This window comes from Vanellus vanellus (genome assembly GCF_965231255.1).
Source record: "Vanellus vanellus genome assembly, chromosome: 5".
Lineage (NCBI taxonomy): Eukaryota > Metazoa > Chordata > Aves > Charadriiformes > Charadriidae > Vanellus > Vanellus vanellus.
This window is the reverse complement of record NC_138910.1, coordinates 65,658,596-65,798,969: the sequence shown is the minus strand read 5'-3', so window position 1 is coordinate 65,798,969 and position 140,374 is coordinate 65,658,596. Positions and strand designations below refer to the sequence as shown.

At 44.7% G+C, this 140,374-nt stretch overlaps 4 protein-coding genes across 4 annotated transcripts; all 4 read right to left on the bottom strand.

Annotated features, from left to right (window-relative positions):
- Window positions 1–4,456: 4,456 nt before the first annotated feature.
- On the bottom strand, window positions 4,457–35,854 carry SYDE2 (synapse defective Rho GTPase homolog 2; the record flags this gene model as incomplete). The annotated part of the gene is made up of 7 exons (XM_082483521.1): window positions 4,457–5,511; window positions 10,215–10,446; window positions 11,328–11,509; window positions 17,888–18,014; window positions 20,468–21,567; window positions 30,605–31,348; window positions 35,746–35,854. The coding sequence occupies 7 exons, from the start codon at window positions 35,852–35,854 to the stop codon at window positions 5,009–5,011; spliced, it is 2,997 nt and encodes a 998-aa protein (XP_082339647.1). The 3' UTR covers window positions 4,457–5,008.
- A 21,839-nt stretch (window positions 35,855–57,693) lies between these two features.
- Window positions 57,694–60,216, bottom strand: LOC309671959 (UPF0690 protein C1orf52 homolog B). Its single transcript, XM_082483324.1, has 3 exons — window positions 59,953–60,216; window positions 59,666–59,873; window positions 57,694–58,256 (listed from the first exon to the last, which is right to left on the bottom strand). Exons 1-3 carry the CDS (start codon window positions 60,211–60,213, stop codon window positions 58,174–58,176), a joined length of 552 nt encoding a protein of 183 aa, XP_082339450.1. The 5' UTR covers window positions 60,214–60,216; the 3' UTR covers window positions 57,694–58,173.
- A 1,250-nt stretch (window positions 60,217–61,466) lies between these two features.
- BCL10 (BCL10 immune signaling adaptor) lies at window positions 61,467–65,421 on the bottom strand. Its single transcript, XM_082484670.1, has 2 exons — window positions 65,029–65,421; window positions 61,467–63,917 (listed from the first exon to the last, which is right to left on the bottom strand). The coding sequence occupies exons 1-2, from the start codon at window positions 65,303–65,305 to the stop codon at window positions 63,550–63,552; spliced, it is 645 nt and encodes a 214-aa protein (XP_082340796.1). The 5' UTR covers window positions 65,306–65,421; the 3' UTR covers window positions 61,467–63,549.
- Window positions 65,422–79,032: 13,611 nt separating this feature from the next.
- DDAH1 (dimethylarginine dimethylaminohydrolase 1) lies at window positions 79,033–138,543 on the bottom strand (the record flags this gene model as incomplete). The annotated part of the gene is made up of 6 exons (XM_082483520.1): window positions 79,033–79,149; window positions 79,587–79,730; window positions 93,018–93,137; window positions 93,735–93,808; window positions 94,975–95,074; window positions 138,238–138,543. The coding sequence occupies 6 exons, from the start codon at window positions 138,541–138,543 to the stop codon at window positions 79,033–79,035; spliced, it is 861 nt and encodes a 286-aa protein (XP_082339646.1).
- Between the last annotated feature and the right edge of the window lie 1,831 nt (window positions 138,544–140,374).

Here is a 140,374-nt window from a genome sequence, read left to right as displayed (position 1 = left end):
CTGACCTTTGGTCAGATTTAAGGTAGGTTTGGTGCCACTGGAAAGAACTTGGTTTGAAAAATGGTCTTTTGTTTGTTAGTTTGAAGTTTAAATATCATAGTAATATTCCTCGATCCTCCTATTAAACTACCTTTAAATTAAAACCAAGGAAAACTCAACAAGCACGTCCCCACCACCTGCAGCATGGTGTTTGCAGTCAGAGCTCAAACAGGAAGAGAACACAGCTCTGCTGCTAAATCAATATTTAACTAACAACCCGCTCCATACAGATATGTAAATATCCCACAACCGACTAATTAAAAAGTTCAGCGCTGTGTTATCAGGCCTGGACTTTGTTAGAACAACACCTCAGATCATCTTCCACAGATTTTTGATTAACAGGGCTGCAAAGTACATATACATTAAAGTCAATCATACAGTCACGACTTACCTGGAAAGCCCAACGGTCTCCCCTTCGCCGTAGCCGTGGAACTACAACCCAGAGGAGGCAGCAGCCTCAGTGCGAGCCTTGTGCCCCACCACAGAGGCACTCTTGAGAGTTTTTGATCAAGAAAGTATTCCAGAAGACAGCCGGATCTCAGCTGGGGTTTTCTACCAGTGAGGACAAGGGGGCAGCGGCTCAGGGCTCTGCCGATCAGCCCCGCTCCGTCCCCAGAGCGAAGCAGTCTGGGGAGCTGCAGGAATCCCTCAATGGAGGAGGAGTAGCCTTCCCGAGAGCCATTTTCCTCCCCATCTCTGTTCCCAGATAAACCCAGAAACATGAGATTATACAATCCATCATGGTCCTTTATCCTCTCTAATGCAACCCTGGATGTTCAAATAGCTGTAGGGTCAGATTTGCATTATCTCATGGCAGACTGTTCCACAAGTTAATTTTGCCTATCAAATTATAGAGTTTCCCGCGTGGCTCTGAGAAAGTCAAACAGAATGAAACCAGTTAACTCATTGTATAGGATGACAAACATTTTAAAATGAATGCATCATAGTGACATCAAAGTGTAACACCAGTGTCATCCCCCCCAAATAACCATCTTTCAGCTGTTGCTAGTTCCATAATTCAAGATAAAGACTAATTTCAAAAGACATTTTTACTGTTAAGAAAACCCTGTGCCTTGAGATGGGGAGGAAGGTGAAGGGGTTAAGATCTGGCAGCAGAAATATGAGATGTGTATCTGGCTTATCAGATTTATAGACTTATTCTGTAAAAACCCGGGTTACCTACTTCTGTTGGGGATGTTTCCCCCTATTTTCAGAACACATCTGAATAGCTGCAGCTACATTTCGTGCCTGGTGCATTAATAAGCATCCACATATGTTATGCATTTGGGAGAGACGGATCTAAAGATCCGAAGTTTCTGAGGATGCAGGTCCCCAGCGGCTTGAGCCAGCCCCAGGTCATGCTGCCACCCCCTCTACTCCACATCCCACACAATCCCTATCCGCCTCTTGCACGCTCCCGTAATAAGCCAGTTTGGGAAGCTGAAAGGGGGGGAGAAGCGATTCAGCGTCAGCTGGATCAGCCACACAGCCCAAGCAACATCTGGACAACCCTATTTGAACAAACAGCAATGGATTAAAACCCTACCGATGGGCCTCGTCCGTTCCCAAACATACCTTAAGTGCATTATATCTTTAACAATTGGCTGCAGAGAGTTGCACAGACCTACGGATGCATTTCTACTTCTCCCTGGGGACTACAAACTACGATTCTTGGATGCTACCCAGCTCGGCACGTGGCCATCACTGGCCTCAGAACACCAAAAAAGCCCATAGTTGGGTATAACAATTTGTTTGTACGCGGTTTTGGTGCAAGGCTTGGGACTGTTTCTGCAAGAGCAGCTGCATCCATTTTCTTTACCTGGGAAGCAGAGGTCACACCTGAAGGAAGTCCACACGCTTCAAGGACATCAGCTCTCTGAACTCAACTGCAGGCTCTGCCCGCTGCCTTGAACCTCTTCCAGCAGCGGGAAGAGCCCCTGCAGGACAGGACCTGCACCTGATGTCAAACCGAGGTACACCAAGCAGACACCACCAAAGGTTAGTACAGTACGAGAAGTCCCCGGCTGTGCCCACAGGGTTCAATAGCAGCTCTGCCCCGCAAAGCCTGCACAAGCCCAAGGCTGCTCTTCCGTATACAAAATGTTCATTACTATTTTGGTAGAAGAAGGTTGTTTTAAATCTCCCAATTTAGTGTTTCTAGAGTAGGGTAATTCCCACACTAGTCCTCTTCTTTAAGGATCAGTAACAATCCTAAGATGGATGCAACTTGAATAGATTATAGAAATAATTATACAAAATGTAATAATATCTATAAGAAATATATATATATAAGGGACAACATATAACAAAAACACCACTTCGGAAATGTCTCACTAAAAGACGATTTTTAAGACACAAAACTTTCTACAAGTTTAACTAGATTAACAGCAAAATGTTTCATTTTAATAATAGCAATACTTTACTACATTTTAATTAACTGATTAACATTAATAAAGGTTATCAAGTTGTCAGTTTTCCCTGTTGTAAGGTTAAAATATTAGAGCTGACAGAGCAGTGCACTGCTGCACTGAGTTACAGAACCTTCCTGTAGAAAAAGCCTACACATATTCAAAAGGTGCTCATTTACATCATCTACGTTATTATAAACAATGAAAACTTAATATACCACTTATCAAATAACTTTAATTGCAAACACCTTTCAACTAGTGCTAATACATCGTACGCAGCCAGTGCAGAAGCCAAGCTATGTTCAAAAGCATCAGCATCCTGCAATAAAAGAAGAAATGCTGCCACAGCACTTGTTTGACGACTTCCTTAGAATATTATTCCTTTGGGATTTAAATTGAGTAGTGTTTGTTTTGGGGGGATTTTAATTATGTAACTGAAATGCTGGGTCAATCTAGAAAAGACAACAGAACAAAACGTCTTCTGAAAAAGCTCAATGTCTTTATGGAATTAATTCAGATGTGCAGCCAGTACAGCTGCACGGCATCAGCTTAGACAGGTTTAAATAATCACTAACTAGGCTTAGTAAAATTTTGTTCTTAATTCAAATTTTATTTAGAATTTAAATTTATAGTTTAAAAAGTATGCACATTCTGTAGGTATAAAAGTTTAAAAAAATACATCGATTTATTGATAAATGCTTCAGGTTAAATTTACATTTTCATACATTATCATTATATTGTAATAATTGTTTTGCATCTTTTAACACTTATAAAAAATAAATTAATGAGATTGGATAAACTATTTGAAACCATGCTAAAAGAATTCCTTGGAAAACAGGGGTGAAGTTTGCCATAGCAATTCTTAATTCCTTGCTATTGTAAATAAATAACTCTTCAATTAAGCGATATAAGGAAGTACGGATTAGCAGAAAAGCACTTCCGCACAGGGCGAAGGGAAAGCCATGGTGGGATGCCCACATTGTACCAAAAAGATGAAGAGAATTAAGTTCTACCCTGCTAGCGACTTGGGGTTCGACCTCTCAAAACACATAACCCTCTCGCCCCCACCTGCCCAAATCTCTGTCTCCTTTTGGTTAGGGGGACTATACAAACATCTGTATGGGATTTTTAACTATTTTTAACCTATAACCTATTTTTAACTAACCAAGAGTGTGTTTCCTTAACATGAAACACTGAATTGCTCACCATAAATGACTAAAGATAAAAGATGATCTGAGAAGATGGCAATAGCTGAATCTAACAAGGTCACAGTGAGCTGCAATCCCACCCAAACTCCCCTGGAGTAACATCACTCACCCCGTTCAACCTCATGTAATAACTCAGGTTTCCATTTTGGGGAGATTAATTTTAAAAATTAAAAAAAAAAAAAAAAAAAAGACTCAGAGAAAAAAGTAACTGCCTTTGTGCAGAATCTGAGTCTTACATCTCCAGAGCCACAAGCCCTTCAGAGAGGGCTCAAACGCATCTACCTACCAGCAGCCAGACAACGGTACCTCAACAAAAATACATGAAACTCTGGAGAGGAAAAAAAAAAAAAGTATTGAAATGTCAAGAATGAACTAACAGGTTACAAGGACAAACCAGAAGTATTTTTTGAAAAGTCAATACATTCCAGACCTTCTTTATATATTAAAAATACATGGAGGAAAAACAAACAAAAAAATAGAAGGAAAAAAAAACAGAGAAAGTGTGGTGGGTGTGTGAGAGACAGTTAATAGTCAACACCTGCGAACCGATGCCGCTGCGACACACAAGGTCATTTATATTAATCATTCACCCTGCCTTCTCTCTGGCCGTGTTTCTGTGCATAAATCAAACGCTGCGTTACCCAAGAGGTAACTTCATCCTGGCATCACGGAACGCATCTTCTTAGAAACAGGGACATTTCGTAATTGCTCCTTTCCAAAGGTGACTACAGACACATGCACATTTATACATAGATATATACAAACAAGGTTAGAAAAATATTTAATTTTTGCTTGTTTAAATAATTATTGAAAAGTGTTAATACAGGAATACATTATTATTTGTACAATTAAAACTTTATATATAAATATTATATATATATAAAGCATTTTTCATAGCAGCCATTGCATATATAGTAAAATGAGTCTATCTGAAGTCCATGCTGCAAAACTCAGGCCAAGCAGCGTTCATCCTCTTCCAAGAGGAACATCTGTACCGGAGCTAGGGTTTCAGGAATGAGGACTTCTGCTGCCACCGACAGCAGAGATGTCGCTTTATCTTCTGCCAGGTATTGCCCAAACCGCCTAAGTGCATAGTATTTTTAGGGAGAAATGCCACTATGTGGAAATCACCTCACAGTCTCTCTAAGGTTGTCTCCAACACCAGAATCAGGCCAACACCTTCTTCTCTAACAAAAAGGCAGAAATGTCACGGAATGGCTTAAAATTTGTTAACGCAAGGTGGGCTGTGGCCTTACCACACGGCGTTGAAGGCCACCATCTCTCCTCCCACAGTGTGGTAAGCCCGGTGAGGGGCACGGAGGCACTAGGAGGAGGCGTCATGCAGGACAGGATTTAATAACTCATATTTAGCTTGTTCTTGTTGAGTTCCCTTTCCAGGTTTCCTATCAGAGTATCAATACTTTCCTGCAGGTCTTTGAGGTTTGCCCTGTGATCCGCCGCAGAGTCTATTGCTTGCATCGTCAAATAGCTCTGAAAGGTGTGCTCCACGGGGACGGGCTGCGGCCCTCTCAGCGAGGCGTCCGACTCCTCAGCCTTGCTGCTGTCATCCCCGCTCTCTGTGTCTTCCGAAGGGACGTCATCGTAGTCTGCTTCACTCAGGCAGTCTTTCGGGTTTAGGAAGTAGTTCTCCCCACAACTACTCCAGTCTCCAGCGTAGCGGTTGCTCGAGGGGCTGTCTAGACCTGCCGGCCTTGGTCTGAGCACCCCAGACATCTCGGTACCGCTCAGATTCAGCATCTGAGGTCTCTGCCTCTTGGGTCTCAGGTAATTCAAGGAGGATGGGTGCTCGGGACACGCGTTCAGATGTGCTGGTTCTTTGGCAGGCGAGTGATGCACTAGAAGAGAGAAGTTAAACCAGAGTGAGGGCTGAATCCGTACTGCAACACGAAAAGTCCACGACAGATGCCCACTCTCCTCCCTCGACGTCACACGCTAACAGCATGCATGAATACATGCAAGCTTACAGCCAACGCATTCCGCTACGATGTTTTCTGCTGCTGTCCGATATAAAATAATTAGAAAAACTACTGTAAAAGCTCCGTTTTGACAATTCATGCCAGATTCAAACTGCAATGGAGAGAAGCCTATCTAAAAGTAGAAACTCCCACAGCACAGATTAAATTCACTGGGTGAGTTAACCACCATCCAGCTGCGGGTCAAAGAAAAGCAAACAGCTCAGCTCACACGCTTTGTCCAGGCTACAAGAGTAACAGAAAGCAGGCACAGCAAGAGAGGTTAAAACACAACAAAAATACCACCATGGAGAAACACCTAGAGAAGCTCAAGATGCACCAAGAGTTGAACTCCTGTGTTTCTCTTTTGCCCTAGCGTTCTGCACCGTTAAAAGCAGCTCGTTTGCATTATGCATTATTTTTCTAAGCAGCCACAACCCCACGTCAGACGTACACTCAAACGGGTTGGACGGTCACGTTACCTGAGCTCACGATTATACAGCACAAGTTACTAACAGCCTCCTCCGCTGTTACCGGCTTCCTACGGCAAACAGCACAAATATTTTTACTGACCTGTGCCTACTGAATGTCCCGGCTGCAAAACTTCTTTTTGTTTTAAACAGACCACCGCCTCTCATAATTGGAAGCGGAGGCTTTCTATTCCCATTTGCCGTAGAAAGCCTGGCGCACGCAAACCCGTGCGGTTCAGCGTCTCACCCACTCCTCGTTAGACTCCTCACACCCAAGTGCAAAGGCTCAGTCCTGAGATGTGCCCTATGCTTCTCTTTCTGGGTCTGCTCTACAGGTCTCTCCAGGGGATTTTAGTCTTGCTTTACATCTTGCACAGTAACATGCAATAACCACCACTGCTTCCCCCTCCCCCCCCCCCTTACTACAACAAAAGCCCTTCTGTTTGGACTATGCTCCATTAAGACGAAGGGCCATGGGTTAACAATAACTTGCCAGTATTACACGGTCTAACCGAACAAGGACTATTTGTTTTTGGTTGGAAAAATACGGAAATTGAAGTATTGCACAACATGTTGATTATCGAGCTGTCTCAATCTACAGGAGATTAAATGTAAGTGACCGGACTGCGATCCTTCCATTGGGTCCAGCTGCTCTGTTTACACTGTATGCTGTACGCCTGCTCACCTCTCTGCCTTCGTATTTTACCTCCCTTTTAGCACAATGCCCTGCACAGTTCTTGCAAGCCAAGGGACAGTGTTCAAACTCTACCACTTACCCTCCTCCTGCCCCCTTTACAGCGATGCACACTCCTATGGGCAGAGATACATCTACCAGCTTGTTTCCCCCAGCAGCCACGCCATCAGCTATCCCCAGGGATTTGTGATTAGCTCCTGCGCTGTATTCGCTGCCCAAACAGCTCTTGGTCTCCCTCTTCCTCCACCCATGTCTCCCGTCTCTCCTGTGCTGGCTCACCGACCTGACTGAAACCTTCTCGACATTTTTGGTGGTCAGCAGCTTTGGGGCTGTCCAGCTGCAGCTGACAAGGGAGCAGAAGTGTCCTCAATGGACTCAAGCCCATCATGAAGCTGCACCATATGTCAAACTAACCCTCCTCTTGCTCTTATTTTCAGGCAGAGGAGGTTTCCCTGAGGCTGCAGTGAGTAGAGCCAGCAGCATCCCGGCGGTGCTGACCCAGAGCATGGTCAGCGTGTACTTGTTACAGCCACAGGGTCACCTGTCACAGGAGGTGACTCCAGGGCACAGCCACTATCATGTCAGCAGAGTATGGGGAAAAAAACAAAACAAAAAAAAACCCAAAAAAAACACCACCAAAAACGTAAAAAGCACTGCCATTTTCATCATCCACAAGCAGCAATTCAAGCTTCCCAGCTGGTGACATCCTTTGGAAAGCGACTTGCCCACTCAGCTGAAAATCTGAGCAGCGTGGCTAGCAATGTCTAGTGCAAGGAAACTATTATAAATCAGACTTAGGTGGTGGGGGAAAATTAGACAACACAACTGAGACTATACTTGTTGGGTTTTTTTGTTCCCTCCAGTACATGCGCTGTCTGCACTGACTTTTTTCCCAAACTCTTTTCCCAGTGCTAAGCGATAAAGCAGGCGCAGGTGCTCGCAGCAGCACATGCAGCAGCAACACACTCCGATTCACAGCCGCTCTGGCCAACAGGGGCTGTGGCAGTAGGAAGGAACCCAGCGACACTCCTCAGGTGGAAACTGGTGTAAGGGGAACAAAGAAGTAGCCCACGATGGCTGAAATCACTGTCTCACTCAGAATATTCTTTATACTAATCAGTATCTGATATACCACAAGAAATGTTCAAGCATCTGAAAGACCTCAGTGGTCTATTCACAAACCTGGCAATTAGGCTGTGCTGGTCAAGTGAACTTACAGTCATCTCTCCTTTTGCATTGCTTCACTTGTCTTGACACTTCATAGTTTTACCCGGGAGAGGATTAAACCTTCCCTGAAAATTCTTTCTCTCACAATTAAAATAAAACCCAAAACAAAACAGACCCCCCAAAAAACCCACCTTACAAATTTAAAATAAATCTCTAGATAAAAACTTAACAAGTATTACTAAGTAGAGCAGAGACTGTTTAAGATGACTTGTGTAAGAACAATCCAGTGTAGATTCCTATACTATTTTGCAATCATAAACCCCCCTTTAATTAACAAGATCATAAATCTTACACCGTTCGATTATGAACTACTAAGACAAAGACTACACATTCATGTGCCTATCCTGCACTTTGTCTGCTAGCACACCTCATGTCTAGGAATAGACAAAAAATCCAAACACTTTTTTTTCTTTTATGATTCTTTTTTAATTATTGTATAGAATCTGCCAGTTATAGGTCTTTGCCAACCCATGTTTACATGTCAGGAGAACTTGCTGGTCCCTCCAGAATAAAATGCTTCGAGAACCAGGTAGCTGGCAGTGGCAATTTCTCTTTAGAATGTTTGCAATGGGGAAAGATGACAGGGGAGAAAAAAAAAAAAAAAAAAAAAAAAAAAGAGAGCTTTCCTCAAACGCTGTTCAAATGAGTTGAGAAATATTTTGTATCCTGAACACAGAGCAGCAGATTCCACCTGGCTAGTTCAAATGCAGCCACAGCATCTGTAATTCAGTACTGTCAAGTCGATGTTCGTGACCCTCCACATTTGCCAGGTGACCCCAAGTCTCCCATAAAAAGCAGCCCTCCTCCTCTTCAAGTAAAAATAAAATAAATGTAGAAACAAACCCATTTAGGCATATTATTCATTTAGATTAACTGTAATTCCATTTCATGTTTCAATTGGTGCAGAAATTCAGCAGTTTCCCAACAGCAATTACTGTGTTCTAAAAGGGAAGAATTAAGCAGCTGTTTAGATGAGCTGAATCTTCTCTTAGCCTTGAGAATTACAGGGTTTACACTGCTCAGGTCTGAGAAGCGGATATTAAATTATTCAGGTTACGAAACAGATCAGTTCTCCACACCGTTAGCCAGACCACTGTGAAAAAGGAAGATACTACAGCACCGCACAACAGACCCATCTCCTGCACGGTTGGGCAGCTTTCAACAGCTGCTTGCCCAAAGACTATCTGAAAACAAAACTAAACCCATCAGATCCAACGTTAAGTTGTTCCGCAGTATTACCCTCAAACTCTCCCTGTTTTACTGAAAAATCTGCAACACCTTCGTCGGCTCCGGACCTCGGGCGGTGCCTGCACACGAGAAGGCTGCGGTTCAGCAGCAGCAGCACCACACAGGAATCCACCACGGGCTGAAGCCCAGGGCTCCAGACGCCATCCTGACTATTTCCACTGGCTTATGCCTCTCTGAATACGAGGGGAAACACAAACACTCTGCAATCACTTCCCATTTGAAATGCGAAATAAACTACTTTGGTAGTTTATTAGGAAAATTAGAATCACCTCCCTTCTTATTGACAATTGACCCCAAATTGTGTGAAAGCATATGGCCTCTTAAGTTTGGACATGGAAGCTAAATGGTACTTCAGGCATTCTGGTTTGGGTTTTTGTTGTGTTTTGTTTTAAAAACATTTCTCCCTAGGCAAAGCCCTGCAAAAACAGCTAGAAGTTGCACAGCTCTTGCTATAAGGATGCTCCCAACTCCACCCAATTACAAGGGCCAAATTAAAATACTGTTTTGGGTATCTCAGAGACCAAACAACTAATGAATTCCATACACAGACAATCCTGAATGGTGAGAGCAGAAGGAAAAAAAAAAAAAGTATCAAAACACTCCCCAAACCCCCTAATTCAGATGTGGAAACCTTACTGTCACTGGGTTTGTTTTTTCCTAGTGTCTTTACTCAAAGCACTCTTCACCACTTCTTACATTCTACTCAAACTCTCCCATCTGGTAAAAAAGCAATTAAAACAACAAAATTCCCATTAAACAAAGTGACCTAATACAAAGAATAGATTTATAAAATTGTCATGATTTCTTTAGATTAATGACACCGTAGTACCTCATGTTTTAAGAATTCTGATGCTGCTCAGTCGTCCTGTGAATTAATCTACACTGTGACAACAGTACAAACAGTAATGGTCTGACATTTTCCCTTGATCAGATTCATGAAACAGTACCTGGCCACAGCTGGAGTAAATAGTGAAGAACCTCTATGTGTTTTTTGAAGTCCAGGGCACTGGCAAGCTCTTCTGAGTCTGTGAAGACTCTGTTGTTATGGTTGGTGGTCTCCTGCCTCTGGCTCAGTAACACAGGCCCAAAACACACAGCTAAATTCTGGCATGTCATTTTATTTACTTCGTGGTAAGAAGCCACCAGTTTCAGGTGATCCAACAGCATCTTCAGAGTAGCCTAAAAGAACAAAATACTGCTCAGGAAACAAAACATTAGACGAAGGTGGTGTTGACATCCTAATGTCGCTGCTCTAGAGGGATAAGATCAAGGCTGATAGCTATGTTTTTTTCTACCAACACCCATCAATGGAACATCTAAGTGCCAAATTAGAAAAGCTGTATTAGACTACCACAGAGCAGACTAGTTCAGACAGACTTTCTGGTAAAATTCAGCTTGTTTCTTACCTGATTTCAGATTTACATGGATGAGTTTTCTCACAGTGGAAAGGGGACATCAGGGAGGGGAGAGAAGCTGCAGAAGCCGTACAGACGATCCAAGTAGATTAGAAAATAAAGAAACCCACAATATGACCTCAGCATCAGAACAAGCTTCCAGGTAACTTCCAGGTACAGTGCTGGCCACTCGCTCACTCTCTCCCATGGGCTAATTGTGCTGTTCTACAGAGGTGAACGTGGCCGGTAACAGCGCGCTGCACTACTACACTGCACAATATGGGAAGCGAAGGCTTTATCGCACATGTTTAGGACAGAGGAATGCATTTGCCCATGTAATTACGACATACAGATCAGAAAGCTCCACAGAAATGGAGCAGGACACCACACGGTGTCTTTGATCTAACAACGTAAAAGTAGTGACCACAGCTTTTCATCAGTTTTATGGAGACAATATAAAATGAAACCAGAATAAATCCAGCAACGCAGACCCTCCAATTAATCACAGAGTGGAAGTATTTTCAAAGACGTGGAGCATCAAAAATCCAAGTGGACCGTTAAGTCAGGAAACAGTTGTACGCAGATTGACACATTTTATGTCCAGTGTGAAAATGTTCCTTTATTTTCTGAAGCACGCAATTTACCTGAACCTGCTAACCCGCTCACCTTCTCAACATCTGGCAGGCAATCCAGAAGGGCTGCTGTGTGCTCAGAGTCACTCGGGTCATTCTCGCAACCGCTTGCTGTCATTTTCAAGGGATTTTTCACCATGGCATCCAACACTGCTTCATACAGCTGCTTGGTTATCAGGGGAGAGGGTAGCTCTCGCAGGTAGTCCTTTAGGACGCCTTCACAAGAGACAAGAACAGTGGCCTTTAACAAGCTGCAGGTTCACTTTCCAGTGATTTTGGGGAGCGCTAAGGCACATCAGCTTCACCCATCCCATGAGAAAATCCTCTGTGCCAGTGGCAAACCTCACACCGGGGTGCGAGGGATGGGAGGACGACAGCAAAAGGGCACAGTGGACCACAGGTACGTGAGAGATCCCCACAGGCTTGGCTACGAGGCAGGAGGTATCTCTGCAACGTCCCCATGAGGCCGGGGAGCACCAGCACCCTTGTCCCCGCGGTGCTGGCAGCTTCTCCGAGCCCACGCGAGGCAGCTCATCACGAGCTAAGGAGTGAAACCAGGGGAGGAGGGTGCGCTGCATCCAGAGAAGGGGGGTTGCTGCAGGGGCTGCTGCGCGCGCAGGAGCAGGGACGCCGGGCGCAGCGGGAGCATCTCTCCAGATCCCCCTCCTGATCGGGTCGAGGGATTGGCAAAGAAAGGGCTCTTAGCAGTCTCCTCCTGTCCAAGGAAAGGAGCTCCTACCAACACCAAAGTCTTCAGCCTGATGACACCTCCTCGTTTGTATGCAACTGGCAATTAATTTTTCTGTTCCATTTATTTTCAACTATAAAATTATGAGCAAACACCCCAGTGCCAGCGGCACATTTGGTGAAGCACGCAGCGTTTTCTCACCTACCAAAGCACCAACCAAACAGATGTCCTCAAGAGGGAAACACCAACTCCTCCGTACCCCTGGGGACTCTGCGTCCCCTAGCACACTGCTCGCTTCTGCTGTGACAAACGTAATTCACAGCCACAGGAGACACTGGCCGAAACAGCCACGCACTGATCTCTCCCAGTTGCAGAGCCATACTGCACCATTTCAGAAGCTGGGGACGTACTAGAGGAGAGGCTGTTTCTAGGGGATGCAGCCACCAGGTTCATTAAATGTTCCATCTATTCCTGCCACAGAGGCAAACAAACAAGAAGGAACTGAGCGTTTGCAATCTTGTAAGCCAGCTTTAAAGGCTGACCAATACTTTAGTTTGAATAGGGTTTCGGTGATTGTAAGAATAATAATTAAAAACCCCCAAACATGAAGACTTCTAAGAGCATCCCCCTTGGAAGGACGCAAGCAGGATGCTACCCAGCAGCAACCCATCCAGTACAACTGACACAGAAAACTGAACAAGACAAGCCTGCCTCCCAGCAGCTTTTACTTTCCTTAAAAAATGCATTCTGTGCCACAAATATCTACCCTTTTTAGCTACATCACAACTGAATTTAAATATTTTGTTAAGGAGACATGGTGGATTAAAAAAAAAAAACTTTTTGAAATCGGGTACTGTAATAAAAGCAGACTGTCCCCCAAAAAGGCAAAGTTGGAGAGATAGATTATGTTTTTAGTATGCACTCCTCCTAGCTTTGTAAAATCCCAAATCATAGCAAATACTATCACACTGTGCTATTTAACAAAGCAATAGCTTTTATAAACATAATCTTTATAACCTAACTGTAAACTGAACCGTATAGCAGTGGGCTTTGCTATGAGGTTGCTTCTAAAAAAATACAGGGAATGAAAGGTAACATTTTCCCCATCATAGCCACGTTTGCGTGCAGAAGGCAAGTAAAAGTTGGCTTCGACCTGTATAAACATTTCTATTTAAAAAAAAAAAAAAAAAATTACTGCACCTAGCAGTAAAGCATCTATTCAAGCCATGTTGTACGAGCAGCAGTAAATGAAGCAGCATCAGCCACTGGAGCTGCCAGACCATCTCTCTGTGCAGCATCAGGCATGGGGCAGCCAGACAAACTTTCTCCCTCTGCAGAGTACCACACAGCACCTGACGGCCTGCCCTGCGCTTAAAATGGGAACTTCCCATCAGGAATATAAAAAATGAGAATGACCACCCACGTATTATCCTGAAAACATATTCCCTCTGGTGGTTTGGGGTTTTTTGGTTGGTTGTTTTAAAAAGAATATGCCACTTCTGTTACAGCTCCACTTAAGTGGCTAGTTTTTTGTTTAATAACTTACTCATATTCCCTCCTCCCCACCAAATTTTATTTCTTCCCCTCATTTTAGAGGACGGAATCCATGTGTGGATTAGCTAGTTAAAATATTTATGGGACAAACGTGGCAGAGGCTGCTGTTGTACAACGCGGTTTGGGATATTTTCCTTTTTCCATACGCAAAACACAAGCAAGATATGTTGACTTTTATCAGGTTTTTTTGTTGTTGTTTTGGTTTTTTGTTTTGTTTTGTTTTAGGGTGGGAGGCTGAAGCCAGAATCAGCTTACAGTAGGAAATGGTATCTCATGATCAAATCAGCTTATACTGTTGAAACACTCACAACCACCTATTAATAATCATTTAGGAGGAATTCCTGTAATAGCATCCACAGTCATAGGACCACCACCTGCCAAAGGACTTTCTCCTACTTAGCCCTGAATAACAGGACAGTTTGGGAGCCATGAATGACCCTTGACCTTTCTAAATCCTTTTGCTATTCTCTCAGCGAAATTAGCCCTGTAAGAGGCTGCTGTTATTTTTTTCCACGAATCTACGCTTCCCGCTGCTGCCAGCCCACTGGCACATTCCCCTTGACACAACCACACACAACAAATTTAGACAGCAAGCAGAAATTGCCATCCACCTCATTAATTCCTCATTTTTCTGACCCACTGAACTGTTAACAGTATTGCAAGCTTTATGCAGAGATATGAATTCACGTGGATGCGAACAGACATGAGGCAACAACATGACTACTGGTCAGTTCCGAAAACTGGCTGCATGCTTCAGTTTGAGCCACAAGCACACTTAATTGTGTGTACGCCTGTGCCAATCCCCAGAGCATTTCTCAGTCAAGATTTAATCATTAAACCTTCATTCTTTAGTCTTTGGAGAGCCGTCAAAAAAAAAAAAAAAAATCTTTTTAATCTTTTGGAAAAGCAGTGCTACTCAAATTTCAAAAAGGACAGAAGGCGGCACTTCTCTTCAAATCAGCCAAGATTTATGCTGAGGATTCATATTTTATGGAACACATGTTTTGGCTTATGAAAGTATGAATCATGTGCATCAGCCTCAGCATTGCAAACACAGCAGTAACACATCAGGGGAAACATTCCCTCTCAACCCCGCTCCCTAAACGTATATGAGAGGGTTTGTGGGCTGGTTTGTTCCTTGCACTAAGCACAGCGGCTACTTCAAGCCTGTTCAGCAAAATCTGCAGGTTCCCTTTTCAGTCCAGACAACAGTGTTTAAAATTAATTAGAGAGTGGGCTGCATTTTGGTCAGCAGCAGTTATGGGTGCAAACACCCCTTCCCGCCCCGCTCCCCCCAACTCGCGCAGGACCCCTGCACTCAGTCCTTTCAACACAACGCTAACACAGGCACTAATGGCAATCACACAGCACAGCTGCAGGGGAACCAGGGGAAAGAATTCAAACTTTTTTAATGCAATTTCTTAAAACTGTTTTTTTTCCTTGTAAGGAAAGCAGCATGCAAGTAAACTCTTGCAATATAACATATACAAAAACATACCCAGCAGTCTTCCCGTAAGACAGACATCAAGGCTGTAGTCTTTTCACGCTTATAATACAAATTTTGGATGCCAAAAATTACCCTTCAGTAGTACAAACCAAAAAAGGACCAAGAGTCCAGAAGGACCTGCACAGTCACCAGAAGTTCACCATCACCGATGAGGCTTGCAGCAATGTATATTAAAAAAAAAAAAAAAAAAAGTACACTTTTCTATTTAACCACTGCTTCATAAACTTGTGATGGAAAGATCAGTCAGACTGTGCCACTGCCCCTCCAGGGCTTTGCATCAGTACCAAGCTCTCCTGCAGTTCACTTCTGTTTCAGCCAGTCCTGGTTGGTTCTGAGTGGACAAAGTACTCAGGAAAATCAAAATGCTTATGAAATGTTACAGGTTCTTTTGTATATAAATGAAAACTAAGTTCCTACACCCTTTCCCATGATATTCCTGAACCGTTCCTGCAAATGCTGTTTTATTGTAATGATTACTTGTAGTGTGGGATTGCAATGCCATTTTTATCATTCCAAAATTAAAAAAAAAAAAACAAACACCAAGTATTCCATTAGCCAAAAGTTTACATTAACCAAATAGCAGTCTGCCATTTGCCTGCTTACGAGTCAGTATCAGGCGGTCTCTGCTATTTGGCAGAAAGCAGCAGAGGGTTTTTTTTTCCCCCCCTTCTAAGTTATCATAGAATGGTCTAGGTTGGAAGGGACCTTGAAGATCATCAAGTCCAACCATCAACCTAACACTTCCAACACCACTAAACCATGTCCCTAAGCACCACGTCTACCCGTCTTTTAAATACCTCCAGGGATGGCGACTCCATCACTTCCCTGGGCAGCCTGTTCCAATGCTTGACAACTCTTTCTGTGAAGAATTTTTTTCCTAATGTCCATCCTAAAGCTCCCCAGGCGCAACTTGAAGCCATTTCCTCTTGTCCTATCACTTGTTACTAGCGAGAAGAGACCAACCCCCACCTCACTATAACATCCTTTCAGGTAGTTGTAGAGAGCAATAAGGTCTCCCCTCAGCCTCCTTTTCTCCAGGCTGAACAACCCCAATTCCCTCAGCCGCTCCTCATAAGATTTGCTCTCCAGACCCCTCACCAGCTTCGTTGCTCTTCCTTGGACACAGTCCAGCACCTCTATGTCTTTCTTGTAGTGAGGGGCCCAAAACTGAACACAGTATTTGAGGTGGGGACTCACCAGTGCCAAGTACAGGGGGACAATCACTTCCCTAGTCCCGCTGGCCACACTATTCTTGATACAAGCCAGGATGCCATTGGCCTTCTTGGCCACCTGGGCACACTGCTGCCTCATGTTCATCCAGCTGTCCACCAACACTCCCAGGTCCTTCTCCACTGGACAGCTTTCCAGCCACTCTTCCCCAAGCCTGCGGCGTGGCATGGGGTTGTTGTGACCCAAGTGCGGGACCCGTCACTTAGCCTTGTTGAATCTCATTTGGTTGATGTTGAGTTGGTTTACAAAAATCAGGAAGAAAACAGGACTTCAGTAATTTCATGGTACAAGCTGATCTTAGAAATTATCACTACTTTTTGTCATTAATTTATTTGTAAAAAGAAGAAAATTATCCGGTTTAACAGATCTTTGACACTGTTTACTTTACTGTACATGTCCTCCTTATAAAGGGTGCACCCCATCAGAGTGAACACAAGTTTCTGCTGCTGGGAACCCTGGTACTGGTGAGCAACACTGAACTCAACAGCAAAACCAGCCAAGGCAAGTTAAGGCGAACTGACTAGCTGGACCAAAAGGTTTATTTAACCCAGTAAATGTCACCAAGTAATATCTTCTGACACCAATTTGTATAATTATAAAGTATAACGAACAAAATTAATTCCCAATACACTGAAATGAAATAAGCCACCAAACAGGTGCTGTCCTGTCCAGCTGCATGTTGGACGTTACAGAGAGGGCTTTGGCACAGAAAATTTATACCCTGACTATTGCTGTTACATTTTCCGTCCCTGGATATGTAGGAAACGAATGCTCCTGCCTAATTTCCTGGAGCAATTGGTTTACTCAGTGATGCCTGAAATTAGATCAACTTTGGTTTACATAACAAGTATTAATAGTTATAAAACTGTTCCACTTTTAAGCAAACAAAAAAAAAACCTCAACAGCTCACTTTAGTTGTGCAGTGCAAGTCCTGTGAAAACACTCACATAAAGAGCTGATGCTATCTGGCTTCTTAAGACCTCCTGGTCCTGTACTCCCACCAGTCCTTCCCACCTTTGCCAGGAGCTTGCTGTGTGACAGCAAGTACAGGGCCACTCCAGTGAGCAGGAGAGAGCTGCTATTTAATTATGCTTTAAAAGAAGCAGATGACCAAACGGAGGCACGTTCCTGCAGCTCTAACTAGCCTGCACAAGACAATGGGAAACGTTTCCAAAAATCCTGCAATCTCCAACATAACGGGAGGACAATGGGTTGATCCGAGATGGCCGTTGGATCACTTGTTGCAGAGCAACCAGCACAGCGGATGTGTCCGATCACAACCCAGTTTTTCCAAGATCCGCTCCGATACAAACCACCAGCAAAGGTTCAACCTGCTCCGGGGACCTCGGCTCCTTTCAGACTTCCACCTCCCTCTATCACTGGTAAAGCGGCTCCTTCTGTACCCTCCTCCCTCCAAATCACCTCTGCTTCACATTTACACATGCCCAAGGTTACTGCACTCATTCTCAACTAACTTTCAGCAATACAAAGCAGCAGTTAACAGCTTGTTAAATGACAACAGAAAACTAATTCAGAGCACAATTTCACCTTTTAAAACGTACATTACGAACACGGCACAATTCTACATTAAAAGAGAAGCAAGAAATTATATTACCTGTTATGACATTAATATCCGGGTACTGGCTTTCACAGAGAGTCACAGCTTTGCTGTCCCTCTCAAACGCCTCTCGGAGCTCTTTCTTCACCGCTGCGGAGCCACATAACCGATACAGGCCTACCACCTAGGAGCAAAAGAAACGGACACACATCAGTTATTTTCCTGCACAGGGGACTCAGAGTTGACATTGTGATTTGTCTCATCCGGGAAGCGCAATAAAAAGAACTGTTTGGAAACGTATGTTAAGGAAACTCAAACAGTGCAAGCGGTTAACATCAAATGATAATCTATCTTATCAAACATTACACGAAAGACACAGTTCAGACCGTTAAGTGGTAAGTGAACAATGCTCACGTTTTTCTGTAACGGTGAACATGCTGAGCAGTATTTTATTGACAGAACAGAAGTTTCAAATTGGAATCATTTAGTGCTTCATTCTTATGCAAACGTAGGAAACAAAATACAGCATAAGCCAGACAGTAAACAAAATTTAAATTATATTTGATACCAGTAACCAGGGTTTCAAGAGAATTATGAATACTCCATTATTACATCTATAAGATGCTGTTTTAAAGATGACAAAACGCTGACTTGCAGGTGTTTCAAATGGTATGAAAAGTTTTATGCAAAGCAGGGGTTAGTCGTCATGCTCAAAGTCACAGGAATGAAACACACAACACTCCTGGACTAGATTACTAATTCAATCATGTGCTTTCATGTGCTCAAATTTTGCATTTTATCATTATTTACTTTTCATTTTTATCCATACCATTTATACAAAGCACTCCTATGACATTAAGGAACTACATCCTAAATATATTAATTTTACTTTATTTTAACAAACTTTATAGGCAGGTGTACTGAGCACTAAATAGCTAGTCGAAAACTACCACGGACTCAAAAGACAAAAAAAAACCCTAAAAAGCACCCTGACTTAGACTGTACTGACTTAGACCATGCAAATCTAGGTTTGCAAACAAAGAGTATTTGTCTGGACATATATTAATTCCTGTTTAAATAAATGGAAAGTTACCCAATTGAATCTGTACTCCTTCTTTCCCAAGACTGAGTATGGTCTAGTATGGCCTAAGACAATTTCTTTTCACTCTAAAGTTGTCTAATGCCACGTCTGAAATTCAGGTGGAGATGCCATACCATGCCAGCAGTCTGCAGTCTATAGGAAATTCAAGTGTCAGACAAGCAGATGGTTAAAACAAAATGTTAACTGTATATTTTGCATTTTTGGTTCTCCCTGTGCAAATACACAAATTAGATTTCATGCTCAAAAGCACCAGGTACATTCAGACAATTGAGATCCCAATCGCTTCATTACCAGTGTTGCCTTGATTACCCAATATCATTTGCATGACTAGGTGCTAATAAGCCCAAAACAAAATGCTGCAACCATGGGACACACACATTGGAAAGAATAAAACTTCTCTTTTCCACTGATTTACATAATGTTAGGAGAGCATTCACAATAAGAATCACGCGGTTGTTATCAGTAGTGACTTCCAGCAAAGTAATTACACAGAAATACCCTTTCTGTCTATATTTTATGACGAGATTAACTCTGCTATTTATAACCTAGGTAACACCAGGAACTACATGTCAGCAATTTAAAATAGTAACAGTGGTAGGTGTGATTACTACCCAATTTCACCTGAGTAAGAACAGGTGTGAAAGAAAACGAGGGCTCAGGCGTGCTGTGGAACAGCGTGCAAGAGTCCTCCCACCCGCTTCAAATTAATTGCCAAGGGGAACATCCCACCTTAGCACTCTGCATTTTTCTTCCTAACAGACTTCTTGTCTAGCATCCGTAACTGGGGGGTTGTTTCCGTACCTCATTTCTCATGCATATTTTTGTCCATTAGGTTACATCAACCGATAAACTGTATTAGGATGAAGACACTGGGCACTGCTGCTTTACAGCACTCACCTCCTGTCCTAATTTTGGAAACAACCTGGAGAAAAGCAAGGAGCAGTGGCATTGGGAAACAATTCAGCCCCTCAGTTTCTCCTCCTCTTCATGCTGTGCACAATCAAAGTCATGGCAGAGACAAGTTTTTGGCATGTTGGCTTGAGACTGCACACAGCGAGTAAAGTTTTGTCACAAGATCTGTCCTCATCGCTTTGTGTCACTGCACACGATGCCTCGGTTTTGGGTAGGAGGGTACACTACACACCTAGTTTTGCAGGTAGATACACCACGTCCTGACAGAGTGATCTGTGTCTCAGGAATCTGGAGTTTTCATGTTCTCATCTCAGCTCTGCTTTTTAGGGGTGACTACAGGCTGGGGGCTGCCGGTTCATTTCACTGTCCCTAGTCCTAAAGCACAGCTGCGAGCAAGTGCCTATCTCCTTCACAAAGGCCGAGTTGGAAGCATCGATTTCACACAGTCCTGTTATTCTTCCCACATTGTCCAATGACATTGTTCACCAAACAGCAGCAAAGCAAAAAAAGTGACATGTGAAGGCGGTTTTAATTCCCCCTTTCCCCCACAGTGCTCATGCTCTGCAACAACACCCATCCCAACACAGAAATATTAACGAAACAGATTAAAATAAGCACAGTACCTGACATCCTCTCTTTTCAATCTCCAAAATGCATTTCTGCATCAGAAGCGGCACCATCAAGCCCGCGTTCTCCTTCTCTACGACTTTTCGAGCATCCACCCCAAACATCACGGGCTCCCGATCTGCATCAAGCCCATCGAGAGAGTTCTCCCACTGCTCCATGAGCGACAACTTGACGTAAATAAGCCCCCTCGGTTCCAGTTTGACAGCCAGCTGATGCGTCTTTGTCACTCGGAAAAGAGTGGGAAGAGCCACGGTGCCATGACAACACACCCGATTTTTCCGCGGGGTGGGTTCCCAGCTGAACACCACCAGCTTTAAGTGCTGAGCGTTTTCAATTTCTATGTTGAACGTGTGGTCCATATCTAGAAATGTTGTCCTACATGTAAGCAGGGCCGTTCTTGCTTTGTTTACTGAGTCAACCTGTATCGCGCAGAAGACATCTTTTGAGTCTATTCTTGGTGGTTTTAAGTCCTCAGCACCATAAAAGTGAATGCTCATGAGTCCAGAGATGTACTGAGAGCACTTGGGTTGATCAGAAAAGTTGTAGTGTCTGAAAGCATCGATATCTATTTCAGTTTTACCACTGTTGTTTGGAAGGCTCTCCTTTCCTTTCCCACACTTGGTTTCATGCCCATGTTTACCTGATTTTGTTATAAGTTCAGGAGAGTCGCCATCACTGAGGTAACCACCTTTGTTGTAGGACTTGGAGCTCCTTGAGCTTTTCTTTTTGTAGGTGTGCTGTGACGACACGCTGCTGTCGAGATGGTAACGACTTATCACGTTCCTGCTGGCAGTGGTGGTTGAGTTTCCAGAAGATGGCAAAGACACTGTATGGCTGGTATCCCGGCAGCTGCCTTTCAGCAGGGAAGGAGGGTTATCTGAACTAGTATGGCTTGAAGTTCCCTTGACACTCAGTTTCCTGCTCAGCTCTGGCAGCTTTTTCATTTTCATGGAAAGCTTCCTCACAGTCCTGGGAGATTTAATTCTATCGGGGAAAGGCCAGTTGATTGATCCGCTTTTTTTCAGAGGACTGGGACTTGGAGGAGAAACCTCTGTTGAGGGTATATCAGCCTTGTGTGCAAGTACAACTCCAGACCCTTTGGAAGAAGAGAAAGAATACTCATTTTCAAACCGCTCAGTAACCGCAGTTCGCAGCAATGAAAAAATAGATCTTGAACTAGGGGAAAACATGTTGATTTGTCATAACTTGATAAACGCAATTCATTCAGACAACCATCATTCATTCATCAGTCAGATGTTCACGAGCACTCAGAAAGCTGTGCTCTGCTGACTTGGTCAGCCAAATTTGGCAGTTCATAGTCAGAAGCCGGATTTGTTCTGCTTTATGGAGATGAAAGGGCCAGAAACTACATATAAACAAACGAGCTATCTCACCCGCTGCATTCAGCTCAATCCATTTGTGCTGCAGTCCCTGTACAAGCAGACATGGCTGCATTCCCAGGGCACAGGTGCAACACAACCAGTCTGAAATGGGAAAACACTGGAATATGGCAAATGCACCCTTGTCTATGAAGCAGTCAGCTACTTAGCCAACACATCAGCATTGCCCACTCTTCTTAAGTCTAGAGAACAGACACCTGTCTCTAGTGAAGAACACAGCTACGCTCCTGTGCATGTCCCTCTGTTACCCAAAAGAGCCCCAAATCCCTCCTGTGTAGACGCAGGCAGTGTCTCGCACCTCTTCTTCCATTTCTCTCAGCTCCTCCTTTCCACCGCAGGATGAGGAACACAACAAGGATTTATTCCTTCCAAAAGCTGCATCCTGCACTGCCTCATTCCTGCCGGCAACTTTCCATCTTTCCTGGCACAACCACCCCACAGCAGGGCTTAAAGTTATACAGTTCCCAAGTGATACTGTCATGGGAAATCACCCACCCTTCAAGGTGCCAAAAAAAAAAAAAAAAAATTATAACAGCATGCTGAAGAGGGAAAAAGAAAAAAAGACTCCTTCAATTCAGCAGTAAAAGACAACTAACTAAGGAACACCCTCAGACATAAGCCAGTACTGCACAGCCAGGAACCTGCGGTTCGCCTCATGCTCCAATACTCGAGGAAATCCAAATATCAAGTTATAGCTCAAGCTTTTCTCACTTTCACCAGCACGAGGCAGTAATGACTACAGGAAAGGCAGTGAATTTACATGAGTTAATGAAGCATGCAAGAGGGGAACTGAGGCCAAAATGATAGATACTAACAAAATTACACAAGTACTTTCACTTAGAGTCCCTTCTCCATCCCTTGAAAAACCAGTATCAGTTCTTACCAGCAATAACCACCCCGTCCACCCACTACTTTGCAAATTTTAGCAGCTCCCACCCAACAGGACTCACGGGCCTGCAGAGGCAAGGCTACGGGTACCACGGAGCCCCCAAGCACGCTAACCCTGTGCGGTGCCGTTCGCCCGAGCAGCTCACAGAGACTCCAACACCTATATCCACCTGTCACCCTTCCCTTGCTAGCCAGGGAAAGGGAGAGTCTATTTACAGCATATAAAAAGAAAGCAAGCACCATTGCTTTCTCGAGATACTCAGCAAATCATACTTTACACAGGTTACTCTTACAGGTCTCTCAAAGGCTTACTGCTTTAATTTGAAACTGATCACTTCAAGTCCACATCACCATACAGCTAGTGATTTTTACAAGTCCCCTTTTCATCCAAATTAATTTTTACCATTTAACTATAACTAACTTTTTATACTTCACTTAAACAGTTAAATCAGGCAATCTGGTCTCTGACCAAAGTGATTTGTTGTGGTTTTGGTTGTCTGCGTTCCCCCCCCCCCCCCCCCCCCCCCAAACCCCTAAAAACTAGTTCTATTACCAACAGACATTCAGCTTCAAAAACTTTTGCAGATAGTTGCTTAAAAGAGTATCTTTATAAGAGAAAGTTTCAGTTATGACAAATAATGCATAGAATCTGTTTTCCAGAGTGACAGAGGAAAACTCATTCAGCCCTGCATCCCATGGAAGTAGTTCCCTCGCAGGGGAAGGGCTATTTCTAGCACGCCTGCTGTGCTTTTCTGGCAAGCAGCTAGTCAGAAATGTGGTGTTTGATAAAAGCGGACAAAGCCTTCCCTTGTACTGCAAATCACAGCGCGGTCCCACTGGTGGGCTGGCCTGGAGCGCTCTGCAGCAATCAGTGCCATGCTTCAGCCCGCTAACATTAATCTTCCCTTTCTGTCAAAAGTCTCTGGCACAGCCTTGGAAAAGCAGGCCCACAAATTAAATCACACACACACACACACACCCCAGCTCATTAAAACTGAGGAGTCAATCTAACACTCTGACTTTTATGTGTCCAACTTCTGCTGCGTTCAGCACCAAACAGTTAAAATAAAATATGCGGCTGGAAGGAACTTAACAGTCGAGTATTATGCAGGATGGTATTCCCATCAGCATTGAGCCACATGTTGTTCCACTAAAGCCAGCAACGTGCTGAGGTATGCACGCAATTTTAAAGAGTGTACATGACACAGCTCTGAACAAGCTGCAAAAGGAGCTGTAGCACAGTCCAGTAACAAACCACCCACCTGATACAGGTTTCTCTCAAAGCTGCTGGAAGGAACGAGCTGCGCCTCGTTCCTTTTCCCAAGTTACAAGGCTGTGCCGCAAACAGGCTCCTCGCTGTCCCTGTCCCCACTCGCTCTGCCACCGCACACCCCATCCCAGCAGTTAAACTTTAAAAATACCCTTACGGAAGGAAAGCAGGAGGAGAGGCACCTGTTGCGTAAATGACTACCAAGGCCGCAAAGATATGGTCAGCTTTATGTGATGCAGCTGACTATATATATGTGTATCTATTTATTTAATTTTTACTGTGAAAGCAATCAATCACTGGAACAACGTCCCCAGGGACATGGTAGAGTCTCCATCACTGGAGGTTCTCAAGATGTGGCTGGACAAGGTGCTAGGTAAATCTCATCTAGGCACCTTTTTGCACCCAAGGGTGGACCAGACAATCTTCCAAGGACCGTTCCAACCTGGGCTGTTCTATGACATACTTATGCAGTATGAGTAAGACAGAAAGCAAAATAGCTTTTGAAGGACAAAGCAACCCAAGTCCAAGTGACTTGACATCTTCAGTGGCTGCATCCATCAGCTATTTGTTCAGCTTGACTAGTAAAGCCACCTTTTACTTTGCTCAGCTCATGGCTGACAGAAAGGATAAAGCCTTTTCATGACCAAAGACACACAACTGGGGAGACACAAACAGCCTGGAGGAATACAGTCCTGCATGAACCCAGACACCCCCCCTCCCAGCTGCCCACGGGGCGATCACTACTGTCCCCTCGGTGGCCCAGGGCAGTGCCCACAGACCGTACCCCTACACAACGCTGCCCCAAGGCAAGAGAGGACTCAAACTATCGTCAGCACTTACGACACAGCCCCTGCCAGACGTAGGCAATGATTCAGTGCGGCAAAAACGCTTGTCTGACCCCCCCTTCACACTGTTTACGCGTGCTTGGGCACATACATCACTGCCATGCCGACTGCCAGCCACGCACGCTGTTTTACAGGCTTATTTCATTACATATTTATTGTACACATAACTTTCCTCACGGCTTAAGGTAGGGTTTCTGAGTTATTTTAAAGTTCCTCGGAAAACCTGTAACATTTTTGGGACCATGAGTTGAGGTCAACGAGTATGTCAGAAAGCTATCAGTTCCTTACCGCAGCAAGCTACCGAATTATCACATGGCCACTCTCACAGCTAATGGAAATGCTGAGATCGACCAAACTGGTTGACAAATTGCTGGTATGCAATTTAATTTTTCCTACTATTCTCCAGACATACTTAATAAGTACACTACATCTGAAAGCATCTCTCTCAAATAATGGCATCAGTGTTGAAGCCGTTTCATTTTAGAACGAGAAAAAAAAAATACAGCTTACACTGAAGGTTTATAACTTTCAAAACCAAGGTCTCCCTCCTGCCTAGATTTTTTTATTCTTTTCCTTTTATTATTTTTAAATGAACCCAATGGTTTATTGAGAAAATGTGTTAAAAATGAAAAAGCGGCAAATCAAAACAGAAAAGCCTCAAAATTGCTCTTGCAAAATCTCAAAATTGCTCTTGCAGCAAACAACGGGTGAGTGAAAAGGGGCTACTGTTGTTCTGCACTAGATGCCACAAGAAATACTTATCTGGATCTTCAACCAACAGAAACAGCACAGCTCTCCTGACACCAGAGGCTGTGAACTTACTGAGGCGCAGGTCCATTACACCTTCTCATCCCCAGGTAGTTCCAGACCTGTTCTGATAGAAAACTTTAGAATAGAACTGTAAATGCCATCAAGAGAAGAATTCATGCTATATCATATTCAGGCAACTTCAATTAAGATATAAGGAAAGCATCACCTCTATCCACATCAGCAACTGGGGGAAAAAATCCTTACACAAAACTAAAGAGAATGTTTAAAATAGGGATAGAAAGGAATTATTTCTATGTAACATCTTAATTATCTAAATAAATGGAAGAATCTCCTCTTTTCACCTGTAAAAAAAAAAAAAGTGTTTTCTACCCTATAAAAATTACTATTTTGACCAATGCAGCATCTGAGTTCCATCCCACATAATGCTTCAGAATCAAGGAATGGAGAAATTATTAAAAGGGTAAAAAAAAAAATCTCTAAGAATTCTGTAATGGTAGTTTGTTTTCTTCAAACACTATGCACACTGACATTAATTAAGCTGTGACAAACCCATCGACCCAGGGATCACTTTTACAGGAGCAAAAGATATAAAATAAATTGCTTTAAATAGCCCATTAATTAAAACGGGAAGCGATTACAGAGGAGCCTCCCGAGGCTCACACACGCTCACACAAGAGGTGAAGGGGCGGACCGCTGCCTGCTCTTCATCCCAGCGGTGATCCTCAGAGCATCCTCAACAGTGGTACCTCGCTAGAGAGGGGAACACACATGTGTAACAGCACTTCGGATCTCTGACCAGACTTAGAGAGTTCAGTATCTACAAACAAGCAGGAGTTTGTCGCAGGTATTTTAAACGTTAATGATTCTGCGATGCACATAAGCCACAGTTGGCTCTAATCAGACGCTGGCGTCGCACCAAGACGCAAGAGGCAGCGCCACAGCTGATGCCAAGCTCTGCGCGTTCGGGCTGCTCTCACGAAGGTTTCCTCCCCTCACTGTGCCTTTCGTGGCACGAAAAGCAGCTTTGCCCCTATTTCCCCAGTCAGTGGATATAAACAGTTACTTGGTATAAATCAGCAACTGAAAAAGGCAACAACTATTTTAAATTAACTGCTCCTACTCCACCACATCCTCTTGCCTCCTTCACCCGCAAGTCTTTACAGTATCGTCACCCCATGGATTAAAGACACACGCTTGAATAAGTCTTTGACCTTCAAAAGCGTGTGCACAAGCTCCCCAAAAGCTCACCGACAAACGGGCTTCAGCTCCACAGGAGAAGGAAAGAGCAGAGGGACCTTTCTACCACATACCAAACTTTTTTGGTATCTCAAACATTACGCAAATATTTTGCGTGACTGCTTTTCTGCCTCATGAAACCAAGGCTCCTTGCACTTGAAAAAACAGTTAAATCACAAAGCATCTTCCATCTGGAAAAAAAAAAATATTAAGCAAACGGTATTTGAAACTGTGGAAGGAAATTGGTAAATAGGATCTGCTGCCCAGTACACTCTATGCAAACTGCTGGAAACTCGCTTGCAACATCTAAGCGTGCAAAATATTTGCCAGCATTGGCCCCAAAAGATGTATTTGAAAACTGGGATAGTGGTCACGGTCTAAGTGGAGAAAGAGCACTGTAGCTTCAACTATGGCTTCAATGAAGCTCCAGTTGACATCTATTGGGGTGAAGTGGGAATATGGTATCAACCTTCACTTCCTACAACACTGAAAAGAAATCTGTTTAGGGCGATTCCTACCACGTTTTTCCATGCAGACAGCTAACATGTACGTTTTCAGAAGCAAGAGCACAGTCCAGATCCTGGCAATCTGCAATGCACAAGTCCTACCAGGATGTCCCTGAGATACAGACACATGCAAGATGATTCATTCCACTGATTAGGTGGAGACTATTAGTAATCCTCAAACAGTAATCCTCCCCAAAAGCAAAAATATTACAAATTCTTCAGAAGGCACTATGCAGAGCTCCATGATGTAAATCTATCGCAGGAGCTGACATTATAAAGGGGTGGTTTTCTGCAACGTTTTGCAGGTGATACACATGTCTATAAAAACATACAGTTAGAGTTCAATCCTAAACAGTTGTAACATCTTATGTATGCAAAAGTATACGTGCAATATGAAAAATTCAATACATAACAAAAACATTCCTGTTTTCCAATCATAACCATTTTGCCTGTGCAAGGGGACATCAAATTAAAAACAGCCTCCGGGGTCCTTTCCATTTAAATTCTTCTCCCACAGACTTAAGAGCATGAGCTGGCACTATGTTTCTACATTACTAACTCAGAACCAAATTATCTTCTTACTCTTACCTTTTGTGTACTTTTCATAAACAAAATACATGAATTATTTTCCCAAGCTCCACTATAGGGGCACCTTATTTTTAATCAGTTCCTTTTTAGAAGCCAGCATGGTTAGAATTATTCACCAAGGAATTACCTGACAAATCCTATTAACATAAATGGCATTTACTGTAGAAAGTAACCAGATTAACATCAGGAACTAGCAGCGTAAATTAAGACTATGGGGCAAATTAGCACCTCTACAACTATGATCCATTTCATTGATAACATTTACAGGAAATATCTATTTGCTGCTGTGTTTGGAAAGACTCCCAATAACTGCATTCTATCATTTATATTTTTTCTTAGTCCTGGGTCTAATAAAGACTCTTTCAAAAAAAAATATCAAAAAGAAAAAAAAAAATCCATGACCATTTTCTTTCTACAAAGTTGGAAATCCAAATAAGGCAGCAATGTTTTAAGTTTTAAAAGTTAAATTGATTCCATTATCCAAAGAAGAAAACAGCATATGACAAAATGAACAACTATATATTTTGTTGGCTTTTATAGTGCCCCACTGTTTTCTGTCTATGCTTCTCAAAATCATGTATTTTAGACTCTAATGCAAACCAATATTGACATATATAAAATCATATCAATAAGAAAGATAAGCAGCTTTTTTCCCCAAAGCAGTAACTGCATATTTATCAGGAGTTACTGCTTGATGTACACGGCCCTTCAAAAATACAGACATCGATTTCATTGCAGTTGCGTAATTCAAACAAGGTCTTAACATAAATAAAGTTAAATTGGCCATGTTGCCCTTCACACAGTAATCTTGTATGGATGAGCTGTCATTTTAAATTTGACTGAAAATAACTGTAGACACCTTAACTGGATTAGAAAGAAGAACTAAGCCACTTCTCCATAATAAAGCCAATTACTGAGCAGCAGGGATCCACTTCATCATCAATTAATCTATTCAATGTGATCACCATTCAATACATGCAAAAGGAGAGCTGCATTTAAAGTAGCTTAATGAACTTCATGCATAACAAACCAATCAGGGGAAATCCATAACACTTTTCTCCTGGTTTCATGAGAGACTTGAAATGGCAATTTCGCTTTCAGAAATAAACGTTTCTTCAGTGCGAAAACAATTATGACTTTCTTCTTCTTCCACAAAGGGATTCATTTTTTTAAAAAACTTATATATTGAGAGACTAACCACCTAAATGGGGGTGAAACAGCTTGCAGGACACACACGTAGCTTTCCAAAACAACCATGCTTACTGACCTCTCCAAAGCCCCTAGGGCTCCAGCGATGGGTGAAAAAAAACCCTACCTAAGAACGTGATATTTCATCTATCTTGCAAGCAAATATAATGGGACTAACTACTTCATGCAGCTATAAAGCGAGCTATTTCTAAATAAACACCCGATAATTTGAACATACTTTGCAACTAAAAATACACCCGTATCTACGGCATTTCCACCAAAAGAACTAAATGTGAGCTCCCAGAAGAGAATTCCGACTGTTTTTCCTTCCGCTGTTTACAGCAGTTGCTTTGGTGCCTTCGCAAACAAGCCCCGTTCCCAGCAGCAATCTCCGCACTGGGAATCCGGGCACAGCAGCTCCTGGCACACCGGGACACGGGGCCAGAAGCCTGCCAGGACGGCGAGGCTGGACGGGAGCAACCCGGAGGGGGCTCCTCCGGAGGGCAGTGCCCAGGTAGGTCCTTGCTGCTGAGCCGGGCAGAAATACGGGCTCTTAAATGGCAGCACAAAGAAAGCGTGAACTTTCTCCAAAGAGGGGAACCTGGAACGTCTCCTGAACTTTACACTAAGTTTCTAGCTCTCAACAGGACAGTAGAGTTAAGGTCAAGATAATCTAAGACACATCAGAAATTAAAAATAATACTTTTTTGGAAAGAGTTGTTGGGTTTTTTTCCTTGCTTATTTTTGTTTGGTGTGGTTTTATTTTTGTTTGGCTTTTTTTAATAGACCAGGAAAAATCTTTAATAAGATGCTGAATTCACACACTTAATGGCATTATGGAAATGAGACTATCAGACACTCAGCCAAAGATAACAAGGAACAAAGAGGCTGGCTTCTGAAAGTGAAAACCACTCCTCTCCAGTCTATTAGATTAGCCCGAGACAGTCAACAAGACAGCAATTACAGAAAGCGACGTGATGAATAGCGTTTACACGGCCTTCCAAAGAGTCTTTAATAAAAAGTCCCAGACAGCAAGTTAAAGAAACTTCCGCAGACATTAAGTAGGTTGGAGGCTGGAATCCAAGGCCGGGGTTAGACACCACCTAACAAAGGAAACCCGGTGTGTCCTCACGCTACCAGCAAGCTCGCTTTGCAAAACCCTGGTCTTCAGCGAGGTGGGGGCCAAAGAGCAGAGGGGACATCCACACCTGGACACGCCATGAACAAACTGACTGGGAGCCTACCGCGCAGCTCTACACTTAGTAGGTATCAGTCTCACAATTCCAATATTTTTTTTTAATGAACATGACATGCGTTTCCACTGAAAATTTGCCTGCTAAAGATAGGAGCGGAAAGAGAAAAGAGAGACACCAGAACGGTTTATTATTCCTCTAATAGAAAACAGAGGACACGACACTTTTATGTTCCTGAACCCTCTTACCTGTTGAAGGGCACTTCAGGGCAGGATTGTCCTCTGCTGCTGGCACGCCGGCTGCCTTGCAGGCAAACCTCTGCCGGTACTGCTGCACATGCTCCCCAGAATGCACGGCATCGGCCGGGCTCCCTTCGCTGGGCTGAGCTGTCCGACTGTCCCCCATGCTCTCCGTGGAGCGTGGGGGACCCTCGTGGGGACCTGTGGCTGTCCCCAAGTCACCCCCAAGCGAGGTTTTGTACCAAACCGCCGGGGAGCCCACAGCCACAGGGCTATTCACAGCAGAACGGTGGACCCTCGGCAAGTCGGGCTCATCATCTTCAGGGATCGGGTTGTACCATATTTCTCCTTCATCGTCTGCATCGTTATCCTCACCGAAGTCCAAAGCAACACTCCTTGGCACAGCAGGGCTGGGGGTGCTCGGCAGGGCACTGACAGGAGCGCAGCTTCGGGCAGGGTGCTCCCGTCCCACCGGTGACGTGGAAGGAGCCCACGGCACTGCAGGTTCAGGCAGCGGGATGGGAGATTTGGGTACCGGGATAACAGCCCCATGCATTTCCTTACAGGGGTTTTCTTCTTCTGAAGGAGGAGGAGGAGGCGGCGGCGGCCGGTGCGTGCTCTGCTGCAGCCAGCTGCGTTTCTTAGAAACGGTAATGCTGTTCATCTGCGGCCGCTGCTCGGGGACCTCGCTGGCCTGGGGGAACTTGGGCTCCTTCCTGCTTCTCGAAGCTATGTAAACATTTTCTATTAAATCTGTTCCCAGAAAGAAAGGCAAAAAGAGAGGGAAAGACAAATGTTTAGAACACTGTTTTGCTTTTGATAGATGAAGATGTATGCTGTTGCATGACATTCACATTAGACCGCATCTGAAAGGACAAAAGATAAGTCGATGTGATCATAAAATTAGATTTCAGCCTGCCAAAGTAGAATATGCACATAATTAATAAAGAGTCAGGCTTGTTTGGCTGTATTTTTAACACCGTGTAATTTAGATAAATGGCAGTGAGATAGCTCTGCTGAAAGGTCACGCATACTTACATAGAAAGGGCTGCTTTTTTTCTGCCAAGTTCAGGTACAATTGGTTTGAAAAGTTGCTACACAGTATTTTTCCAGTTTACTTATGCCAATGAAGAAATAGCCCCAGCTTTTGGTGTAACGTACCACTTAAATGGCAACAAAACCCCCACATAGATTCACTTCTACATTTATATATAAATAAAGGTGAGGATATCTCTTGCACAAAAACCTCCAGAAAGGACTGTCCTGACCAGCTTTATCCTATAATTAAGACAGAAGCATCCCCTGATTTGTGGGGAACAAAACAAAACACACCATCACAAAAGGAAGGAAGGAGGGAGAAGAAACACAGAAACACTTTCAAATATCTCATTACACAACAAAAACTTCATGTGACACCTAATCAAATTCCACTGACGGCTCCCAAAACTTGACACAACTTCTTCAAAGCAGTGGTCAAACATTTAATTCTGCATCAAAAACGCCACTCGCACTTGAGCCCCCTGTCATCGCAACTCCAAGCAGCTCACTCCGCAGCAGTGCCATGTCCCCTGCCATCCCATCCAGGGAGGTGGGACCACGCGAGGAGTGAGCACCTCAGCCCCGAGCAAGCACCGGCCCCTTCACTAGAGCTGGAAGGAAAGCTGCAAATACATCCCAAATAAAAAAGAGGGAAGGGAGGTCAGATAACCCTCACACTCCTCTGCGGAGGAGGAGAACCCAGACGGGGTTTGCTCCGCCAGTAATACTGAATGGGGATAACTGGGTTCTCGTGAAACAACTGGTTTTCATGCAAAACCCCCTGCAATTGGAAAATCCAGATGGGAGCAGCTATTTGACACCGTTTGAACATTATTCTCAGCAAAAAGTTATTTACACACCAATGACAGATGTTAAAATACAGACACCTCTCAGGAGGATTCAAGGAGCAGCTCTGTAAATCTAGGTAAGTTCACTGGAGACAGGAAAAAGACTGTCACTCGAACACCTTCCCTTCGACCGTCTTTTCAGGTTTGTACATTAATGACAGGAGAGATCCTTGACAAGATCTGAAACACCACCATTTCATTTGATGAAAGATTCATCATTTGGTGATTTTTTTTTTTTTTTTTAAGTGAGGTTTACTCGTTTAGCTAAATTGCAATACAAACACTGTTTGTGATTTCAGAATTAACTTGGTTCAAAGAATGAACAGAATTAACAGTGCCCACTTTGAAGCCTGTGCACACCTCCATTGAAGCGCTTTGCTGCACTGGGGCCGAAGTCGGTTAATTAGCAGAATCCGAGGCAAACGTGAAAGCGGGGCTGAGGAGGCAGATACCTGGCAAAGTTTCAGTGATTTGGCAGCAATCGTATTCCTTCCCCCACCCATAGCCTGGAAATGTAAGCGTGCCATTGTAAAGGTTCCCCTTTACACAATTTCACGACTATTTCAAGTAAGAACTAACCAAGAGGACGGGGAACTAAGCTGCAGTGGGCACAGGGCTATGCCTACACTTCCAAGAAGTCAGTTTGGATCAGGGACTTCTTGGGCAGGCATCCTCCTGCTGGTGACGACCACCTCAATGCCTTCCACTTCTGCATGGACAGCCCAAGGAGCAGTCCCTGCTCCGGTAACATAAATAGATGGAGCATCCGATAGCCGTATTTCCACAAACAAAAATATCTGTTCCTTCCTGCTTCACCGAAGAAATGCAGACCCTTCCATGCTGGTTCAGAGAGCCTACAATTCCCAAAACAGCAGGCTCCTAAGAAAGGAGTGGCTGTCAGCAGGCTCTCTCGACAGGCTGAGAGAGTTGGGGTTGTTCAGCCTGGAGAAGAGAAGGGTCCGGAGAAACCTTATAGCGGCCTTCCAGTCTCTGAAGGGTGCCTATAAGAAAGTTGGAGAGGGACTTCTTGCAAGGGCATGTAATGATAGGATGAGGAGTAATGGCTTCAAACTAGAAGAGGGTACATTTAGATTAGATATCAGGGAAAAAAAATTTTGCTATGAGGGTGGTGAGGCACTGGAACAGGTTGCTCAGAGTTGTGGACGCCCCATCCCTGGAAGTGTTCAAGGCCAGGCTGGATGAGGCTTTGAGCAACCTGGTCTAGTGGGAGGTGTCCCTACCCACGGCAGGGGGGTTGGAACTCGACGATCTTCAAGGTCCCCTCCAACCTAAACCATTCTGTGATTCTATGAAATACGGTGAGCCTAAATATGCACCCAGCCACACACCTGGCGTCAGCCTCCGGCTGCCTTTGGGTCCCAGCGGCAGCAAACGCGCAGAGCAAACTCAGCTTTGTTTTCAACATCCATCCGGGTATCTCAATAACAAACCATCTGCAAAGGCTTACTGCAGAAACATTAATAATCAAGTAGCTCCGGCGTACTCCAATAACCCTACTGCTTGCAGAGACACGCCGCCTACCACACGTATTCCAAACTACCCCATCTCCAAATTAGCCAACGTGCTGCCCGGAGTCATTGATTGTAAATGTTCACTGAATCTCATCCAGACGATACACTTCCATGTAAGTCTTCCAACTGCAGTTTTTGCAATGGAGAGCAGTATTTGCAAGCGCTGCCGCCCCTTTATGTGAACTTGGCCCTGATCCTAAAAGCCCTTATGCCTGTGTTTATTTTAGTAACAAACTGTTTCACATGCAAGTATCTGCACAACCAGTGGTTCAATATCACAGAGCAAGTTTTCAACGTTGTTAGCTGTTATAGTAACGAGTCAATTTTAAATACAAAGCTTTAAGAGATATACAGGTCAGGCACATACTTTTGGTTCCAGAGCAAAGGTTCATTCAGAAGAATGTCATCTACTCTCAATTAGTACCCTAATATATTTCATATATTCTAAAAATATATATTAAGCCTCCACACATTAGGCCTCCACACAAATAGAGCACAACGGTTCCTTCACGAAAGGCTTCATTATGGTGTTGAATAAAGAAAAAAAAAGTCAAGTATTCCCTTCACCTTCCACTCTAGCTAAAAAAATTTAAGTAAAATACTATGTAAATTAAAAGTGTTATGGTAAGAACACATGTATGCTCAAAAACCAGAGCCTCAATGTTTCAGCTCAACTGAGGTAAAAACTGATATTCAGCCTACTACATAGGCATATAAAATATTTCAATATGATACTGTGCACTGCTTTTCAGATAGTAATGAGGGGAACGGCGTTTTCCAGTCTCTCCATATATGGATCAAAACAATTCATGGTTCTTCTGGATGTAATAGCAGCTACTTGGAAACATTTTGAGCTTTCAACTGCACCATTAAAAAAAAAAAAAAAAAGCAAGCAGCAAACAAAAGCCAAAGGATAACAAACAGTCATATGATAAGAAAATGTGTGGGGATTCACACAAAGTAGTGGTCTAAATTCAAGAACCTCTTATTTTAATGCGGAATTTTTATCGCCGAGAAGAAGAGTAATTACGGATGTGAGGATGTTACCGCTGCGGATTGATCCAAGACCTAAATTTAGATTTGCTGAAGTGCCCGACCTCTGTTCACAACAAATTTGAAGGCTACGCAAGATGCGGAAGAAGAGACAAAAACTTTTCCAGCCTCGAGTAAACAGCTTAACTCCACCGCATGCCGGCGGCTCCCATCGCAAACCCTGCGGGTTTGGGAGCTCCGTTGCTGTTTATTTGCAGTTTATATCAGGCGGCACCGACCGACGACAACAGAACCGGGTTCCAGACCCGGCCCGGGCCGTGAGGTGCCCGGTACGGAGCGCGCCCGCGCCCTTCCCGCACCGCACCGCACCGCACCAGCGGCTCCTTCGCTGAGGGGGGCAAAAATCTAATTAATTTCTGTTAAAGCGCCCTCCCGCCGACCCGCGCAGCCCGCCCTCCCGCCCGCAGAGAGGCGTTCAAAAGTTACCCCCCGCTTGTGCAAAGGCCGTTTTCGCAGGGGAAAGCCGCTTTCCAGAGAGAGATGGAAGGAGCGCGGCCCCGGCGAAGCCCCGCGGGGAGCAGCACCGGCTCCCCGGGGAGCGGGCACGCCGCACTCCCGCCGCCCACCGGACTCCTCGCCCGGCGGGGAACCGACCGATCTGCCGCCGTCCCGCCGCCGGCAGGTGGAAGGGCGGACACGGGCGGCCGGAGCCCCCCACCCCCCCGGGGCGGGCACTTACCCTGCGGGGCGCAGACCCCTCCGTGGCGGTGCCCGGCGCCCGCCGCCGCCCCTCGCTGGGACCTCCTGCCCCGCAGCTTGGAGAGCGTCCTGCGGAGCGGCTCAGCCATGCCTGGGTGCTGCCTCCCGGCCGCCTTCAGCGGGCGCTGCCCCCCGGCCGGCGGCACCCGCCGGCCCCCCTGCGCGGCGGTGGCGGTGGCGGCGGCGGCAGCAGCCCCGGGCCGCGCTGCCCCATGGCGGCGTGGCTCGGCGCGGCCGGCCCCGGCTCCGCCGCGCACATACTTGGCATAGCTGAGCGGGGTGAGAGGGCGCCCCGCAGTGCGCATGCCCGCCGCCGCACGGGGTCGGGGGGGTGGGGGCCGCCGCCGCTCCCCACCGGGCGACCGGGGCGCAGCCGAGCGCCGCCCGGCCCGTGAAGCGGGGGAGGGGGTGTCGCCCCCGGCCCGCCTGAGGGAAGGCGGTCCCGAGGGTGCAGGGCGAGAGGGACCGCCTGTGCCCGCCGGGGGTGGCCCGGGCTGCTGGGGGCTGCCGCCGCCTCGACGGCCCCGGCGTCCGTCCTGCCCGGGCACGGACCCCCGCCGACACCCGGGGTTGTACTCGGAGTGTTTCTCGCTGTGCCTGGGACGTATCATCTTCTCCATCAGCCGTGTGCGTGACGTTTCTTGCCAAAGACCAAACGATTCACAGAATATTTTACATGCTGCTTTGCCCTTGATGTTGTTTTTTATATATATATTTCCCCCCCAAAGAAACAAATCTATAGGCTGCACACTTATTTTCCCCCTTCTGGGCTTAGGCCGTGCACGTGGCAGTTTTCGCTCCCTGGCAGCTTTTCCGACATTTTCACTGCAGCCCGGCAGCTCTCCGAAAAGCCTTTGGCGCTCCTCAGTAGAGTAACAGCAGCGAAGCAGGGATGAAGTTGGACTTGGTGTATTCCTTCAGTATTCCCGCCAAAATACCACCTAGGTAAAAGACAAATAGCATCAGGAGAGAGCAAGAAGCGTACTGAGGCTGCTGGAGCGGGCAAAAATTTGGTTTCGGTGTATGCGTTGCTCATCTACATCGCACATTAATTCCATTAGCAAGAACACAGCCCTTTGAAACTCACCTTGGGAAATGGTATGTCATTGATTTCTTCCCAAGATAAAATATTGAGGCATCTTTCATTGGTTAATGTCTTCATGGGTCTACGTTTCATTGGCAACAGCTTCAGGAGCACATTTTGCACCTTTCTATATGACACACCTTACAAAGGATCTGCGATGCGCCTGTCGCATGGTGGGCGAGAGCGAAGGAGCCGTGGTGTTTGGTGGTGGGTTGGATGTCGCCTCAGGCGTTCCACGCATTCTGCGTGCCACGCACAGCATCACCCCAGCACAAAACAACGCTCCAAATATTGGGCCGAAGGAAGTGCTCCCTCGGTTCTGGAGAAAAAAACTGCACACGTGTTCACAGATTTCCTCTCCTACCAAATTTTGAGGGGCATTCAATTATTTGAGCATTTGAAACTTACTTTAATTTTGTTCTTCAAATATGTTTAATTTTTGAATCTTTATATGTGAAACACCAACAGGAGTAGCTCAGTAATACCTGTAAATATACAACATAAGAAAACCCCATTACATAGTTATGGTTTCTCTTAATCTAAAATAAAGCTCATGATAGTTATCATATGTCATGCTGCAACAATTTGAAATGCCATTTTGCCATCCTGTCTTTTGAAACACTTTGCATTCCTTTAAATACACACATTGGGAAATATCTGTGTACGAGTTTCAGAGCAAGATGTAAAACCATTCCAGAATGCTTTTGGTTGGGAAAAATGACAGCGGAGCCATCAGTGGCCAGGACGAGCCGATGCTCACCACTGTGCAGGTGAGGAACTGTGAGTCCTCTGTCCCTGCAGGGGTCCGATCCTGCCCCCCCGACAGCCGCGTCGCAGCGCCGGCGGGATGGATTAGGAACAGCATCTCAGGCAAAGTGGCATGCAAGAAATGCATAAAAGCAAAACTGTCAGTACTTCTCTGGCAGTGCACTCACTGTGTGCAATTAATGCATCTGCCTCCAGCAGATCAATTCCCAATTACATCATCTGCATTACCTATGTGCCCAAGTAAAGGAAAAGCCCGGTGCCACCTCCTCTAAACCGATCTTACCTGTTTGAGTGGTTAAGCTTTCATCCCCAGCAAAAACTTTGATTTTCAGGCTGGAATCCGAGCGTAAAGCTAAGCCTTTTACTACATCTTCCGGAACTGTTGATCCTGGTCTGTAAGGACACCACCAAAGAAGAAAGGTATAAACATATTTGATGGCATTTTTTTGTTCACCTCATAGCCAAATGTTGAAACAGGTTGCCCAGAAAAGCTGTGGAAACTCCATCTGGAGCCACTGAAAACTTGGCTGGCCCTGGCCCTGGGCAAGCTCACCTATGTGGCTCCGGCTCTGCGATGGGGCTGAGCAGAGGACCTTCCGTCCAACCTCAGTTACTCTCCTAACTCTAAACCTTTCCTTGTATCAGCGCTGCTGTCCTCCCTAGCTGCAACATGGCTTGGATGGAAGGAACGCGCTCCAGCCGAGCAGAAAACCAGTGATAAAATTTACCGGTAGTTTACCAGAAGTGAAATTCTGCGTGGGCACCACAGCTCAACTGCACTGACCTCACTGATGCTGTCAGGAGGTCAGCTGTGCCACCAGCAAATGTGTGCCTAACGCAAAGGGCGTGCATTTGAAACCTTGAAGAAGGGCTCTGCCCTGTTAAAAAGCACTGAAAAGACTCAAAACAGCTAGGAGATGAACTCTAGGCTCTTTCCGCAAGACAAAGTTGTTGCAACCATTTCAAACTGAGCGTACAAAAGAAGTCTATAACTCCCTTGACTGTAATCAGCATACCTGCAGATTTCTCACCTGTTCTAAAGGGAAATCAGATTCCTCCTGTCGAACCCTGCCTTAAATTGTCTGCATTAGTTCCCTGATGAATAACAACTTACTGCACTTAAAGTAACTGTATGTCATTTTTACCAAGTTCCTCTTATTTAGGTGGCATTTTTGGAAATTTTTGTTACTTGGATATTTCTTTTTAGCAATTAAAAAAATATTAGCAGAAAGTACATACTAGCCAGGGTAAGAACCAAATCCTGCGAAGAACTGGGGTACTGATGTTCAGAGTGCAGTACTGCCTTCTCCCGTGAGTATTAGCTGTGGAAACAAAAGAAGATTCAACACCATTGTGTTTTCTGTGCTGCTTCACACAGTATTTTCTTCATGTTCTGTATGGTTTTAAATGTTAGTTTAAGCATTTAGATTATTCCCCTATGCAATAGGCACACAGGAAATAGCTCGGTGAAAAGCTGCCAATACTGGAGTCTATAAACACAGTTTGATCTGTATCTTAGAAAATTGTTTCCATTCCAAACTGTGGTTACAAAGCACTTTTTCTTGTTGGCAGCTGGATTTTTTTTAATCCCTATGCATCCTGTATTTGCCCAACAGAGTTGGCATTGATCACAAAAAAAAAAAAAACAAAACCCACCCCTGCAGATAAAATAACATTAAGGATCTGGCTGGAACTAACTTGAGCCAGTGGAGTAAGAGTCAAAGCTGAGCTTTTGTTTTCAGCTCAGCTTGTTTTGTTCAGGAGCTGCAAAGCGCACAGCGCTGAATATGAGTCCTTTTACTCGGCCTTCTACAAAAAGTAAAAGCTACTTCAAGAGGAGGGGACCGGAGCTTGCATTGACTTGAAGACGCTTCTTATTAGGAGACTGGCAAGTACTTAGGACCAGTTAAACAGTGGGACTTTAAGCAAATAGCAGTATTCTGAAAGTACAAAGAGAAATGTTTTTAAAAGTTATTGTTTCATTAACAGACTGAGATTTTGCCAATTGCTTAATCTTTGCTGGGTCAATGACATGAGAACTGCAAAAGGCTACACAAGCAAAAAAGTAAAATTTAAGTTGGAAAAAAACATGTATCGTTGAGAAGGATATCCCTGGTGAAGAAGTTGATGACTAGGTGGCAACTTTGGGGCACTGATGAAGCTGAATGATGAAATTTCGCAGACAAATAGTTGCTAAGAAAAGACTGACAAATAATCCTTACATCCTCGCTGACGGTGTCCGAGATCAGCTCTGCCTCAGCAGATACCACGAAGAAGCTGCGCTCTCCTAAGCACGCAGGCTTTCATGTCTCAGGGAACTGGTTTCGAACTGCTCCGGTCTGGCTTTGGAAAATCCCGTCCCTCATAGCATATAAGGCCTTCTCAGATGCATCTGAAATAAAAGTTACTTACTAATTTAGGATGTGACCGTGTAAAGATATGCTTTATTTTACCTCAGTGGGATTCATTCATGTGAGTAAAACTGAAAGCGCCTGGAAACATGAGTGAGTCTCCTTTTCATTAAAGCTTAGCAAATCAGTATCTTTCTCCTCTCAAGACCTGTCGCAGACAGGGAGATAAAGTGACAACTATATGACTCAAGTGGAGCTGATGACAGCTGGGAACTGGAAGCATTTGAATGCCCCAATAAAATCTATGAGCGCTCTTTTTATTGAAAGTGTCTGCCTTCCTGACATCGAAATGGACTGAAATAAGAGTCCCCTGAAACTCTATCGGACAGCTAATAGCCGCGTGCATTATCTCCAGCCTGCCAAGTGACTGATCTTTCTCAGATGCAGACACCACCGCAGTCATCCATACCTTTGTTACCCCCAGACCCTATTTTGAGCGGGCCAGCCAAGGCACCCCAGAGGGGCCAGAATACAGCTGGTTATCTTCTTAGGAAGACAAACCAATGGGAGAATGAAACAGGTATATTCTCAACCTGAGGAGGTTGCTAGACAACAGGCTGGACAAAGCTGAAGGTGTTCATTACCAAAACGGCTCCACCATCTGCTCCCTGGTTTCTGGCCCCATTTGGAGTTTGGGTTGCACTGTTTAAAAGCAAATTTTAGAGTCTCTGAGAGCAGTCAAGTGTTTGGCTCAGACCACTGACTCCCTTCTAGAGCGCATCCTTGCCAGAAACCTCCTTAATACAAAGCTGCTTTAAGAGGCTCTGTTATCGAGATCTTATAGCCGGTGCACCACAACCTGCCTTGCTGTTGCTTGGCCATGTCCAACCAAATTTGGTGCCTTCTCACAAGGAGGTAAAGGACCTCTGAGGAGCCACTGCCACCATCGGTTCCTCTCTGACTCCTGTGGCATGGGCCTCCTGGGCTCTGGCGATGTGACTGGTAGCATCAGGACGGTGGCTACCCTGGCTGTACGTGAAGTGCTGAGCCCATTACTCCCAGTGGCATGGTCTACTTGTCCTGTTAAGCTGTAATTAAAATTGAACAGGAGAGGATGTTAAGAACCATGTAAGGTTAACCTAGATTCAAACGAGCAGTGTGATGGACGTGCTTCTGTTCCCAGCAATCAGCTAAGTTAAGCAGCAGGAGCATTCACGGCTCTGCCTTCTGTGCTTTGTTTAAGCAGAAGTGAGACAGTAATTCATGCTCTTTTTAGTAGCTCGCACTTTTTTTTTTTTTAAGTTGGTGTTTGTCTTTTTAGAGAATGCAAGCTAACATCGCTAAGAGCTTTTCAAAACATGTCATTGAACTTCAGGGTTGTCATTACCACCTCCGACTGCAGTCTTACAGCATGCCGGTGCTATGGTGGGATGCCAGTCGCAGTGAAGATATGCTAAAAATACCAAAGTATTTTGGATACAAAGAAGCCAAAACATTACCCATGCAGTAAAAATAGTCGGTATCATGATCATCGTCACCATTACCTTCTCCTAACATGGAGACAAAACCGGCAGATCGGTGACACTCCACCTTGATTGAAGTGAAAGTAAACACCAACGAAGCGTGTAGTAAGTTCAAGCAAAAGAAAAACAGTTTCAAGTTTATGCTCAAAACATCAGGAGATCCTCTATGAAGGAACTGAAATCACTAAATAAGCATTTCTCTCTCTATTTTGTCCTATTTCATCAGGCCAGGACCACATGTGTGGCCCTGCTGTTTCTGCCCCAGGAGGGCAGGGAAAAAGCAGAGCTCTCACCGACATCCATCTTTCTCCTCAGCCTCATGCCTTCACAAAGTCTCCACCGTCATTCAATCTCTCACAGTATTTGGCTGTTAATCCAAATTTAGATTAAATGTAATGTTTGTGAATCTCATCCCCTAGCTAGCTGAGCCCTGAGGTTTTCGAGCTGTGTCCTGGTAGGGGAGTGCTGTACCCCCAGACAGAGCCTTGGCAGAGCCGAGGGTCTGCCAGTTCACCCAGCATAGTCCAGCAGATGTTGCAAGGTCCATCCACCATAAATCCCCTTATCAGCAGGGTCCTAAAACCTGTTGCATGTGCAAAATGTATTTGTTAAAAATCCTGCAAAACTTAAAAACTGTAAGAACAATATCTTGAAATGGCTAGCCAACAAAACGCCAATGCCAGAATGGGGAACACATTTAACGAACGTGTTCTTAGGGGAACCCACTTTCTTAAAGTTCCTTTCTTCCACTTCTATCATTAGAAAAAGCAATATTTTTTTTTAATTATCAGCCTCAAAACTCCGAGTCAGAGCAAAGTATAGAGGACTTCTAAATTCTGTAAAAGGAAAAGCAATACGTAAAATAGAAGTAGAAAGGTCCTTAAATTGGAAGACTGATCCTTTTCAAGAGCTGTATATAGTGTGCTGTGCTCAAAGTACTTGACAAGATAATCACAAAGATGCCTTAAAGAGGTGTTCTTATAATCTTAAATTCTAAGCAACAAATGTTTCTGTAGGCAAAGTCTGCCAATGACTTTCACATGTTGAAAGAATCTAGTCTACTCTTCTCTTTTATGCAAGCAAAATGATTTTATTACTCAAAAAACTTTAAATGTATGCATATATGATCAGTTCATTATAGTCACTCTGTATGATACAAAGCCAAAAAAAAGGGGGAAAAGAGCCAGAAACCCATCATATCACCTCAGGCTGCTGAGAGATCTGTGGAATTTCATATATGAAATATTCTCTTCTTTCTCTCCATTGTGTGTGCGTCAAAGGCAGCAATCAGAGAAGTTAATAGTAAGAAACTATGACAATGAAGTCTGTACATGCATTCGCGTGCTCCTACTTAGTTTGTTTGCAGAGTCTGAACAACACCGCTTCAGCACAGTGACTGAAAACTAGAAAAGCAGTCTTCTACAGCTACAAAGATGAACCTTGGAGTTTCTTTTTGCATCTCCTGGAGTGCACCTATTGAGTAGAACAGAATAAAACTGTTTTTCACAGGAGAAAAAAGTTTTCCTGTTTAAGCCAGGCGCTGTGGAGCACATGTTTTGACCCGATGAGCTTTCTTGACTTGCAAGGAGCAATGCAGCAAGGAGAAGACTAGTGCTTGATCCTGCTGGCTCCGGCAGGGAAAGTCCCTCATTTGCAAACTTGCCAGGGTTGCTGCCTACCGTCCGCTGACAGCTTGCTCCCAACACTCACTCACTCCTGTGATAACAAGGAATGACAAAAGCACAGCAGCTGATGGGAAGGTGGCATGGTCAAGCTTCTTTTAATTGTTGATGTCCATCGTAACATTCAGTCACCCCTGTGAGATACAACAGAATCCAAGAAAACGGAGGTGAAAAAATAGATTTATAATCTCATTTGTGCTGCCTTAATCACACGTCTCCTCTTTTGCCTATATTCAGACCAATCTCACTTTAAACAGCTCAAGTTATATGGTCCTACCATTATCCCAACAGTCTAACCAGTCATGTCGTTCGGAAGCATTTCCAAATATTTAACCCGAGTGTTAGTCAGCTATTCTAGCTAGTCGTGTCTCACGTGATGTATTAGTGCGATGTCCTGCTAGTCTTCTGTGGCTGCTCAGACGATGGCACATGGTCCTAGGTGGCATTGCTTCCTACCCAGCCTGAGAGACCGCACAGCTGGTGGCAGCTCAACAGGCAGAGGTGACACCAGACGCTGGCACAGGGGCTGTCAGCCAGTCCCGCATGGGTTCCCCCTGAGTTTCCAGGAATATTATCTGGACAATAAAATAGGTATTTATATGCAATTTAATCTTTCAAATAATTGAAAAGCAATTTACTTTTCTCTTTGAAATATTTTCTGAGTGGGAGTGGAAAGTCCACGTCTCTCAGTTGATTTCGAGTAGACGGGAAAGTCTGCAAAGGCTACTGTGCTTTCTCCAGTGGGCCCTCACGGTAAGGGCACTCTTCAGGTGAGATCTGTTATTGAGAAGTGTGAGCTATTGAAAATATTCAAAATATTTACATTCCTCAGTGGATAGAAGCACTACTTTATCCTAATCTCTTCTCTAATTACTTGAGTTTCCAGCCGTGCCACAGCATAATCTGCATAACGCCCACAACAAAGACCCACAGCACTTTAATACGACAAATTTCAGATGGATATCACAATGGCGGGGATTCTGAAAGCCCATGTATATTTACTAATTACTTACATTTTTCAAAGTAGATTTTTACCTGTTTAACCCCCCCCAACCTTCCTTCTCATTGCTAAAATTTGCTTCCTAAATGCCATATTCTTCTGCAGAATAAAAAGACTCAACAGTGTGTAAAACCCAAGTATTTAAACTTCTGGGGTTTTTACATTGAGCTGTAAGATCTAAAATGACTGATTTTTTTAAAATCTGTTTTTGGATGGGTTTAACTTTGTGTGTTTCCAAACACCAGTTTCTGCTCCAAAACATCATGTGTGAGGTCATTTTCAGTATTCTTCCACTTTTGTCTGGCAAATTCCCCTGTTGTCTATATAGAAGAGGAACACAGCTAAACAGGATATGCTGAGTGTAAAAACAGAATTTGCATGGGAGGGACAAGGGCAGAGGGAAGTCTGAAACTAAAATTACTCCAACTGGCTTTTTCAAACTGTGTTTCCAAGGTGACAGAAACCCCTTTATTGCAAGGTTGCTCATTTGTCTTGAACACTTGCCAGGATTCTGATCTAATTTTTAGTTCTGAAGAACTAAAATTATCCCCCTCCGTCTCAAAATAAAACTCAACCAACCAAACACAACAAAACAGATTTTAACTGCCTAGTGGCTTCTATCTTTACAACCAGCAACAAAGGAAAATCAGGTCGAATTGTAAAGCTGCCAATTTGAGCATCCCTTTGGAAGACGTATCCTCAAATAGCACATTCTAATTGTGCATATAGTTCATCAGGTGTTGCGGGCTAAATTATGCGCTAAGACCTCGTTACGAGTTTGCAGCCTTTCTGAGCCGATGCGTTGGGCGCTGGCGGGACAGACGGGACCCTGCCCGGGCAGCTGTCAGCAGGTCAAAGCCTTCAGGCTGCAAAAGGAAAACGCTGGACACACACACACACACGCACAGAATATATGTCTTGAGACCGTCATACATGTTTGCTACCAAGTATTTCGGAAAAAAAAAAACAACACCCTAAGCAAACAAGGAAGACTGCCTCCTGCATTGCTCTGTAAACAACCCCAAAACTGACAGTCCATTTCAGCAGCACTACCAACGCAGTAAAGCTGACGCTTTGTTAACTACAGTATCAAGTCTCAGAGCTTTAACACCTAGAAATGGCTAGCACCTTGTCTTAGGATTCAATGTCTTCTTTTGCACAACGTTTTCTTTCTTTAAGGACAAAACCTGTAATGTTCATTTTCTTCCCCAGTCCTGCCCCTTCCTCCTACCAACACCCTGCTCTCATAGAAAACTCTCAAAAAATTTGACTCAGAGCCACCTTCCCCCTCTATTCTGTCTGCTTCTGCAACACAAGAAATTAATTAATGCTCTAAACCAGCATTTTTTTCCTTTCTAAACAGTAAATGGTCTGAATCACAGCATGGTCGGGGTTGGAAGGGACTTCTGGAGATCATCTAGTCCAACCCTCCCGCCAGAGCAGGGTCACCTACAGCAGGTTACACAGGATGGCATCCAGGCGGGTTTTGACTGTCTCCAGAATGGGAGACTCCACCACCTCTCTGGGCAGCCTGTTCCAGTGCTCTGCCACCCTCAAAGTAAAGAAGTTCCTCCTCATGTTTAGATGGAACTTCTTATATTCAAGTTTGTGCCCGTTCCCTCTTGTCCTGTCACTGGGCACTACTGAAAACAGACTGGTCCCATCTTAATGAAGACCCTTAGATATTTACCTGCTTTACTTGAACAACCCCAGAGAATGATGCCCCCAGTTTTACCTCCTCTCCTCCCCCCACTGCTTCCTTACCCTCACTGACTCTGTCACAGCTGAGCTTACTGCAGGGGTTTGGGACATGTGGCATGACACAGCTCCATAGAAGATTAATTATCTGAAGTGGGACTTTCCCATCTCTAGACCTCGCATCTACTGCAGCTCTCATGTGCCTCTTCTTTGGCCGCAGAAGGGGTTGGCCTGTAACGCGCCCAGGGCCCCGAGCTTTCCCCCCCACAGGAGCAGAGTCCTCTCTGGATAGCTAAAATGTGTTTATCGGTCTTTTTGGCAGTTAGTTATTTTGTTAAAACAGCTTTAACAGTCAGCAGCCTCCAGACGGAGGCAGGTTTACTGATCATCCCAAGAGAAACCCATGTCTCCAGGACCCAACGTGCGCAAGCAGGCAACAGGCAGGGTTGGGCCCACTGACTGCCCCCACCTCCTCTGCCCACCCCGTGAAAACCAGCTTGGGACTCACAAAAGCAGCCTGGTCGCCAGCGGCTTTTCTGGTTCCACACATCACTTGGGAAGGACAACAGTAGTTATGGACGGACGTTAAGGACTGCGTCCCAAGGCATTTCCTTTGCTGCTGACAGGCGTGAGCCCCGTTACTTCCCATGCTCAGTGCCACGGCTGCCGTTACCTTAGAGATCAGCACCGACTGAAGGAGAACCTGCTCTTTCCAGGTATCAGGGCCTCCTAGGGAACAGGTTGAGTCGGCTTTCACCATTCAGAAGTCCTCGTGTTGTAGTCATTAGAGACTCCTGCCAGGCAAGACAGCCAGGATCAAAGTACTCATCGATGTCTTGTGCGGAGGCAAAAGTGGCCGCGACTGCAGCTGCCGATACCGCAGCGCTGCTGGTGCTCTGCAGGGAAGGGAGACGGAGCGCGTGGCGAGCGGGATGCCAATGCGCAGTCGCTCTCTCCAGCCGGCTCTGTTCTCAGATGACATGTAAGACATCAGCTCTCACTGCTTCTCTAGTTCAGGGTACTCCCCAGAAACCCAAAGTCAAACTACTTGTTGCTCACTGTGCCAAGTGTTGCCAGCGCTTAGTGTGCGATGCTTAGGCATCCCATCAGGAAACGTACCCAAAGCATCAGCTAAAAGGTGAATGTTGTGGTTTTAATCTGTCCAATTCCACTTCAAAGCAAGCATTGCTGAGTCAATTGTCTGCTGCAAAGCATGCTGAACGTGGCTCCTGTGTTTCTGCCTGAAAAATACATCCAAGTCCTCTGCTTGTCCATAGGAGGTAGAGGGAAGCCCCAAAGGCTTTTAGCCCAGTCAGCAGGGGCGAGACCCATCTTATTCATGCAGCTATGACAATGCAAATCTATGCATCTCAGGCACTTTTAAGATGCCTGTCATACTGGCTTGCTCTCTCCCTGTCAGGTTTGCCTACAAAATATATATATTTAAAATACATTCACAAATGTTAACCTGAAGCACAATTTTTCTTTGCCTGTCAGCAAAGAGCATCTGGGAATGATCAATCTCTCTCTCCACCTTGCCCAAAAGTCCTCAGGGAGAAATTCATCTTTTAAGACATTGAAATGAAAAAAATGTTTTTGTAAGTTTGCAAAATTCAGATGCTAGTAAGTTTTCCTGAGGAGGAAGCATGGCGGGGGCGGGGAGGGAAAGGGATCCATTCTTTCTAGGTGTAAAAAACCACAAATCACTTTCCCTATTTTACTGCTAAACGCACAACAAGGCTTCAGCCCCTATGAAGAATCAGAAGCTCAACACTATGGCCCCTGGCAGTGTAAATTCACGTGTGTGATTACCTTTGTATACAACAGACTTTTCATTGCCTGTAGTGGGATTCATACTTAGCTGAGATTCATACACGTGTATAGATTCTTGCAGGAATGAATGCATCTCTAAGGAGAAATATTACCAGTCTGGGAACAACAGATAAGCAATGATAAGTGCTGCAATTTACTCTTGCTGTCATTCCCCGCTACTCTCTGTACTTAATATAAGAAACAGTGACTCAATTAATTAAAGAAAAAAAAGAAGAAAAAGAAGGCAAGGAAAAAGCTAACTTTAGAAGGCAATATTGGCGTGCTACCAAGAGCACAAACCTTGCTTTGCGTACAGTTGTGTTTTTCCCAGCAAGGCGTATTTTTGGCGCGAAGGCATGTCCCGGAGACACTGGGGCTCCGCGTGTGCAGTGCTCCTCGCGCAGGCAGGGTGTGACTGCAGAAGTATTTGGGTTTGGATCAGGAGGCTGCTTTTTGAAGTGTCTCTCCCTATCAGCCCAGCAGACTCTGCTTTGGTTTTCAGAGTGCACCAACTGGATTCCTTTCAGATGAAACTCAAACCAGAAGATGCGCTCCCGGAGTGCATTTAATGCGCTTGGACTGCCTCTGGGTGTTGAGTCTACAGGAGCCCGGCAGAGCTAGCCCAAGCACAGTTCACATTACGGGCGCTCTCCTATTGTGCCAAATGACTTACTAACGTAAATGTGGCTACAGATTAAAGAGCATCCTGTAGTATGGTATCAGAAATAGAATTAAAGCGGTTGTATCACATACAGCTTCCCAACAACCTTATAGCATTAAGTAGGAAGGTCAGTAAACCTGCTTATTTTGCAGTAAAACCAGAAGACCTACTTATTTAGCAAATAAAAACCATATGCAATATAACTGAAAACAAAACAAAACAAAACAGATTTTCAAGATGAAACGAACCTTCTGAAATGAGTTCTTTCCCAAGTACCAGGACAGCCAATTTCCCAACCGGTTTTATTTCTGGTTCTTAATGCTCAAGTGTGTATGTGCAATCTGGGCTATAAACACAGGACTGATGGAAAACCGTATAGGGTTTCCTGGGAATTAGGGCTGTTACTAAATGTGATAGCCCTTTCAGATTAATTTCTGCAGAATGCAATTAAAATCGCTGGGGATTTTGCAGAATGAGAAGGAAAACAAAAAATCAGGGTCTGCAAAATATTCCCAACATAAAACGACTGCTTCATTTAAACCCCTTCATGTTACTTACTAAACTCCGAATTTCAGAGCAATCACTGAAGACGACTGTGCAGCTCCCAGCATTGCTGTTCAGCAGCAGACAAAGCAGGCATGTGTTGAGCCGTAGCTCAAGCGGAATTTCCACCTACCATGGGACATATTCAGCCCCTGGCAACCTTTGCCTTTTAAGCAAATCACATTAGGTATTTCCACAGCGAACAAGACCATTAACTTTCAGCTTCATATGTTGCCAAAATCCTGTGAAAAATTAAATGAGGTCTTTTAATTAAAAGCCTAAACACATACAGTGGGTCGGTTCCATCTCCAGGACCCCCATTTCTTCTCTCATGTATAATGGTAGCTTCTCTTCATTCCTTCTGAAGAGTCTTGATGAAAAGGGGCTAATTTAACTTCTAAATGAACTGCAGGGCCTGACCGGTAAGTCCTGTCCAGAGTTACCCCAGTACAGCAGCAGCACAACCCTCAGCAGAAGTCTGCTCCAAGGAAACTTGGACGCGGTGCACTGGAGCAGGCTGTTTTGACCAGGCAAATTGCCCTCACAATGATGTCTTTTGGTATAATTCCGTCATTTAGATTAGAATTAGGTGTTGGGGTTTTTTTTTAATTACATAAATTTTTTTTTCCCCTTGCTATGCCACAACCAGAGAACCCAGGCAAAACGTGAGATAAATCACATTTTATAAATCCAGATATGTCACCCTCAGCCATTTACACCTGTGCTTACACAGAAGTCCTTGCTCTACACAAACACAAAACTACAAACCATACAGTTGCTCGAGAGGGTTATATGTTTCCCCAAAATGGAGAAGAAAGTAATAAACTCTCTTGTTCAACCATATATTTTTGTGGATTTCTACCAATTAATTAATGCACTAAGTTGCCAGCAGTGGGAGAAGGGCTGGCGGTGCTCACTGCAAAGCTCTCTCTTCCCTTCCAGCATTGTTTTAAAGCTGAGAGGTCTGCCAGGAACGGTGTGGGTCCGGCTGGCCGGCCTGGGGCAGCTGATGGACCGGCTGACCTTGGGGAAGGTGCATTCCACACTTATTTTTGTAACTTTCTATGAAAGAAGCTTATGAGTGCAAATCAATGCAACTTTTCAAAGCCAATTCTTCCTCGCTTTCTTATTTTGCAGAAATTGGGGGTTTTGAGTGCTCTTAAATTTAAACCAACCATTACTCTTTCAATCACAAGATGATAAACCCCTTATTCTTGGGCTTTTCTCTACTAAGTTAAAAACTCTGAAACTCCACAGTTTGTCCTAAATAGAAATTTAGCATGACTTTTAACCATTCATTATTTTGATACTGGTTTTCCCTGCTTTGTTGCAGACAAATACACCCAATTAAAAATGTGTTTGCCAAATAATTTTTTCATTTTGATCCATCAACGTAAGAATTATTTTTGAAAGAGAAAAGGTTACAGTAACTCTCCCTAGACAGCATTCAAAAAGTAGGTGAAATTTACAGTTCAAGAGCAGTTTAAAAAGCCCTTGTGGTACTAAAAAAATCTAGAGCAAGATACCAAGAAAACAACCAAAATAGGGGTGTGATTAGAAAGAAAATGAGAAGAAAATCAGGGTCTGTAGTTTAAAGTAGTGCTGCAAATTCAAAGAAGCACTAGGCCAGCAGTTAACAAAAGCACCCTCTGCTGGAGCAGCACAGCTGAGAAGCCAGCAAATGTAGAATATAAGAGCTAAATTATTGCAGGGCTTCATTTGCCCAGTGGTCTCTTGGATGATTTTGCTGATGGAGCAGTGCTCGTTTCTGCCACCTACACGATGCTTTACTGATTCATCAGCTGTCCCCAAAAGGCTGAGAAAAGCCAGGGAAATATGGGATCCTCAGCAGGAGGATGGGGACGATACACACCTGGAATCCTAACAAGGTCAGACCAAAATTTACTTGCTGCTGGCTCTCGATCATCCAAGAAGCCCTAAATTTAGATGTATACAGTCAGCATAAGGTAAGGCTCCCTGTTTCATCGGCACTGGAATCCCTTAATGACATGGATTCTACTTATTTTCATATTGCCAGCCTGAGGTGTCAATTATGCTTCTGTGAGGAAATAATGCAAAGAATCTACTAACGTTATAATAGTATAATAATTCTATAGCGTGTAACTCTGTTGCCTTATATAAGTCTATGCGTTGCTTTATATAGATACTTCGAAAAATGTAAGTTTGTGAGATGTAAGCAGTATTTCATTACTACGTCAAAGATCATGGTGAGATGGCTTATTTAAACTGTCAGAGACATAGCTTATTTACAACCATCCAAAAGGCACGCACAAAGGTTCCTGTGAGAACAAGTCACTTGACAAGTCACTAATGGTAAGCAAAACCTTAGATCTTGTATAAAAAACAATATTCCTAACTAGTAAACCAGTATGTTTTTAAACAAGTCTTTGCCATTGCCAACCTTATAATTACCTTAAATAATACAACTCTTTGAAACATTTCAGACAGTATATGTAAGGTCTTAGCCTCACAAAATACCATTTTGTCAGTCCCGAGGGAGGGATTTGTGCATTTCTTTTAGGCATCTTTCCGTTACAACGGAAAGCGATACTTTTTCTGGACCAGAAGCCTAACAGAGAGAAACATTTTTTTTTTTTTGTAAACACCTTCTTTAGGTCTTTATTATGTAGTTGTGTTCCTTCCTACAAAAGAAAGGTAATTAGTCTCTCACATCACCTGGTCTGGTTCCTCAAGGCATCCCTTACCACCACGTGCCAGAAAAGTTACTTGTTTAACAAAACTGGACCGTGTTCTGCTTCCCAACAGACAGGCTTCCCAGTTACATTTGCTGGCAGCCTGCTGCTGGGGCGGGTGTGGGTTGGTTGGGTTGGTTGGAGGCACGTATGTTAATCCTCTCCTGGTAAATTCTGTGGTTTAGGTTTAACTCCCCATTACACTTTCCTGGGGTTACCCTGCATTAATCCTATATATTATTTTTGTATCAATCCATCTACAGGAAGAAACAGATGGTGGGAGAAGTTAAGCAAAGGGATGGGACATCAGTGTTTGCTCCAAAGAATAGGTTCACCTTGTTAGAAGGTAGCAAGACACAGAGCACTTGCATTGTTGCTCACAGCTCCAGCAAAGCAAAGATGTGATTTATCTTTTGAAACTACCAAGACAAAAGCATTCTAAAGCTGAAGAGCACTTCATCTTCTAAATGAAGAGCACTGATAAAATTATTTGATAAGAACCAAAAATGCTTATCTCCATTCATTGAATTCATTGCATTCCTCTGCCAATCCAGCTCCACGGGTCCTGGCTTCCCTGAAAATTCCTGCTTTTTTCAGAAGTGCCCTGAAGAAAATAGTTCAAAGGGACCAGCAGCATAAACCCATTCCAATCTCTGGTGTGACTCTGCCTTCCAGGTCCAACTGATCTTTGCACTTTTCTACCAGCAACATGAATTCTGTGGACTCCTCTGAAGATGATGTTGCTCCCTTCAGTCTGTGATACTCCATGCATGAAGAGCTTACTAGAATCTCTGTCTCTGTTATTCCCACTGTTTCTTGGTTCCTAATTATATGACTTACAAGCTTCTAGAAAGCAGTCCACTGCTGCCAACCCGTTCGTTTCAGGAACAGAACCATTCCCTAAGATTGCCACGTCCCATGGGAAGCCTCCTGTGCAATGAAAACACTGTGTTTCTTTTAGCAATTTTCTGTATTTTGCCAGCATTTGATTCTACAGAAATCCTGCTTTTGTTTCAGTCTTGACATTTTGAGACAGCTGCAGACCGCCTAGCTGATCGCTGCCTCTTCTTGCGTCATTCCTTAAACTTCACTGTAGCCAACGCATCCAGAAAGCGCCTTCGGCAGTAACGGAGTAGGATTTCTTAGCAAGGTGCCTCCATTTGCTCAAGGGTTTTCTAAACACATCCCATGCTAGTCATCTTTTTGAGAAGTTTTTTCCTCTGTAACGCTTGCCCTCCTGTGAATTACAGAGTTGCTGCTAGAGCAACTAGCTTCTCAAGAAGCTCACCTCCACAGCCCACCTGTATGACCATGCTTCTGCCCAGGCTGGATGGTGCTGGGATTGTTCCAGCTATTTGGAAACCAACCTTTCAATATTTTCCAGTCTACCGTGTAATTGAGGATGTCCTTACATGTATTCTCTCAAAATGGAAATTCTGCACAGCTGTAGCCATTGCCAGAGGTCCCTTTCAACTGGCACAGGCATTTATCCTTGAAGAACGCACGCTTCAGCAGTAATCAGCTCCCACGCTTTTAAGATGTTCCCACGTTGTTCTCACATCAAACCCACACCCAAAGCAAAAGTACAAACATCTGTGATGAGCAGTCAAAGGGCTTTGGGAAAAATCAGCAAGCTAAGACAGAAACAGGCACAAGAGCCTTTCAAGCCTGAAAAGAGAACCCAAATTGTATCCTGCTGGTGACTGAAAGCATGACATCTTTTCACCCAAATTCTGCTATGACTTTGAGATTAGCAAGCTGACAAACGAACTTCCTGTCACCAGGGAAAGTGAGAGCCAACCAGTGCCGCACGGCTTCTGTTTCTCTCCGATGATAAAAAATATCCTCCTCCCGCGCTGATTACAGGTTTGTGATAAATTACCCTTTGTGGAACACACTGCATTTCCCTGGATTCACTTTCAGATTGGCAAACTTAAGCTTATCACAAACCATTTGTAAATGAATCAGTTCTTCAATAGCGCTGGTATGCATCAAGCTGTCGCACAGGAACAGTGGAGGAAGGGAGGGATGACTTGCAACAGCCTCTCCATTAGCATTTCTGGGAAGAAGCGCTGCCTGCCATGAAAGCCATTATCCTCCACAGCTGTACTTTTATACTTATGCGAATTCTGCTTTTCCAGATCATCCTGCGTTTCTTGGAAATCCAAGTAATGGAGCTGCTATTGTGCCAGCATCTGGAGGCAACACAATGTGTCCATTGCAAATTGATTGCCTTCCAGCCACTGTTTTTCTAATCTTGACAAATTTTTAAGAGAGTTTTCTCCAATCAAACTTGTACTCATTTTTTATTGCCTTTTTTTCCCCATTACACGTAATGATCATCATCACATTTGATTGATCATAAAAAGAGTGCAATGATGAGTTAATAGAGGGCTCATTTTCAGAGCCAATCTTCCCCATTTGTCAGCGGGGGTGTGTGTTCGCTGTCACCATCTCCTCTCGAAAGACAATCCAGGATAAACTGTTCCCTAGTTAAACATTTTTTGAAAATCTGAGCTATCAGTTTAATTTTATTAAGTGTTCACTTACGCATTTCACTGATCATGATGCACAGATTTGCCAATTTTTCATTATTAGCTGCCCAAACCTGAAGAAAACCTACAATTGTTTCTTGTTCCATCAAGCTTTGCCCTTCAGCTTCTTCAGTCTTTCCCTCTTCTACTTTCAAAACAAATGAGAAAATCTTTTTATTGCTCATTTCTTCACACTTACTTGGATCTGCTTTTGTTAAGTACTGCATCACTATCAATTTTTCTTGTTTTATAAATCTGTATCACTTCTCCTAATCATGCAAAAAGGGGATGGAGAAGACATGAATCCCCTTTTGGGGACTGTTGGATGCACTCCTGTAATTGCAAGGCTTACAGTGAGTGCAACTTTCCTGGTAGTGCTCTCTCTAGTGACTTATTGAGGAACTTAAACGATGGCTGGTAATTTTACAGCTTCATAGCTACGAATGCCACGGATGCGTTATCAGTAATATTGACCTAGAAGCCCAACTCCAGATGAGCATTTATAATTTAACCTATTTGCCCATTTTTCTTAGAAGCTTTTAATGGTATCTGGATAAGACCTTATAGATCCTTGGCAAAATCGGGTTTTCTCTCCTTTTCTTCCTCTCCTGGCTAGTAGCTGCATTCTATCTCGCTCAATCCAGCTGTTTCCAAACAGCCTCTTTGTACCCACTACAGATACCTTCCTAAGCAAGTACTGCTTAGGAAGTACCATACTATCAAAGCCAGTTGCTTAAAACATTTTGTGCCTTTCCAGCTATTTTCTCACCACAGGTAGGACTCTAGCACTTTTTTTTTCTGCTACGGGGAGTTCTGTAGTTGTTTGCATTACAAGTCACTGATGATACAAGCATAACATTTCTTTTATGCAATCTCATTTACTTACAATAAAATGTACACTCTGTCTCTTATGTGTGATCAGTCCCCTCCTTGCTCTGGGCTTTGTTCTATGTCCTGTATGTCAAGAAATCTTGACTTGCTTCAGAAGCTGCAGCACTAGCACTTCTCTCACCATCTTCTCCTGAAGATGATGCTCTGAAGCATCTCTACCAAAAAACTTCCAGCAGCAGAACCAGCCCACCCAGATAACTCAGCTTCAGACAGCCTTGTTTCAGATGTCTTACTTAAGAAAGAAGAGCACCGTTGCTTTTGCCATTTCTCCTGAATAGGGAAGCTGCCATGGTCACTGCTTACAATGAAGATTTCCTCAACCTGTAAGTAATACAATTAATCATTCTTCTCCCAGATTAGCCACACTAGTTTTCTCCTTGGAAATTGAGTATTGGATGGTGTTAACTTCAAGACAACTGGACACCCTGTAGTATCATATAATCTGAAAACAAAAGGAGTGATTAACATGGTAACTTCCTGAGCTGCCCCATAGAACAGCAGAGCAAACAATACAAGGACAAAAGTCTTCCTGGTCATGGCAGTGGTAGGGATGCATCCTATTTCCGCAGCTGGTGACATTAACCTTCAGCTGTAATGCTCTTCAAGGAGCACTTCAGTAGCAAACAGAACTATTATAAGACTCGAGAATTAGGCAGTCCATTGAACCGTGCACTTCCCTCACATTTGAAGAAATGGTACCATTGATCCCACATAACCTTGGAATACATTCTGTACGTATAGGACAGCAGAGGCAGATTTCTCAGAAAGTGCCTCGCTGGACATACTAAATCTGCAGCTCGCTGTCTGGACACAAACTGAACCTTTGGGAAACTGATGGAACACCTGATTTTCCTGTCCGAACAGGAGCTCGCTGCTATTCCCTACCCTCAGCTCTCTATGCCAGCTATAGTATAAACACATTCCCGTTAAAAAAAAAGAGCACAAGCAGTCGTCTTTTCTACCACGTTCTCTGAAGATTAGCACCTTCAACCTAGCTACGTTAGGACAGCAAATACAGGGAAAAACAACAACAGATCAGAGCGAGCCTTTTCATTCAGCACTGCAAGAAAAACATCCTTCCTTTCCCTGTAAGTGAAGCTCACAGAAGCCATTTGATCCCAGATGACCAGGACCGAGAGACCAACTACCCAAGTAGCTTGTGACAATCCACATCCTGAAGCGGACGATGTAAGGCTGCATGACCTGCACGGAGACAGCCATTCCTGCAAGAGAACTGGTCTGCTTGTGATGATAATAAATTTTAGCGGAAGTTTCATGCACAGGGAGAATTTACACTAGCATTCTAGACAAAGCGAAGTACAGGCATTTGTAGTCTCTCAACTCAACAAAATGCAGATAAACACAGCTCCTAAACTGCCACGCTCCACTGGCTGTCCAACGAGGAAAAGCTCCATTTCAGCAAGGGATAAACGTGACTGCTGTGAAGGGGTCTTCATCCCAGCTGGAACTCAGTGGGATCGTCATTAAGGGTGTGGGAGGTTTCCCCTCGCAGCCTGGAAGCCAGCTCTGCTCTGCCCCCCCGCTAGCCCGATCCCTGCTCTGGCCCAGCCACCTCTACCTGAGCTGAAGTAGTTTGAGAAACCATACGCAGATCTGGCACTACGTCAGCTTTGCCTACGACACCGTCCCTCATCCCGGAACTTGCTGGGACAGTCTCAGACATTTGGGCTTGTGCTAGGAGAGCTGGTGCGCGGGGAACCCTCAGCTGTGTACAAGTACCATTTTTTGAATCGTTTCCAGACTGGCAGCACAGAAGAGGTGGAATATATCACCGATTTGGCCCAAGAGCCTGTGAAATCAGCAAGGAGCGGTTGCGGAGTCTGCAGGTAGAGAAGGATCCAGAGAATGCATTATCACACTGCCAAGGCTAAAATCGCATAACTTGTTGCTAACTTCATATACTCACTAAAAATGAATACATTTTTCTATATATTGAGTTTCAAAATACTTTTTAAAAGATAACTTTTAAAAATATTAACATCATATTAGCACATATGCATACAGAATCTGTTCTGCCAAACTACAGCTAATCCAAGACAGAAGGAAAATCAAAGTTATAAATGTTTACATTAATATTTTAATGACATAAACTTCTATTAGTAGGCCTAATCTCACTGCAGATTTCCTATGGCACAGAAACTTTATTTGAAAATAAACCTAGAGCAACCCTCCCTCCAACCCAGCTTTGCTGGTACTTTTTCATATCCAGACCCAAAAATCTGTGCAGCAGCATATCACAAATGCAACAAATACTGACTAACACTTTTGAGATTACCAACTGTTTGGGCTGAAATAAATACCATTTGGCAGTAAAGGCTCTACCACAGCTTTGTCATAATTTTGTTCTACATAAATATCCAGATTCTATTTTCAATTTTAGAAAGAATATGTTAAATGCCTCAATTCTTCCGGTATCAGTTAGTCTCATATTTCACTGATGCAGATCACATAACATCAAAACTAATTATCAAATATTAAACTCCACTATTAGCTCCATGGTTTTTTTCAGTTTGCAGTTATGTATTTATTACAAACAAAACCCTGAGGAATCTGTTGTGTCATAAGAAATACATCATTGAAATGCATACAGTACAGAACTCATCACTCCTATTCACCGAGCATTCAATGCAATATTTATACTGCAGATGTTTTCAAATATGGTTTTATTCCAGTGACCTATTTGCAGTCTTCACATACACATCAAAACAACATTATGCAAACATATCACAGGACAGTACTTAAAGAATCTTCAGTATATACTCCTTTATAAAAGGTTTTGACACAATGGAAAAATCAGTCCAGAAAAGTTCACGTTACCAGGTTCCTTGATAAACAAAACACCATGAAGCCCTGTAACTGGCATCAGCACAAGCATCCATCACAATGGATCCCTCTTCTAAATCCCTCTTTTAAATAAACAGGTTTATATTTTGTTCAACAGACGAGTTCCTATCACGACACTGTCCATTTAATTTTGTGCTTTCCAAAAGGCAAGCATACTACAGAAATAAAATTCCCTACTCGACAGGAGAGAGAAATTCAGTAAACATGTATTTGTTTCCCATTCCAGCAGAGGAATCCAAGTTCATTGAAATTCTCATTATGGCTAAATCCAGCACACCCGGCTTATAACTTCTTCTTCTTTGTCTGCTCCTCAGAGTCTAGTTTACGTTTCTTAGCGGAAGCTGGTTCATCGTCTTTTTCACCATCTTTAAATAAAAGATAGTTAATCAAAATCAGCAAAGCCAGTATTTTTCCCATAAACACCACCCTCATCCCAGACCAAGTGACTTAACGATATCCAAAATGCCCGTAAAAAAAACCCACAGTAGTATTATTAACTGACAACATCCTCATTTTTGGAATGTGGACAATATGTGGACAAAATAGGAATGATTACTTGTTATAACTACCACAGACCATTGAGGATAACTAAGAAGAGGCCTTGTTATGCTACTACACAGTACCTGTTCTAAAAAAAAAACCCAAACCCACCATTATTTGAATAGATAAGACAAAAAGCGAGAAAATGACATTTTAGCAGCAGGAAGTAATGTCAAGGTCAATTAACAGTTTATCTTAGTCTCTGGATGAAGGCTGACTAAGAGAAAAGTGTACGGAGGGGGGAAGCATACAGAACAAATGGAGCAAGACAGAGACAGAACAGCTGCCACTGGGTAAGGAACACCCAGAACAAAAAAAAAGGGAGCAAGACAGCAAAAAACCCAGTCATTTGGAAAAGGTGTGATGACAACTGGCAAACCAAAACATTATCATGTGTTCTGAAAGCCCAGAATTTCTTCTTCCGGTTTTGTTCTCTTGGTTGTTACCGCCTGATCTCTTTCTCCAGCACTTTAAAGAAAAAATAAGTCCACCCTCCTGCCAATTATTTATTTCCTAGACTACCATTACAGCTTATACCATGATTGGATATTAGGATTTTTTTTTTCACCGAAAAGGTTATTAAACATTGGAATAGGCTGCCCAGGGAGGTGGTGGATTTGCCATCCCTGAAGGTGTTTAAAAAAAGGGTAGATGTGGTACTTGGAGACATGGTTTAGAAGTGGTTTTGTCAGGGTAGGTTAATGGTTGGACTTGAGGACCTTAAAGGTCCCTTCCAACCTTAATACTTCTATGATTCTATGATTAAAAGTGAAGAGGATAGTAAATATTTTCTTCAGTAACCTGTCACATGCACATCCCTGCTCAGCCCCCAACTTTATAAACATTATAAAAATAATCTGACCTACGTGTACACTGAGAGCGAAGACAGCAGCGCTTAAGGATGCTCTCATACCACTTTCTTATTTTAGCTGTACCGCGCCTGAACCTGTCGGTGCCACAGAACTGCAGTTCTACGGACTCTTGAATCATTCCCCGCTTCCACGAAGGACACGGGAGGGGAGCAGAGAGACGGCTGGAGTCTACGCTGATCCCAGGAAACCCATCACCCACCGAACCCCCACCACCCCTGCAGCTCTGCCCTCCAGCAGAAGTGGACCCAGCAGAATTTCCTCCGAGTTCTGGGCAGGGAGGGCTCCACTCGCAGAATCCACCCACGGCCGTTTGAAACGCCCACGCCCGCGGAAAGCCGGGCCGCCTCACGGCGGGGCCTCACCCGACGCCAGGGCCTCCTGCTCCTCCTCCGGCAGGAACTTGGCCTTGCCGGCCTGCCGGGGCGCGTCGTCCCCGTTGTCCTCGTAGATGTTGGACCACTTTATGGCCATGTCGAGGGCAGGGGCCGGCGGGGGCTTCTTCTCGGGGGGACTGTAGCTCTCCGGCGGCGGCACGGCGTTGCTCTTCCACACCCTGAACTCCCTGGGGGGCTGCAGGAGAGAGCAGGGGCACCCGTCACCCGCGGCCCGGTCCCCCCGCATCCCACCCCGCCCCGGCCGCCCCCCGCACCTCCTCGGGCGCCCTGAGGACGCGGCTCTCCCAGTCGATCTGTTTGTTGAGGGGGTTGTAGAGGAAGGCGGGCGGCTGCGAAACCCTACGGAAGAGCTCGTCGGGCGGCGGCAACCGCGGCCGCCGTCCCGGGCTGGCCCCCGCCGCCGCGCCGCCCCCCGTCTGGCGCTGGTCGGGTTGGGGTTCGTCGGGCTCCGAGTCGGAGCTGGAGCTGCCGTAGGCCGCGAAATAACCCAGCGGATCCTCTCCCTCCGCCGCCATGGCGGGGGCCTGCCGCCGCGACACCGCCCGCACGGAAACCGGCCCCGCGCCGAGGGTTCCGGCCTGCGGGAGCCGCGGCCCCTTAGCGGCGGGGCCGGGCCGGGCCTCCCTCGGGGGGAGAAGCCCACGGGATTCTGTCCGGTGGGGTCCCACGTCGTAGGCGGGGAACGGGACGCGGCCGCAGCAGGAGGGGGGAAAAGCGGACTTTTCGGCGGCCGCCCCGCGTGGGGTGCGCGGGGTTCAGCCCCACCGACTCGGGGATTTTTTTTCTCTCTAAGTGACCAGAGACAGACACAGAAAAATCAGACATGAAACTGAGACGACCTCCGTTTCTCCTTTTTTTTTTTTTTTTTTTTTTTTTTTTTTTACACCTGCAGGCCGAAGCAGAGAGAAACCCCCTTGTCCTTAATGACTGAGCATCAGCTAAGCCCCGGGCAGAATGTCACCCACCCGGGCACGGAGGCTATCATTAGCAAAACACATTTCTGAAAACCATTGGAAAAAGTTGGTACTAGGCTTCATTTATCAACAAGCCACATATGCCTGTTTTTGCCTCAGCTAAAATACTAGCGCTGTTCAGATTACTTTTACTACCACGGAAGCAGGATGAGGTCTAAGGAAGGGGCCTTGGTTATAATATGACCAATTCCTTTACTGTAAAGAAACTAAACCACATCCCAGCTGATCTCTCCAAGTCAATACTATAATCACTCTTTTGAAAGAAACCCTACACCCAGTGTACAATGAAAACAACCCCTGAAGTGAGCCTCCACAGTCCCTGCAATATTTGCAAATCCTTTTTTGAGTCATCCTCCTCAGCACTCAAAGGTTTTGTTTCTCCCCGGCTATTAATAAAAATAAAAAACTTAAATTAAGAATTAAGTCAATGTATGCATGGCTGAAAGCAACACTTCTCACATCTTCAAGAAGTTGAGCAATTGAGTCATTTGGAAGAAAAAGCAAGAATCGGGTTAGCGGTACTAGTCATGAACCACAGAAAGTGTAGTTAAGCAGCCAAGGTCTTTGTTTCACATGCACATTCTCCCTATACACTGCTCTTGAATGCAATCCTACAGGCACAGGCGTTTCACAATAAGTCAATCTTTCCACCAAAGACAACCCTCTCTAACGAGAGAGCAAGAACAAATGCCCCCTGCACACACAAAACCAAAACCACACATCCAGATACTGGCACGAACTGCTCTTACAACCTATATGTTTTAATAGCAACAGAGGCAGACAGTAAAACAGGCAATTATACAAAAGAGTTTATTCAAAAAGTTCTGACAGAAATATTTGAAATTTTTAAAAAATGCACGTTATAAACATTTGGTAAGATAATACATTCATTTAAAGTCTCAGGTTAACAGGCTCCGCTGCCAGAGCGGTCCCTGTGCAGGCAGGCTCCCTGCAGGCTGCAGGGCAGGCAGCACACCTCGTGTGTTCGGGATTAGATCTGCAAGGCTGTCTTCACCCTCAGCTGATGCTCTTTTTCAGTTAATGCCAAGCTTGCTCACTCTCTTCCATTTACAAGAATCCAAGAAGGGACACATACCTGAGCACAGCTCTTTAGGTTGTTACAGTGGGCATTTAGACAAATCAATTTTTAGACATCCCGAGTATGTGCAACTACAGTTGCAGTTAATGGAAGAAAGGGATTTAAGCCTACTTTAATTTCATGTTAGAGAGCAAAATTTTGCTTGCATATTTAGGCACTTAACTTCCAGAGTGCCTTCTGGACCAAGCAGTTTTGTTGAAAAGCATTTTCACCATCTTGACAGTCTATGAGCTTAGATGTAGAGAAGAAAAACAAGGATTTTTATAACCACTGAATAGAAGCCCACATCTTTATCAAATGTAAGCTATCCATATACTAAGTATGGAGTGTAGTTGAACATTGCAGTTTATTTTAACCTACTTCCAAAACCAGAGTAAAGATAAAATAAAATAAAATAATAAAAAAAAGAGACTATGTTGAGGTCCTGCAGATGGTTTGTCTCCACAAAAAGAGAACACAGTTTAGGAATATTACCTGGGTTTGAATTTGAATGGAATGGCACGGCTATAGCACTGTATGAGAGTCAAAATAATTTAAAGCCTTAAATACAAACCTACCATTTGATATACTGAAAACATCCCATCAACTTTAAAGTGTAGTACTGCAGAACACGACTGTACGCATTTCCAAGTAAGAGTTCGTCTTTGCCTAGGAATTTTAAAGTGATTATGGGCCAACTTCATAAAAAGTAGATTACAACTCAAGAGTAGAGTATGAGAGGAATACAGCATGTTAAGTTGTGTCAAGAAATGAGAACCTTCCCATGTTGAAATAGTTTAAAATGCATTTGACTCTAAACAATTTGAAATGTAAACCTGTCTATCTGCTTTGAAGAGTAGGTATCTGAAGTGCAACATTTCCAAGAGTCCTTCAGGTACGGATACTTTCTTGCTACAGGACTCCTACTTACCTACTGGGACAAAACATACAAGCTTTGCTCCTTAACAGCATTATACAGTAACATTTTCTTACCACTCACGTGACTCTGTTACAGCAGTTTACATTCCTTTTCCAGTACTAATGAGAATTTATATTTAAAGTGCATCTCAAATCAGAAATCTCTAACTAATATACAAGAATAGTATGCTAAGACTTGTGGAAATACATTTGCCAACTCAAATCACTGTGACACTGAGTGCCTTTTGATTTACTGGTATGACAGAGAACAAAATTTAGACATTTAGAGACTTCTTGCAAACAAGTATAGCTACAGATTTGGTCAGATCCTGGTGGTTTTTTGCAAATGGAGCTGCACACACATACATAGAGGGCAGAATTTATCCTACAGGGAAACATTTAATTTGGTAAATGAGTTTAAGTTTTTTTGTAAGTGATCTTAAGCTTTTAGTTCCGAAAGTTATTTTTCAATACTCAGTACTTTTCCTAACCATCTTTCCCAATTCACCTGTCCCAGAAACTCTAAGAAAAACAGATTTCTTAGTTTCTGTAGGAAGAAAAGAACAAGATTTGTTCTATAACTGCAACTTAAATATCTGCAGCTAAATGTGAAATCTTAAATACATTGATTTAAAAAGACCCAAAATTTTTGCTGGTGTAATACCATGATCTTTTGAAAAGAGGTCCCTAAAGAACATAAAATCAAACAGCTCCAGGGTCACCCAATTACAAACAAAAAGTATTACTCCTTAAAAACAGTAAATAGCATAGACCGTTTCCTCTGATTTTGCTCATTAGCAGTTCAAAACAATTTTTAACCCTTATAAGACATCACACAAAGTTTCAGTACCCTTTGGATGAACAGACAAAAGTCACTACGTTCACTGTGGTTGAAGACAACGTGATCTTAAAGGCAAAAAACAGTTGTCACTTGAACTAGTACATGGTTCTTGCTGCTCTGTCTGGAGCTCTGGGGGGAGAGGGGGTGCACCGGGGTCTCCAGGCCCTGGAAGAGTGGCTGAGAAAACAACACTTTCTGCATTTCCCATCTCTGCAATTGGCAAATTCATTGAATGGAGAGAGACAGCAGACACAAACGCGGCAGTGCTATAATCTTCTTCTGGATGATGTACCTGGATAGATTCTTTGTCTTTTGTTTTATCAAAAAAATTAGATTCATCAGAATATGATCTAGAAAGATTATTCGTTCCTCCATACAATGAGGTCATACAGGTGCTGCAGCTTAGACCTAAGACCAAAAAAAAGAGACGGTATTCAATTACAATATGGTACACTCTTAAAACTGTGCTCTGATTTAATATCAGTAAGATTGTCAAAGATCAATTGTCTGTATTTTTAACAGACTAACCTCTTCATCTCACCTGTGACATCCCAACATTCATAACAAATTAAAAAAATACATGCAGGTTACCTAGGCTGATGTGAATGATTTCTCTATATCTCTGTATCAGCTACTATTAGACAAAGATGCACCGTAAATTAAGCTTCATTTTAGGAAGTCACTTTAGCCCTTTGACCCATCTTTTGTTAGATTTTCTCACTGTGTTCTTCAAACTTAAAAGCTTCGGCTACATGGTTCTACTCCAGAGCAGACTGCATTTGAAGGCTGTTTTACCCGAAGCCAGAGAAAACTTCAGGCCTTTCATCTCTAGGGTTAAAAATTACTTTCTTCCTTTTTTATTTCACTTGTGATGGGTGTGGAAGGGGAAGCAAGGTTTTTGGTTTAGAAAGCTTATGCTTTCTTTATCTGCCTTAAAATGTGAGTACATATAATCTCTTTAAGCTTTGGGGGTCAAAAAACCCTCTCTACCTATATGATACAGTACGGGCATACATTTGCAGTGACAAGTTTTGAGTTTTGGCATTGAATGCATGCAGGAGAATTCCCCTCAAGTTGCATTTGCTGGCTTATCTTCTGCTGAGGTGCAAAGTTTAGCAAAACCAGAGCATCCTGCCACTGCAGTAAATAGCTTCAAGAGAAAATCAAGATGGAAGATAACCACCTATTTTGAATTCTGAATTAGAACCTCATAGAAAGCAAAACTCAGATGTGAAGACAGACTTATCCACCATAACAACCATAACAACACAATTCTTTTTTTTTTTTTTTTTTTTCAATTTGTTATTTATGATGTGTTCAGATAGTAAAAAGGCAAAGCCAGGATACATGCACAAGTATTTTAAACCCAAACTGGAAATATTTCCAAGAATTCTGTCCCGAACACTAGAGGAAGAAAGAAAATTATCTGTACTAAGAAACATTATTTAATTGGAGTTTAGTTTTGCAGACCCTCAAAAGAAAACTTACATCTTACAAAATATTATTATAAACTTCTTACCTTTGAGAGCTTCAAGTTTTTCATTTTTGACTTTCAACACTACATCAGTTATCTTTTGTAACAGGAAGTTTTGTGTTCTTTCTCGTCTGATAGATTCAACCAAAGCATCTAGTCCCTTTGGATTTTCTGCTAAGTAGTCCAATAACTTGCCAGTTTTTTTCCTACTGGAAGATCGAGAAGAAATTTCTTCTGTGTCCTCTCTAGTGAGTATTTTCTTTGAACGTAGGTAATCAAAGTGTCTCTCAGCTATGATTTTATCACACAGGTAAGGACGCATCCTTTCTAAAGCCTGAAAAAACAAAACAAACCAGTATTAGCCAATCTTTCCATTATTTAGAAGTCTCTACTTGAAACCTGTACGACTTTGATACAGGTTAATGAAACATTTTTTACAGCTACCACTGTGTTACCTAGCAGAGATTTTTCTCAGTGTAAAAAAAAATATATATTTTTTTTAAACACGTCATCTAACTTACTTATCCCTTTCATTAGTTTTCTTTGAGTGAACTCAGGAGTTTTAATGCATGTTAGGTAATAAGGTGAATACTTACTGAAAATGTACATCAAGTCCATGGTTATCACATTTCAGAACAATCACCAAGTAAAAATGAAAAGAAATTATACCAACAAAAAACGCAGCACCTACTCACTTTGTCTACAGGCACACTCATCCTGACTGACTACCTGACTGCCACATTTCTGTACTATTTGTATCCAGGCAGCACAAATCCAAAATACTGCACTTACTGATGTTTTCTGTATATTGAGTAAAAGCAGTCTCAGAGCAACAGCATGAATATACTCACTGTTTAAAAAGTCTGTTAAATAAACACCACTACTTGCAAGTTCAACAGATGACGGGCATCCAAACTACATGGCACTTTCATCCACAAACGTACCTACTCCCAACAACTTTACTGGCTGCTTTTTGTCTTCATCTGACTGCCGCCTTTTGGTTCAGGATTTTATATCAAACACCTGAAGCAACTCGCACACCTCTAACATGCTGCACAGACGACTGAGAGTTAGTGCAACTCTGATGACTCCAGCAAAAGCAAAATGACTCTCTACCCTCTCCAGCACAGCTTCAGCTTATAAGCGTCAATTGGTTGCTGAAGTTGTCTCTAACCAGAAAAAAGAAAGAGGTAGAACAATCTGCCCATGGGAGGGGACTCCCCCTAACATATAGTCAATTAACATCAGGTATTATGAAGCAGAGACGTCTGTCTTGAGCACTTCAGCAGCAGTGCCACTTTGCATCTTCAAGGAACTCTAACACCTAGTATGAGATCACATTTCCTCAGAGACTTTATTCCTGGGGAAACATGCTATCTTTTCTAACCATATTAAATTCTAACCTGACTATCTATTTATTTCTGAGGCAATTTTATAGGTGCAATGTCAGAACTAAAGACTGCCGTGTCACCACTTTGATCTTCCCCTTAGAAGATCAAGTGCCCTCTTCTATACTGACCAATTTATATTCAGAGTTATCAAACCAAAAAACTATCTTCCTCCACCTTATTCAGAGGCTACATACAAGCACAAACATCACCAAAATATAAACAATATTCATTTTATTTCAATCTGTACATTACCAAGACTACTTGGTGTCAACATTGAAACAGACTTCATGCATGTGTTCACAACTCTGGTTTCAGTATCTACTACTTTATAGAGTCACAAATAACATCTCTATGCTTGAAAAACAAGCTCTAATTTTATATAATACTACAAAATCAGCAGTTTTTCCTGCCAACATTTTTCACTGTGCAGAATTACACAAGAAGTCAGACACCCACTAGCTGAATATTACTGATGTGAAAAAACACCCCCACAGTCTTATTTGATTCAAAAAGAGAAAAAAGAGATTTGAGAGCCAGAAGGAAAAACACCTTTACATACAAGACATGTGAAGAGATGGAAGGAAATAAAACTTCTTTCCTAAGAAAGTTTTCAAATATCCTCCTGCTTTTTGAGATTTGATTCCATAACAGCAGCACTTAAAGATTAAAATTTGAAAATTACTGCCTTACACCCATTTACTAGCTCAGCAAATAGAAGAAGAGGAAAAGCTAGATTTAAAGGCACAATTGAAGACAGATAATTGCATAGAATCATAGAATGGTTTAGGTTGGAAGGGACCTTGAAGATCATCGAGTTCCAACCCCCCTGCCATAGGCAGGGACACCTCTCACCAGACCAGGTTGCCCAAGGCCACGTCCAGTCTGGCCTTGAACACCTCCAGGGATGGGGCCTCAACAACTTCTCCAGGCAACCTGTTCCAGTGCCTTACTGCCCTCAGAGTGAAAAATTTCTTCTTAATGTTTAATCTCAACCTGCCCTCTTCCAGTTTAAAGCCATTCCCCCTCATCCTATCACTACACGCCCGAGTAAAAAGTCCCTCCCCAGCTCTCCTGTAGGCCTCCTTTAGGTACTGGAAGGCCGCAATAAGATCTCCTCAGAGCCTTCTCTTCTCCAGGCTGAACAGCCCCAACTCTCTCAGCCTCTAATCGAGGACGTATCAGATATTAAACTGATAAGAACAGATACGACACTTGATCTTAGCCAAAAGGCCAAGAAGCGATTTGAAACAGCAAGCTTCTGTCTGGGATACTGGTGCTAGGAAAAGCACTCAAAGAAAAATCTTCCTGGACTGCTCCGCTAAGTATAGCGGAGGATGTATGTGTTCTTCTAGTTGCTCTTCAGGATCCAACAAATACTAATCTATCAACAAACAGCCTGTGGTTACACAGTTGTTAATGAAAACATAAGATGAGCATGCATGGAAGGTAAAAGGCGGCTTATGGAAGTAGACTATCACCACTAAATTTAATACAACACAAAATGAAAAATGTAAGGGTGCAGCTTCATGGTGGCCAATTTAAGTGCAATGAACACGCCCCTCTGCGTGGCAGCTGCGTGTTCCTACCCTTTCCCTTCTACTGCTGGATGAGGGGATCCAGTCAAGAAACTGAATTGGTGCTTTCCCGCCCACAACCCCCCAGCCAGATTAATTATCCGATCCAGTTTAATGTGGAGTCATGTGGGCACTATGGGTGGCATAACAACTATGATAAGAGCAGAAAAAAAGTACAACAGTACACCTTATATCAATTTAGGCGGCTCTAGAGTACTTCTCAAATGCCCAATTGCAACAAGCCCATGCCTGAATAGTTATGAATGTAGTGGGCAATACAGATTTCTTCAGTTCTCATGGAAATCTCATCCTACCACCAGGAGGATCAATCAACAAACTCTGAAATACAAGTCAATCAACATTTCAACATTAGAAGAATAGAGCGAGTTGTTATTGAACAGTAAGACTATTGTGTTTTGACTAACATCTTCCCGTAATGAGTCTTTCAGTATATGAAGTGTATTAGTTCTGAATTCCCTCCGCATTGTCCTCATAAGTTAACATAAGGGACAGAAAGAATAAACACATTAGAACAGAAGCTTTACATATACTTTGCTCTATACTGATGATTTTGTATGGCTCACCGCCTCCTTCCAAGCTCTCAAATGTAAGACTCCAACCTTTATAATTCCTCCTCAAGACAAATTTACCCAGACCAAGTCATCCCTGCAGGTTAGCTTTCTGAGGCATGCTGTTACATAACACACACACAACTTCTGGTAATGCAGTACTTCTGTTTGAACTGAACCTATCAGAGTTACTTAAACAACTTTGAAACGGCTAAGTGAGCTTACACTAAACCAGCACCTTGTATCATGAAGCCACAATATTTAAAGTCTGAGAGAAGAAACTCTAAAGCCAGATTTTTTGGATTGTATTTTGATGATAAAACTAACGTTATTTCTTTCTACGTTATAGGTTTCCACCAAGTCCTCCCATTACTATGGGAGAGCCTATAAGATTAAAGGCTGAAGCGACATAAATGCACTTCTGTGAGATGCAGCTGTGAATTCAGTCACTGACACAGACTAAAGCATATATCACATTACATATATAATCTGATTTAAATAATTCTTACCTTTTAGCATCTTACTGGATGCTAACTATTTCAGTATTACCCTGTGGTTCCACAGAAGCAAGTAAGAACTTGAAAAATATGCCTCACAAAACTATGACAAAGCATTTAAAGAAAAGTATGTATGCGTAAAGCTAGTAAGAAATCAAAACTGAACTCCAAACATTCTTTAATGGACTATAAAGGAGCACAAAAAACCCCAAGTAAGTCAAACACAAACCACTGTGAATTACAAACAGAAGCTGTAGATGCTCAACAGATAATCCATAAACTGCGTTTTTTTTTTTTAAATTATTCTTTTTAAATTAACCAATCACTTGTTGAGGTTGGTTAGCACATTGCTTGCTTCCCAGTCTATCAAAGAGATCAGTAAACCCAGACTGAATAAGGATGAAGTCTTCCCTCAGATTCCAGACATCAGTGAATAAATATAGTGAAAAAAAAACCCAAACCAAACAGGACAAAAAGCTTAATATATATATTTAATTTAAATATTCATGCTTTGCAAGAGAGAATCTTATTAACACCAAGAGAAGCATATACACTTGGAACTAAACTTTGGATACCGTATTAACTACTCATCGCTTCTAGTCCGCCTGCCGCACTTACGGTGGTACAGATGGAGACCGCGATCACCACACCCTTCCTACTCTGGCCTTAAAACGCGACAAAGGAGCGGAACACTTACAAAAAAAAACAAAAGAAAATGACACTTTCAGGCGAACACCCGGCCCCAGGGTTCAGTTTCTGCGAGTCATTATCAGCCTTACAGCGGGAAGCCCCCCCGGAGGCCAGACCGGCGGGATGCCGCTGCCGGCGCGCTGCGGGCAGGACGCCCCGGGGCCGGGCCCGGGGCCGGGCCCGCCACCCCCGCCTTGCCGCACCGCACGTGACCCACCGCCTTCCCGTGAAGGTGGCGGGGAACTCCGGCCGGCGCGGCAGGGGCACGGCCCAGCCCGACGGTTTCTGGCGGCCCTCCCATCTCCGCGGCGGCCTCCCCCGGCTCTGACAGGGCTTCCGCCTCCCCCGCCCGGGCCCCACCCCACCGCTCCGCGCTCACGGCCCCGCGCACTACCGCCTCTCGGCACAGACCACCACTTACATCCTTCTTCACCTCGGCCATCTCGTCTTCCGTTAGCAGCCGCCCCACGGCGCCTGAGCCCGAACCTGAGCCCGGGCCCGGGCCTTCCATAACGAAAACCCCTCCGCCGGTGCCGCCGCCGCTGGGGAAAACCGCTCAGGGCAGCGCTTCCGGCCCGGGTCCCGCCCCCGCACGCCCGGCCCCGGCCCCGCCCCCGCGCCTGCCCCCCCACCAATGGGCCCTCAGGGAAGGCACTCCGCCCCCCCGCCGCGGCCCCGCCCAGCGGCGCGTGAGCGGAGGGGTGTCATCCACCTCTTCCTCTCGCCGCGAAGAGGAGTTTGGTGGCGCCGCTCCCGCGTGGCGGCGGTCTCGCTCCGCCTGAGGGGAGTGGGCCCGTCAGCGGCATCCCCGCCCCCGCCCTCGCCGGGCCGGGGCCCCAGAGCCGCCCTAAGTAACGGCTTCCTGCCGGCCGGCCGGGCCCGCGGCGGCGCAGGCGGGCACGAACCAGCGGGCCTGGCGGCGGGGCTCCCGCCTCCCCTGCAGAGGCGCAGAGAGCGGCTCCGTTCGCGGGGTAAAGCCTGCCCTGCTCCGGAACTGTCACCAGACTGTGGCAGCTGCCTGTACCTGCAGTTCGCAACTGCCTCCCGAGGACCTTTTAACGCCCCCTGCGTTAAAACAGGTGTTTTTGGAAACGATGAGTGGGCGCGGGTGCCTCGGGCCTGCAGCTCCTGGCGTTAGAACTGGTCAGCCACGCTGTACGGAAAGGCTGCGGTTTATCTGGGCGATGACATACTCTTCACAGCGCTTTTAAGGTAAATGACTGGCAATAGGAAGACACGGGGATTTACAACCGGTTTTTAAGGACTGACAGTGGTCAAACCCCACCGCTGTAAAGGGCTGTGTTCCAGGGCTGCTGCAGGCCTGAGAACAAGCCAAGCTGCACGCCATGGAGCAGTCAATAGCTCCCAATTCACCCCTCCGAAGGGCGGAGAGCCCCGCGCTTTCAGGCTCGGCAGCAGAGGCTGCTGCTGCCCAGCTGGGAGATGCTGCTGCCACCGGTTCCAGCCCTGCCCTGCACAAAAGCAAACTCTTAAAGAAAGGACAGAAGACAAAACTTAATTAATGGGTATTTTTTCAGCTGTCAAAGGTAAAACTCGGGCTATTGCCGTCGTATCAAAAATTTTGTTTCCAGCCGTTAAACATGAAAGCGTAGAAGGAGAAGCAATCAATACTGGGTTTTGCTGTCAGTAAGGCAAAACTACCAGTTTTATGATATTTTGCAAACTCCTTTGTTTTTGATATGCCCTGTTAATGCAATTGTACTTCAATACTAACTGCAATGATAACTATTTTACAGTGCTAGCGTTCCCAGCTTTTCAATAAACCCATTGGATGGCAAAGGTCCTGCCCAGAATAGTCAAAAAATACAGGACTAGTCACTGTTCTTACCTGGTGACAGGGCTGGTTTCTGTAGAGCTGGGTGTTAAAATCACAGCCAGTCCCCAAACTGGTTGCCAGAAAACACCCAACCAGCTCTGCTCCCGCCACTGCTGTGACAGTCACTTCTGCCCAGTGAACACTCCTTCAGACTTGCCCTCACCATCCAGCCCTGCAGACCTGATTGCTCGTAATTTGGCAGCACACATCTGCTCACAACCCAAATCCTTCTGTGGTGTTATTCACACCCCAAGAAGCCTTTGTTTGCTGTAGTGCATTTGAATTTCTCAAAGCTGTTTGTGTATCTTTGGATTAAACACCTGACATACAAGGTAAACAAATATTTATCTCCTGTTTCCCTGCTCAAAAGGCTGCAAGGCAGGCCATTTTTTTCCCAAGTCCAAGTTGATCCCAAGTCCAAGCCTATGTTGATCCCCCCCTAATCTGTACTAGGCACCCAAATACATGGAAAAGTTTCAGATTCTTTGATGCTTCCAGTGAGCTGACTGTGGCACTTCTGAGACAAAGCCAGATGTCTTTTAAGCCCCTGATTCCCATCCTTGTTCATTAAACCAAATGCCTTCCAGCTCCTCCTCTTCAAGGTGAATTATATTGTAGACTTTGCTGGCTCTGTAGAATACTGCTGATAAAAATAGCTGTCGTGCATTCTGGATTTAGAGTATTTGTTAATAACCTTGCTCAGTGAGAGGTGCAGTTCAAAGCCACGCGATGTCTGGAGGGGTAGGCTTCTAGATTCCTGAGCTGTGTATGAGACAAACTGAAATGAATTAACTTTAGCAATCGGGAAAAGAGCGTGTGGTTAGAGAATACAAGGATATAATATATTTTAGCAGACTTAATGCCGATAAACCCTAACAGGATTTAATGGTTCAGGCAGCTGGAAGAAGACTACTCTCAGCATGAAACGTGTTTTAGGAGGTTAACATCAATTCAATATTAAGAAGTGAGCCTCAATGAAGAGTGAGTTAGAGATTATATCTTTCAAGGGAGCTTGGAAGATTTTGGACACTGCATTGGTTTTATGAGTATGTACATATGTAATGTCCATCTAGAATAAATTTCCAAGTAAGTTTTGGAAACTGCTTACAACCCAGAGCTGTTCAAGTCTTTTACAATATTGGTCTTAGATGATGTTGTAACGCTGTCACAGTTTGTCAGAAGGGGTCAGCTGGGCTTTTCAGAGCTGTGACTGGCTCCAGGTTTTCTTCCCCCTCAGCCCTCATTGATCAACCCCTCTCCATGCAGCCTGTCCTTACTGCAGAGCGGTGGCCTCTACCTGAGAGCTTCATGTGCTCCTATCCCATTCTGCCTCCTGGTCCTTATTCAAGAGTCTTGGTCCTGCCTCAGGACAACTCCTTTATGGAGCTGGCAGGACCCCACTGGCCCCTGTGAGAGTGGTGGGGCTCTAGACCCACAATTCCCTAGGAAGGACAGGGAAAGCTGTCAGACAGAGAGAAGGCAAAGAGTTTGGTTCAGTTACAGATCGAGATTGAGGGCCTTGCCCAAACTGAATGGATATCTGCAGCTACTGAATGGGTATCTGCAAGTTTTCAACTACAAACCCACAGCAATCAACTTACAGCTCATGAATTTTTGGGGGTGAGGTTGAGAGCATCAGGATGTCTGGAGTTCATGATGCAGGAGACTGTGACTGATGCTTTTTCCACATCAGGGTGTACTTACAGTGGAGAGTGAATTTATACACCCAAGTGCAGAAGTCTCTACTTACTGAACTAATATTCTACAGCTAAATTTTGCAAAGGGCACTCCTTTTTAAATGACTATTATGCTTTTGCAGGTTTTGATATTCTATGAGGAACTTTTTAATCTGGCAAGTGGGAGTGACTTGTATAGCTATTGCCATTTAGAAACAAATTCAAGTAAATTGGTACTCTCTCCTGAATGGGTACACAAAGATGCATGTAAATTCAGTACTTTACTATATTAATTGCACCAAGCTAAACATATCCACATTAGGTGTGGCACTGATTCAAATATATTAGTATAAAGATCATACTTTTAACCAGCGTAGTGAAATTAGTACAAAGTCTGTATTTAGATCAGTCCTAATGAAATATTTCCTTGTCCTCCCTGCTTCACCAGCAAGAAGAGTATTAGATTTTGGTTCATTTAAAGTCCTATTACTAGCAAAGCTGTACAGTTTGGAAGTGATGTAATTCTTTTGCTACGGTACTGTTAATTTATGTTGGGTTTCTTAAAAAGTCAAAGCAACAATATTGAGGCCTTGAACAACTGAATCTTGGATTGCCACAAGGTGGCACTGAAGGCCCATAAGCACTTACAGGCTTGTCCACGAAGCCTGGAGTAACTGCATTGTCTCCCGAGATCGTTAATCCCAATATCAATCCTAATGATATTAGAGCAGGAGGGTACAAGCAGAGATTACCCCACATGCACTATTTGTAGCACACAACAAGTAGTATTTAGATATAAAACATGCAGCCATCTGTCATGTTACCACAAAGCAATGTCTGAAATGTAGTCACCTTTCTTGACATCCTGGGGGAGAAAAGACACAAGAGCTATGTGAATAATTTAACCATAACTGTCATGCCACTAAACCTTTGTAATTTCACTTTTTTTAACTTACTGTAAATACAGGAACTACAGAAAAAAGAGTGTACTACAGTAACATCTGTTTAGTTACCTTGGACAATAATAAAATTTAGTCACAACCACTCCATCTGGAACACATAGGCAATATTCCCTCTCTATACATTATTCTTAAATGTAGAAGCTAAAATCATTATTTGTTTTTAAAGAGTCAAGACTTCTTCTGTTAGCCTGTTAGGCTTAAAGGTTTTAGCACTAGTGTCTATAATTGGCTTTATTTCTAGGCATGTAACAAGCTTTCAAATTAAAAGATGGCATGAAACAGTATGAAATTAAATGCATGTGCTTTCAGTTTCAAAACAAAAGGCAAAAACTACACAGTGCACAGTACAACTGACACTTTATTCCTTCATGATTGAGATATATAATATTGAAACTGCAAGAGTCACCAAAAAAAAAAAAATCAAAGTGCAAACCTCTATTAGAACAGATTATGGAATGTATTTATGTTTTTGGCACAAAAAGTGGGGAACTATACTGCAACAAGTTTTTAAGTTTAATGAAATTTAACACTTCTGTGTTCAGTAGTCATACTTGTGCACTGCAGAACAATACAATGTAAAACAGTGACTAACACAATTCACATGCAACTCTATACAAGTTACATCATACGTCCAGTTAAAACTTTTCTGAAAATACATGTGAAGTCCAATGATACTTTGTTCACAATCACTTAACAAATACCATTCTTTAAGGAGTCTTATCTTTTCAGCTTCCTCATTGATAAAAACAAAAATAGAGAATCTTAAATAGTAAATTATTTTCCCAAAATGGTTCCATGTGAATGTTGACGTTGAAGTAACTTGGCTCTGACTTCATCGATATAATGTATAAGAAGCTGAATGAAACCAAAACTCTTTTTTTTCCCCCATATTTCATCCCCAAATTGCTGTGAACAAACAGCATTCTGTGCACTGACTTTTTATTTTTAAAACTGGACATAGTGTTGCCTATGAGCTCTGTACCTATCACATGGAAATCACAAAAAAAAAAAAAAAGAGCATAGCTTCATACAGTGGCCTCTATTTAAGATCCAAAAGGAGTATATTAGCATGGAAAAGACAAAAATGCAGAAATGGAAGAATTCAAGTTTATCTTATAAGGTACAGTATGCATTCACATTTTCATTGCAGAGAGAGACACTGTATTCACATTCTGGTGAAGAAAGAAACCCACATACCACAGCTCTCCCTGAACTCCTAGCAAAGATAACATCCGTGAAAGATCTATAATGCACATCGTAGCTCTTTCATTTGAACTGAGTTAAACCGATTGTTCAAAGGAAAAAAAAAACCCTTTGATGAGTAATTCAAGCCCCGTTGCTGAGCTATTAACCTCAAGAACTTCTGCACTGGCCTGATATGTCATATAGCCTGGCAGTTGCTATCAAGTGTTTTATGTGGGCAGCTATTAGCATTCAGTGTCTCATCTCCTTTTTTGGTTTGGGATTTTATTATTTATATTAATCAAGGATGATGATTTGTATCAGGCATCTGAGAAATGTTCTGGTGACAAGATGTACAGGATTCCCATTAGATGCATATGTATCACAGCAGAAATGTCCTCACAACTGAATTCTTCATTTGGGCAACAGGAAAAAAATAGCAAACAGCAAAAACAAGAAGCATTTGGCATGATTTTAGTTCTTAGTACCATACTGCAAATGCACAAACTGAAGTGCTCTTAATGTTTTTGCTTTATAATGCCAGAACAAAGAATAACACTAAAAGTGGGGAGGTAAGGGCAATCCCACTAACCACCTTAGGTAACTTCTGGTATCAGGCTAAGATGTAATTTAGAGCGTCTATGTTAGGAGGCTATGATACCTACCGAGACCAACAGAGAGAAGGTGTGATTTAAAGCACCTAAATTCTGTACCTGAAGTTAGACAGTTTGAATACAACTTGAAATCATCACCTGAAGGGAATTCAGGTCCCTCAGACACTGCCTTGTGCCTTCTGTATACCACAATGCAGCCTTGAAGGCAAGGAAATCGAAATGGCAGTAGGTGAAAGGCCAACCTCTGTCAATGCAGATGTTTCTCAGGTCTGAGACCCTGACTCCATCTCTCCCTCCCTTGGGGAGCCAGGGGAATTCACTGTCACTTATTCTGTTGCTTTCAGGGACACAAGATATCAACAATCTCCACCACAAATGTTTCTTTTTTCTGGAGTAATCCTAAAGAAGAGTCACCCTTGTCAGTCTCTGGATCTATAGCTCCTGTTGACAGTCATCCTTCCAGCTCTAAAGAAGTCACTCAGAGACAAAGTGGACCCCTCAGTTTCTCTTCCCTCCTGACACCTCCTCAAGGAGTTTAGGATAGTCCACCTGGGTTGGGATGCTTTGGAGTGAACAGTGAAGAGGGAGGAGTACAGAACAAGAAGACTCAAGTAGGAGAACTGAGGCAACAGAAGGCAGAATCACTTGGGGTTAAGAGAGAAGAGTGCTCATCATGCCATAAACTAGAAACAAGAGTCTGAGGAAGGGAGAGAAAGGTGAGAGGGTGGAAGAAAAAAAAAAAAACAAACAAACCAACAACACCCCCCACAAAAAGTTTGAGAGATCAATTGAATAGAAGTCTCACAGCCTAATGCTGTCCCAGTGTAGCTGGATGCTGTGGCTTCCTAGCGAGAGGAGGGAAGAGGGACTGAAGGACATGGATGGGGTCCAGGCCCCAGGTGATGCACAGATAGGTCAGGGGGTTTCTATTCCAGCTTTGTACAACAGCTCCCACGACTGCATAGGTTTTTAACAGAGTACAGCTTGCCTCTAGAAGGTCAGAATTAAATACTACCGGGCCAGAATTAAATACTACTGGGCCACTTCTTGGCACAAAATCTTTGCTTAATGTCAAGTCATTTTAAAATGCAAGATACTTTATTGGGTATTTAAAAAGCACCAAGGGAAGGTAGAAAAACATTCCCCCCTGCGATGTTTTCATCCTTAGAGCCTGATCACCTGGGTCAGGCTTAAATGATGGTGCATGGGAATGGAGGAGACAATGAGAAAACATTAGAACACTTTGGGACAGCACATAGCCATAAAAACAGCACTTGCTGTTTGGCTGGCTCAAGACTTCCTTTGGGACATTCTGTCTTTTCACATACTTTGTATTTGCTCCTCATTGCCCTCTCCCTCGTGATACCTCATGTCATCACAACATACAGTGTGCCCACAAAGCATCAGATGTACAGTGGTAGCTACCAGGAGGTTTCCTCCTCATTAGCCACTGAGATGAAGCGAGAGATACGCTAAGGAGTACCTACGGATATGAGTACTTGTTGTTTCCTCCCTCATGACTGCACAAAAAAGCACGCGGGTTTCCAAAGGACATCCAAGTGTGTGCTCAGTTAACACTGTTTGCTTTTCTGCAGATCACATCGCTTGAGGCCCCCCCGGCTCGCTTCCTACTGTACCTTAGCAACACGCTGCAAGTGGTTCAGGAAAGGTGGAGGCGATGTCTAGGAAGTTGATAACATGTCCAGACTATTTGTCAGTCTCTGGAGAGTTCCTACTACTGCCTCTGTTTGGGAATTTCTCCATCCTTAGTTTACAAATGATTTAAAAAGAAGCATGTGAATACAATGGGGTATGCTTCGCTTTACTGTGGTGAAAAAAAGTATGACTCAGTGGGTAAACATGTTGTGGAATTTGCTACAAAAATTATATTTGTTTTAACTGAATACCACAGTAAATATTCATGCAATTAAAAAAAATAAGATTGTTATTGTTCCAAGGAAAACTGCTGCCCCAAGGGCAGATAAAGTACAAATGCCGATCTTTCAGGAAAAAATAGCTTCCCTTATTCCTGAGCATAATCCAGGAATAGCTGTCCTTCAACTCCTTCTATCACCCTTTTCTTTTGAATTTTGCTAGTAAATGGCCTCCAAAAGAGGAATAAACAGAAAGGAGAGAGAGAAATAAATAAAAAAAGTAAACAAAGAGAATTACACCCCCACCCCCATATTTCAGACTACTTTTGTAGGTTTAACTTTTCCAAAAACATCTCAGTCTTTCATTTTTGTGATCAGGGAGCTCCCTGGGATCTGGCCTTTTTGAAAACTCCTCTTCCATTCTCACTAAATTGAATGTCATGGCATTAGTGGCAAACTGGGACCTGAACTTGCAGGACGTTATCTTGTGTGGCTGCACCACTCTCTTCTTCTGTGTCATTCAAGATTCCCAGGCAGACATTGCCCTTGACCACTCCCATCTGAGGAAGCTTTTTCTGAAGTTGCTACCTGATGTCTAAAACTGATCCCAGCCACAACAACAGGATATGGCCAAGACAGTGAGCACAGACCATTGCCCACCATTCCGGCTAGTGTACAGAGAAGCTTCCCTACCACACAAGATACCGAATTCATGAGGCCGCTGAGTTTTCTTCAGTCCCCCTGATACCTTGCATCAGTGAAAGTAAAGAGGACCAAGGAAGGAAAAAAAGATGCAGAGCAAGGAAGCAAGAGAAAAAAAGACAGGAGAACAGTGTAAAGACAACAGAGGTGCTTGAAATGTTGAGAATTAGTTGGTTTTCATAAAATTTTCACACAGATATGTTAAAACACTAAAGCTAGGGGTTAGCCATTATAAATGTCTTCTGCTAGCCCATGGGACTAACATACTTCAGAGTTATGTGCCCCCCAACAAACCGTACATCCATCTTAAATACCATCTGCAAGGACATAATAAAAATACACAAAGCAAAAAATTTGTAAACAAGGGTTAGTAGCACAGTGGTACAGTAGATTGTCAATAAAAACAATAAAAGTGTGGATACAGATTCATCTACCTTGTGTGTAACATTATTGCCAGGTACAAGGGAGGGACTCTGTAAACTCATAATTCTGAAGTTTTGTTAATAAGCACAGAGCAACAGGTGAGTGCCCCGTCTACTTTCTCCAGTTCTGTGTTGGCTATTGGGATCAGCATGTGGTCCTTCAGTTTTTCAAATACCTGGTCAGGAAAGAAAATGGAACAGAAACCATTACATTTCACATGTCTCTATTTTCCCTTTTCTCTAAGTATTTACAGAATGAACGTGCATGGATATATCGGCAGGTGCTAAGCCGGCTCGTCATTTGTAATCAACACTAACATTTACAGTGTATGTGGCCTTTTGGCTATGGGATTCACACACATCAGTACTGCAGTGAGGGGAACTGTTGCTTTGTCCAGTTATGCAGAAGCAGCACCAGGGGCACAAGAGAGAAAGTAATTAAATCAGTAGTGCAGACAAGAACAGAGCCCAGGCCTCCCACTTTTCGCTATCTGGTATTTCCATGATGGGATACAACAGCCCATTCTCAAAAGCACTCGGTTTCAATTCCCACTGCTTCCCAGCGAGGCTGGGATGTTGGGGCTCTCCCAGGCACCCCCAGCGCGGCTCTCACCTTTGCGCTCTCCGGGTACTCCTCAGGGGCTCGGTGCAGTAGGACGTGGCCTTTGCTGGGAATGTTTAAGTAGATGCAGTTTGCTGCAGCATCGTCGGGCACCGTCAGCTTGTCGTAGCGGTGGTCGCTCATCTGTTGCATGGTCTGTCAGGAGACACAAAGCGCAGCTATTTAGACCAAACACATTAGCAGCCCCAAACAAATGGGAGAACAGAGCCTTCCAAAAATAGCTAATTGTGATTGCCAAGTTAGCCAAGGGCCATTTTGCTATGCAGCAAGTAAGGAGAACTCTTTTCATCTCCGCTCTTCGAGGAAGAATCTAACTCTAACTGAAACGATCAGTAGAAAACCTTTGTGAAATAGTTCCTGCAAGCAGCAGGATTAAGCAGGGAACTCAGTAAGCATCCTCTGTGGGGTCTTTTCCTCAAGGAATTCACATTGACTATGCAAAACTCCTGCTCACATTGATGGAAACTATAGGTGCTCAGCACCTTCAAAAAAAGCAGCCATCACTCAATATTTATAAAATGAGCGTGAATTAACACAAACAGAACAGGAACAGTTCCCAGCTTGGACATCAGCCCAATCTTAATTCTTTTCAAGGACCTCCTTTCTGCTTTCCGAGCAGTTACTCTTTCACTAAGGCACCTGTGCCGGGGAGCGAGAAGGCATGTCTGCGCTAATCCTCGTTCCCAAGGGGACAGCACAATAACCTCCTCAGAACAGTAGAGCTGGTGGGTTTCAGAGGTTTGGTTTATAAATATAGGGCTCATACACAAATTTGGATCCTCTCCGGAATTTCAGAGACAGAGACTTTCAACATACGAGAAGCCTGAGATCCCATGTTTTGGATCAGGCTCAACTTTTTAATAAAGATGGGAAAAGCCTGGAGACAAGACGCCTGACTCCCCATTGTGCCGTTCCAGCTTTACACCAGCTTCACCCTGACAGAGACCTGGGATAATACAGAAGCAAATAATGCTCGTGATCAAAAACTTTGGTCCTAGTGAAAGCTTAAGCAAATTCAAGTGTTTCAGTTTCTCTCCTAGCCCCGCTACGTTCCCACATACATTGCAAGATACAAACAGAAAGAAAAGTTGGGGTTTTTTCAGCTTAAAAATACATTAATATTATCTTAAAAATAAACTGCTAACAAAAATTTTTAACTAAATTCCCTTCTCAGGGAAACCCCACAGATTTACATCACAGAGCAGAGAGCAGACTTTGATTTTACACACAGTTAAATTAATCTTTAAATTATTTGCAAGTTCACATGTACTACTCATTCATTAAAAAAATATTATATGGAACTGAATTATAAAGAGGATCTGCAACATATTGGGAAGCAACAAAGCAACTCACGCTTGCACACACCTACAGTAAGTAATTTCTTTATGGGTCTGGATACATTTTTCATGTTGTAGCCTGAGTCATCCACATCCCGCAGAGAACATGAAACTCACAATGAAGAATGCCATGCATTCTTGAGGAAGTGTTATCAGATTGTCATTTCTTGTTTCTTCTGAAGTTACGAAACTTTCCCAAGTTCCCAAGGTCACATCTACCTCCATAAAAGGTTAATGTGTTTTTCTGGGGAAAAAAATCTTTGCACCTTTACTTCACCGGATATATTTTTGTTACTGTGCTTACCATAACTGACTTTCCTAATTATAAGCTTGTTTCTGTTATGTTGCCAAGATGTATTTTACTATGCTTTCCTTGATGCTGCAGACATCTAAGCAGCAGGTGACATGCTTGCACCCAGTGCAACTCTTCTCCCTGGTAACCAGCGCCAGCAGACTCGTCCTCTACCTGCAGCTTCTCTTTTCTTCCCTACATAATCTTTTTAAGCCTGGATTAAGGAAACATATTTTTTAAATCTGCACTGAGATACACGTATCAGTAGAGGAAAAGCCACCGTGCCTGGATTTCGCTCAGCTCCCAAACAGTTGTGCTTTCTCCAGTCCTTGTTGGAAACAGAATCCCCATATTGTAGGTTTTCTGTAGGAACAGCTCATTCATCAGAAATACATTGTGAATCACTGTGAAACATTTCCATATGAAATTATGAATGAATTCTTAAGCAGAAGGGTACGGACACATCTCCCATTCATTTGCTTCTGCAAAATGCTGAAGTGAGAAGATCAGCAGCAAGCAGAAACGAAGAACAAGCGGCAGGGCTCTAGCTGCGCCTCAGGACCCAGCTTCGGGGAGCCTGGGAGAGGATGGCGAGGGCACATGAGGAGGATTGTTTTCAAGATTAAAAAGCACAGAAGTGGTGGCTGCATTAATTCAGAAACAAATGAGAAAAAATGAGTGGGAAAGTGAGATGAAGCAGCACGGGAGTCTGAGTGCACGGCTGTGACAGTGGGAATGGGATGTCAGCTAGTTCAAACTGCAAGAAAGCATTTGTCAGTAACTGGTGGTTTGACGATACAAGATTACTCTCTTCCTTGTCTCTTAAGATAAGAAGGAAATCATATTTGCAAGCTTTCATCACTGTTACAACTATGCCTGCATGTTGGAAGTAAAATTTCAGAACCCACCTTCTTAAGAGAGCGCCCAGGCAATAACATCCCAAACCTGCCCCACAGGGAGGCTCTGGGTGCAGCAGAAACGCACTGATGTGACCCGTGGGGTTATCCATATTTGTATTACATGAAGTCATTGAGCACATGTGCCTGGCCAGATAGGACTCCAAGGGAGAGAAAGAGATAAAAGCAAGGTCCTTTGATTGTATTTTCTATCAGAGACACCCCAAAAATATATGTTCTTTGGGAAATGACAAGCTTACCAAGACTATAGCGCTCGCACAATGCTTTTGTGGAGGGCTGGCATTCTGCCCACATATGAACGACAGCTACGTTAAGAGCCAGGCATTTCCCGCATGCCTAGTTTTTCTGGGAATTTTCTTCAGCCTGAAAAGGGTAATTTTCATTGCGCATTCTCTCAGGCCTTAGTCATGCTTTCCTTATGTTGAAGTCATTCACATAGCCTAAAATGCCTTTTCTATAGTTTTTTTTTACAGTGTGTCCTCAGACAACTGAGGTAATGGATAAGCTAAATAATCCTAAATATGAAGCAGCATTATGCATGAAGGAAAAATGCGTATGCGTTTAGGGCCTATTATCACTGACAGAGTTAAGATGACCACGTGCACTTTTAAGACAGGCCAAGCCTAGTTACAAATTTTCCCCCTCCGTGAGGAAGGTCCCCGCCTGTGCTCTGCTGCCATCCAGGACCTACTCACAACCCACATTGCCGCGGGACAGACAGCAACCAAACCCACCACACCTGCAACGCGCCAATGTACCTCCAACACCCCACAAGCAAAACTAAACATACAGTGAATGTTACTTTTGCTAACATAGCAATGAACACTGCACTTAAAAATGCCCATGCCGTGTTGACAGAGAAGCAGAAGCGCAGATTTTCAGGGTCTGATTTTCACTTTTATTAGCCCCTGGCTCCCCTGGCCCCCAACATTTAAAAGACAAAATCAAACCTAATCCCAAATCAAATGCACATAATCCTACACCCACAGGATCATTCCCTCACCAGATTTCAGCTGCCCTTTCCTAAATCCTTCAAGTCACAGTATTCTTGAAAGAAAACTATTCACTTAAAACTATCCCATCTCTTTCCTTCTTTCCAAGCACATTAAGGTTTGGCCCGTTTTAAGCTGATGCTTAAGTAACATTTGCCTTGGGTTACAGTGCAAACTGGAACATTTTAATCCAAGAGATTGCAAATTGTGAGAAAAGATTAAACTACATCAAGATTTTGCCTACAAAGATGAAAATGAAGTGGTTTTGTAGTGTGGGGCACTGAACACTGATGAGAAGAATAACTCAGGAATATGCAGCCACTTTCCCGCATGTTGGCTGGCAATTTGGAAGGACAGTGTGCTTCTCTTCTGCTTGGAGGAAGGACCACTTGTCTGGGAGCAACATCAGGCTTATGCCCTTACATGCTCAAGGCAAAAGACGAGGACAGGCAACCTGGCCAGTACATTGCCATCTGGAGGGAGCGCACAGAGAGAAAGGTGAATTATTGCTTGCTTCTAGGGAAATACTGCTTGATTATCAAACCTACCATTTTTTACTGCTTGCAGAACCTGGAAGAACTTCTTTTTTAGTGCTGCATGATGGGGGTCCCCAGCCCTGCATCAGAAGTGACAACATCCCACTTCTGGATCCTAAGACAAGGACTAAAGGAGACCGAGATTTGGTGTGTGGGTCCCAGGAACCTCAACTCATCAGCTGTCATACAGAGCAATACCACCTACAGCACTGCCCCAGGAGTCTGTCCAGTTGGCTTTTAAACCTGTAGCAAGGTAGCTTCAGAGTTCAGAAACATACTGTGTGAGGAAGCACTTCTTTTCCTTTTTTGAACTTGCCCCTTGCCTTTAGAGCTCCCCTGGTTCTTGCAATGGAAAAGACAGCAAACAATTGATCCCCAACCACCTTTTCCACACCATCATTGATTTTACAGGCACCCATCAACCCATATTAGTTGTCTCTTTTTCAGGTTATAGTCTTAGCTTGCTTAGTCTGTCTCCATAGGCAAGCTGTTCCAGGTATCTGTTCATCCTTATTGCACTTTTCTGAATCTTTCCAGTTCTACTCTATCTTTTTTGGAATGAAGGGATCGTGCATGCAAAGTGCACACAACAGCCAACGTGCAAACACACCACAGCTTTAATCAGTGGCATAATCATGTTTTCCATTTGGTTTTCAGCTGAGCTGGCAATTTCAACAAGCCCAGGATCTTATTTCCGCGGTAATGATCAGTCAGAGCCCATTATTTCTTATGTGATGTTCACATCGTTATTCTCCCTGTCCCTGCTGCACATCACTTTACACTTATATACACTGAATTTCATTCATTGTTTTATTGTGCTGTCTCTCTCTATTAGGTTCTTCCTCGCTTCTTCACATTTGGAGAAAAAATTGGCATCGGAGAGAGAAAGCAATAGCCTTAGGGTTCAACACAAGGAAGTGCAGGACAGAGTGGGGTTGGAGAGCTATGCCACGGTGCTACGCGCCTGGGTGCGGGAACTCAGCCTGCCATACAAACAACACTACTCAACAGCTTCTCAGAGTTTCCTTGAAACGCAGCAGTGCCAACCACAACCATAAACAGTTGGCCAGGCTGACCAGAGGGGACAGAAAAGCAGAGCTGGAAAAGCCAGCAATCTTGCTTGAATGTCAAGATCTATCAGGAGCATCATCCCAGAAATGCAGACAGGCGGGAGAGATAACAGCGGGGTAGACTCAGTAGGAAGGGGACAAGACAGCCGCTTTGCACAGCATAAATCACAGTAGAACGATCTGAGACTTCTTGTCAGGTATCAAAAGGTCTGCTAGAGACATAGGATAGGACGGACCTTGTGGATGCAAAAGCAGGATCCCACAAATACAACAGAACAACTCCACACTAGATCTATTCGAAGGGAGCAACGCCCCGGTCTGCCATGGTCAATAGCCCATACACAGCCAGAGCGTTACTTTAATTTTCACCTACCACCCACGTTCTCAGCAGCTGGACTTTGGGCTCTTCCTCCCTGCTGCACCCTCTCAGTCATGTTTTCCAGAAGGCAGAGCTCTTTAAGCAACCTCTCCCACCCTGCTCCTCGGCTTTTCCTGGCTCAGGACACCTTTTGCATCACCGCAGATGTGATGGGTACCACGTGCCATTCACGTGCATACCTGGTGCTTCTCTGCCCCTTTGAACCACCTCGCGTCATGGCCACGCTGTCACCTGCGGCCAGCTCTGCCCAAGGACCACTGCAAAGGGAAACCACAACCTGAGCAGGGGAAAAGGAAGCAGTTTACGTTTCTTGTTGTCAAGAAGGCGAGAGGACGAACATCCTGCCTTCTGGAACAGGAACCCAGCAAGAGAACAATCAAAGAAAAAAAGCAGCAAAGGAACAGAAACATGAGTCCCCATTTACGCAAGTCAAATGACATCTTCTCAGTCAGCCTCTGACCCAGCTCCTGTGGCTGACAGCCTTACTGGTGACGACAAACATGTATTGAAAGGGACACTTTCTCGGCCTTTTAAAAAAAAAATAAATCAACTAATATAACAGTGTCTATAAGAATAGACTTATAGACTTAGTCTATATAGACTTTTGAGTCTGTATCTTCCAAAAGACTAGATTCTCCTGCACATATGCAAACTGAACAGCACTGATATTCAGTTAAGCACAGTACATTTATTACTACAACTAACTTTTAAAGAAAAACACAACTAGCTGCCTTTTTAAAGGAGCAGGTCATCTAGCACTCAGTTAAGACCTCTGTCCTCCGAGATGCTGTACAACCATAATTCATAAAGTAATGGAAAATCATGAGCTGAAAGTATGCAATATCTCATACGATCTGACCCGGAGCAAGCAAATATGAGCTAAAGGAAACTGCATGGAATTTTATAAATTGACTCATCTCCTATCTATAAAGTTGAGAGCAGCAAAATCTCATTTTCGTACTTTCAGGGGCAAGTTGTCAATTGTTCTCTGGATTTCACTAACCTTTCTTTGTTGCTGCATTAAAGAAAAGTCAGCATTCATCTGCACTTTCTGCTAATTCCCTACCTGATGTCATCCTTCTTTGGGTTATTAGTATTAGTAATAATTTCCACAGCAACCCATTGTGATATCGTAAATAGAGGATTATGACTTCATGCGGGGAATAAGCAGAGGCACAAATGATGAAATCTTAAGGAAGAAGAGATAATGTTTTCAGGAAAACTCGTGCATTACTAGAAACGACAGACACTATACAGGCAATAGGAAGAGCAGATTTAGTTGAGCTGTTTCATGCTGCCTGGGGGAGTACAGCCTGCTTTCTAAGAACACTGGAGAGATGAAGTTTTCCCTTAGGTGCCCATTCTGGAGGTGCTTCTGTGGCAGAGCTGGGAACCTCTCAGCTTTTATGCAGGCAAGAGGTTCTCTCATGCAGGGAAACAGTACTTGGCTTTCTAAAGCTGGCATGCTGCAGAGACTTCAGTTATACAAGACAGACTAAGAACAAAAGACATTTAATCACTGGAATGGGGGCAACTGCCAATGCTAGAACAACTCCTCACGCCCAAGTCTTTAAAAGCGCTGCTCTGGTCATAGCTTTGGATACAGACCAAGGGCCTACTTGCCCAAAAGAGACTACTTTCTATTTGATCCTTAAGATGCGGTTTTGCTAAGCCTCCCTTGACCTCTGTCAAAACAGCCTACAGAGCTGCATTTGCAATAGTGTCCTTCAGGGAATAATTTAGGGGATGAATGAAAAGCTCCACTCCCAACAGAGATATTGAATGGGAGAGTCAAGAACAAGGGAGAGCAATGATGGCCAACTTTTTATTGAAAGTGTAAAAAAAAAAAAAACCCAAAGGTATTTGCTGAAGTTATGATATCGGACTACTGTGCATATTCTGATACACTCCTGACCATAATGAAATCCCATTGACTAACAAGGCTGGAGCCCAGGATACCAAGGACAAGCTCAGAAGTGCAGATGTCACCACAGCTCCGGCTCCCACCGGGGCAGGTCTGTCTTGGGGACACGAGGGCTTACAAGCTCAGGTGCATTACCTGCTCTGCCTCACACACCCCTCCTGGCAATGCCACTCAGCCCTGACATCTGCCACAGCCACCCTGCCCTTGTAATTAGCATCCATTCCTCTGTAACGACCAGGCGAAATCCCAAATGTTTCAATTGAAACCGGGAAGTACTCCATTATCCCAGATCATGGAGGGAATACCCCAGATATAGCGACCACAGGGAGTAAGCTCAGGCCGTAAGAAAGGCTGAGAGAGTTGGGGTTGTTCAGCCTGGAGAAGAAGAGGCTCTGGGGAACCTTACTGCGGCCTTTCAATACTTAAAGGGAGCTTATAAGAAAGATGGGGCAAACTTTTTAGTAGGGCCTGTTGCGATAGGACAAGGGGTAATGGCTTTAAACTAAAAGAGGGTAGATTTAGACTAGATATAAGGAAGACATTTTTTACAATGAGGGCGGTGGAATCCTGGAACAAGTTGCCCAGAGAGGTAATAGATGCCCCATCCCTGGAAACATTTAAGGTCAGGCTGGACGGGGCTCTGAGCAACCTGATTAGCTGAAGATATCCCTGCTCATTGCAGGGGAGGTTCAACTAGGTGACCTTTAAACGTCATCTTTCAACCTAAACTATTCTATGATTCTATATGGTGGGATAAGTGCTCTTCACATTGCAGCCCTCACCCTTAGGCACCATGACGGGTTTTCCAGGTTCCTTCTAAGTCCTCTGATCCCTTTTGAGATCCATCAGTAATCACCAGGCACACAGCATTACCCCAGAGCAGTGGGGTCAGCTGGAGGCTTTCTCTGCCAGTCCTGTGGGGAGACCCAGTGGACAGTCCTTTGTAGAGTGCCCGACATCAGAGCCTACCCAGAGGACAACCCTCTATTTCACAATGGGTGAGAGAACAACTTCATTAGCAGGCACTTGCTACAAATACAACACATACTGCTTGCAAAGGCATAGTTGAGATTGCCAAAGCTGGGAACAACACGTGTAACCCTCAGATCCTTTGGGATTGCTGCCAAGTTATCCAAAGGGTGACAGAGTTTGATTGTAGACAAAGCCGCTTAAACCAAGGACTCTGTCCACCATCATCTGCCGCTGTCCAAGTCTTCGCTCATCACAGGGGATGTGCAAGGGATTTGTGCCCCGTACCAACCAACACGAGCAGCCAACAGTTGGAAACATGGTTTTTCAGGATTTAGTGTAGAACGAGAGAGTACAGAAAGGAGTGTGTAACAGATGCTGTGTCACTGTTCCTGTTGCCATCTTGCCTGGCAGTTGCCTTTGCTGCTGGAACCTGAACTGCACTATATCCCAGGCCAGTTCCTGCTCATCTGCTGTCCCAGCAAGACCCCAGGGCTGCATCCCTTGCTGTGGAAAACGCGGTGCGGAGCATTCACCCGCAGTGCTGCCCTGTCACCTCCCTACGCTGGGGCCAGCACTGTTACAGCCTGAATTTGTCCTCATTCGCTCACAGTAAAGGTCAGCGACTCCAACAGTGCAGGACCAGAGCCCAAAGGTGACATGTTTGGAGGAAATCCTAGCTTCACTAAGGGAACAGAAAAATAATCCCAGGCTTTACTGGCTCAACAGCCATGGCCAACGTTCAACTATGGAGTTAAATGTATGGAATTACGAAAGGCCTTAAATAGAAGAAGGAATTAAAAGCAAGAAGGAATTAAATGCATGCGGAAAACAGCAGAGCGAAGTTAAAGTTTCAGATGCGATAGCCACTACGGGCCCTGGTCGTTTCTGCAGCTAATTTGTCTCTCTCTCTCACCCAGTTTCCTCGAGTGCCACTTTTCAGCTGCAGTCCAAATATTCTATTCTTGCCAGAGCCTGAAGAGGATTTCATGGTTAAAATGTCACTTCTGATTTATTATCTGCTTTTAGCATGTGCTCTACAATCCTAAACTCTGCGCACTCATTTCCTACCTCACTTGCAGCGCTTTACATTACACACACAGCACTAAACTCATGATCAATTGCACTCTGCTGTGTGTGAGCACCAGATGCAATTTCTTTCTCTACTTTTCAAGTATTGTAAGGATATACGAGTTGCACTGGTAAGAAGAATCAAGAAAAATTTCTCTTTCAAACACGATTGCTAGTAGGAAGATAAATCCCATTTTACATATCAATTGTTAGCATAGCATGACATAGTAGTTCACTTGTTGCCTAACAAGACACACTACAGAACGAAAACAACTCAACTACCAGAGATGGTTAAAGACAGCTTCATCGTCTTGCTTGTATGATTGCATTTCCAGAGCAGACATGAAAAATGGCAACAACAAAGGAGAGGTTTAAAATAAGCTATCACAGTACAGGAGTGCCGTGCTGGGCTGTAACAGGCAAATGACTCAGTAGAACCTCAGGGGACTGTACTGCCACACAGATTGCGATGGGTAACGAGAGGAGCAGCTGACAGCACTGCTCTAGCTCAGTCGATCTGGTGAAATCAGAAAGCAGCTTTTAATTCTGAGTATCAGTGTCTCATAGGGATCCTATTGCAACTGCATTTCCACAAGACTGAAAGAAACTGATTACCAACTGATTTTTTTTTTCTTTGGAGGCAAATGAGCAAACACAAAGAAATCACTGAGGTCAAAAAGCAAGAATTCAAACATTAGAGGAAGGTAGTGACAAGCAGCACTGCCAACTCTGTGATTTCCCAGACAGATGCTTCACCCATTTGTTTTCCAATAATTTCTCTGAAGAGTTTTAGACTCCTCGAGAAACAGCTAGAGGTTCCCCAGGATGACTGCGGAGTTGGATCCAATACACTGAGCAAGAAACACACTCTGGGTAACTTTGCATGTTGCTCTGACTGCGATGTTGTTGCCTGATGTAACCCGTCAGCTCACTGGGAGCAGGAGAAGGGTGCGTGCCATGGCACAGAACTGCTGCTCTGGGCCAGCGTCCCTAACCTCAGCTGGCAGGGCGCGAGCAAACACCACTGTCATGCACATGTAAACGTGCTGCTAAATCTCCAATGCAGAGAAACACACCGAAAACTGACATAGCTGATTTATTTTTTTTAAAAGATATCCACCAACAAAGACTGCTAGATTACCTTTTTAATTACCATTTTCTTTTAACAATGTATCTTCTTTTTACTGTACCTTGATTAATGCTGGTACTCACTTGGCAGCTAGTAACCAGCAACATTTAATCAGCTTATCCAAAATATATTTTTGGCTACAATACCTAAATTGATGCACTGCAACATGATTAGCCGAGCTGTGCAAAAGGCTTTAATCAAACTGATGAGTTCTCAAATTAGTCCTGGCTCAAGTTCAAATTGCAGCTCTGAGCAACCAGTATTGTACTTGACTTTTGTTCATGTTTATAAACACTCTATACAGTGTAGGGCTGTCTAGATATCTGCAAACTCCATCAGGCTGCTGCTCACGATGCATTTCGAGTTTGAGCCTGAATATTTGGGATAGCACATATTTCACAGGGAAAGATGCAGGGCATTTTCCATCCCCGACTAAATCAATCTCACAGCATCAGGAACGTCAGACCTTTACAACCAAAACCATTTGTCCTAAGTTTCTCAGGGGAGAAGACATGGGTGATAAACTGGGAATGTGCTCCCAGAGCTTCACGTAGTGATTTCTAGTAAGAGAGTAACTTTGACAACTTGTTCAAATGAATGAGCAAACTTAAAGCCACTCCAAACTATGTGGGAAGCCAAGGGACTGTCCTCTTGTTTAAGAGCTCCTCTAAGCTCACACGGAGCAATCAGGCTGCTATCCTGTTCCCTTAATTGCTGCCAGGCTGCAAGTCTAAGCCAGCCAAGACTGCACTTTCCTGGCCTCCATAATTCAACCCATGTCCAGCAGGGGAGATTCTGAGATTTGAAATGTCGGTTTTATCTTAGTTGGGGACTGAGACATTTTAAATCTTGAACTGTCACAAGATAAAAAAGAAAAAAAAAAAAACCATACACCACCAAATCTCTGCCAAGCTCTGATAGTAAAAATGATGCTGCTGGGAAATGAAAATTCTTAGGATTATGCCCATGAGGAAAATGTATAAGATCTGAAAAGCAAACGTGCAATGAAATATCACAGCATGGCAGTAAGGACAAGAAGTCTCTCAGGCCTCCATCTTGCAAATACTTACGGATGTTTTAAAGTAATAAATATCACTAGCTTACTGAAGCCAAGGAGGTGTACAAGACATGCAGGATGGGTTCCTAAGCTCTTTGGGGGCCAGGGATGTTGATTTCAGGGTTACATACTATTTCTGTTGTAATTGTTCTGCCTGGCACAGATTCAGATCACTAGCTTTGGGCACCGACAGCAGTGCTGTTCTTTAAAATAATTCATGCTTTAGAATCAAGGCAAGAGATACAAGTTGGGTTGCACAAGTTGCATTTAAATTGAGCAGATTCCAGAGAGCTTTCTCACTAGTTAAGCAGAGCTATCACCACCCCTCCTCTTTACTCTAAGGGACACACAGCTGGCTGCCTCCATGTGTTAGTGATCGTGCTGCATCAAGGAGGCTTCTGCAAAGCCAAAGAGCAAAGCCTGCACTTAGGTTCTTATTTATTGGCAAAAGAATAAGTATAATCATAACCTGAAAATTTGGGACTTGCTGCCATCACTGAAAAGTAGATTTTGGTTTAACCTTTGAAGGCAAGTCCTGATAAAAACGTGTAGGACGCTTAGCTGTAATGCTTTCAGACATGCTCTAGCTTACCTGCGTCTCAAACCAAACCATGCGGGATGATCAGTCCCAATTTATCAAGAGGGACAAACTCCTTCAAGCTTCACTTCAGGTAAAGTCTCAGTTGCACTTTGCTATTTTGGTGTCCCAGCCAAAGTTTCTGCTTCAAAGCATCAGTGCCTGCAGCTGTGCTACCACACAGGAGCAGAGAAGCTGATCTCTCAGGCGAGCTGTCTTGATGCCTATGTGCATAATGAGATTCATGGCCCCAGGTGTCTCTGTGCCTACATCCCTGAAAAAGCTTAATTTGGTAGATTTGCTCTGAACACACCCAGCAGACAGGAAAGCCACTAAGCCCAGTGCAAACCACAGGAGCAATAAACGTTTCCCATTGAGGATGATGGTGGTAGTACAGCACTGACCTGCTACACAACGGATTACGGGTTCACAAGTGTGCCAGTGAAGAGAGACCCAGATTCATGAGGCCTCTTAGCCTGAGGGCTCAAACCCACACCTCCCACTTTAAAGGAAAATGTTCAGAGACTTAAATTATCAGCAAGGCTGGGGTGAGACTGCTCTCCCTCTTTTCTGCTGTTATGAGACCTTCATGGGACCAGAGACGAAAACGCGTGACCAGGAAGGAACTTGACTTTGCGGCCAGGTGATGGAGAAGGAGGGATGGGAGTCCTGGACTCTGATCCCCGCAGCTGGAGTTACTTATCGATCTTATCCTGAAAGTCTACACTGCAAAATGCATACACAGGTCATTTTCACAACAGGGATCAGACCCCTCTCCCTCCTCCTTAACGCCAAAACTTTTACTTCCCCTCTGGCAATTTTAAAAGCCATGTTTCCTCATGGCAACAACTGAAGTAAACATCTCCTACCACTCTGGTTGTATCTCCTTCCTCCCTCTTGTCACCAAATTATCACCTTTTTAGTCAACAAAGCTGTAAGTAATAACCTGTAATAACAATGCATTTGTGTCCTGAAGATAGCTAAAACTAAATTAACATCAATGTTGCCTGATATAAACATTCTTTATGGTTTGCACATACAGGAGACCCCGAGATGTACTGATTACCTCTTTCATTGATCTATATCTATTTTAAAATTCCATTATCGTTGAGCAGAGATTAAAAACAAAACCCCCAAGTTTGGTATTTAGAAAATTTTCTTATGTGCTTTACCTTGAGGGCTTTCTGTGCAGCTTCACTTGATCCAATAGCAATCAAGTTTGGTCCAGCCATGCTGCAAAAGCTCTTCAGATGCAAAGAATCATGAACAGGGACTGTGGAGACAGCATAATCCTGTATGGGAGTGAAGAATGGTTGCTATAAATATTCTTAAATTGTCCTAGTTCTATAATTATATTGAGACATTCCATAGTTACTTTTACTCTCTGCAAATTAACAATAGCAACATATCCCAGGGCAAAGTGTCAACTGTTCAAGTATGACATACCCCTCTGGACCAGCTTGTCTTGTCTGGTGCACTGGAGTAAAACCCAGAACATGTTTCAAATATTACTATTGTTGCAACTGCAAAGAAATACATTAAAATGCGTAATTAAACAGCATGTACATAAAACCTCTCCAGGGACCAGCAATAAGAACTTGTTGCCGATACATGAGAACATTAAGAACATGAGTGTTGATATGCTCTCAAATAGTAACAGCTTCCCACTATCCAAGTTACTTTTATGCAGCGATCTCACATTTCAGATCCAACTTCAGCATCTGTCACTTTACAGGATACTCAAGCCTTTTCAGTAACTTGTACTTTTTTTTTTTAATAAGTCCTAAATAAAGCACTTAAGTATGACAAACATCTTGGCCAGTATAATTTTTAAATTGGTTCAGTGGATGATAGCTTATATTTCCTGTAGCACGAGTGAATCTACAAACCTTAAATGTATCAGCCAGAATTTCTGCACCACGTTGATTTGTCCGCCTGGAAAGACCCACAAAAAATTCTCTGCCTGGAATGAAAAAATGAAAGGCAAAACAATTACAGCTTTTTTTTTTTTTAGCCATCCAAAAAATCACCATATCGGCTCCTTCATCAGAACATACACATTTTAAAAACAGGCCAGCTTTAGAGACATTCTGAAGCAATCTTTCATAGGTATCACCTTCTAGCTTTCTTTTCTCAAGTTGAATAGTAAAATTGAAAATTCAGCTTAGAAGAATGAACCTACACTTGTGAGCTGACAATTTAAGGCAATTATCTTTTTCCAGAAGACACATTTCACCAGAAGCATAAGTAGCTTCCTCTTCTAAAGCCCCGCAACGGTCATTGAGTCAGGAAAGAGAACAGCTGGGCTGGATTAGCACAGCACTGATTGACCATTTCCCCCTCCCTGTGAGATTTCTTCTGGTCTGGAAGGCAGCTCTGCAGCCACCGGCATCCTCCAGCTCCAGAGGAAATCAGTGCTGGATCTGCACTGCATTAGAAAGGCCGCCTTTCCCGCTCTGCCTCTTTTGAGACCCTTCTTTCCCCTCGGTGAACTAAGGCAAGCAGCCGGTCTACTGTGATGCTGATCAAAATAAACAAGCCCATTCAGCACAGGCAGGGAGCAAGCGTGTGCGCAGCCGATGTGAGAAAATGCCTAATGGCTTTAATGACATAAAAAACACAGTCAGTATCTTCATCTTTGAAGTCAACCATGCATATAAGTTGTCTAGTGCATGACATCTGGCAGGCAACTCCACCACTTTCTCCATAGACTAAAAATGCTTTTTTTATATTTGATTAATTGAACTAGTGACAATTGTCTGCATCAAGCTTTTACAAGTCCTGAAAATGAGTCTGGTGAACGTAGCTGCTTGTAAGATGAAATGTAAGACAACTGCAGGCAGTTGACTACTGAAAGCATTTTTCTTATTGGCACTTTACAAGCTAAAATAAAATTTGTATGCACAGTACTGCTCTTTGTACTGTGTGTACTGCTACTTAATTTATTCAGGCATTAGGCAGGACATTGAGTGTTGCATTGAAAATTCATCTCTCAGCTACCTTCGTGACATTTAGTAAACAACTGATTTAACAAACCGCACGAACGACATTTTATTACGCAGAAGACAGATAACATGCGGTCTTTGAGGCAGTCCGAATATGTAAAGAGCAAATTCACTACCACTATACCTGTAAATAAGACGTCTCCACCATCCAAGGTTGCATTTTCATCTACCATCTCTACTATATTGAGGTTGAGACTTTCTAGTACTCTCTTCATGGCTTCAACCTGTTTAAAAGAAAGTTATTTAGAATACATTGTATCATTGAAAAACTTATAAAAACTACCAGAAATACATATCGTTAAGAAGAATTAAAGACCTTTAACACGCCTTTAGGAAGATGGATGGCAGGGTCCTTTGTGTCCCTGCACATCCCAGTTCCCCAACTCTCTCCAGAGGCCTTTGTGGTCTGGAGGGGATGGGGCGTCAAGCAGCAGTGATCGGGCTCTTGCCTTCGCAGGGGAACCACGCAGCATCCAGAGGAGACAGATGAGGGGTCTCAAATGCATGTTAAGGCTGGTGGCTCTGCACAGTAACAGCCTCTCTGGCAAATCCCATCCCTTAGATTTGAGCAGGAAAAAGCACCAGTAGAGGAGTGATGTTCTCTCCTTCCGCACTGCTCAGACACAAGACGTGGCTCTACCAGCCATGGAGGTGGCAGTTCTATCCCAAGCACTTTTTAGTCAGCAGGGGGGAAAAAAAAAAAAGAAAAAAACCCAAACCAGTAAATCTTCTTTTTCTTTATAATTTTGCAACTTTACTGAGCATTAGTTCTTGCACTTTTGAGCTACCTTACTACAGAATTACAAGACCTCTCATCTCTATATGTTGCGCGGCTGGCTGCTCGCCACGGAGAGCCACACGCGTGGCAGGGAGCGCGCAGCTGCTGAGCCCATTTCCTGCTGGAAGGTGCTCCTAACTGGAGCAGGGAATGCAGCTTCAGCAAGTTTCCTCCTTCCCAGTGAGGCCTGCTGAGGATGCCTAGAGCAGGACCTGTTTCTATAGAGGTTCACACCATTGGCCATCCATAAGAGAGGCTAATGCTCGCTATGTTCGAGCACCATTGTCTTGGTGCCTCATAAGCCAAAAGAAGCACCCACACGCAACCAACTGCTCACCAAAAGCTTATGGCTACAGCTTGCAGAAAGTCAATATAAGCATGAGCTCATTCACAGAAACCCGTGAACCTGATCCCACACAGCAGCACCTTCATGTTCAGTGAAACCTCCTCACCCTGATTAACTACAGGTGCCCCGCAAGCATTAACGAACACGGAAGACACAGTGAAGACCTATTAAACAGCTCTGATTTTTGCATGTCCCACAGGTCATTTATTTATTTATTTAATGTGATAAATTAAGCCTTTCAAGAAGAAACACAGGAAGCTAAAGCAGGTGACACAGTACTTGTCTTCCAGCACCGTATACCAATAGAAGCAACTCTGGCAGCCCTACTCTTGGGCTCTGCCAATCTATACCCGTTGTGTCAGAGAAAGGAGATGTGATGATGATTAGTCTTTTACCCTCGCTGCAGCTGCCTCAGAGCAATAGCAGCACATGCTTTGGATGTGATACCTTCTCAAGAGCAGTGCTGGCTTCAGGGAATAAGGGAGGGGGCAGACGTGATCCACCTAAGCCCTCTTTTCCTGCTTATTTTCCATGACTCAGCTATGCGGCATTTGTGAATGATGCCATTAACCCCAAAGCCCAGGTCCAAAAGGCAAGAACAGGCCTCCATGGGCTGCCAGGACAAACGATGTAGGTCTATAAGGGATACACTGGGGACACCACGTTATCCAAGATTGATCTGCTCTCTGGAGGTTTTTCATTCTCTCTAGCACATCCTCACCCTTCAGTCACTTTACAGAAAAAACCTTGAACATGCACACTGTTAAAGTAGGTGCCTCAGTTTAAAGTTGAACGGGACAAAGGCAGTCTTTGTGCCACATGGATAACGCTGATGGGTTATGCTGCAACACAGAACTATACCCAGGAGCTTCCCGAGACCAAGGGACTCACCCTCCCTGCACAAAATCCCATCTAAAGCTCTGGCACGCAGCCTGGAGCAAGCCTGCAGCATGCCCTTTGCTATTATTAACACTTCTTTTTGCTCCTCTGTCTTTCACTTCATGCTAAAATGACTTCAGGCTGAATCTTGGCGCTCAAGAGTCTCCAGGCTTAGTAGTAAGGCTTCATCCTTCTTAGCCTTGTTGCTCTATCTCCAGTGATCTTTAAAATTAGGTTTATAAGGAGGACTGGACCTATGTGGTATTTTAAAAGTAAATGGGAAACAGCTGAGTTAATATTGGAAAACCAACTGTTGTACAAACACAGCAATATTTAGCAACATCCATGTGCTGATAGCAGAATAATTTCTTTTGCCTGTGAACCCCAGTGGTTTTTACTGTGTCGGTGCTATATGCTTAGGAGCTGTAAGACCCCCCAAAGAAGAAAACAATTGCTGAATATGGAGTAATAGAGTCACAGCATTATCTAAGAAGGTTGCCAATCCAAGAACACCCAGACTCACTGTTCTGTGCTGACATGGAGCAGACAAGCAAACTCACGACTGGGACACCCTGACACACGAGTACACCAGCCACAGACAGTTGGAATAAATAAATATCCCCACCAGATCGGGTTATTTAAGGCAGAAGTCCAAACCGCAGGAAAAAACAGGATCACCCAGCCTGTTGTGTGGTCACCTATCTCCAATTAATCCACCCCCTCTAGCAGCTACCAAAACACCAAGAAGAGAAAGCCCTTTCAGGAGACATGGGCGCTCCCAGGAGGAGCTATCTGGGCTTGCAGAAGCAGCCAAGCCAGTGGCTGCCCCCAGTCAGCACCTTCTCTGCTCCTGTTCTCCTCCCCGATACTGTCCCCACCAGCCTGGAGGACCAGCAGAGCTGCAGATGTTATGGTGGCAGAGGACCACCCAACCCGCTTTCTGCGGGGAGAGCCAAAATCAAAAGCTTCTCTGGGCCTCAGAAGACCATCTGAGTGAGGTAACATGTAAAACCTGGGCAGCCTACAGAGAAGACATGAAACCTACTTTTTACTTGAGCAGCGCAGCTGTGCAAAATGCTTGCAGCGTCCTCAGAAACAACTCCAATGCAGTGGGCAAAGGGCTGCAGAGCTTCCCGAGGGATGCAGGCAGGGAGGTGGCAGCACTTCACATCCCTCAGCCAAAAGGGCCAATTAATAACACTTGACTAGAGTACCAATTAAGTAAAGTGCCTAGCTAATGAGAATAGCGGAAAGTAAATGCTGACTTTGGTTTTGTGATTTGAGTCATATGTATGTTTTAATCACCAGCTGCCGATTACCATTTAACCACCAGGCTACGTCAGAGATGCCCTGAACTGTTTATTTAATTTACAGGGGTTGATGCAGCTGTAGCACAGACATTCAGGAAAGTTATCAGAACTAAAAGTTGTCCAAAATCACAGAAAACTAGTTTGATTTCCTTCATGATTGTTCCAGGCTTTGAGGTATTTATAAGATGTTCAAGATTTTTTCCCCAACAGTTGAGCTCATTTTAGCTTATGGACCCAAATTTAAACAAATGTAATGACTGCCATATAAATAACTGGATCTTTTTTCTATGATGGGTGTTAATGAATTCAAGTCTACAGTTCAAAGTTTTGCAGGGGTTTTAGGCAACCAGTAGAAATTCCTAGAGTTTTAATTGGAAAGTGCTGTTCACACATGCTAGGAATATCTTTCAATATCCGTTGGTTGTGTAAAATAGAAGTCTCAAGTTACTGTTTGTTTTCTATGAGCAACACCAGGAACTTCATTCAGTAGAAGCAGAAATGAAAAAAGGAGCACAAACAGAGATGGAGAAGACCAGAAGGAAGACTTGACATTATTAAAAAGGCAACTGGAAAAAAAGAACTTGTAAATACAGGATTCCAGAAAAACAAAACCAAAAATGAATAGCCCACCTGCTTTTGCATATAGCTGAGTTCCCTGCACGGGGGATAGCACAGACTTGCATTACTCCACCACATCATCTTTAAAGCCATCCTGCAGGAGTTCTGAGTAGGGTGTCCAATACAGCATATCCGTGGTACGCATTTGACACGCGACCATCTTGGAAAAAGCACACTGAACTCAAGAGTTCGGGTCAGTACATGGTAAAGTCCACACAAGTAGCTTGAGTCTGTATCTCATCCTTGCAAAAGGAAATCAAGGACTTGGCTCCATCCTTATGCCTTCGCGCATCAGGGAGGATTGTCCCACTTTCCAATGGAGCTCCCACCCCAGAGAGAGAACAAGATACAATCTCTAGCTAAGGAGGGACAATTATCCTCAAGTGAGAAGTTAAAAATAGGGATGCAGCAAAGGGGGTTGATTTTACAAAGCCCTCTATCCTCCTCACATTTTACCCTCCCCAAACAAGTGATAGCAGTTTTTCCTGAAGTGTGGAGTCTTAACACGTACTGGTGAGATTTTATAATGAAAGACTAATTCACAGAGCTGGCTTTGATGTATGAATAAATAACTACCTCTAGGTGTTGTGTTGTTTGTTTTTTTTTTCCAGGACAGAACTGGAAAAAGGTGGATGGAGGAAGTCCTCTGTGAAGCTACAGTTACCCAGGAGACACCAGTAAAATACACAAAGTATTTGGACATGACCTGCTTACAAGCACATTCACTATGAAGATGACTTACTGCTTGCTTTTATCTTAAGTAGCCAAGAGGAAAAGTCACCTCCCCTCACTTTATCTCCTTTACTTAAAAACTAAAATCCCAGGTAGTCAGAGTTGTAGCACACAAAGGAAACACTCATCTGTATCCTTTAAGATTTCTGTATCCTATTATCTCAGGTCAGCTCAAGGTTTGTAACACGATATTGGGTTTTATTGTACATGTACCCATTAGTACATCAGTTGAGTGTTAAAGCTCATATGCTTTGTGTAGTGATGTTTTTTCTAATAAGCACATTCCTGGTGTGAGACGGGATGTGTCTAATCCACGGCAAAGCTGATTGAGAGACAATGGGCTCCAGCCAGCTCAGCTCTGTTTCAAGGAAAGAGGACAATAACTGCGTTTGACATTTATAAGAATCTAATTTCCTCGTGCTTTAAAAATGGAGCTCATTACCCTCCGGACTGGTGCCTTCCACCAATTACTGTAACTGATGTGCGGGGATTTTTCCTTCTCTATATTAGTATTTGATGCACTCTAAACGGAGGCTGCTTCCTAAATTATTTACTGGTCCTTTGTGCACTAACCACGTTATGGGATTTATGTTATTGACAGCAAGAAGGAAATTATCTTTTCAAAAGACAGTGAAAACAGGGAAATGATTTTGCAAGTCACGGCCTAACCCCTGCCAAGAGCAGGGCAGCTTTTCCCCCGGGGTGCCCGGGCTGGGCGGTGGGGCCACGGGCAAGGCGCCACCGAGGCTCCCAAAAGCCCCATGGGCAGGGGCACAGCTGGGGCTCGGCAGAAGTTGTGGATGGTACCAAATCAGGCATCACCTAATAACTGCAATTACCCATCCACCTTCGCCTCCGAGCTCTCAGTGAAAGGGGGAAGATGTCTGCAGACCTGTTTTGGATGATAGGACGCAGAGGGATTCAGAGAGCAGAAGAACATCCATTCTAAACCAGCAGAGCTCAGCTCTAAGTGCTAACAGTTCGGTTCTCCAGAGACTGACTGCAGCCCTAAGAAAAAGGACTCTCAGCCCAAGACACATTACCACACTGTCTCCCGAAATTCTACCTCCACCACCAATTTCTCCAGCATGGTAAATCACAATTACTGGTTTCAGCCTCCACTTCATTGTGTTTTAAACTGCCATTTATAGCTATGCAAAGGAAATGTCAGACTTAGTATATGCAGAAATTAGACCATGATATCTCTGAGGTGACTATTTCTGGAGCCATTAGCTCAAAGTTCACAAAGTGTCACTGTCAATATATAATCCATTTTTCAGCAAGGCTCCGAGTGAAGTCTATTTATAGAGATGGACAAATCTAGGGCCAGGAAAGGGTAGGCTTCAGTTTTGCAAAACCAGATACCAGTGTTGGTCATGATCCAGGTTCTTGCCTGTCTGAATCTGCTCTGTTTGGAGATGAGGAAAGCCTGTCTCCTCTTGATGGTAAGCATTGCCCTTCTGGGCTTGCAGATGCTTCAAAGAAAATAAAGCAGCACTGTAATAGCTTTGAGGTTTTTGAGAAGAAAACCCCACTACTATTTGTTTCCTTGCTTTAAGTACGTCAGATACACACCCTCGTGTATATTGATCTCAGAAATTTGTGGGATGTGGGGTGTGTATCACAGTGTTGATACCAGGAAGGGCTCTGGCTCTTGAGACGTCAGCGGGAAAGCTGTGGTAGAACAAGATGCTCCAGCACTGCTATTCAGTGCAAATCATGCTGTAAGAGTGTGTTAAGTGCAAGACAAGTAAGGTCAGCTCTGTCCCACAAACAGCTGCCAGCACAGGCTGGTAAGGATGCCCTGTGCCTGCCATTACCACACCCACCAGATGACAGACCACAGTTTGCTTTGGCGATCGATCCCCCTTTCCACCCACACAGGGCTGTTGTGTCCATCCCACTGCCTCTTTTGGAAGGGGAGAGAAGGTGAAGATTGGCACCAGCCTGGCCCTGAAGTGAATCACCAACTGCTCGGCAGCACGCTCCTGGATGGCATGGATGGACATGCTTCTCCCAATCCACCGGAACAAATCACATCCAGACTGCTCAGTTCAGAGTGATCTGAGCATGACTTCAAACTAGGCTGCGCATCACGACGCGTGGAAAAGACAGTGTTACATCAGAACCCCCAGAAAACCCTTTTTGGGAGTTTCAGTTGGTACTACCCTGGCGACATGGAGCTCTAGGCCAGGTCCTTACCCAAATGGTGGGGCAGTTGCACCGTAGCATCAGTCAGACTTGTAACGCATCAGTGGCTGTGCCAGAGTACTCACCAGCACACAGCCAGCACCGCTCTCTGCTGGCAGACACTGTGCTCCTTCCACCCTGCTCAGCCAGACGTGCCATCCAACGTGCAGGCAGCATGGCTTGCCCTCAACCATTTTTCATCAAACGAGGCCATGGGAGGGCCAGGAAGGAACACTGAGGTACTCCCAAGCCATGTCCTCAGGCAGAAGATAACTTGTTAGTCGCTCCCGATACACAGATCCCATACCAATGCTTTCAGATTGCAGCTCTGAGACGGTTTCAACCTTACCCGAAGCTTGCACCAAGCAGGCACAGCTTTTGGCAGAGTTTGGGTGGTTTATGAACCATGGAGTTCAGAAAGGGACACATGGATAATTACCCCATTTGCTATTGCCCACAACACTGCTAATTGTGGATCCAAACCCACTTACTACCCTACTACTGAAAGAGTCACAAACCATGGGCCTAGAGCTGAGGCACCTGGTGCCAAATGTCCATTGTCCCTGGAGAGAGACCTGAGATTGGGGCGAGTACAGCACGACTAGCGATTAATGGAGAAGGAGACACATGGAAAGAGCTGGACTAGGGGCAGCACAGAGAGGGACTGGCACACGGAGGAGGAGCAGAAAGTGGCAGGTGGCCTCTGAAGCTTCTTGTCCCAGAAAAGCTTCTTGGCCATGCAGGAGGGGAGCTCCAGCCTGGCAGGTCTTGGGAGGTCAAGCTGCAATCTCCTCTCTAGGTACACGCAGTTAAAAACACAATTAATCTAGATGTCCTTGGAGCATGTTGTGTTTTAATAGCTAAGCAGAACTGAAGTGCATGAGAACAACTGTACGTGGTTCACCAGCAGTAAACCACGCCTGGGTTTCCCCTTCCTCTCTTCCACCACGTAGCCTTTAAAATGCAGGGACACTATTTCCCACAAACAAGGAGCCAGCAACCTGCTCACTTGCTACAAAAAGTTGGGCTGAAATTTCAACCCACAGCAAATGGAAATAATTTCAATCAGGTATGAAAAATTCACAGGAAAAAAAAAAGAATGTTTAAAAAGATGGAGATTTAAAGTTGCTAGAAGAAAAGGCTTACTAAGACACACTAAGCATAAAATCAGGTTAGTGGAAAAGTTTAAGCAGCATGAATGCATTGTTACAGAAAAACAGTGAAGATTTTGCTGGATAAAGACGATGACATGAAATTCAAGTCGTACGCAGGCATGCTGAGAAAGTAACGTTCTAAATACTTTCTGCTTACAATTACAAAATGATCAATTGTTAAGTGTTGGACAGAGAAATATATTCCATTCTGCCTGGACATGCACAGCGGGCCAAGAATGCACCTGGATAAGCCAAGCATTCATTATCTCCCAGACACTCAATATCCCATAATACCCCCAGCGACTGCCAGCTTCTTGTCCACCCTTGACCACACGCCATGTGCCCCATTTCACAGCTGAAAAGTATTTAAAATTCATGAAGCCTGTTGAAAGCTCGACTGTCACATTCTGCTCATTCCACAGGGTATGGGAAAACCGCGCAGAAGGGACATTTCAACCGGGGCTATTATGGCTCTTGAATAACCAATATTCCATTAAATTGCTAATAAACCCACTTGAAGATAAGTTGATCACAATCAAACCATACAGTAGCATTCCTTTCCTTTAACACCGAGTTGTCAGGTTTCACTCTGTACTGTACTACTGTTTCTGTGCCGTTTGTTCATGCCTTGACACAGAGCATTCAAGATACCCACTTTGTCCCCAGTAATCTAAATGCCCCATTCTAAAGAGGCTGAAAGATCTTTGGCAAGGATAATACTCCGCTTATTTTAAGGTAGGGAACTCTTTTCAAAGGAAAAATCTATGCTAAAGAAATGAAAAATAATTATACCTCAACCAGGATATTTGGGGTTTTGTAACTTCTTGAACGGGGTGCTTACAACGTGAACATGGTGGTAAATGGTATGAGCACCTCGCGGCTTTCCTAGTGCCCAGTCGATCTTGGTCTGGTCTGAATTTTCAGTTGAGTTTGCAGTTCAGCAACTCATTTCCTCCTTCTTCCACTAAACCTTAGTTTTATCAACCAAAATAAATATAAAAAACATCTGAAAAAAATGTCAAGAGTGTTTGTTTTGCATTAAAACTGATTTTGCTTAGATTCCTCGCAGTTAATTGTCAAGCTGCTGGCACGCCTGCTGTTGCCTTCTGACCTTGCTGTGTGCACATGCCATTGTGTCAAGAGGACTCCCAATTTTGTAATTTCTAACACTGAAAAGCATGTCAGACTCCTTCGCGGGAGGGGATTTAGAAGCTTTAATTTTATATTAACTAACCCGATACTGCTGAAAAGCAGCTCCCACCCAGCTCCATCCCAGCAGGGGACCATCATCACCACCCAGCTCTGAACTCTTCTCATCACCTCTCTGAGGCGTGGGAGAATCAACCTGCAGATTTCAGCTGCACGAATAAATGGCCAAGGATCATCATCAGAATAATTTGGCCCCATCTAGTCTGTCTGGTGGGGAGCCACAGACAAAACCCAGTGGTCACCACCGTGTCCCCATTGCCACGTACTGATGACAGGAAGGGAAGAGAATTGCTCCAGCGGGCATCTGCCCAGAGCCCCCCGGAGCCAGCGCAGCTCCAGAAGCAATGACCATCGTCACAGGCAGCTGAGAGAATATTTTTCTTCACACTGAATTCACTCAATAACTGGCCTTTCACTGAGGAGCATCCGGCTGCTCCCATGTTATTTTATAACAAGGGCCCCACGGGCAGAGGTTATACTAACCCAGCATTTTTTCCCCCCTCTAATAATAGGTTTCATTCATGCTTTTAGAGAAGTTGACTTGTCTGTCTTATTTTAGCTATGCTAACACATCCTGCAAGAGTGCCCTGAAGTGTCTAGACATATATAACAATAATAATGGCAGAAAATGTAAATTCCGACCATTTTCCCAACTGGTTCCAGTAAGGTTTCCACAGCCAGCTAAGAAAAGCGTCATCCCAGTAGGATTACGGAATTTTGCTGGTGTACACGAATGGGACTAAATCCTTGAAGTTTTAAGTAATCAAAGATACATCCCAATACAAATAAGCAAACTCGGAGTCATTTATTGAACAAATTGCCCATCACAATGTTCGGTGGGACATTTCAATCTGAAAATAACCTTTAGCAGTCTAATACTATACTGATGAGTTTTAATAAATTCTTAAGCTTTAAAGATATGCAATAATTATAAGCAGTTACCCATCTCCAGCTACTGTTTCTTGAACTCAAAGTGACAAAGGCGAAGAAAGAGCCAGCTTTGCCAAATCCTGCTTCTGCACCGACTCCTCATCTCAGGCTTACAGTCATAAGGAGGAAACGAGAATAAAGCAGCAAGCGCTAAAACATGAAGAGCACACGCAAGATACAGCAGCTGACGCAGTCTCTCCATAAGCATGCATTTTTAAGAGGTAGAAACTTTTGTAAATGCAGTGCCCTGCCTTTCCTTGCAAGCTCACCAAGGGTTGAGGCAGCCGCCTGCAGCGCTGGGCAGAGAAGAGCCTCTATTCCCCCCCCCCCTGCCCCCCACTCCTGCTTTTAAACCAGCCGCTCACTCCCCGCCTCCCCTCCTTCCCTCACTAACGGCTCGGGGGACTCAGGTCGCAGTTGCTCGGTAAAATTACAAGACCGGAGAGTTATAGAACAGGAAGTTTATGGCAATTAAACCTCCTACGTGACAGCACCGAGTCCTACAGCCCAAGAGGGGACAAAGACCCACCAGATGCAGAACCATGCCCTCAGCCCTGAAGAGGGAGCATGGGGGCCTTCCCAAAGCCACTCCAAAACCTTGCCAACAAAACTGCTATGAAAGGCACCTGTCCACCCTGTGACTGAGCACCAACTTCAGGTGCCGGTGATACAACATCGAAAGTTCTGGAAAAATTGTGAATTTCTTGTTTATGACAGGCATCTAAATGCTTGGAAAAAGGAAATAGCCACCTGCCCTTCATGCAGTGATGCTTCACTGGATTGAGAGCGGCCCTGAGGAGAAGTACCTGGGTGTGCTGATTGACAAGAAGCTCAACATGAGCCATGTGTGCTCATGGCACAGCACATGTGTGAACGCAGCCCAGAAGGCCAAACGTATCCTGGGCTGCATCAAAAGTGTGGCCAGCAGATCAAAGGAAGTGATTCTGCCCCTCTACTCCACTCTCATGAGACCTCACCACCTCACCTGGAGTACTGTGTCCAGGTCTGGAGCCAACATAAGAAAGACATGGACCTGTTGGAGCGGGTCCAGAGGAGGGCCATGAAGGTGATCAGAGGGCTGGAGCACCTCTCCTATGAGGGAAGGCTGAGAGAGTTGGGGCTGTTCAGCCTGGAGAAGAGAAGGCTCCAGGAGGACCTTATTCCGGCCTTCCAATACCAAAAGGGGGCCTACAGGAGAGCTGGGGAAGGGCTTTTCATTTGGGCATGTAGCAATAGGACGAGGGGGAATGGCTTTAAACTGAAAGAGGGCAGGTTTAGATTAGATATTAGGAAGAAATTTTTCACTCTGAGGGTGGTGAGGCACTGGAACAAGTTGCCCAGAGAAGTTGTTGAGGCCCCATCCCTGGAGGTGTTCAAGGCCAGGCTGGATGGGGCTTTGAGCAACCTGGTCTAGTGGGAGGTATCCCTGCCTATGGCAGGGGGTTGGAACTAGATGATCTTCCAGGTCCCTTCCAACCTGAACCATTCTATGATTCGCCCAGACAAAAAGAGCATACATGCAAACTCTGATCTACAAAGCCCTGACCTACGCAACAAATATTAATGAAGTACAAGCCAAAGGAACTTCTTTAAGGCTTCCCTGCATTTAATCACCTTGAAGTCCACATGAGTTTCAATGCAACTGACATTTACACAACTACCTCAAACAATTTCTGCAATATAGGCACAAGGATAGAGAATTGAAAACATTTTGTAAATATGCAGCACAGCAACACACATCCTTTTAGTACTTGATGATGGACAAGTATTGATCAAGTTTAAACCCAAAACCTAGATTAGAATACTACTTTAAAAAAAAAAAACACACCACAGAAATTGCTTAGGTGCTTATTCTAAGTTCAAGTCATAGTCATTTCAAATCTCAGAGGACACTGTTGCTTTGATCACCTGCAAGCATCATCAACACAACTCCACACAGATTTGCCAGGAGAGCATTTAGTTGCAGGTGGGAATTAGGAGGGTTGAACCTGAGCTCTAGGCAGGCAGCAGAGGATGAAAACCTGGCCCCACCAAAGGCAGAATCCCCCACCTGAGATGTCCCTTTACATTTTATACAATAAATGCAGAAGTGCAAATGTCAGCATGCCTGTAAGGAAAGCACTTTACCTGCACTAACAGGTGCAACATCGTTCATCGTTTTGCTCCTTCCCCTGCAAAACAACTACATACTTACTGTACTACATACATACTATATACTTTTACATATATGGAGACCATATTCTTTCAATAGAGCTAACTATTGCGTTCAGCTAAGAAGTGCAGTGAAATCTGGTGTAGTGGGGGTGTTACATTTTCAAAAGAAATGTTTCCTTGACACGTCTGCAGCTCAGTTACTCTGCACTTTGCTACTGTACAAACATCTTCCACCTGTTCATGTATAAAATACAAGTGGATTTCAACAAAGGGAAACTTGTAATGCACAGGAACAGCAGGAAAATGAAGAAAAACAAAATAACAGCTAAGTAAAAAGCAACTGTTCAAAGATTCTGCTTAAAGCTCTTCTAGTAGAAAGACACCTTAGATGTGAGACTCCTAACTCAACCACATTCTTTTAGCGAGGTGTGCTTTTGCCAACTGAGCCATCTCCCCTTCACTTGCTCACCAATCCCACTCATCGGGCACTGTGCTGGAGATGATGCTGCTTCGGTACCTTACTACTTTGTTTTGCAGTTACTTTGGGAAGGGAAATATCTCTCTGTAGGCTTTTTAATGCACCTTAGAAATTAGGGTTTCAATTAAGGTATTATTAAATTAAGAGCTACTCTGAAGGGGTAGTAAATCCAGTAAGAACTCTTCCCAGCTATGCTGCACTGGGCTAATTGAATTTGATGACCTACATTTCCTAATTATGCCTCCTGTATCTGAGGCAGCACCTGCCCATGTTTCACAGCATCCCAGCCAGCACCCTTTGCGGAGCAGCAGCGATGCTCCCTTCAAGGGGTTACATACCAGAGCATCCGACCTCTGCCCTCCTGCCCGCTCCGCATGGACAAGGCACCGCTTTGGGCGGGGGGGGACAGCGATGCCACGATCCTCTCAACAGGTCCCATGTTCGGAGCGATACTTGCCTAGCAGGAGCCCAGCCCAAACCCACGGCTGCACAGAGCACACAGCAGTGGCACGACTGACGGACGCAAGGCAACAGCAGCCTGTTTCCAGACTCGCGTGGGAATAGGGAACACGTCTGCTGGAACAACAGCCAAGAGTCGATGATACAGCAGACTCCAGTATTACTTTATAGTCAGCCTAATGGCTTTTCCTTTCTCCACACAGTACTACGTAACTTCACCGCCATACAGAAATAAAAAGGAAATACCAAAATTTATAAAATTGTAACTAAATGGAAACTTCTACCTCACCAGATGCTATCAACACCATCAGAGGTGTGGAAGTAACCTGACAGCTTGTAACTGCAGCGCTTCCAGACACAGGCAATGCCAGAGCCCGCCGGTACCTGCAGGACCTGCTGCAAACAAAAGGTGAGCTTGGGGCTGGAGCAGCAGTCCTGAAAAAGTTAAATGAAAACCACTTAATGCATCCCTGCCACCGAGGGGCTGAGCTGTGCATTTCCTTGGCAGCTGTTTTTGGTTTTGTCTGCTGGGGCCTCCTGCCCCACTGGGGAGGACGTCACTGTTGAGCCTCCCCGAAGACCACAGTCTCAGCCAGGCAAGCCCCAGCCCTACCAATAGGACTCAGCTGTGGACATGCAATGTCATCCAGCCCGGGAGGAGAGAAATGATGCCCGCACCATGTGGCAAGCATGAGGGAAATTGCCATAAGCACCTGGTCTATGGACAACCACCTTTTACTGAAGCATTGAGCCCCTAGTGCATCTCCTGCACACATCCTGGGGAAAATAAAGGTCCCCTAAAACTTGCTAGTTATGCACCCCCATGTAAGGAAGACAGCTCAAGAGTTCCTCATTCACTCCTCAATCACTGGGATACACTTAGGAAGACCAGAGACAAGCATATATTGTACAGCAAATTTTTTAACATCTTCAGTAGGAAGGGTCTTCTGCTGGCTGGTGTAACCTGTGGATGGTTACAGATCTGTGGGCTAAGCAATAAAGTGGAAACCCAGGAAAACAGTGACTGCTATATTCTTTGTAGATGTTAGAGTTGTTTTTAAAACTTCTCTCTACTGCTGAACGCTTTTGGTGTCCTGCAAGTGGTAGGTGTTCAAGAGGAAAGGTAGAAAGCCTGTTTTCTTGCCTGTTCTGGCTGGTGAAAGACAGTTATAACTGTAGTTACACAACAGTGAAGAGAAGCTGCAGAAACGAATACAGTCTGCGAGGTCAGAGCAGAAGGAATACAATATTTTGTTTGGCCTGTTCCATATCCATCTTCCACACTGGAAGGAAGCAGGTATGAAGCAAGTCTCCAACACACTGGAATACACCAACTCTTTTCAATACTCACTTGGCCCTAAAGGAAGAAATACAGCTTCTCCTTCAGAGATCACTTGTTACAATGGCCAGAAAGATGATGCTCCTGAAAAACCTAATGCGGGGTTAACAGATACTAAGTTATAAAGGCATGATAATTTGTTCAGAATATGGATAACACTTCATGTTCTTTCAGTTACAGGTAAAGCGGTGAAGCTAAAATGCACCAAACAAGTAACAGATTTCGTAGACAAAATTGATGTCCCTAATAAGTAAAAGTAGTTACATAATGAACACATAGAATTAATAATTTTTAAAAACCTTATTTTCACAAAGCTGAAACCATTGAGCCAAATCATTAAACAGCTAATTTGCATGCTAAAAATAAGTGATGCCCAGGAGCAGTTTTAAGAAAATGTCGTTAAATGTCCAGAAAGCCCGCTCTCATATGTGAGTAAGAATGCTGTACTAGATTAAGGATCAAACATAACAGATAAGTTAATTGGTGTAGAGAAGAAATTAAATCAGATATAGAAGCCAAAACAGTTATAATAAGTAAGTTTTAGTGCAATATATCAGAAATTAAGAGAATTTACGAAAGCAAAAGGACCTAGTGATAATCTCTGGATAGCAGAATCAAGATTCACAAGGGCCTTTTTTTTCTCCTTTGCTTCCCTACTGTAGGAACAATGGGAATAGCAACAGTCATACTGATTCATTATACCTGGAAAGGGTGAAATTTCCAATATTCAGACCAAAAAGGTAAAAGTACCAAATAGATGTTTCTGTTTTGCATGGGAAAAAGCTAGTTAAACATTCAGAGTAATTTTCATCCCAGCCACAACACAGGAGGACATTAAGCAGCAGTTATTAAAAAGTATTTTTAAAACAGCAGGTCAGGATGATTTCCACCTAAAGAGGAGTTCTGTAGTGTTCATAATCCTTCACAGCTTAATGGGAATGCCAGAAAAATTTGCAAAATGACTGACAGGGGAGGAACAAGAAATTGAAGGATAAAATAATTAATACCACTCAGCATGTGTTTACAGAAAATCAGTCTCGTGCAGTTTGATACAGCTTTGGATGAAAGGGTAACTCCAGTCAATAGCAGCGATAGCGCTGATGCACCAGGTCAAGATGTATACAAGTGGATACTGCTGCTGGTATGCAAATGTTTTCTCATGTCTCAAAACCTGATGAGAATGGAAAGCATTGCTGAATAGGTGTGTTTCAAACAGAAACCCACCAGTGCAAGGCCACTCAAATTTCACACAAATAGCCTGCGGGCACACAATCATAAAACTGTCTAGGTTGGAAGGGACCTTGAAGATCATCAAGTCCAAACATCAACCTAATACTGCTAAGTCCACCACTAAACCATGTCCATAAGCACTACATCTACCCATCTTTTAAATACCTCCAGGGATGGCAACTCCACTACTTCCCTGGGCAGCCTGTTCCAATGCTTAACAACCCTTTCTGCGAAGAATTTTTTCCTAATATCCATCCTAAAGCTCCCCTGGCATAACTCGAGGCCATTTCCTCTTGTACCTCCTTTCAGCTAGTTGTGGATAGCGATAAGGTCTCCCCTCAGCCTCCTTTTCTCCAGGCTAAACAACCTCAGCTCCCTCAGCCGCTCCTCATAAGACTTGTCCAGACCCCTCACCAGCTTCGTTGCCCTTCTCTGGACACACTCCAGCACTTCAATGTCTTTCTTGTAGTGAGTGGCCCAAAACTGAACACAGTACTCAAGGTGGGGCCTCACCAGCGCCGAGTACAGGGGGACAATCACTTCCCTAGTCCTGCTCACCACGCTGTTCCTGATACAGGCCAGGATGTCATTGGACTTCTTGGGCACACTGCTGGCTCATATTCAGCCAGCTGTCAACCAGCACCCCCAAATCCTTTTCCTCCAGGCAACTTTCGAGCCACTCTTCCCCAAGCCTGTAGTGCTGCAAGAGGTAGTTGTGACCCAAGTGCAGGACCCAGCACTTGGCCATGTTGAATTTCATACTATTGGCCTCAGCCCATTGATCCAGCCTGTCCAGATCTCTGTCGGGCCGTCCTAACCTCAAGCAGATCAACACTCCTGACGAACTTAGTGTCATCTGCAAACTTACTGAGGATGCACTTGATCTCCTCATCCAGGTCATTGATAAAGATATTAAAGAGAACCAGCCCCACTACCAAGCCCCAGAGAATACCACTTGGGACCTGCCACCAATTGGATTTAACTTCATTCACCACCACTCTCTTCTGGGCACAGCCATCCAGCCAATTTTTTACCCAGTGAAGAGTACACCCATCCAAGCCATGAGCAGCCAGTTTCACCAGGAGAATTATTACTGGTCAATGACCAAAGGAGTGCTAAACTGTGAGCAAACCAGGTCACAGGCAGGAAGGACAGCACAAGAGGTACAAGTGACCAACTCACACTGCCATATGGTCACCACGAAGGCTGTGTGGCTGGCACAAGGACCTCAGGCCACAGCCAGAGGATGGGCCATCTGTTTAGCTTTGTAAACCGAGCCACCACAGAGGATCATTGTCTGCATGTGGACTCTAACTGCGACCCTGCAACTGAAGAGAGACCTTTGGACAGACGAGTAGAAGAACACTGTCTAGAGGGCAGAGATCCACCATCCAAGCACGTGCCGATGCCACTGCTGCTCCCAGTACCACATCAACCACATGGAGAACTTCCAACAGTCATGAAGGACTCAGAAAGGAGCCACTAGGAGGAAGGCATCATTTCTAAAGCCTCAATCAAAGCAGCATTCAAGGAGATCAATCTGTTTCACTGATCAAAGAGAGGATTATAAAGGCCTTCAATCATGTCTGCAAAGACCTACGCAAGGAACAGAAATTCAGTAACAATCTCTGACAAAACACAACGCCTAAAAGCTGAATCCAAACCAGGAGCCATGGTTGATGCAGGGATAGTATTTTTATTTTTAAAAGGAAGTTAATTTATTATTTACATAACAAGGATTGTGTCAAATTCCTTCCCTTCTTTGCAGCCCGAGCGGAGGGCACCCATGGCTTGGCAGCGAGCAGCCCACCCCCAGTGCGGACAGCACCGCTCTGGGAGAAGATGGTGGGCAAAAGGCTGAACCTGGGAACCTGCTGCTAGTCCGGGCACCAGAAAACACTGACAGACAAACCCTGACTTCATGACTTTTCCTCCTTGTTCAGTGAAAAGGAGGAAGATACAGAGCCTGGTGAGAAACTAAGGCACTTCTCAGACAGTGGCTAATGCCAGTGCAAATGATGTAGTTTTAGGAACAGATGAGTCTGAAAATCTTGACTGAAGAACTTTTTTCTTTTACTTTTTTTTTTTTTAATTGCTGCCACACATCCCCATGCAGGCAGGAGTATGCTCACAGAAACAGATGACGTACTTGGTTTACTACTGACAAACGGATCAATTTTCTCTTTGCGGGTAGTAAAAAGCCTCCCTGGAAAAGCTTGTGGCTATTTAGGACAGACAAGGTGGTTAAAGATATCTTACAGTACCACTTACTCGCCACTTCTGCTGGTGTACTTAGCAAACAGGAACATTAAACGGTATGAACTTGAATGAAAGCACACAGCATCTGCAATACGTATGCAGCACATCCGAGCGATGGGACAACTGGGGAGGAGCAGCGTGAACGGTAGAGTTCACTTGGGAGGGGGTGGGGGGCAAGGCAGCTTGGGGAACACTGACGTATTGTCTTTCCATTACTAAAAATTACACTTTGTGAAACAGCATTAGATCATTTTAAGAGGTTTATATAAGGACACTGGAAAACAAGTCGTTTTGCAAATCCTTTTTTTTTTTTTTTTAATGTCTCCCTCCCCTTTCTATTTCCACTATGCATCAGGTTGTGAAAATCCAACATGCAATAAGTCTAGTGTTCCCAGACAGAGGAGACCAACCTCGACCCAAGTTAAATCTTCCAGCTGTTCCCGGCTCCTTCTCTTCTCTTCATCAGACAGGCTCATAGCAGCGCCTTAATTACTTGTTTAGGAAGGATGTGACATGTTCCAATTTAATACATTTAGCCCTTCTTAGAGCAAATGTAGAATTAAGCCTCAGTATGCACTTGACAGATCTCTTAGCAACTAGAGTGCAATCAGCCAACAATGGATGATTCACAGTTTTAGCAAGAGTGTGCAGAACTGCCTGCCAAAAGTCTGAATAAACTCACATTGCTAGACACTATGGTAAAATGTACCCTGATCTCTTTTAAACTATTATATCATAGAGGAAAGTTAAACTGCATGCATTCCAGCAGCTCGCCCGAGTCTGGAAATACAATTGAACTGCAACATCTAGATTTTATAACAACTGAGACTTTTTGATGGTTATTTTCACTTAATTAGGATAATTGTACCTTTCAAGGGAAACTGCTAAAATCCACCAGTTTGTGTAAATAAGGGACAACTTCTTCCATTTCCGTTGCTCTGAAATGGGGAAAGGAAGAGTCTGGAGGACACTAATGGGGGTAAATCTATCCAGAGTCACGCCGATTAAAAGATGGGCTTAATCTCACACCTACTGCTGCAGGGCCCACTGGCATTTAAAATATTTAGAGATCTCTGCAAACTGTGAGTCAGAGGGGAATAGCAGGAAGCAGCACAAGAGAGTGCAAATATCCATCCTGACGCCTTGCTATACTCTCTTTATCGCCCTCCAAAGCGCAGTTGAGGACCAGGCTGCCACAACAGAGACAAGATTGTTTGTATTTCTACAGCCAAATTTCTGCCTTCATTGACCAGTTTCACTCCAGGTTTCAGATTTTGCTTTGGAAGAGTTTCCTCTATGCTCTCCATGTGGATATCCTCCTACGCAAAACCAGACTCAAGCAAATCCTTTACAAAATACTATCAACAACGCAAAAAAAAACCCAAACAAACCCAGGAAAAGCACTGCTGGGATTAGTCCCGCACAGCAAGGGCACTGAGTGACAGAGGACAAGTCACAGACCCTTCCCTTTTCACTACAGCCATGAATCATGACCAGGGCGTTTCCTATGACACACTGGACACCAGAGTGAAACCCCTTGTGAGTAACAGGGTCTGGTCCCAGGAGACGGGGACAGCCCTCGCCCAGCACCCTCGCCTCATCTTAGTGTCATTGCAGCGAAAAGTCCCTCTGGATCTTTCACACAAACTTCATATCCAGGGGTCCGAAAAGCTTTTCACTCTATTTTATGGCAATTTATCCATTATACCTGCTCTGATCTCACATTTTCGACTCCATTTTTCATTATCCCTTCCCCAAGACATCAATATTCCCAGCAGAAGAGAGCTGACGCTGTTAACCTTTCTATTTTAACTGCCTCAAGCCACCGCTCACTTGGTACTCAACTGAATGAAACCCTGTTTAAAACTACAGGCATCTTAGCCACCTTTCTTTGCCACCTTTTCAGTAGGACTTGTCCTCCAGCTCTCTCTCGAGGCAGGGGACGACTCGGTGGCACTCGGTGGGAGACCCACCCTTCACTCCATCCAGGCACCACACAAGTGCCCTGACCCCGCATCGCTCCCAGGAAAGAACACCACAGCCCTCACAGACCAGGTGCAGGCCCAAGACGATGAAAAGCTGCAGCACGCTAAATCTGTTTACCATTTCGGCAACGCCCCCTGGCAGCCCCGCACTGCCCCCAGCCACCAGCAGCCCGGGGATCTCTCCCATTGCAGGCAGGAGCCTCGCTCCAGCAGCCTCGACCAGCCCTTTTCCAGGTAAAGCAGATATGTTTGGCTAAATAAGTAGCTTTCTTTGGCACGGAGGAGCAGGGCGTCCAAGTTGGTTGGCAGACTTCGCCTCTGAAAAGAGGGCTGTGGTCAGGGAAAGGAATTTGAACACATTGAGCTCCACGCCGTCTTTTAATACTAGGACAATCACTGGTTTCTGCTTGTATGGGCTGATGACCCTTCAAAGCAAAACAAAGGCAGCAGGGCAAGTACAGCGAGTGTCGGGAAGATGCATTAAGTGCAAAAAAATACCATAGCGAGAGTTTCTGTAAAAACACAGAGACAAAAATTAGGCAGGTAAAGAGAGGAGCAGGTACAAAGTAGAAGGTGCTTATACATTTATCACTTTTATAGAGAAGCTTCTGATTGACAACACTCTCAACAGACAAACCAGAGCCTAGGAGTTTTTTTTCCATCTATTTCCATAAGGATTAGATCAAAGGGCTGAAAAGAATGTGAGCGGTGGGGCCGCGGGGAGCTGGGGCACAGGCATCTTGGTCGGCGAGGGAGCCACGGGTGGGAGGGGGATCCAGCATTTGACTTCAATCAAGCAGCAATGTGTGATCTGCACCATGTACTACCAGCATCATCACATACCGCCAGCTAAAAAAAAGCGCCGTTATATCTAGAAACAAAATACACCCGGGACTGATTTTGTCTCTGCTCCAAGCAGGCTATCCTTTGCCTGAATGGAGGCAGATGGGATGTCAATTTTTCCATCCCCGACTTGCTCCGCTGCAGCTCTTTTGGGAGCTCTGCTACCGCCTCGGCTGCGGAGCGCGTGTGGTGGTATTTCTGCTTTGGGGAACTCGATGTTACTCAATGGCTGACGTGAATCCCCGCGCTGTACGAGGCAGCAGAGCAGAATTCCCTCACTCCCCGTTTTACCCTATAAGGGCATTCGATGATGGCGCTGTGAACCTGCACCTTCACACAGATTTTCTGCAGCTGCTGCAGCCCGGCGAAGCCAAGCCCAAGTTTGGATTCTTGCGTGTTGTGATAATCAGCTGGGGTTCGGAAAATCCTTCAAAAAAAAATCTAATGTTCTGGCAACTTAACAAGGCTTCTGAAAAAATAACAGTTTAACATCTGGAACGAAAATACTCTGAGGAAGTCCAAGACCAACAGAGCACAGAACATTTTCCCCCCATAACTGTTACTGTACAGCACTTGCTTGTCCCCAGCTCAGTGAAACTGGAACGTTTGCATCAAGATGCTGAAACGTTTCATTGGAAGTCATGCAGCAAGGTAGAAAGATAAAGGGCTATTCATACGCTTGAACATTTTTTTTTTTAAATTTTCTGGGTTTTGTTTATTTTTATTCCTGTCCTGTGAATTTCCTCAGTCTTTTAATGCATCTTAATCTTCATCAATATTTAACTCTGCAGCAGAAATACTGCATACTTTGTATTCTCATTTAACTTGAGAGGGGGGAAGAAAAACATCTATGGGAAGAAGAAAAACAGCCAGTTCTAAAGGAAACGACTTTTCCTTTTTCCACAAGATGTCCTGGAATAGAGTCAGGGAGAAGGATGAAAGAAAAAGGTGGGCAGCAAGAACACCATGCTATTTCAGAGAGTTAGCCAGGGTCATCATTCAGGACACTTCCTCCTACCTCTGGGTCCCAGGTTTAAGACCTGCCTAAGATCAAGACCAAAAATATTTCTCAATGATGGACTTAACTCTCAGCAGACATTACCATGCAAGAGTAGTTCCCTGCAGTAATAAAAACCTACAGTATTGTTCGTAATGAACAAGTAACCATATATATAATTACATACACTATGTACACATAGGTATGGATGAGAACCTTTCAACGGGGGATGGGAATGCTTAGCGACCTTTTGCCAGCTAAGGGAGACCGCTCATAATTTTCAGTATTTCCTGGAATAGCAGCTTCCCATCACACACAGACAGGTCTGTAAGAAACCGCCCAGCACAGAGTAAATCTGATGTAACCCCATGCTAGCAGAGGTGCTCCATCGGACGCTACCTGGCTCATTATACCACACTAGACCGTCCAACAGAAAAACACTATTTTTATGTTTCCTTTGTCTCTTGCTGAAATCTCTAAGTTCAGATCGTGTCCTGCAAAGTCTCAGATATCTAATTTTCCACCTGCCCGCTCTGCCAGGGAACAGCACCCGGAGCAGTGCTTGTGCCTGGGACACCAGTGGTCTCCATGCATACGGTTAAAAATAAAATGAAGAAAACCTCAGGTACACCTCCCAAAAATGTGGAAATACCGAGAAGAGAGGAGCCCTAACAGAGCCACCCATGGAAGGCTCACATTACAGAGCCAAGGTGTAACTGCGTCTCTCCATTCCCGCTTGCAGATGAAATCTAGATCACATTGGCAAACGCTTGGCACATAAAACAACAGCTTTCAGGAGCTATTACAGAAATTAATGACTCCTTTCCACACCTCTGCAGCTCAGGGGGCTCATTATCTGCTGTGGATGGACAGAAAGCGGTGTGTCTCTGCCCAGCCGGCTTGGCCAAGGGAAGCTATGGATGCTCCTGGGAGCCCCTTTGGGAGCAGAGGGGCTGTCAGCTCCCCACCGCTGCTTTGCCACCGCCTGGGGTCCCGGCACATGGTGTGGCAGTGCCAGAGCACAGCCCCCTGGTGCCGCAGCTCTGCTTGAGCAGAGCTGGCAAGGGGGAGCCGGGCCACCAAGTGGTGGCTGCAGCAGGTAGAAAACTGAAACGCCTTCGAATGCAAAGGAATCGAGCAAGTGAGAGCCACAAAACAAGAGAAGAACCTGCACCTGCCATTTTGTTGCCTAGAATATGGAAAACCCTACCCAATTAAGCACAAAGCAAAACCTGAACAGATAGGAAGAACTGGGACCAGAAGAAATAAGTGTTGGTTTTCAGTAGGCTCCTTGCAGAACAGCAGGTCTGACCAGCGATGCTAGGCTTTCTGATGGTTTATTTGTTCACTTAAGATTTTCCCTCTCAATGAGAGCAAACAAGATCAACAGACACTTCAGAAAGAGTGCAAACAAGCTTAAACATAGCCTGGAATTTCTACTAGGCTCATGAGATTTATATTATACTGAAATGCTCCCCTCCATCTAAGTTATTCCTACTTTCAAATACAGATTTCAAACACAAATAAGACCCATCAAATATTCTCTCATTTCAACCAAAAAAAAAAAAAACCCAACCCTAAACGCCCCCAAACCTAGTACGCAACTCTTCATCCCTGCCTTGAAGCAGAAGTTGGATCTACAACTTAATGGCCTGTGTGGATGCTCCAGTGGCACTACTGCACCACTTGGGGGAATCATAGAAGCATTTCTCCAGCGCAGAGCTGGCCGCCACCAAGGACCCCGGCACAAAAGGTCTTCAGTGAGTCTTTGAAAGCATTTGTTGCTGAAGAGCTACTTGAGAAACCTCTCTTCTCCCCATACACACACACAGTTGTGATACAGGGACAAAACCAAAACCAAACAGCTGCTGTATGACCAGTGCTTCTGTCTCAAACCCGGTGCATCATTTTATGGATTTCCATTCCCTGTCTTCTGGGTTGCTGTTTCCTCATTCCTTAATGAGACCCATATAACCGCAAACCATACAGGGTTTGCAAAAGGTTGCAAGAGCCCATGCTCTCTTTTGTGCTGTCTACACTAAACCTTCTTAGAGGGCAGCAGAGGACAGCAAGAGGTCTACACTCCAACCCATAGGCAGGGTAAGTGCATCTTACAGATCCTGCTCTCCAGGACTGGAAAGCCCCTGGACATCCATACAACCTATTCTAATACCTCACTACCCCTCCCATTCTCCCCTAGTATCAAACCTGTATCTTTCTTACCGCAGTTTAATCCCACAACTTCTCCCCCTATCCGCCATAGCTAATCCCTCCCTTTCAGCAGCTTGCTGCCCAGGGGACACTTCTGCATTTTCACTGTTACACTATACAGAATGTAATTAATCTTTAATTAAATGGGCTCGATGAGGAAAAGTCGTTCAAATTAGGCTTCATCAGCAAGACAAAACCCCAGCTGTCTTTCCTACGGGTATAATGGAGCACAGTTTAAAATACCTGGAATCCAATTTTAGCACTGCAGAACAACAGTTCCCAAAACCAGCATTTGTTAGGTAAGCGGGGAATGGCTGAAAGAAAAACCTCCAAGATCTTAAACAATCTGGCAATTTTTAAGCCATGCAGCTTTTATGGCAATTCCTTCATAAATCAGGAGCTTCTAACAATCTAACAGGCTTAATACAACCAGTAGCAAGGGTGCAGCTGGTTTCACAGGGGGTGTCATTTGCACATCCAACGTATTACAGAAAATGGTGCAAGCGCCCTGAAAAAGGCACCTCTAGGAAGCTTACTGTAGCTCCACGGAAATTGAGTAAATAAAGCGGACATCGTCAGCACACCCCCAACATGCTTCTCATCCTCGTCCCTTTAGGATGAGAGCAACACTGGGACCTTCTCTTGTTTAATCTGCACGAGAGGATTCGTGTGCTCGGTGATGAATGACTCTTCACATTGACTTCAGTGGGAATAAGCTACCCTGGATTTCAGACGGGGAAAAAAAAAAAAAAAGCACTAACAGAAAGTTAATGAGGTACAAACCAGGTTATGAATGGACCAAAGAAAAAATTCTCCTAAAGGTATTTCCTGCCCTGCTGTGATCGAATACATGCCTTTTAAGGCCTCACCTTACCCCCCCCCCCTCCTTTCTTTAGGCAATGCTTTATTGTACCCTGAGACTTTCTCCACTTTTCTAATCAGTTTCCATTATGTCCTTCTCCTTTAAAGTTTCCCACTGTTACAGCTCCACCAGGAGCAATAATGCTGAAAACGGCAGCATAGACTGGCTGTGGCCTTTTAAATAGCCTTGAAATGGAGCCAAGGTGGAATAATTCTCCTGGACAGGGGGGTTAAAGCACCGGGGCTCCTACTGCAGCGCCTGCATCCCTGCTCCTGCCAAGGCACCTCTGCACACGACAACATGGAAAGTTTTAGAGCAAAGTCTAGCCCAGGGTAAGAAAAAAAATCCTGACCTACAGGTTTTAAAAAGGATGTTATGAACCAGGGGGCTGGATTTGGCCCCCTTCAGACCAGAGGGAGACCCAAAGGCAGACCAGCTCTGGCAGGGGAGCACTCAATCCATACAGTGAGTTTTCCCTACTTCCTCCGCCACTGGAAGAAGGAGGATGATCCAAGTTTGCTTCGTGTATTCACGTCTTGCTTTTATGTTTAAAACAGAAAAGCCACCACCCCCACGCACATGTAGTCTGCTATCACTTCTAATGAACCACTTTACCCACCTTTCAAATATTTCTCCCTCAACCACGTTCCCACCTCACCAGCTCACGCTCACAACCGGCAAGGCTCGGAGCTGGCTGGCAATCTCATGAGACAGGCTCTCACAAGAATTTCCTGCTTCTGGTTCAGCCAGACATACTGCAACAACAGACGCTCTCGCAGTATTTTGGCACCTCCACTCCTTGTTCAGGCCAAGACCCAGGAATGCAAGTGAAAAAAAAAAACCCTACTTTTTAATTTTTTAGAATTTTAAAATAATTCAGCTCTTCCCTCTGCTGCCGTGGGTGTCTGGTTGGCTTCCACGCTAAAAGGCGGCTTCCACTGAGATTAACTGAATTTGGAAACTACAGTGCTGAAGGTATCACCAAAAAATTTGCTTCCCAGAAAACAGCTTGGTAAGACACCACCTCAGGAGGGCGTTGGAGCAGTTTACTCCAAAGAAGCAAATGTTATGGAAAGAACAAACAACTGACCCTCCAAGTACACTGAATTCGGTTTTCCACGAGTCCTGGGGTACTTCCAGCAAGTGTTTCTATCAAGATGAACTAGCTGGTGAAAACTGCGTATGAGCCTTAGGCAAGACCTACAGATCTTTCATGCATGTTCCTAAAAGTATAACTCATGATGGATTGAGGAAGCCAGATTCCAGCCTGCACTACAGCTGGACAAGGCCATTTCTCAGTGTGACTAATGTCTCACAGTAAATACTTCAGATACTTGTAGGCTGCTACAGTTCACACCTGTACTTCAGGGAGCATCTTTCTAGGCATCACTGCTGGGTCAATACAATTCCCACTGGCAGATCAGCTTGGGAAAAACGCTTGCTAGAAATTCAGAATTTAGGCCACATACAGATGCACTCAGACAAATCCCCTTCTCCTCATGCCAGGTCTGGCCTCGTAGGAGAGCCGGGACCTATGCCCATGCCACTGGCTTGAAGGACAGACCATGATGGATGCTATGGTGGGTCCTGGCTCCTTTCAAGAGGAGTGACCCTCAGATGTTCTTCTAGTTGTTCACGGAAACACAGCTTCCTACAGCCTGTGCTGATACAAGCACCAGTCATAGGTTAAGATACTTTCAAACACACTTTTCCTACCTGCAACGGCATGCTCCTCTGCCTCACGCTTCGCTTTCTGACAGCAGCCAAAAGCAGAGGAAATGGGGGCAAGAATACCTTGGGGTGAAAAACAAAACCCATACTCCTAGCATACAGGCAGCTCAGGTTTTAAAGATGAGTTTAGAGACAGAAGGCCAATCTTCTCCGTACGATTGCTTACAGCTGGGTTGGGGTCCTAAATCACGCTCAGGAGGAAAGAGCCTGCCTTTCAGAGACGCTGAGCCTGTACTTCCCATTCAGGGCTTTGGCCAGGGGTCAGAGGACACATACCACAGTGCGAGCAGTTATTCAGGCATGTTAAAATACTTAAAAAAAAAAAAAAAAAAAAAAAGATTCTGCTGCTGATCTCATGCACAGGAGTTATCACCTACGCCCGTGTCTGTGCAGGGCTGGGGTTAACACCTTGCACCAGACAGGGCACAGCTGACAAGAAAAACTGGCATCGACAGCAGCCACCTCCTCATCCTCAGCTTCACTGGAGTACCTTCCCAAAAAGCTAACTGAGCACATCTATTTTCTACTAGGCATAAAGGGGCAAACCTACAGAAAACCTCCTAACTAGAGCAGTCAACACGTATGGGAGGCATGTCAGATGCTTTATGCACCAACAGTGAAGAGCCAGCTCTCCCAGCCCTGCAGCAGCATGCAGAAAGCAAGGCACAAAAGTTAAGTGTTCTTTAAAGATCCACACGGATTTAGCTTGTTCTTAAAACTCATTGCAGGATATATTTAATATTGCTACACGCTGTATTTAATATTACTATGCATGCAAGTTCTATTGCACTACTAACCACACACTTTTGCAGGCACCACACTACAGTCTAAAATCTCCTAGTCAGTATTTAAGGCTAAGAAACACTTTAAAGCCAAAGCCATATCATCCTGACAAATGTTACATTACGTCAGACTTTCCACTATTGAAAGACATGATCATGAAATCAGCTCAGAGAGACGGCAAGTAAGCAGACACAGGGCAGGAAAGAGTTTAAGTGCTTGAAACTAAGACGACTGATTACAGGCTCTGCGTTAAGTACTGGCACCTTACAGGACTGAGCCCCAGCTACTTATATACTTGCGTCACAAGCACAAGCCTTAAAGTTAAAATAAAAAGTCCCTCTCCTTGAATATGTATATAATATATGGAACACACAGCAATTGCCTGCCTTTATCCTTTCACTCCTGGACCGAAACCATCAGCTAGATCTACATCCAGCTCCCCCACGCTCCTCCCTGCTCCAGATCCCACCAGTTTCAACACTAGCACTTCTCTGATGGACATCTCTAGGCCATTTCCCATACTGGGAAGGCTGCAGTCTATTCCACGTGTTTAAATATTTAACATGACTGTCATTATGCATTTCGTAAGGCTAATCAAATTAAAATGGGTTTTCAGTACTCTTCATGCCACTCCTGAGAAGTCCCGTTTGTTAGGAGCATAGCACTTCATGGCAGATGTAGGTATGTGGTGAATCTGCTTTCAGGAATGCAAAACAAGGCACTATTTTTAGACCTGGTCTCAGGATTTATATAAAACTGAATAAGACCTCACACACTGTTTTATTAGCAGCCCTTTGTTTACATTCCATCCTGGAGAAATACAAACCCGTTTCTTAAAAAGTTTTGGGAATACTGCTGCGCGTTGGAGGGCTGGCAGACCTTTAGGAGCTCCCGTTAGGCTTCTGGTTGTGTGCAGCAATCTTGTAAAGAGGGTAAAGAAACTAAGCAAAGTGGAAACTAGGCTAAAAATCAGAGAAGCCTGGTGCAGAATTACAAGCAGCGCCTTTAGTCCTTAAGATGATGCGCAGACAGAGCACATTTCAACCGCACAAAAGCTTTTGGCGGTTTCTGGTGGCCGCTGACATCTGTGCCAAGGTTCCCCTAAGGATGGAGAAATGAGAAAGATAAAGCCGTGCTTGGGAAATATCAAAGCCAGGACGTGAAACAGCAAGCCCCAGGAGGGACAGGACACACTCACAGCTAGCAGAGGGGACAGTCACGGGAGTATTTTCCCCAGCAGTACCACAAACCCAGCTGCCCTTGTCAGAGCCTGGATAGCAGTCGCCCTTCTTTGTGCTAGTTCTGCCTTCCCTGGCTTTCACTTTAGCTACTCTCCAGTCACCCTGCAGGGCCAGGACACGGCGCCACCTCAATCCAGGCTGCAGGGGAGCCACCCAGCTGCTGGGTCAGGCAAACCCATTGGGAATGCTACTGCAGCCAAGAAACCGGCACCAAAGCTAACAGAGATGCAGCACAAGAACCCTTCTTCCCTGCCTGGCAGGCTGCAATGCCTACAGGTCCCAGGCTCTCATAGCCCCCGTTTGATCAGGGCATCACCGATGATACGGGTTCGCACCAGGCTTCCATACAAAGGGCTGACAGCTGTGGGAAGACTTTTGGAAACACGGCCGCAGAAGAGTGCTTACCGTCCAACCCTGCCCACACCAGTTCTAGTCCTGCTCCTGTGAAAGCTGTCCAGTCAGTCCTGCGCAACACACGGCTGCTTTGCTGCTCTTCCGTCAGAAATGGCTTTCAGGCTGCTCACGACATTATCTCAGATAAGATGGATGCCACTCCTGGCAGCCTGCCATTCATCAGGCCCACCTAGAAATGGCTCCCGCTTCTGCCATTCGCAGGCATAAAAAGACCAGCAGTTCTGCCTTGCAAATTTTTAGTGATTCATTTAGCTGCGAAGTAGGGGTATACAGGCAGAAAAGAGCAGTGCCTTTTCCAAAAATGAACTCTGAGAGCAAACAACTATTTCCTATCACCGGTGCTGGTATTTTCAGGCTCATTTGATCTATATCGGGCTATTCAGGAAGAGCCTGTCCATCAGCTCCACAGCACGAACGGGCAGGTTATCATCTGCCATCAACTGTCCCACAATGACCCAGAGCCCACGGGAGACTGACTCCCCCCCGGCACCTTTCTGTAAAGGCTCTTCTAGGACACTCTTCCATAACACTAAGCCTGGCTCTCAATATATCAAGCCTCTGTATGCCAGGTATTCATTGCTAGGCCTTTCTAAGATCGTTTTGCAAAGCTTGGATGGCGATATGTTTTCACAGCTGATGTGGAAAAGCTAGAAACAACATTTCCCAATGAGAAATCTCTGCTTTACAAAGTGTGCACTGTTTCTTAGGGTTAATCTGACTTGCTAAGGTGGTGGTGGGGGAAATGCCTTTTTATACTGTTGACATAAAATATCTCTGACTGTCTTAATGGTAGAATCGTTCTATTTTCTACTATCTGTTCTAGGATGGATATACTGAGGCAGGGAAGAAAAAAAAAAAAAAACAACAACATCTGACCTTAAAGCACCCATTTCTGGTGCTAGTGATGGCCCACCTTATGCCATAGGACGCTCTAATTAAGCCTGAACACAGGTTCCTCTTGCCCGGTGGGATGGAAACACTGGCAAGATCTCTGCAAGGTTAAAGCAGGGCAGCTGCCTCCCAAACGGCAGTCCTTGGACAACTCATGACCTTCAGGATCACAGCAAGTGACTCATTATGAGTCTGCTAAACAGCTATCAGTATTACAGCTTATTCATAATACATGAACAGCTTAAGTGGGTCACAGAGACCTGTATATCCAAGTAGCCTGACTCCAGCAGCGGTTGGTACTGGCAGCTTAAGGAAAGAGTAACAGAAAGACTACAAGTATAGAGCATTGCTGTCTCTAGTATATTTTCCTCAGCTTATTGTAGGAAGCAGCGTACATATTTCCAAAGCCAGATATTGCATCTGGATCAAAGTGTTAAACAGCTATTGATGGATCTCGCTTTCATTAGTTGACGCCCAGCTGTACTCTTGGCCCCCACAACATCCTGGCAATGAATCTGACATTTCAGTTGTGCACTGCATGACAAAGTACTTCTTTCTGCTTGAATTTGCTGCCTGGGTATTTCTCTGGATGTCATCAAGTTTCATACTATAATTCCCAGTTCATTTTCTCTGTACCACTTGAGATAATGTAGAGCTCTCCTATTTCTCCCCTCCCCATAATAACTTTGAGCTGAAGGCATTTATCTAATTAGCATCACTTCATACAGAAATAGTTCGACACTGCAGCAAGGTCTTCTCATCCACCCCTACCTTCCCTGCTTACACTGCATTTCCAGAGTGGGTAACCAGAACCTCACACAGCATTTCAGGTCCAGATGAATAATCAATTTAAGCCCAGTCAAAAAAATGGCCTTTCAGCAATACTGGAGGTATACAGAATTTAAAGAGTTTTGGAAATGCTCATCTAGAAGGGACTGTCCTAGCCCAGAGCCCTGCGGTCAAGGCAAGCTGGTGGTTTTACTGTGTAACAATAAGGCTGCATCCAAGAACAAGAGGAGGATTAACAGAAACACTTGCTTTAAGGGTCATAAAAATAAGAGATTGCTGTATGGCACTACTGAAGCTCCATTTCATATGGATTGGAGTTTCACAGTTGGACTTGCCAACATTAGTGAAGATGGGGCATCCAGCATGATGCATGAAGTGCTGACAAAGGCTCTCCCCTACGCAGGCTGTCAGGTCACCCCCCACCCTTTTCTTCACACCGGCTTTGACAGCACATCTCTTCTACCCTGGCTACTTCTCCTGCATTGGTGGGGTTTTACCTTTCAGACAGTTTCCTTCCTTAAAACCAGTTCAGATCAAAGGGATCAAGAATTGCTGGACAAAGATCAGTACCACCAGAGTAGTATCTGCCTGGTTTCTTCTAGAAACTACACTAAACCCAGTTGTTCTTTGCGTACATTTTGAGCTGCTGCAGCCAGGAGGATGGTGGAAAAGGGTCTATCGCAATGCTGTGCCTCCTCCTCTGACACCCTCTACTCCAGGAAGGCACCGCATTTGGAAGTTTCTGAATATGCTTACAAGTATCTAAAGGGTGGGTTGAAGGAGGATGGAGCCAGGCTCTTTTCAATGGTTCCCAGTGACAGGACGAGGGGTAATGGGCACAAGTTGGAACACAGGAAGTTCCGTTCAAATACACGGAAACACTTCTTTATGGTGAGGGTGACAGAGCACTGGCACAGGCTGCCCAGGGAGGTTGTGGAGTCCCCTTCTCTGGAGATTTTCAAGACGCGCCTGGATGCAGTCCTGAGTAATATGCTCTAGGCAGTCCTGCTTTAGCAGGGGAGTTGGACTAGATGATCACTAGGGGTCCCTTCCAACTCTGAAACTCCGTGATTCTGTGAATACAGAAGTCACCCCGTATCACCTTGCAGAAAACCCAAGAAAACTTGTAGAAGACTTCAGTGTTCACTGGAAAAATGCAAGTATCCAATTCATATCAACCTCCATCAGTCCCTATTGTTTCTATCAGTTTCTATTTGCCTCTCAACAGCACTGCTCACTTCAGCTCTTGCAACCACCCTTTGCTAGCACAGGCACTAGTATTGCCATCAGAGGCTTGTAACAGATACCAAGCCATGAACTAGTGCATTAAACTTCAGCAAATACTTAGCGACTAGCAATAGCCGCACCACCTCTCCTCTGTACAGTCTTGGAAGAACACGAGATACTTGAGATTCATCAGTTTTACTGTTTTAAGACCAGCGATGACAGGCACACTCAGCTGTCTGGGTAGGTGAAACTCTCCAAAGCAATTTTACTGTTTGCAAAATTAACTCCCATAGGACTGGTAAATGTCTCTCACTTTTACAGAGAGGCACAGTCTGGAGATCTTGTAAGACCACCCTTTCTACGAGGTATAGGATTCGGCTTCCCTGACAGCTCCTACATTAAGCCTCAGAAAAAGAAAACAGAAATGCAGAATCCATCAAAATACTGCCAATAGTGTCCAATTATGTGGCAGTCTTGTTTCAATTCGCTTCAGTGGCCAGCTGGGACTGCGCTGAGACAGATGATTCCATCTTGACAGAGAACTTCAGTTGGCTTCCAGAGACAGACATGGATAGCCAGCTCCTTTACTATTAACATACATAAACCTTCCAAAAACAAATTATCACAATTATTTTTTAAAGACGGTGCTAAATGCTGGATTTCTACCGAAGTAAAAATGAGTTCTAAAAGTCTTGAACGAGCCATGTTTGAAATACTTGTTTGGTTTTGCTGTTGACTCAAAATGACAGAAACATGGCATGTTCCAGTGTGGTCAGCTGACCTGTACGTGATCAGTGGCCTTGGATGAATACAAGACCTGACTCAGTGCATCTCAGCCATAAAACATTTAATTTAATTTTTCCTGAAAGAAAAATTCCTAATACTGCCACAAAAGAGGCAGCAAGAAAAGAGATGATCACCTGATGCTGTGAATGCATCGTTTGTCTTCACCCTAGAACTGTGACTGCCCAGATCTGATACCAGGAATGAAGTTCTCTTGTACCATAAACTTGATTGATTAGACCTATGCTCCTGTAGAAAAACAACCTTTTTTTTTTTTTAAAGCAATTAATGATCAGCAATTACTTTCCTGGTAGGAACACATTCTCTGCAGCCACCAACCTCTGCAAGCCTGCCATAAGCAATGACTTCTACATAGATGTCTTATGTACTGTGGTAACTTATAGGCAATAAAAACCACTTAGTATAGGCGACTTGTGTTTCAGGTCAGACATTTAATCAGGTCTCCATTTTTGAATCAGCACCATTTACCAGGAGACTTTTGACAAAGACAAGAAATCCTCTGAAAACTGGAGCACGCAGAAGCATAGACACTGTTTGCCCAGGTTAATCTGAGCTGCTAAGCTCACAAAATACCCAGTATGAGCAGAGTATTGCAAGTTAAAGCTTGCTATGTGATCACTGCACCCCCAGTGGAGTCATGCTCTGCCTACAGCGGATGCTGAGTACCCATTCCAGAGTCACTCCAGAGGAACCGGCAAGGGAAGCATAACCAGTAATATTGCTAGAAATTAGAGTCTGCATGTGTTTATTTTAATTTTAAAAGTCAGTGTTTAGACCAGTCATGCTTGCTGAAGAATCGCGTGCCCTTACTAAGGACAACTGGAGGCAGTGAGTTTAAGGACACAACTGGCCTTGTTGATCAAATGCGGTTTTTGGAGAAACAGTAACAAACCAGAGGTTCTTGCCCCTACCATGTTTATGTTTCTACATCAGAAGTATGTTCTACAACAAACCAGCCTGTCCACTGCCAGAGCTGAGACTTATGTTCTCGAATCAGCATCCAGGGAATCACAGTGGTTTTATACACAGCATTGGAGTTTGGTATAAAACAATTGGGACCCTAAAACTGGAGGAAGCTTGGCAAGATGCAGCATTGGGGCAACAAGTGAGCACAGTGAACTTGGCACCAGAATGTGGGAAGTACTGTCCGTACAAAGCCAACTGCCAGAAGCACCTGCAAAGAAACACAAACACTTAAGAGATAATGGGAATAAAAGATTAAGGAGCATCTGTTCCACTGGGTTATATATGTGGCTAGACAGATAGCATTGTGTAAAAACATGAGACATGGCTCTTCCAGAAAGTGGAGTAAAAGACCTTGAAATGAGCATTGTAATCTTTCCTCAAGACAGAGTGCTTTACAGCAAAAGCCATATATCAGCTAAAAGACCTGGCATCACACTGCTTAGAAGAAATGCTAGATTGCTATATAAACCTATAATGCATTAGTTACTGAAGAGTTTAGCAGAAATGGAAATTAATCAAGTTTTGAGAACTTTAATGCAGTGACAGACAGGCGGCTCCACACATTGGTTTACCAGCAAACAGCCACACTTGGCCACCACCTCAGCACAGCCCTGCAGAGGTGTGCCCTGCCAGCAGAGATGCTATTCCAGCTCCCGTCCTTCCCATGGGAAGCACCGTACAGCTCAGCAGCACTACTGCCCGCACTCTGCACAGGAGCATGGTGGGCAAGGCACATCAGGATCCTGGCTCGGGGGACCTGTACATGGGGGCTATGGGAGGCCAATCTGGAGACACAGAGGGCAAGAGGTGGAGAGACATGGGAATGGAGGTGAGCTTGCAAGTGGAAGCATGTGGGAGGCAGAGGAGGGAAAATTAGAAACATACTTCTGTGCACGTGTGTCCTGGCACAGTGCTGGAAACAGCCGCTGCTTGTGCCATTGGTACAGCATGGGAAACCTCCGCTGCAGACATCACTCTCCAAACTGGAGCATCTCAGAAGCCAGCAGGCAGAAGCAGAGCACGCAGGAGCTCTTCTGCGTCACACGCTGCACTCTGCCACTGTCCCGAGATGCTGTCAGGTCCTATGATGAGGAAGACAGCATTGCAGTCTACACGCCAATCCGCTCTTTTGCGGAGTGTGTAGGGAGTTGTAGACTTGTATGGAGCATAGGATTAAAAAAAAAAAAAAAACAAAACAAAACCACAACCCACAACAAACCAACTATCAGGCAACCTACATCGGGGAGGTTACAAACCCACCTTTGAATCTCAGCACCATAATCCCAGCAGTGACTGCAGTAAACTAGTTTTTAACAATGCTTTTAAGTGAGGCACTTCTCCAAGAAAAAGATGTAGGTTCAGTTTGAAAGTCCCGGCAGAAATCTCTTGGGGGAAGGAGCAAGGTAGCTCCAAGCCATATGTATAAGTAAGAGCAGCAAAAGGCTCTTTTCCCTTTGAGGAAATGCTTACAGTTATTTGGAACCTCTAACCACTTAGCATTTGCACTGAACCGTAAGCTCACCAAGGGCTATTTATCACAGCTAAAGGAACAGTGATTAACAAGGTACAAAAGCTGACATTGGGCTTGCACAATAATAATCAGTGTCCACAGGAGATTAAAAAAAAAAACACAGGCATTTCATTTGGGTTCTGCATTATTTTTTTTTTAATCTTCTGGTCAGCAGCTTGTATATTCCTGAGAAGTTTGACATCACAATTTAATAACAAGGTCTAAATATTGCCTCTGCTAGAAAAGCATGAAACCCAAGTTGCTCCTAGACTGTCCTTAAAGATTGTTTTACAGTTCTATAGATAGAAACCAATTACGATGAAAACAGTCCACTTATATCGATCTGAGTAGAAGCTACTTCCTAACATTTTCATTAGATCAGTGATCACAGAAGCAAAATCGAAAATGAAAAAATACAATTCTTAGCATAGCCAGTTCACCCAAAGTGTCAGCCCTATTAATGTAGGGTCAGAGCTACATCAGCAATAAACTTTAAGACCAAAGAACCACCTACCCAAACCAAGAGGCAGCCCTTAAACTGCAAAGCAGATGGAAGGGGCAAAGCCACAGAAACAAATCAAAACCAAATCAAAACAAATCAAACTGCTTGTAAAATAGTCTGCTTTAGGAGACTAAAACATCCCTCCTCATGTCTGAGACTGCCATTACATAGGCTCCTGATACAGGTCTACCTGATACTGTCCAAATGACTGTTTTTTAAACTTCTCAATGCTCAATAAGAGCAAACTTAAGTACAGTTTAAGAAGCTTTTCTCCTCTACTGCGTGCTTTTCAGTTAATTTACATGCTAATACCAAAACACTGAAAATCAAAGCTAAGGAAATATATTAAAGAAAACACTGATGCAGATTCTGATGAGAGTTACTTCATTGCCTTCTGTACCCTATGGTGGGCATCACTCGTTTGCTCCTGCAGAAAGCCTCCAAGTGACACCCACTTTGTGAAAGATCACTACATTTGGTTCTGCCAATTACATGCTCCACAAAAGACAACCAAAAGCCACATTAAAACTCAAGTATACCTCATATCTGAAGTGACTGGTACTTCACTACTTGTTTTCAGTATAATTGAAAACAAAACACTTAAAATACCTAGCTCACTTTCACTCTAATTTTGAGGCTAGACTAAGATGGTGAAAAGGACAGGCTAAAGGAGCATGCATATGGCTCAGTGTAGAATGAGAAAAGTATTTGAGAATAAACCATCTGACAAGAGGGCGGAAAGGTACCTAGTGCCATTGGTAATTTTTGTCAACCTTCATGTAAAGCATTTGCCCATCTTTACTCACCTCCTCTTTCAGGCACTAAGCAATGGCACAGTGGTAACCTCTGTGCTTTCTATGATAACCTTTTAGGCAGAACACCAAAGTTAATCAGTAACATCAAGGGAAAAGCACAATAAGGACATGCAAAGGGGTCTGTGCAAATATACAACCCCTCCAAATTTGTTGAGACAGTTTAAAGAACTATGAATTATGTAAAGTGGTAATAAAATGCTTAATCTCCTGACTCTAGTAATCAGCAAGTGGTAATCCTTCATGGAAATGAGACAGATCTTTGCCAGTTGTGCAGAGGCTGGTTTAAGCGATTAGTCAGCAAATACAGGTTCTTTTGCACTAGCATGTGCTATAAAATAAAATACAAAGCACATAACCTAATTAAGCACAGGAGCTAGCGGAGTCCTGGATCTGTTTCTCCCAAGCCTAGCTCTTATTACTTTGCAATAGACATTATCCTACAGAACCATCTAGGTCTACAGAGGGGTGGAGGAATCATCTAGCATCTTTTTGCCTTCAGTTTCCCCAGAAGCCTCCATGAACCTGCCTGAGGATCATTCCTGCGAGCAGTAAGCTGCAGCCGGGACTGCAGCTCAGCACAGGGTGTGAGCTCCAGTTCAGACAGGGCTGCGCAGCCCTGCAGAAGCCCTGCAGGGTGGGAGGGGGGTGGCAGATGAGGGTGCTCGGCACTGAGGAGCAGGTTACCTGGCCCAGCAAAGCTCTGCAGAAGTGCTGCTGTGGACAATGCCCCGCCACACAGCAGGCAGATTCAGGAAGAGGTACCCAGAGATGCTCAAAAGGCAATTAGGAGGCTTCTCCAATGCTTGTTGAGAGGATGGGATTTGACATACTCCTTTGCTGCTCATCCCCCGTCCTCGCTGTTGAAGGACTGTCTATCATCCTACACCACAGGCATGCAGACCTGTCATGGTTTAGTTGTACCTAGTGGGTCTTAGAGGGATGGGGAATAACAATACTCTTCGGTGGAAGTTTTGCCTCAACAACCAAGGAAGGAACCACAGTGATCTCTTCCGCAGCAGCTCCGGAAGCTTTCCCAGCACCAGCTATTCTCCCTTCCCTCTGCGACAGCTGAGAAGAGGCCAGGTCACTGTGGGTGCGTTTTGCTGAGCTTTTGGGTTTCCATCTGCCTGCATAAGCACAGAAATGGTGGAAATGCTGTTTTGTGCTATCCCAAGCATATTAAGACAACTTAGGCAGTAAGAGCAATGTGCTGATGAGGGCTCTTCTCAGCAACTAACCCTCTTGTGTTCAGAAGGTGACGTGAAGAGTTTATACTAGAGGAATAAACAACTGAGAACATACTGCTGGAACAAAAGGTGCTGGAACTGGCAATCTGATCAGCGATCACAACATTTCCATTGGAGTTACTCAACTTGAACATCAAGCACACTGGTGACTGCGCACAGCTAAACATAACACCAGCTTATCCGCATTAGCTATCTACCTCTGGCTTACTTCAAAATCCTTCACCTTTCTGCCAAATCCAAAAGTCCTCAGAAACTATGAATTTTAAAATAAGTTCAGAAGTTGATAACACAGAAACATAATGCCTTGAAATAAGTCTGACTCTTGCAAACAAATCATTAAATGCATGACTAATTTTTCTACTTTACTAAAAAAATACTGGGCTCTTTCCCAGTACTGACTGAACACAACCAAGTTTAATTCAACTCTTTTTTTCTCCCTACAATAACTTGGAACAAGAACAGACATAACCCCAGATTTTGTTTTATTTTGTTTTGTTCCAGACAGACAACCAGTAAAGAATCCAATGGTGCTGGAGGGGTAAGCAATAGTATCTATAAAACCTGAAAGCTCAATCAATGCTATTACAAACTACTACAGAAATTTGCCTGCTGCATACAGTGTTACAGTAATTGATGACAAGCCTTCTTAATAAGGAGTCTAGTCAGTGAAAGAACATGCTGCATCAGTTCTTAAATATTGCATTATGGGCTTTCAGCAGCATGAAACAGTGGAGACAGAGGTAGTTCTGCTCAGTTCACACATCTGGCAGACAGTTTATCAGGAGGCACAAGGCACCTGAAACAGCATTGCTCCAGCTGCATATTCAACCAGGCTGTCGTCTTTGGGATGCACCTTGGCAGCCCCCTTCGCCCTTCAACTTCCACCGGTCTGATCAGGCTTCAGAGCCTGACCTACCACTGGCCTCTCGGCGCGTTTCCTGGACACAAGCTCTCCCTCTATTAGTTCTCCACAGAAATGGTACCCTACAACCCAGTTTCCCTCATCCCTTCCTTTCTCTGCACTGAAGTCCATTAAACAGTTACAAAGAGATCAGAAAGACAAGCCTGGCTGAGTCCTGCCTTACTGGGAGGCCCAGCTCAGGAGTTGGGCTTCACATTAACTCGGTTAAGCCAAGCGTACACCAACTGTACTGCTAAAATATTCACGGGTTTGCGCTTACATTACATAAAAAGAATAAGAGATTGCACTTTGAGAAACTGGTGCTGTACATAGACTGCGTCCAGGCTCCTTCCCCCACTGCCACCCAGTTAACCGTACGAGTGACAATGCACTACAACAGCCTTGGTTCATTTTCATACCTGGCTGACCAAGCCAGCTGAGGGAAGAGTACAGTCTTTCAGAGGCAGCATGAAGAAGCTGGTTTCACAGGGCTTCAGCCTTTGATTTTCTACCAGTGGATCCATCAGACCAGAAACCATCCAGATTTAATGACTGTCCACTGTCTCGACAATGAAGATTTTATAGCAGTTCAACTAACAAATGTCTGACTCCATGTATCCCAACATACAACAGGTTTCATGCTCACAGAATAATTGAGGTTAGAAGGGACCTCGGGAGATTTCTAGGCCAACCTCCTACTCAAGGCAAGGCCAGCTATGAGAACAGACCAGGGTGCTCAGGACTGTATCCAGCTGGGTCTTGAAAAGCTCCAAGGATGACAACTGCACAGCTTCTCTAGGCCTTTGCTCCACTGCTTGACCGTCCCCACTAAAAAGCCTCCCCCTTATACCCCATTTAAACCTCATGCTTCAACCTATGTCTGCTGTCTCTTGTCCTCCTCCCACACAACTGAACAGCCTGGCTCCGTGTTCTTTACAAGATGTGGTATGCGAGAGCCAAGTAGAGAAGACAATCACTTCTGTCAGTCTACTGGCTCTGCTCTTATTAATACAGCCCAGGATCCTGTCGGCCACCTTTACTGCGGGGACACACTGCTGGCTCATGGCCACTGTGATACCCACCAGAACCTCCCAGGGGGTTTTCTGCCATGCTGTCCCCCACCCACTCAGCCCTACCTAGGGATCCATCCTTCCCCAGGGCAGGAGTTTGTCCCTGTTCAACCCCATAAGGTCCCCAAGTGTCAGCCCCTTGCTTCCAGTCCCTCTGAACAGCAGCCTGGACCTCATGGGTATTGACGTTGCTCTCCTCACCCTATCCGGGGCTGTCCACAGCTCAATACAGATGCCCCCATCTTCTCCAGATCATCGATAAAGACATCTAACAGGGCAGATGCCAGGACAGATCCCACAGCAACTTCACTTGCCACCAGCCTCCAGGAATTATCTCAATGGGGAATTCAGAGACTGAACATAAATCTCAGAAAAGACCTTGGGAGGCTGCCAACAGCCACCCACCAGCATGAACAGGAGGGTCAGGAGCAGCTGCTGGGCTGCCTCAGCTCAGGGTGGCCACAGGCCTCAAGTGCCTGAACTGCCTGAGCACCCACAGCTGGTACCTCCAGAACCAGGGCTGGAGGCAGCATGAGCAGAGAAGCTCTGGCTACAATAGGAAATACCCTCTCAGGAGGCTGCAAGAAACACTGCTGCTTCTTTGGGTGCTCTTTATGAAAGTGAGGTTATCATAGATGTTAGCCCAGATGTCCAAGGCACATGCCAAGCCATCCACCACAGTGCGCAGAACTCTGGGCAAAGTAGTCATGACCACACTTTTGCGTTCTAAAGCCTTGACCATCTTAACTGTTTTCAAGATGAATCCTGGTCACTAACTACTCAAACACAGCAGACTCACTAGCTAAACAACTGACTCACAGTCACTGTGCTGGGGAGAGAAGGCCACCCCAGGGGATGACTCCGAGGGGAGAGGGACCAGGAGCAGCCAGGCATCATCCTGCAGAAATGAGCATCTTCAGCTTCTCCCTCTCTCCACAAAGCACTGCAGTAATGATGTTCCCAGGAGAAAGAATAGTTGTAAATAATTAAGAGTTACATGTTCAGACAAGCACTACACTGCAGTGTCATGCATTGTTATAGCTTTAAGAGGATGTTTGTTCAATTATTTTTTCTTTACTTCACAGAAAACTCAGGGGAGATATCGCTCCATCATTCAACAAAACTAATAAGGTTCAAATTATGCTTCAAAGCTTTTTCTCCCCTCTTGATTCATGACTCTGCCTGGACAAGTCACCCATGGAAAGAAGTAAATCTGTTCTGCTCTTTCTAGTAAAAATTCACTATGTTCAGGCTTTAGTTCCAATCCCTTCTGAACTACCACTTCATGCAAAACGGGGTGTGCTGATCAGTAAGAAACTTGGTCTAAGGGCCAGCAGGCATGGGCCAAGCAAAAAAAACCCAGAACACAAACAGAATAGATTTGGTATTATTCTCAAACTGACAATAAACTGTGTAATACAATGACAAACTGTTACCACATGTATACCCTGCAGCAAAATTCTTTTTAATTTTTGTGGTTGCTGGGAAATAACATCTAATTATGGTTTAAAACAGTTTAACATATTTAGGATTACAAATGTAAATGTGACATCCTGTGTTTTTTTATTAAAAGAAAGCAAGCTTTGCTTTACCTGACTGGTACTTATAACAGGCAGGATACAACTAATTTGGTGCCTAATTTACTAGTTTAAACCCCAGGAGAGGGCTAACGCTGTCAGGTAAACACACCCAACACTTCTGCTCAAAGGTCCAGCAAATCCCTTCTCTCTGCCTCACACATCACTAACTCTCCTCCATTACTCCTGCAACCTTGGGTTATGTGTCTTTGTCCATTACCTCTGCTGAGCCAGAACAACTAGAGACACTGAAGTGAGGAGGAGAAATTAACCTGCTGCTTTGTAGAGAGTAAGATACCCCACATGCTTGGCTTCCTTTCATGTTTTTTTTAATTTCTCGATGGCACCTCAAATGGTATAACCTATAGTTACAGCCTCTCTCACATTCAGCTCTCCGCCGTATCTGGTCTCTTGCAATTCGCTGTGCATTGGCACAATTTGAGACCTCAAAATGGAAAAACCCATATTGAGCCAGAGCTGATTCTACTCCCACACACTTGTGAATTTGCACAATTTCCCCTTCAGGAGAATATCTCAGTTATTGACTATGCACAAAGTGCAATAACTGAGATATTGTGCAAATGGCAATGGGATTCACGTAGCTACATACCAGGGAGTCATGGGAAGGACCAGTGACAACTCACATGGACTCTCACATGGACTCTGGCTGAGAAACAGCTGCTTCTGAGAGCAGCATGTGACATGCACACTTTACTCCCATGCTGTCACCTTTAAGAGCATTCAGATGTGCTTCAAAGACTAAATACACATGGGTACACACAAGGAAGCGCACATGTACGAGATCTGTGCAATATCTCAGACTGTTACACTGTTGGACAAAATTCAAGTAAACTTTGTTATTGCCAAAAGAAGGGCACTACATCAAAAATACCAAGTGGAGACACTCATCCATTGCACTCAACAGCCAAAAGCAGCTACTGACATACTACAGCTAGTGGGCCCAGCCCTGTCCCACAGGCACAGCAGTACGTGCTTGTGGATCACAAGACAAGCGATGGTACCACAGAGAAGATGGGAACTGGAAGAGGGTTATGTTAAGACATACTTACAGGAAGGTAGGTTGCCAGTGTAGCAGTTTCGCAGCTTTAAATAGCTTAAGGTCTGTTTAATTCGCTACTCACAACTCATTGAGGAGACAACTGGGTGGCACTTCAACACACCCACTGCCTGACGAACTAGTTTATGAATGGGCTGAGTGCATCAAGTCCTAAGAATACCTGAAGTAAGGCTCCTGTGGCTGCTCGTCCTTCACACATCTCTCCAACGAGACGACCTGCGTCCCCTGTACACCCACACACCTCCAGCCCACGGAGCCTTCAGTGGCTCCCAGGGCAGGTGGCATCAGGTTCAAGGGCACTCAGACTAACGCTGAGCTCTCCAAAACAAACACCAGCTCTCGCCCACCGGGTACAGGTACCGCAGGTATCAGCGATGCACTGCCTGGAACAGAGCTCAAGCTGAACGTGTCATGAGAGCGGGGTTTGGACCAGGCAGCACTGCAGCACGGGCACAGACCCGCACAGCCGCCTGGCGACCCACCCCGCAGGCCCCAGCGGGGCGAGTTCTCGGGGGGAGGGGGAGGAACCTTTCATCCCAGAAAGGATGAGTCATAGTTTACACCGTCCCCTTGTTTTCGGGAGCAGGAGGATACGGCTCCCCAACAAGCTCCCGGCGCAGCCGGGCTCCGCGCCACCGGGGCGGCAAGAGCCGCTGCCCGGGGCCCGCCGCGCCGCTCCCACCGCGGAGGGATGATGCTCCATGAGCGATGCCCGCTGCCGCGGCACCGCCGCCTCCCCCCCCCTCGTGCTGCCGCCGGGGCGGGCCCGGGGACACGCCCGACGGCGCGGCCGCCCCGAGCCCACCTGCACGGCGCGGGTACCGCTCCTCCCGGCCCCGGCCCCGGCCCGGCCCCCACCCTACGATACCGTACCGTACCTCCTTCCTGCGGCTGGGCGCGCCCGGGCGGGTGATGAGCGCCGTCTCCTCGCAGACCACGGCCGCGTCCTCCACGAAGACGCAGTCGGGGAGGCTCTCGTCGGCCGGCAGCTCCAGCACCTGCAGCCCCAGCTTGCCCCGCAGCACGCCCACGTACAGCTGGTGCTCCCGCTCCGCGCGGGCGAAGTCCACCTCGGGGCCCGCCGCGCTGCGCAGCGCCTGCCGGCACAGCGACTCGGGCAGCGCCCGCACCACGGCGTGCGTGCAGCGCCCGAAGGCGGCGGGGCCGCCGCCCAGCCCGGCCATGCTGCGCGGCGGGGACGGCGGGGCGCGGAAGAGAGAAGGAGGGAGGGACGGGCGGCCACGACCGCCGCCGCCGCCGGCCCTGGCAGCTGATAAAGCGCCGCCCGCGGCCCGGCCGCGCCCCATTGGCTCCCCACCAGGCACATTTCCATGGGGCCGCCGCCAAGCGCGCTCCCATTGGCTGGCGGCGGCGGCCGGACCGCGCCATTGGCCGCCCCCCCGCAGGGCGCCGCTTACCTGTGCGGCGGGCGGGAGCGGCGCCGCCGCCCGCTCAGCCCCGAGGGGCGCGGGCCGATCCCCTCAGGGGCAGGGCGGTGGGGCCTCCACCCTCCCTGGGGCGACGCCGGCGCTTGCCCCAGGCTTTGCAGCTGGGCAGGGCTTTGGGGCTGCCTGTGCCTGCCTTGGGGCTCCGGTACCGCTACGTGGCTTGCGGGGCAGCGTGGTTTGACATGGTGGTTTCACGTAGTTACGTATAAACACACGACTGCGCTGACAGAATGCGAGCGCCCGCATCTCCCCGCACGTCCGTGCTCATTCAGGCTCGGCATGGGCAGGGGGAAGGCTGCCTGCCCCTCCTGCTCGGGGACGCCTGGGGCTGGCTGCCCGCGTGCCCTCTGCGGCCGCCTGCTGCATCCCCGGCGGTGAGCGAGCAGTTGGGTGGTTCATCTATGCGGCCAAAGGAAGACTATCCCATGGTGAAGGCAGTTCCAAATACAAATCTGAAGGAAATAAGCCCAGCCACTTCCTAATCCCTCATCATGGCTTTGTACAGGGCCGCTCACCCACCTTCTTCCACTCCTTCTCGCCGTTGAATTTCCACCTCTGTGGGGTAGAAGGGACACCAGCGTTTTGCTCCACCTCTGCCTCAGGGACAGAAACAATGAGCATTTTCCACCCTTCCCCTAAAAGAAACCCTTACTTCCCCCCTTTTCATTTTCCCCAGGTTTTATCCTGACTGGTGGTTATCCCAGACGAGGGCCAGCCCTTTCCTGCACACACCTCTGGTGTCCATGCAGGAGGCGAATGTGACTTTGGGCCAGACCTCGTGCCGTGGGAGATGTCCATACCAGCACCCCGGGTTGGGCGGCTCCTGCTGTCACCCTCCCAGGTACCACCGAGGTCTCTCCTCACTGGAGCAGACAGGACAAATATGAATTTTCCTTCCAGCTCCTCTTTTACTGGCAAGGCTCTTTCAAGTGTCCCTCTGGTCACACAGAGGACCCCACCAACACACAGCTCCATCTTCCCCTTTCAATGCTTGGACAAAACCCAGGCAGCTGCCTCGGCCACGCTGTCACGGACATCGGCACATGTTCAGTGCTCAGGAATATGCTTAATGAACACCACAAAGGATATATCAAAGTGTGTTTCCAAATGTTTTCTGCATTTTCCACACGTTCTCCAAATATCCAGTAAAGGCTGCCTTTACTTAATGTGCATAGGTGCAGTGATTTGAATAACTGTCATTCACTGAATAATGTGCAAATGTTATTCTCCTTATAACAAATAGACGGGTAATTGAGTTGCTATCGTGTAGGATATCTCACATTCTTGAGAAACTACTACAAATGGTATTATACCGTCTCTGGTACAATGTGTGATCCTTCCACGGTCGTTAAAGCCTATTTTTACTTGTTACAGATTTGGGATATGGCCATTGGCACGCTTTGGTTTGCTTTTTGTTAGCGTGACTTTTAGCCAGAAGAAAAAGTGCTAATATCCTGTAATTTAAAAAATTGCCAATATCTGAAAAGATACTGAAAACAGTTGTTCTTGCAGCCAATGGATTGGAAAGTTCTAGTCAGTACAGATTTTTTTGACATCCATAAATACC

What these genes read in the sequence shown, in the direction of transcription:
- LOC309671959 (XM_082483324.1), bottom strand. Translation starts at nt 60,213, where the DNA reads ATGGCGGCGGAGGGAGAGGATCCGCTGGGTTATTTCGCGGCCTACGGC. An exon ending in TCCTCAGGGCGCCCGAGGAG is followed by an intron (nt 59,874 to 59,952) that starts GTGCGGGGGGCG and finishes TCTCTCCTGCAG; the next exon opens with CCCCCCAGGGAGTTCAGGGT. An exon ending in GCAGGAGGCCCTGGCGTCGG is followed by an intron (nt 58,257 to 59,665) that starts GTGAGGCCCCGC and finishes TTTTATTTAAAG; the next exon opens with ATGGTGAAAAAGACGATGAA.
- BCL10 (XM_082484670.1), bottom strand. Translation starts at nt 65,305, where the DNA reads ATGCGTCCTTACCTGTGTGATAAAATCATAGCTGAGAGACACTTTGAT. An exon ending in AAAACTTGAAGCTCTCAAAG is followed by an intron (nt 63,918 to 65,028) that starts GTAAGAAGTTTA and finishes TTTTGGTCTTAG; the next exon opens with GTCTAAGCTGCAGCACCTGT.